The sequence below is a fragment of the Hermetia illucens genome, chromosome 6 (assembly GCF_905115235.1).
Source record: "Hermetia illucens chromosome 6, iHerIll2.2.curated.20191125, whole genome shotgun sequence".
NCBI lineage: Eukaryota > Metazoa > Arthropoda > Insecta > Diptera > Stratiomyidae > Hermetia > Hermetia illucens.
In genome coordinates, this window is record NC_051854.1 from 36,333,679 (window position 1) to 36,457,899 (window position 124,221).

At 44.6% G+C, this 124,221-nt stretch overlaps 1 protein-coding gene across 4 annotated transcripts; it reads left to right on the forward strand.

Moving 5' to 3' along the window:
* The first annotated feature begins 63,274 nt into the window (after positions 1-63,274).
* LOC119660427 (lachesin) lies at positions 63,275-118,182 on the forward strand. Of its 4 annotated transcripts, XM_038068976.1 has the most exons (11): positions 63,623-64,262; positions 69,268-69,311; positions 91,369-91,680; positions 93,356-93,477; positions 105,212-105,419; positions 105,844-106,017; positions 106,082-106,210; positions 112,744-112,945; positions 113,008-113,156; positions 117,599-117,658; positions 117,712-118,182. In XM_038068976.1, exons 3-11 carry the CDS (start codon positions 91,599-91,601, stop codon positions 117,852-117,854), a joined length of 1,269 nt encoding a protein of 422 aa, XP_037924904.1. In that variant the 5' UTR covers positions 63,623-64,262; positions 69,268-69,311; positions 91,369-91,598; the 3' UTR covers positions 117,855-118,182. The 4 variants fall into 4 exon arrangements, with proteins under 4 accessions (XP_037924905.1, XP_037924906.1, XP_037924904.1 ...); XM_038068977.1 differs by lacking the exons at positions 63,623-64,262; positions 69,268-69,311 and adding an exon at positions 63,275-63,595; XM_038068978.1 differs by lacking the exon at positions 69,268-69,311 and having other exon boundaries at positions 63,622-64,262; positions 117,724-118,182.
* Positions 118,183-124,221: the final 6,039 nt, after the last annotated feature.

Here is a 124,221-nt window from a genome sequence, read left to right on the forward strand (position 1 = left end):
GAGTTCGCGGCTCAAACGCATCACTTGACGTCGGTAGAGTTTGCCCGTGGCCGTTTCGTTCGGTTTTAGCAGCTCATAGTATACCACACCCAGCTGGTCCCACCACATACACAGCATGATCTTCTCACCATGAATATTCGCTTTGGCCGTCGATGATGAGGCACGTCCGGGGTATCCCCACGTTGCCTGACGCTTGAGATTATCGTAATGGATCCATTTTTCATCGCCAGTAACTATTCGATGCAGAAAACCCTTCCTTTCTTGTCGTTGGAGCAGTTGTTCGCACGTGAAAAAACGGCGTTCGACGTCTCTTGGCTTCAGTTCATACGGAACCCAATTTCCGACCTTTCGGATCATTCCCATTGCTTTTAAACGGTGGGAAATGGCTTGCTGAGTGACTCCAAGTGTTTTTCCAAAAATGTAAAATTGGCCATTTTCGTTGATGAAAAAAGTATTGTTGTTTACACTTCAATTAAATAATTTATACTGACGTTTGTGCCTATTGACAGTAGATTTCCGATGAATGTTTGGAAATGTGGATCAATGGAATAAAAAACAAGCTACGCCATCTATTGTGAAAACCGACAGAACTTATTTGTAGGCCTTATATATGAGCAAGTTCAATTGTTATAAAAGAGGCGTCCGGGTTCTGTTTCTGGCTTGGTTACGTCCTACGTGTAAAAATTAAACTAACGCTATCAAATACATAAATTAGAGCCACACGAAACCTTCTTCGCTTGGAAGAGATTCGGACGGTGTAAAGGCCATAAAAATTTTCAGAGGAAGAAGAGGACGTCAGGAAGAGCGCGGGGGGGCTTCATTGAAGAGAAGTTCAGGGAGAGTGGGAAGGGTAGTGCCTGGCTGGAGATCTTTGCGAATTGGTTCGGTTAAAGAACATTGAACATAATCTTGTTAGCACTGGGAAGGGAACAAATGGTTCCCGAAATATCGGTTTTTGCAAGAATAAATATCTACACCAACGAAAAAGAAACAACAAGTTTTTTTTATTATTTCAGATAAGAGGTTGAAGTTCCACTGACAGCTTTCTGGAACTTCATTGTGTATTTAGCCAATATGACACAGATGTGTGGTGTTTATGCGGTTTCATCGCGGCTTTGATTTCCAACCGCAATTATTCATTTTTCCTAGAGAAAATGAAACTGAAAAAATGAGTGTTCCAATTAACAAGCATTTAATAAGCAGACAATTTTTGACTTGTTTGTTATGAAATGCGCACTTCTTTTATGTTTGGAAATCTTCAGTCGATTTTTCGATCTTGAGAATAACTAGAGGCGAAGATGTGGATCCAGCAAAAACTCTCACTAAGTTTAACAAGGAAAAGGTGAGTTTATTTGATTATGAAAGTAGTTGTTGAAAATTTCGATGGTGCTCGGACGCTTGTCGAGAACGTTGTAGTATCCGCGGCTTCGCGGCGGCAGCGGAAATTCATTCGCCTTTTTTCGGGATTAATTTGCTCAAATAATGCATTCTATAGTTAGCAATTACCTTAAATTTCGCCGCATATTGTACATTATTGAATGTATTCGGGCGAATTGGTCGTGACAGAGGGGAACGATCTGCCCCATCCGCATGCGCATGGTGCTAAACTCTGAACTCTGAACTCTCGAAGTTCAAGGCGATCGTAGTGATATCAGGACCTGTTCGTGGTGGACAGCTGATTAACGGCCGGTGAATTGCAAACTTCGCGAGCGAGGCGGTGGATGGCGGGGGTCTTCTGAGAACAAAGAAAAAATCATCTGATCCGAGGAAAGCGGATTAATAGAGACTGTGGATTAGACTTTTCAAAGATTATGAATTGGGATAGCCTGGGTACCGGTGACGGAGCCTGTGTACCGCCGTCGATGATGGGAAGGCGGGATTTTTGATTTAGCCAGTTTCGGTGGGAGTGAAAAATTCGACAAGTAAAGGGCGATCAACCAAAATAGTGAGGAATTTGTCCAAATTAAGGAGCCGCAATAGGGTTCCTAGGCATCGAAAACAGCAGTTAACGCATCTGCAGTGGTCGCGGTCGAAGCAACATCAACAACACAAGGCGAGGAAATTGTTACAAATCATCCAATTGCGTACAAACCGGAAAGAAAAAAATTGTTATAAAGTAATTCTCTTGCAATTTGACGACTTCCTTTTTTCTCCTCCTCCCAAACCCCGTAAAACTCAATTAAATGGGGACATCCTCCAAAAGTTGGTCTGAGGATGTCGAGGAAGGGAGGGAACCTCAGGGGCCGCGCCTTCATGATAATCTGAGGCCAGAGAATCAATGATCGACGATGTGATCCGTCGTGGATCCTTCCTATCGATCGCAGCACTCGGGTCCGGAGTTTTACGGCTCCACGCGTGCGGTTAAGCCGTTTTTTTCATGCATCGGAATAGACACACTATTTTGTAAAAATGACACGTGAGGGACCGAAGCACTCAAAAGACCCCCCTCCCCCACATTCCCGAGCCTGGCTAGCACAGAGGCGTGCAAGAACGTGTCAACTGAGTGTTTTGATGGAGCTTCATTATTTTCGGGCGGACCTCCATGGTTTCGCCAACTTTGTTGTTTTTTTTTTTTTAGGTTTTTGGGGTAGCTTTTCTCTCTAGGCCGTCTCCGTTTGATTACTTGAATTTTTTATGTTTCGTTACAATGATTTATCCTATTCCGATGCTTGGGCCGTATTTGAAAGATGAATTCGGATAGACGACATCACTGCTGTGTTGCTCTTTTCATGATCATGGGTAGTATGGTGAACGACAATCACGAAGTAGGTGCGATTGGTAGATCGTCGTTTTGGCCAAAGAACCCTGCTTGAGGATGGAAAATTTTCACTAATCCCCAATTGAGAGGGAGCTTCTTGCCTTTCAAAATGTCGACCAATTACTTGTCTTCCCACTATCTATAAGGTTCTTACTTCAGTTATCCGCGCAAACATATCAAAACATCTTGATGTTCGTAAATTGATAGCTGACGAGCAAAAAGGGTGCGCAAAAGGCTCCCGCTTATAATCGATACAGTAGCTGTAAAGCAGTCTATCCACTCCACCTACATCTGACTGTGGCGCGGCAGGATCGCAGCATTCGAAATTTATTTCAATACATGCAATAGAGCAGAGAATGGGATCCCACGTCGAATGCAACTTCAGTCTAACAGAAGATGGACATGTGGAGACATGTGGAAAGCAAAGCCCATTTGTGGAGGTCATATAAAAAATTTGTTGTTGCCAGGCATTGATATGGAAGCCTCCAACAAATGGTTCGATACCGGTATATTATTTTACTTCGATCTAGAACGCTTCGCTTCCAACAAAAAATTATAAATGGTATATTCTTCATGACTCTTCAATTGACGATAGCAATTTAACACCATCCAGCACCTAAGATCTGCGTGCATGAAGTTGAACAGTATCGAGTACACTAGCCGCCATTACTTCGATACTCCGTTAAAACCTTACATTGAAGTATAACTTGGTGGCAAACTACCGTCCTTATTATAAGTGTACTCAGCAGAGAATCTTGGAAAATGATCTGGATTCACACTATTGCTATAATCCAAAGAGTTCTGTCCGGAAAGAATATGGCCCAATGGGTTCTACTCCAGATTTGTACTGTTTTCTATTTAACACTTACACCTATGTCCCAAAGGATGAAAATCACAGCATCACGTCACATTTTAGCATTGCCGCACAAAGTTTACGTTGAAAGGTATCATCCTGCGAGCCTTTAGGTGTTGCCTTCACCCCATCCTTAGGTTGGTCTTCGTGGTAAAACAAAATCTTATTAAAATCGGTTTACTGTCCGTCTGCCCTTCTGTTTATCTCCTATTGGTACGAAATTTCGTAGAAAGATGGTACCTGTGCATTGCATGTAACGAGTAGCATAGTTCCACGTGGAGTTTAAGGGAGGAGGAGGGTACAATTTTTTTTTTACCGAGTATAGTCGTGTGGAGCATCAAACGAAAGGTCTCAATTAGTACTTTATGAAGTCGATATTAGTTTCGACATTGGTTGCAAATGGAAAAGTGTGGAGATCCGAAACGGGTTAGTTACTTTAATGGCCCTGTGGAACTCGACGTGGCAATTAACATCAATACTACCCAGGCCATAATATTTTAGTTAGTTTTTGTGCAAACGTAAAACACAGAAATCAATGACCGGCGATGTGTATCTTACGTAGGCCCAAAGAGAATGTTTTAAATAAAGAATTGTCCAGTCCAATCGATTATTTCAAGCCTTTTTATTTTTCCTTAGGGAGGCTGCTAGGGACAGTTGACTGAGCTAAGCTTGAGTTGTTGTTTAACCAAATTAAGCATATTACTTATTGGTGCTTCATCAAAGGGTACTTCTCCTAGAGTTTTCTTCGGAGCAGTTGACGATACAAGAATCGTCAGATGAAAGCAATACGATAAAAGAGTTCGTAACAGGCCCGATTTGGGAAACTACTTAACCCAACTATTTGAAAAAAATATAGTGTTCTATGCACATGGTATCTATACCTCAAAATGGGCTCCAAAGGGGTACTTGATTAAATTTTTTTTTTTTTTTTTTGTGCGTACACTGAGGTGGAAAATCTTAGAAAGACACGTCCGCCGCAGCTCCGTCGCCCGAACGGCGGAACAACAGCGGGCGCGTGTGGGATTCACACCCACTAAAAACCAACCCCGGTCTCTCCACCCCCAGCCCCGCGGGACCACCATTGAGGTATTATTTGGTGGAGTAGGTTTGCTCTTAGGCACTCATCCTTCTCCTATTTCCAGCTTTCCTCCTTCTTTGTTCCTTCAGCAACTCCTCCTGCATTTGGATGATTGCGGAGCCAACCGCAAGCCACTTCTCCTCGGACTCCAGCATCTCAGTAACCAAGCTCTGCGGGGTCCCGCTCCCGCCCAGCACCTGGTTTAAGCTCCTTCTCTCCATCGCAAATCGTGGGCAGTGAAACATCACATGCTCTGGATCCTCCGGTTTGCCATCGCATCTGGGACAGTTCGGAAAATCATCCAACCCAAAGCGGTGCAGATACTGCCTGTAGCAACCACCGTGTCCCGTGAGGAACTGGGTAATGTGGTAGTTGGTCTCCCCATGTTTTCGCTCAAGCCAGACCCTAATGTTGGGAATGAGCCTGTGCGTCCACCGACCTTTCGCAGACTCGTCCCATCTGCGTTGCCAGAGATCAAGCGACTCTGACCCTGCCGCATTTCTACGCTGTGCATGCCCCTCCATATGTCTTGCATTGTACAGGACACACATTTCTTTGGCCAGAATGTCAACCGGGATCATGCCTGCCACCACCAATACTGCCTCATCTGATGTGGTTCTAAAAGCACTGCAAACCCTCAAAGCCATCCGCCGGAGTTTGCAAGCGCCTCTGCCCACACAGGGGACGAGTAGAGCAGGATGGAGCGCACCACTCCGGCTAGCACCAACCTCCGGCAATGTTTCGGCCCACCAATATTTGGCAACATTTTTGCAAGTGCCGTGGTGGCACTGGCTGCCTTTTGGCATGCATACTCTAGGTGCTTCCTAAAACTCAATTTGGTGTCAATTATTACCCCCAGGTATTTGATAGCCGGCTTAGATACGACCGTATGTCCACCGACCTCCACTTTTACCGTGTTATTTTTCCTGCGTTTCGTTATCAAGACCGCTTCCGTTTTCGCGTCCGCCAAGGTCAGCCCGGCCTTTTCTAGCCAGGACTTTACCGCTCTCACTGTTTCTGTTGCGTAAACCTCCACATCTTCTGGGTGTTTTGCCGCAACAACCACAGCTAGGTCATCAGCAAAGCCGACAATCGTAATCCCCTCTGGGACGGGAAGAGCAAGCACCTGATTATACATGATATTTCACAACAGGGGACCAAACACCGATCCCTGTGGTACCCCGGCTGTGACAATGTACTCTTTGGGGCCCCCATCCGTCCCGTACCAGAGAGTCCTCTCTGAGAGGCAGTTTCCCACCAAATTCGCTAAGTATCCGGGAACACCTATGTCAGCCAACGCCCGTTTAATTCTATTCCAGTTGGCCGAGTTGAATGCGTTTTTGACATCCAACGCCACCACGGCACAGCAGCCGCCATAAATCAGTGCACCTTTTGCCAGGTTTACCACCACGCCAATTGCGTCCACCGTAGAGTGGGCACGTCGGAAACCAAACTGGCGTTCCGACAAACCATTGCTGTCTTCGACGATGGGCAGGAGTCTGTTGTAGATGACTCTCTCCATCATCTTTCCCATTGTATCCAACAGGCAGATAGGACGATACGACGCTGGGTTTCCAGGTTGCTTGCCAGGCTTCGGAAGCAACACCAACTTTTGCTTTTTCCACTGGGCAGGGAATATTCTTCTTTTAGGCACGCCTCGAAGGTGTTGTCGAAAAGTTCGGGCCTAGTCTTCACTGCCAGTTTCAAAGCTCAGTGGGGGATGCCATCCAAACCTGGGGCCTTGTTGTCACCGAACCTACCACATATTTCCCGCAGTTCCTCCACAGTTACAGGCGGTATTATGCCGTCATTTGGCTGGACAAAAATTTGCCTTCCCCTATTTTCGTGGTGAGGGAACAGAGTGGTAACAATCTGTTTCAGGAGGCACGGACAGGTCACCTGGGGTGATTTCCGCAGCCTTTTCATCACCACTCTGTAAGCCTCGCCCCAAGGGTTTATGTCGGCATGGTCGCACAGCTGTTTGAAGCAGTTCTTTTTGCTCCTCCGAATGGCTTCCTTTAGGCGGCCACGTAATTGCTTGTGTACCTCCTCTCGACCGTCGCCACCGGGTTTTCCCCTGAGCCTCTGGCAAAGCCTCCTTGCCCGAAAACATGCGGCTCGCATTTCGCATTTCGTTGTTCCACCAGTAGTTGGGTTGCCTACTGGGGAGCAATGGCCTTCTGGGCATAGTAGCATCGGATGCTTCCGTCACCCATCGAGTGATCTGGGTGGCTTTCTCTCCAGCCGTACCATTCAGGGATATGTCGGATTTAAGCACCGCGGAAAACGTGTCCCCCTCGAACGCTTTCACTGTCCAGCCAAGCATACCACCCTGCATTCTGCGAAAACTCTTTTTCGAGCTCGATCCGCCCTTGATCTCTATGCAGATTGCCTGATGGTCGCTGTGAGTATAGTCCTCACTGACATGCCAAACGATTCTACTGGCTAAAGTGGCACTCACGTATGTCAGGTCCACTATAGACCCCAGGCCGCTTCCCCGGAAAGTGTACGAAGACCCAACATTCGCCAGTACCACGTCCAGCTCCGCGAATGCTTCGAGGAGAACACGTCCCCTGACATTAGTTACCCGGCTGCCCCATTCAAGAGCCCACGCATTGAAATCGCCTCCTATTATGATTGGCCAACGTCCTCTTGCATCCAAAACAAGAGCAGCAAGCATCCGCTCATACTTGACGAGTGTAGCGCTGGGTGGAGCATAGCAGCTGTAGATGTGGATGCCCTTCACCTTCGCTCTGATGAAGCCCTCCTCCGGGTGCTCCATTATTTCCTGGAAGGCTTGTTCTCCACAAGTCCACAGCGCTGCTTGGCCCGTTTGGTCTTTGACCCAAACGCTACCACCGCGGTTTCAGTATGGTTCACTTAGGATGGCCACATCGATGTTTTTCTCGCGGATGGTTTGCGCGAGTAGATCCTGCGCCGCCTCGCAGTGGTTGAGATTGATTTGTATCAACCTCATCTGCGATTTGTGCTAAGGGCTCTCCTGTATTCCGAGCACCTGCTGCTGCCCGCAATGTGCCGATGGTCCACATCCTCCTTTCCTTTGCACAGTAGACAATTTGGGTCAGCTCCGCAGTCCTTGCAGATGTGGCCTTCCACTCCGCATCTCCTGCATTGCTTTGACCTGTCATTTGGGTTAGTGCATGACTTCGCAATGTGACCAAAGCCAAGGCATCTAAAGCACCGTTTTAACGCCACCTGTTCCCTAAGGCGACACATAACCCAGCCTATTCTCACTCTCCCTGCTGCTAACAGTTTGAGTGCGTTCTCCACTGGCAGGCTGATGATGTCGGTTTGTGTTCCCCCATAGGCTTTCCTTAGCGTTTTCACCACTGACTCTTGTAGTCCGGCAAGATCGAACTGTTTCTCCAACGCTTCGCGGACCTCCTCCTTCGTAGTGATTTCATCTATATCTTTGCAGATTATAGTGATCTCCGGCCTGCTAGCTCTTATGTCGGCTTCCTGCCCTAAAGTCTTCCCGATTTGGCTTAAGAATTTGTCCGCGGTTACATCCTTGGATTTTTTTAGTTTCAACATAAGATCTCCCTTCTGCGACCGTCTAATACGGCTGACGTTGTCTCCCAAATTGGTAAGTTCGGGGTCTGCCTTCACTTTCCTGAGAATGTCGGCGTATGACCCTTCGCCTCGTTTCAAAATGAAAATCACCTCCGGTCTAATCTTCCTCCGATAATTTCTTTTCCGCGGTTCTACCTTCCTCCAAGTTTCCGTATCCGCCTTTGAAGGTTCAATCCCTTTTCTCGAGGTAGCCACTGCAGTATTTTCCCTGGTAGCTTCAGACGTACTTTTCATGAACTCTGCCTTTTTGGGAGTTGAGTCCTTTTTTCTTTTCGGGGTTTGCTGGCCTGTTGAGTCATTCAGCTTCTCGCGCAGCCTCTTCCCCGGTTTCTCCCCTTTTGTGTTTTGAACCGGCGTTACTTGAGTTGCCTGGTTCACTTTTCCAATCGGCGACTTCCCTACTCGTTCATCCTGGGCCTTGCCGTACGTCAAACGGATGCCTCTTATCATGGCCCTTATATTTTGGTGAATGTTCCTGCGCTCCTTTATAAACTCACACAGCTCCATGATCTTTTTACCGAGGGCAGTAAAGGCAGCTCCAGACTGATCATTGCCCAAAACATCGCTCGGGTGAATCGGCGTCAGTGATTCTTCTTCATCGAAGACTCCCGCTATACGCTTTCCACTGGGGGTAGCGATCTTGGGGGCTTGTGCCCGTGTGGGAGGGGATCTGCGAAAAATCGAGCTCCTTCTGAACGGATCCATCACTGGAGCCAGTTCAAGTTCCTCCTGTACGCTTGTAACATTAGATGCCACAGTAGCCAAGGTTCCCACTACTGAGGCACTGCGGTCGATGGATATCGACGGCTGGGAGCCCGCTTGCTCACTCCCAAAAACCGCCGGCATTGGGTTTCCGAAGCCCTGGACCGTAACTTCATTCTTCTTCTGCTCCTCCATGTTTGGTTTTATTTCTGGGTATCCTTCCCATAGCCAATTTTTCAGGGGGTCAATAATAAATTATGTAATGATTTGTTAATAAATGTTTTGTTCCATAGAAAGAAAGTATTAAAATATTTTTAGCTGTAAAATCGTATTTTTTTATAAACGTTGTTAATTTTACCACCCACAAGGGGTGGTTTTCGAGATTTCCAAGGGTGGGAATGTTCCAAGATTAGTTGATTAAAGTTCCAGAGAAAAAAACAATCTTTATTTACCACATTTCAAATTAATAAATAATTTAATGTACGATTTTCCTTTTTTCTACGAGGGGGTGGTTTTCATCCTCTTAAAACAGAAAGCTCGTGTTGAGGATAAATTTTGTAATAAAGGATAATACGAATTAAATTATACATTTAATTGTAAATCCGTGTTGACCGGAAGACTTTGGAGGTCACACTTGATTTCTACCTTCAGGCTGGAGGTTCGAGGTCTGGATAATTTCATGTCGAGGGATCCTTTCTTGGAAAGCAGGAAGATCACAATCGGCTTGAAAATCCTGAGCCTGGTAATGAGGATGAGTGAGGCGTTGGTGCAGCGTCACCAGTGATTAATGGAGGTATCGCATATCAAGAGTTTGAGCAATGGTTAGACTGGATTTTCGGATTGCTGAATTGTGAGTAGTAGTGATGCTTCTTAATGCGAAAATGTTAGGTGATGCGGTAATTTTAAGTGACGCGGTCATGTTTGGTGATGTTGTAATATTTGGATCGGGCTCGTTGATTGTAATGTGATATCACATTTTAAGGTGATATCACCTTTGTTATATTACATACACACCTACCCATTTCTACTGTTGACTGAGGCTCCTAAGGTGATGGGTATGCTGGGGCCTGTATTAGAAACCTGGGAGTCATATGTTTTAGGGTGTGCCAGTTTCAGAGTATCTGTTGTGGTGGTCTGATGATGGTATGGTTAATGTCCATGGCGTATGATTGTTAAAAAAAAGTTTTTGTATGATTTGTGTCACACTAGTTGAGTGTCCACGAAAAATTGCTTCAAATTTAACATTTCAAGGATTCGATTAAAGGGCAGGACAAGAACCCACATAACTTGAAATACATAAAAACCGGTGAGGAGATGTGGTATTTTCAACATCACCCTCACATAAGTCAAGAGTGAAGTCAATCTTGACTTGTTTTTATGATCTGGAGGGAATTTCGTTTAAAAAATTTGTTTTAGGGATAAATGGCGAATGCTGCGTTTATCTTGGTGTTACAAACCGTTTGCTGGTCCGTATACGTTCTGTGCGGCCAAATTATCGTGGAAGTTGAATATAGCTCGATTTCTATTTTTTCAGTTGATCTCTGTCCTGAACAAGATATCTAAAAATGAAATAAGGATAAGGATATATCCAATATGCTCCGCGACCATGCGAGCGAAATTACTGAAATCAAGTTTGGCTTGTAAAATTAATGAACGGTGTATCTATGATTTAATACTACCCGTGCTTCACCATAAATGCCATAGGTGAACCCTGGTACAGGAGTTAATCAGGTTTATCAGCACATTTGAGCGGAAAATCCTTCAAAAAGTTTTCAGGCCAGTGAAACAGATATGCATGGTGATTAAATACAGTTACGAGTACGTAATAACCATTATTTGGTTAAGTATGGTTGATTGGATAACTAAGTTTCGTAAGTTGGAATCGTCAGGGCTTATCGAAAGAGTACCGGACTGCAGAATTCCGAAACGAGTGCTGCAGTGCTACGCATGCAGAAACCGAGCGCAGAAATAACCTCGTTGGCGATGAGGGGACATAATTGACATAGATAGCGAGTCCTTGCTATGCTTTTCGAAATGGGGAGATGTTAGTTTGATTATTTCTTGGTTTGTTGCGTTTCGAGATCAATTTATGGTTGCAACCCTGCGGCAGGGAAATCGTTGATTGACTACTATTTCGTTAGGAAATGTTGAGTTTGGAGTCCATCATATGAAAATTTGATAAATGCTCTGGGTGGACTGTTGGGACGAACTTGTTAGTTGTTATTCTAAATATATCACCACTAACAGCTATTTCCCTGCTTCCATTCATACATGATAGGGACGCGGATACCCACTCTTTTGGCAATTCATTTAAATGTCCTTTTTTTGTTTTCTGTGTTCCGTTCAAGGATCTGAAAATTTATAATAAAATATGAAATTCAAACGTTTGACAACTATAAGTGTCCTTTCATGACGCTTTAATTAGTCGGGTACGTTAATAAAGAATAACGGAGTCCTTAAATAGACCTTGTGCGTAGGAATGTGTGGGAACACATAAAATCAGCTGCTCCAGTAAATATGTGGACGAAAAGCCAAGATGTGTTCGAAAGCATTCGAGAGAGTTTTCACCAAATTGGCCATAATCACGGCTCCAACAAAAGGACACGAGCTCGGAGCACATTAATAACATCGGAATCAGAAAGAGTATGTTGAGCACAAAAGCGCTGCAAACAACCATTCTCCTTCTCGTCCTCTGCCCAAAAGTTGTAGGAGGCAATATGTATAAGCGGAGAATAATGCGGGAATTTATTTCCGCTTTATGTTTAAGCTCTGGTCAAAAGGATAAAGTGACTTCGTGTTTGGAGCGCAATCAAAAAGTAGCACATACGGACAAGAGGAACAGGACGAATGAGCAGGCGAACGACTGGACGATAACAATACAACGCCATTTTTTCCGACATCTGTTCTTACGTTGACACCTCATTACAAAAATTTATGCTGTTTATTTTATGGTTATGGGACGTGTGCGATAAAATTGTGAAAATAGCCAGTACTAATCCAATACATTACGATTTATCGAGAAAAAATGCCAGGATCAGGGGCGATATTTCCTAGTCCGAAACGAGGTAGTTTCCCAAACGTCCAGAATAAGTGATTGCAATCCGTTTCATATTTTCGTCAATATCGATAGCACTTGAATCAAGTTTGTTGTGAATTTGGCCAGGGCTATTAATCAGAACAGGTTAATTTATTTGCTCAGCCTTTCCGGGCAGATGGGATTGGAAGCTTATCCGGAAGGCTCGAGGCGGTTATATTGTTTTGGGAGCGCCTTATAAAATGGGGTGTGAGTTTCGGGATGTATTAAGGAATTCTGTCACACCCGTTCAGCCTTTAACTAATACCACCTACCTTAGAGTGGGCGAGCACTTTCAATCTTCTAATCTTGCGATGCCCATGCATGGGGTAGGTATTCACCCGCACTAAAGTCGGATTGAGCACCTCTTTTAAGGTATGATTCCGCAAGGAGTATTTGGTTGTGTGTGTGGTATATTTCTGTAGTTAATAAAATCACAGTAATAGGAAATTTGCATCATTGCTGCATAGTCCCACTAAATTGGCAACCATCTGATGAAAATAGAAAATTTTCTTTACCAAGACGAAGGAAGATAATACTTGTAACATCATTAGCGGGAATTCTATCTCAAATCAATGATGAGATTGCATCTCGACTGTGTGCTGATATGTCGCTGCTGCAACTACAATCACTTGTGTATTGTGGTGCAGTTGCGGCTATCAGATTGCACGGTCAGAAGATTCGCTTTCGCGTTATTGGTTTGAGTGACAAAAGAGATCCACCATGGAAAATTCGTCTGGAACGTCGGCGGGACTCACTAAGGCAGGACATTGCTAGACTGATTCAGATCAGCACTGGCAATGCCAGCCGACGGATGAGAAATAAAGTGCAGAGGGTAAGGAACTATGCCATCCCCTGTGAGACACCCGTAGTTGAAATTCTGGACACACTAAAACAGAAACTTTCTGTCATATGCAGTCGGTTGCGACGATATGGCGAAAGTTACTCCAGACGTGTCCAGAATGCAACATACGCGAGGAACCAGCGTAGCTTTTTCAGATCTCTCAACGAATTCCAACAGAGCGCCCAGACAATACAGTTCTCGGTGACGGAAGCGAAAGAGTATTGGGGTGGACTTTGGGGGTTACCTGCCCAGCATGCTGAGCATGCTGAGTGGATCACCGCCGAAGGCACCCGCCATGTCAATACACCTGGCATGAATTTCGCGGATGTTACCGAAGAGGAAGTTCGACGAGCCATAAACATCTCGAAGAACTGGAGGGGCCCAGGTCTGGATCGGGTGCAGAATTTCTGGTATAAGAAATTTACCAGCGTACACAGTCGGTTGGCACGCAGTATAAATGAGGTCATGAGTCGGCCGGAGGAATTTCCACCTTTCCTCACTGCGGGGATTACCTACCTTATTCCTAAGAAGGACACGGTGCAAGACCCCGCAGACACAAGACCGATCACTTGCTTACCAACCCTCTACAAATTCATCACGTCCATTATTAGTGGAAGGATCAATGCGGACCTCGAGACCAACAACATTCTGTCCGAGAAGCAGAAGGGCTGCCGAGTTGGGTCAACGGGTTGCAAAGAGCAACTCATTATCGACTCGGTAGTTGTAGGACAAGCAACTAGAGGTCAAAGAAACCTCTTCAGTTGCTATATCGATTATGTCAAGGCTTTTGATAGCGTTCCGCATACCTGGCTAATCGACATCCTACATCTGTATCGCATTGATCCGAAACTAATAAAGGTTTTGGCGACAGTCATGGAAGGGTGGCATACCACCTTATCGGTGCGTACATCTGAGGGTGCTAATACCTCAGAGCCCATCCGTATACGGAGGGGCATCTTCCAGGGGGATTCATTGAGTCCTCTTTGGTTTTGTATGGCACTGAACCCCCTTTCATGGCTACTGAATGATGCTAGAGGGCATGGTTTTGCAATAAAGTATGGCTTAAGTGCTAAGTGCGATGACATCAAGCTGTATGCTGGTACTGACAACCATCTCAGAAGTCTGTTACGAATAATAGACATGTTCAGCCGTGATATTCGGATGGAGTTTGGATTAGACAAATGTCGAATCCAAGCCATCCGCAAAGGTCATTACGAGCCGCATGCCAGACATAGCAATGGTGACCTCCACATCGAAGCTATGACCGAGACAGACTTCTACAAGTACCTAGGAATTCTGCAAGGAACCCATGCTCGAGTTGGTGATCTGAAGGATGCTCTGCTGTCCGAATTCCTGCGACGAGTAAAGCTGGTGCTAAAATCGCATCTCTCGGGGAAGAATAAAATAAGCACGTTGAATGTATTCCCTATCCCTTCACTGGCTTATGCATTCGGAATATTGCCGTGGACGAAGACCGACCTGGAAAACGTCCAGCGGCGGATACGGACAACTATGTCCAAATTCCGAATGCATCACCCAAAGTCTCCCGTGGAGCGGATGAACCTGCCTCGTGACATCGGAGGTAGGGGCGTGGTTGACGTGGCGGCACAACATCATCGCCAAGTCGACTCGCTGCGCGCTTATTTTTACATTAAAGAGCAGGCGAGTCCCTTGCATGCGGCTGTCTGTAAGGCAGACTGTGGACTGATTCCACTTAACTTGAAGGATCGATCTTTCAATCCTCTGAGTGGGGTGAAGTCGGACCAAGAGCGGATCGATGAATGGAAGTCGAAGGCAATGCACGGTAAACACGTGAATTGTCTTTGGCAGCCATTTGTCGATTTGCATCTGTCGAACAGATGGCTGTGTGCTGGGGAGCTTTTTGATGAGACGGAGGGGTTCATGTGTGCCATTCAGGATGGCGTGGTCGCCACCCGAGCTTATAAAAAGCTCATCATGAAAGAACGGGTGGAGAACGACCAGTGCAGAATGTGTGGTTCGGCGTTAGAGACGTTGGACCATCTCATTTCTGGCTGTATTGTTATGGCACCGGTGCAATGCATCACCAGGCATAATGCTGTATGTAAGGTTATCCATCAAAATCTTGCATACAAGCATGGGCTGATCACGGGGACATGTCCGGTTTACCAATATGAGCCGCAAGCAGTACTTGATAGTTCTGCTTACAGCATGTATTGGGATCGGCAAGTTCTGACTGATCGCCATACCGCACACAACAAGCCTGACGTACTGTTAGTTGATAAGACCGGTCGCTCCGCGTATATTATTGATGTTGCGGAAATTTGCATCATTGCTGCATAGGCCCACTAAATTGGGAACCATCTGATGAAAATAGAAAATTTTCTTTACCAAGACGAAGGAAGACAATCCTTCTAACATCATTTGCGGCATGCTGCCTTAAAAGTTGTCCTAAACTGTGAAATACCGCCCCTGACTTTAGCTACATAGACTGAGGAGAAATGGGTTTGCGCGAATTATCCTGAAACAAAAGATCAAAGGCCGCTAGAGCGTTGGGCTAGCCCTCCCGCTCTCCCGGCTTTGGGAGCCTTCAAGTCAGGCAATTCCTTTCACCAACGGGAGGGGAGGGGAGGAAGGGAGTTGTTAGTTCAGGGAACCCCTTACCGTCCGATCCCTCTGCCGGTCGAGTTCAATCTTCTTCGTAGTAAGAAGAGCCCGAACATAATGCGCAATACGATTCCAGCTGCCAGCGCTCTTCAGCATCTCTCGCACAATGTTATCTGGAGAGAGCTCCCCTGTGTCTGCATAAAGCTGCTGGCGGAGGCCGTCCCACCTCTCGCAAGAGAAAAAGGTGTGTTCAGCGTCATCCGCCACTCTATTACAGAACACACAATCAGGAGATCGCGCCTTCCCAACCCTGTGCAGGTAAGACTGAAAACCTCCATGCCCACTTAGAAGTTGGGTAAGGAAGTAATCAATCTCACCGTGCTTTCTGTTCAACCATGGGTCTAATTTGTCGATGAGCCGCGCAGTCCACTTGCCCCTTGGCTCATTTTGCCAAGAAAGTTGCCACTCGTTAAGGGTGCGTTGACGTTTTTCACGGGCAACCACTTCTCTTAAGTTTTCGCTCTTACGGCGGTAGATAGCTTTGCGCTCCTTGGCAAGGAGGGCAACGGGGATCACTCCCGCAATCACCATCACAGCCGGTTCGGAGACGGTGCGATAAGCAGACGCCACTCGCAAAGCTCCCCGCCTCTGCACTTGAGCGAGGCGTTTACGATGCACCTCCTTGTCAAGGGCATCAGCCCATACCTCCGCACCATAGAGAAGGACGGACTGCGTTGCTCCCATGAGGAGACGTCTGCTAGTTGATATAGGGCCGCCGACATTCGCCATTAGCCGACTCAAGGCCGCGACTCCTGCTGCAGCTCTGTCCGCGGCTGCTTTGATTTGCTCGAAGAAGCTCATCTTCTGGTTTTGACTCTATAGTCAACTCGCCGATCGATATGGGACGCAAGGTCGGGATTCTCCTTCTGGTCAGGATGACTACTTCGGTTTTTTCCAGCGCAAGGTTGAAACCGTGAGCAGTCATCCATCCGCTTACCCGTCGCATCAATATGCCAAGTCTGCTTTGCGCCTGTTCAACAGTGCGTCCGGCAACAAGTGCCGCAACGTCGTCTACATAACCGACCAGGCGCGACTTTTTGGGCATATCGAGTCTTAGCAGACTATCGTAGGAAGCGTTCCAGAGATCCAGCCCTAGGACGGATCCCTGCGCTACTCCCGATGTGATTTCCATCCTCCTCCGGCCCTCTAGCGTCTCATAGAACAGGGAGCGGTCTTTCAGATAATCCCTCAGTATCCGCAAGAGATAGCTTGGCACGTGAAAGGAGTTCTCTAGTGTGCCTAGTATATCTGTCCATCTTATGGAATTGAAAGCATTTCTGACATCAAGCGTTATGAGGAGCACTATCCGTCGAGATCGGCGGCTGTGTGCCCTGGCTCGATTAAATGCATCTACGATCTCCATAACAGCATCCACTGTAGATTTCCCTGTTCTAAACCCGAACTGCCTTGCGGATAAGTCCCCGGCAGCACGGATCGCTTTAGCGAGTCTACCCCTGATGAGCTTCTCGAGCACTTTTCCGGCCGTGTCAAGCATACACATCGGTCGGTATGCAGACGGGAGCTCCGGGTCTCCTTTACCCTCATTGATCAACGCGAGTCTGGCCACTTTCCAGCGACAAGGAAAAATGCCCTCCTTCAAGCACGCGTTGAACGCTTCGAGCAGCAATTCTGGCCGCTGGCGGAACACCAGTTTGTAAACTTCCGCCGGGATGCCATCAGGACCTGGCGCCTTCCTGTTTTTCATAGTGAGAACCGCTTCTTCGAGTTCTCCCATTGTGAAAAGGGGGCAATCCACGACGCTTTCCGCGCTATTTACATCAACCCGTACAGGGTGTCTGGGGAACAATGCTCGCACAATGCGGTCCATCTGGTCGGTGCTCAATATGCAGGGCTTCCGCAGAGCCCCGATTTTCCGAGTTACAAGCTTATAGCCAAGTCCCCACGGGTCGTCATTCACCTCATTAACAAGATTTTGCCAGCCGCGAGCTTTGCTTTTATTTATAGCACTGCGGAGTCTCCTTTTTGCTGATCTATATTGTGCCTTTATGGCATATGCCTCCTCGTTGGCGTACAAACGTTGCGCTAAACGGCGGAGCTTATGACACTCCTTCCGTAGGTCGGCAATTTTCGCTATCCACCAGTAAATAGAAGGCTTGTCGCGCCTGGGGCCTCTCCGGGGCATGGAAGCCTCACACGCCGTCGTTATCAGATTCATCACTGAATTCACGACGGTGTCAGCTGCGACACCACCACCCCCCGGAGTGCCCCCCAGCGAGGCCCTACCTGCTCCAAGAGCTTCGACGAACCTTCCGATGTTCACCCTCGCGACATTCCACACGCAGGGGGAACGTCGTGTTGGTGCTCGCCGGCAAGTAGCGTCAAACACTTCGAACGCAATGTACTGATGATCACTTGCCGAGAAGTCTTCTAGGACTCGCCACCCGTCCACCGATGATGCCAGAGATTCCGACGTAAAAGTGATGTCAGGAATGCTTCCTTCACAACCTGGGCACCGAAAAGTTGGCGTGGATCCGGTGTTTAAAATTACGAGCCCGGTTCTCGCCGCCATTTCCAGAATCCGTTTCCCTCTGGAGTCTGATTGAGGCATGCCCCATTCAAGAGCCCTGGCATTAAAATCACCGCCAACCAGGATTCGTCCCTCCGTGCTCGAAACGGCGTCCTCCAGAGCATCAAGCTGGCGCTGAAAGTCCGGAATCGACTCATTCGGCGTCAGGTAAACGCTAAAAAACGTTATCCCTACACACCGGATCCAGACAAATCCGTCCCCCCGGCCTTCGGCAAGAACACGAAGTCGAACTTCGTCCCGAACCCAGATGGCAGCGGTGCCCGATAAGTCGTGATACCATAAGACGGGTCCTTGTTTCGGTATTGCTCGCTAATCAGCACTAGATCAGCATTTACTTCCGCAGCGAACTGTGCTAGCAACTGGTGAGCGGTTGCACTCCGGTGCATGTTAATTTGCAAAATGCGGATCATGGCGTTCGCACCCTAGCCTTCTCCAATTCCGCCCTGAAGATCGGACACCGTCCCGAGCCCGCAGTGTGTGCCACGCTTTCGCCAGACGCGCCACGATCCCTGCAGAGAACACAACTCTCGCTATCCTTGTAAGTCTTCGCTTGATGACCCGCTTGGCCGCATCTCCGGCATGCTGTCCTCCTGTCCGGACCCTTGCAAGCTGCTGACGTGTGTCCATAGTCCAGACACCTGTAGCACTTGGGGACTATCCGCATTCGTACCTTGCATACTACCCATCCGATTTTGATTCTTCCGCTGTTAAGGAGTTTCCTCGCATATTGCTCGGGGACTTCCACCACGGCGAGCTTTTGGCCTCGAGCATTTACAGAGGTAATACCTACCCGGGCATTGGTCACCTCTGGACATTCACGCTTTAGCGCCTCCTCTACTTCGGCCTTTTCTGTGAGGCAGTCAAGATCCTGTATTTCTAGACAGCACATGGGTTCTAGGCTGGAAATAAGAGCCTTCTCCCCCAATAGCCGCTTGATCGCTTCGCAGAACGTGCTCTTGTTGGTCGTCTTTGGACCCAGTTCGACGAGAACTCCACCACTCCTCGTTTTCCGTATCGAAGACACTTCTGCTCCGTTCTCCTCGGGTTTCATCCTGTAGCGGATTTCACTAAGGACTTCCGCAAATGTCTTGCCTTCCGTCGGCTTAATGAGCAGAGCCGACGGTCTAGTCCTTCTTCGTTTCCTCGTTTTTTCTATGCCATGCTATCTACTAGAAGAGCCTGGCCCTGTTACCAAGTCAGACGATTCCATTCGCTTATCCGTAAGGGACCTTAAGTTCTTCTTTCTTCGCATTTGTTGGTGGTCCACTTTACATCTTACTGTCAATCGTATGTAAACCAAAATGCCAAGATTATGCATGGATTAACGGTTGTATCCAAAAACCGGCTGGCGAGCAGAAAAAAATATGAGGGAGGAGAGGATTATGAGATGAAGTGCGGAGACTTTGACGAGGTAAAGCTATTTGAAGGTGCGATTTATCTGTAAAGGTTTCAGAATTATATTTATTTAAAGAGACATAGGTTGACATTAACAATCTTTTAGGTTAAAACAATAGTGAGGAAATGGGATTTAAAAAATGTAAAAAAATTATATTGAAAACAGTGCCTGCCTTTCGTCAAGCTCATTTCTCATACAGGGTGCGGCAGCATAACTTCCTTTTTTCAAAACTCAATAAAAAGTATTGTATGCATCGGAAAATATTTATTTATTTTATATAATGTAGGTACATCTCTATGTTGGCAATTTCTTCTTGGATGTTGGTCTTCAAATCTTGTAGGGTTCTTGGACGGTTCACTTAAACACGGGATTTCAAAAAACCCCATAGAAAAAAATCACAAGGGGACAGATCGGGAGAGCGTGCCGGCCATTCCAAATCGCCTCTAATTGAGATAAGGCGCTCTGGAAAGTGTTCCCTCAAAACAGCCATCGATGGTCTTGAAGTGTGTGCTGTTGCACCGTCTTGTTGGAACCAAGTGTCCCCCAAATCCAAATTTTCTAGCCGTGGGAAAAAAAAATTCTGTAGTATGTTTACATACCGGTCCGAATTCACTGTCACTGTAATCTCATTTTTCTCAAAAAACCAGGGACCAATAATTCCAGCTGAGGAAATTGCACACCACACTGTGACTTTGGGTGAATGCAAAGGCTTTTGATGCAATTCTCGAGGGTTGGTGTCAGCCCAGTAGCGCATGTTTTATTTGTTAACCGACCCACACAAATGAAAATAGGCTTCATCGCTAAAAAAAACAATAACACCCTCGGGAACGACATCAAGAAGAAGCTCACACGCGTTCATCCGAGAATTGAAGTCACGTTCTGAAAGTTCCTGCACTATCGCCATCTTATAGGAATGAAAATGAAGATCATCACGAAGAATTCTTCTCGATCGGATAGTCCAAGAGCAGATGCGTGTTTGCGCGCAGAACGCCGTGGCGATCGCAACATTGACGCTCTCACTGCTTCAATGTTCTCAGGTGATCTAACGGGCCGAGGGACTCCAGTTCTTCCTTTTGTCGCACTTGCAGTTTGTCTGAATGTAGTGACCCATGTAACAATTGATTTGCGGTCTGGGACGGTAGCCAACGGGGCTAAATTAAAGCGATTCCGAAATGCACGCTGTGTTGCAATAACCGAACATCCGCTTGAAAAGTAAGCCTCAACGGCAAAGGCACGCTCCTCATTATTCCAACGCATGATGGCGACTGAACCGTGTCGGGACAAAACTTGACAGTATCCCCTCTTGAACGAGACCACTAGCGCTCCGCTATGACATCAACTAACTGAGTGGCGCGCATTTAAAAAAAGGAAGTTATGCTGCCGCTCCCTGTATAATTCGTGGACATTGGATCAGGTGACCAAATTCCGTTCTCACCGATGACTTATTGAAACACGTTTGCATGGGCATATGTGTACATATCGCATCAAATTGTACTTTGTTCTCTATCATTATTCCTATTTTCGACCTGAAAGTAATCAGCACTTGTCAATAAGTAGGTGTTATTAAATTCGTTCCTTGACATCCTTTCTAACAAATACAATTATGTACATAGATTTGCATCCTGCACGGCAATATTTGTTGGGAATTATTTTGTCAGCATCGATTGGTGTACACGTAAAAATATTCAGACGTACTCGTTCCCAGTAACGTATTTCCGATAATATGCACGTAGGTATATATACACATATGTATCCATATGCACATAAGTACGTATACAAGAGCGAAGTGCCATAATCATAACATCGGAGCTAAGTAAAAAAGCGTGTTTCCCCCAATATGGATGCCTCCTCTTGGTTTAAGCGGATTAAAGGATTTGAATTTGGTACCCGAAACACCGAAAAGTACGCTTAAACTATTTTCGTAAAGGCAACATTTTATTTTCACGTTTTCCAACGAATTTTACTGCAAAGTAGGTAGTTTATCCGCGACTTCATATTTCATCAGTTCAGAAATATCACAGATTCCTTAATCGATTGATTATTATCCTGGATAGTCGATGGCAGTCGGGGGATGCTATGTAATGTCGAAATCATAGCAGAATTGATTTATCGATGAAAAAATTCATGCCACTGGTGCTGTTGCTGGGATTCCAATGCTGTGAGTACTTCAGCCTTCGGGGAAGCTGTGAACGCATAAAAATATCGAGGAGACAGCTGTAGTTGTGTAGTTTATCATGTTTGATACCGGATCCAGAAAGGGGGCTGTTGAAAGTACATGTTACTATACAATATGTAAATATCTGTGTGCTTATGATTAATGGACGTGCTACATTTTCACGTCGTTAGAAATAGTGAAAATGTTTCCGCATTATACAGCAAAAAGTCACACCATTTTAAAGTGTGGACTTAGATAAGGGTTCTAGAGTAAATAATGCAAGGTTCACTGTGCTGCGTTAGTGTACGTGGCCTTTCGTCCCCACTTCCACTTTGTCGACTAAAAAAGGACATACATAGATGGTACACAATCTATATGTGCATACTATAGCTATTTATGGTACAACACCTCTTAAAGTAATAAATGACCAATTTGAAGAAATTGAATTGGTAATTCTGATGTGGTTAGTCCTGCGGACTTCATACGAGTAATATCTAAATAGGAAACACAAAATGTACAAACACTGATTGTATATACATCGACCTTAAGATAATAAAACCTTATTAAAATCGGTTTACTGTCTGTCTGTCTGTCTGTCTGTCTTTTTTTTTTTCATCGTTGGAAGGTGGAAAGGTTCAAAACCTACTGCTGGCTCCTGCCAAACAGTTATGTGAGACTTCTACTCACTAAAACCACCTCCTTCTTCTTCCACTCTCCCCACGGTACTGCTATAAGCATTGCATCGTGGGGCTGGATCAGTTCTTAACTGCGGCGCATTATTGTTCGCTCCCTTTCTTGCTTTCTTCGCAGTTCTTCATGCCTTAGCTGTTCATGAATCATTTTCAGCTCAATTACCACTTGATTTCAAGCCTCCGTTGATTCCAACATAAACTCCACTATATCTTCAGGTGTTAAGCGCTTGTCTGCGATCGCCTCCAGCCTAGTTCGGTGTGCTGTAAACCTTGGGCACTCAAACACAACATGCTCCGCATTCTCAGCCACGTTACCACATCTTGGGCACCATGGTGACTCGTCGTGTCCAAATCGATAAAGATAAGCCCGATAACCTCCATGTCCACTTAAAAACTGTGTTAGCTCGTAGCTTAGTTCTCCGTGATTCCTTTCGATCCATCTTCGAATGTGTGGAATGGTACGGTAGGTCCAACGGCCAGTTTGTGCCTCGTTCCATCTCTTTTGCCATTTTGCTATGGATTCTCGCCGTGCTAGTTGCCGTCGAAGTACAATAGACTCACCGATTGCATACATATTGTCGTAGAGATGCCGACCTTCATCCGCCATGATGTCTATGGGGATTGTCCCTGCCAGTACATATGCTGCTTCTCCTGATATCGTTCGATAAGCACTGCATACCCGGAGTGCACTTAGTCGATACGCCATTCCTAGTTTTCCGCAGTTTGATTTGTTTTCCAGAACGGTTGCCCAAACTGGAGCTGCGTAGAGTAGCACGGAACTAACTACCCTTGAAATAAGACGACGTCGACTTTGTCTTGGTCCACCAATGTTCGGTAGTATCCTCGAGATCGTTACAGCGATGGAAGATGCTTTAGTTGCAGCGCACTCAATGTGTTTTTTAAAGTTGAGTCTTTTGTCAATCATTACTCCCAAATATTTAAGCGACTCTTGGGAGTAAATTGTTTTTTCACCAACTTTAATTTTCACGGTCGAGTCTTTCCTTCTTTTGCTGATTAGTACTAGTTCCGTTTTATGTTCAGCAAGTGATAGACCGGACTTTTTCAACCAGGAATTGATCTCCCATATCGCTTCATTTGCATAGATTTCGATCTCGTCTAAGCGTTTTGCCACTATTGTTACCCCGATATCGTCCGCAAAGCCAATAGTTGTCACGCCGTTAGGAAGGCGTAGCGTCACCACTCCGTTGTACATAATTAACCACAGTAAGGGACCTAAGACAGACCCCTGTGGTACGCCGCACGTCATTGGGAATAATTTCTCTCCATCGTCCGAGTCGCAATATAATCTTCTTCCAAGAAGAAATGCAACAACGATGCGTACAATGTACTTTGGAACCTTTAGTTTGGTTAGAGCCTCTACGATTTTTGTTCACTTTGCAGTGTTGAAAGCATTTTTTACATCGAGTGTCACCACTGCGCAGCATTTGTCATCTTGTATTGCAGCGCGAGCCAGACCAGTCACCATGCTGATTGCATCGATGGTTGATCTCCCCTTGCGAAACCCGAATTGCTTGTCGGATAGGCCTCCTTCCTTTTGTTGTATAATACTCGTTCAAATAGTTTACCAATGGTATTGACCAAACATATCGGTCGATATGAGGAGGGGTCTCCCAATGGTTTACCTGGCTTCGGAATAAGTATCAACTTTTGCAGCTTCCATTGCTCGGGGAATTCTCCTTCCCTAAGGCATGCCGTGAAAACTTTGGCAAACATACCTGGTGCTGTTCTGGCGGCTACCTTCAGGGCAATGTTAGGGATTCCATCCGGTCCTGGAGTCTTTTTTTCAATCAATCTTTTTGCTGCGTCTAGAACCTCCTCATTTACCACTATCGGAACTTCGTCGGGATTTAAATGTACTGCAGGCAGACTTGTACCATTCAGATCCACTGGGAATAGAGTGTTCACTATATTCTGCAACAACTTTGGGCAAGTAATCGGTGGGGAGCGCTCGCCTTTTAGTGATGACATCACCGACCTATATGCGCCACCCCATGGGTCAGAATCAGCTTCAGTACACATCCGCTTGAAATGTTCGGATTTGCTCTTCGTGATAGCTACTTGCAATTTTTTCCTCGCGTTCTTGTATTGCATGTGCAGCTTAACGAATTCAGGTTGATTTCTTCTGCGCTGGGAGCATCTCCTAGCTCTGAGACAGTTTTTCCGACATTTTTCAATTTCTGAATTCCACCAGAAATTGGGATTTCGTCTTCGGAAAGCGCTACGCCGTGGCATAGAGGCATCGCATGCCCGCTGCAATTTTTCCGCCACCTGTAAAGCTTTTTCTTGTTCGCTTCCCGATATTAATGTGTCATCTAGAAGTACCCCCTTGAACATTTCTTCATCGAGTTTGTTAGTTACCCAGTTCATCGTTATTCTTTTTGGTGGCTTCATATAATTCCTACGGGAGGTTTGGAAGATAATAGCCTGATGATCGCTGTGTGTGTACTCTTCGCTAACATGCCACTGTCTGTCTGTCTGTCCGTCACACGCAGGTCTCTCGGAGACGGTTGTAGCGATTGGCACCAAATTTGGTAGAAAGGTGGGAACTGTGGGAAATAAAGTTAATAATAGTACATTACTATAATTTTTAGTAATTGACAGGAAAACCCCCCTTAAGTTCACCTTAGAATCACAAAATTTTGCAACAATATAGGCTACAGCATAGAGCATGATCCTGCCAAATTTGGTGAAAATCGCACTATTACTAACAAAGTAATACTAGGCCAAAGCTGTCGCTTCTCTGCAAATTCGAGACTATGAATGTCAATATCACATGAAAGTGGCTATTTTCACAAAATATGCATATTTTACGTGCTACATGCTAATGGGACAAATGCACACCCAAATCTCTTTATAAAAGAAATACACAAAACCTTTCATACCTGAAGCGTCTAGGTTCCGGTTTCCCGACTTGTTTTTTTTTTTGAGGAGGTGGAAATCTTCGAAAGACTCTGGCCTGGGCACGCAGAATGTGGGATTTTTACCCACTAAAACCACCCCCGACTCCCCCCCCTATCCCGTGGAACCACTTTTAGGTATTATCATCACGGGGCGGAGTTAACTTACTTTAGCTAGGTCCACTTTCATCTATCCGCGGGGTTCGTAACCGCGTCTTCCTCACTTCTTCTGATTTTCGCAGTTTATTCTGGATTACTGCGATCATGGAATTGATCGCATCCCAGGCTTCTTGACAGGCTACCATTCTGCGGACAAAATTTTGCGGTGATAGTACTTCACCTAGAGTTTCCTCTAGGTTTCTCCTTTCTTCCACGAACCTAGGACACTGGAAGAAAACGTGCGCTGGGTCCTCTGGGACCCCGCAGTTTGGATAATTAGGCGAGGTGTCCAATTTAAACCTATACAGGTATTGACGGTATCCTCCATGACCGGTGAGAAACTGGGTGAGATTATAATTGATCTCCCCATGCTTTCTGTCCAGCCACTCCCCGATGGAAGGGATCAATCTGTAAGTGCAACGACCCTTTTCTGACTGGTCCCATCGCTTTTGGTATCTGCTTATGGATCTCTCGCTTTCGGCTTTTTTTCACCTGAGATAAGGGAGGTTCTTTTGAATTTTATCTTTCGTTGTGCGGGTCTCCTGCCTTGTGGCTCCGTCCTTAGTTTAAAGGTGATTGTCTGGTGGTCGCTGTACGTGAAGTCCTCGCTAACTTGCCAGGACATGTCACGTGCTCACGCAGGACTGACAAAAGTCAGATCTGCAATTGAACCAGTTCCCCCTTTCCGATAGGTGTTTATATTGCCTTCGTTGGCCAGAACCACATCCAACTGGGCGAATGCTTCTAATAAGCACCGCCCCCTTGCGTTAGTCTCTTTGCTGCCCCACTCGATAGCCCACGCATTAAAGTCACCAGCTATCACCTTTGGACTTCGTCCCTTTGCGTCATGAACAAGATCGTCTAGCAGGTCTTCAAACTCAGGCAGTGTGAGGTTCGGTGGGGCGTGACAGCTATAAACGAATATACCGCTTATTTTTGCCCACACAAAGCCGCCTGATCCATGCTATATTGTATGGCTTGACGACCGCATGCCCATATCGCCGCACCACCAGTCGAATCTGTGACCCTCTGTCTGCCTGTCTGCCACAGGCACTTCCCTCTGAAACGGCTATATCGATTGACATGAAATTTGGTGAGAAGGTGGGACCTGTGGACCCCCAGACATGCAGTGAGTGATATCCTTCTACGTTGAGATTTAGGAGGGTCACCATACATGTAAAAGGTGGGTGTAAAATTTTTTTTCACCAAATATAGTCGGTTTTAGATTTGTGATTTGTTAGAAAGGCGGGGAGTGGGAGGGGTGAAAAGTGATGATTTTTTTAACGGACCCATTCTCAAAAAGTACCCAACCGAAAAATCTAAAAAAATGCATGAAGCTGCCTCTGTATGGTGTCCAGGCCTCAAAATACTCTTCATAACGATATCTGTTCAAATTAAGTTAATAATAGTATATTACCACCTTTCCATCGATGTCGGCATAGAAAACATCTCCTTGATTGGGAATGATTGTTATTTCTAGCCAGATCCCCCTTTGGTTCTTACGCACTAGACACCTAGGACACCTAGGAACTACTTCAGCTGCTCGGAAATGCTGTTAAATATTACTTTGAGAGGCCGGTTAGCAATTACTCTGTTACCTCTTTCTAGGCTTTTCATCCTGGTATCACTCCTTCGATTGTAGCATGTGATGTAACAGGAAACGGAAGTTCGAAATCTTGGTCCTCCACGTCTGCAAAACAATATTGCATGATCTGTATCTTCTTCTTGGCTTGGATAAATCGGGCATGCTGAAGACGTTGTGGCCAAATCCTGTACAAGTATTTCCAGTAGCCATCGTGGCCAGATAGCAACTGCGTTAGCTGATAGCGATTAATCGACCTATGGATGACTGGAGTCAGCTTATATGTCCATCGTCATTCCATCCATCGTTAATACCACAGGCCATACATGAATGCCGTTCCTAGCAACAAGATCGAATTAATGCCTTCAGAGGGCGATTCTTTGCTGACGTATCTAGGTCCATCAATATTTCGTAGCCTGTGTAAGAGAGCTGCCTCTGAAAGTGATGCCTTTCTCTCTGCATCTTACACTTCCATCTTAAATCTTAGTCGTAGGGACGCCTGCTGACACACGGTAGTAGTTTATTCCCGCATTGGTGTTCTATTTTTGTTTCCCGTCAATGAAATAGTTAGTCATTATGTTTCCTAGACAGCCCCGAATATTCATCCTGATGGACGATTGGCGAGTTGGGGGCATTTTTCACTACCGCACATTACTCTTGTCACCGTTCATCGCTATATTCACAGCCTTTTTTTAATGCAAACCGTATGTCAGATTACAGATTATGCTTCAGGGTAAAGTTGCATAATTCGGCAAGTTCTCACACATCCTCCTCATGGTTGCTGTTGGAAACCATCTTCGGGCGGGCCAAGAGTGTGTAGGGCCAGGCTGGGAGTATGCTCAACCAACTGACGAGAATCTGGTTGCGTGCTGGTCATGTGTTAGGGCAAGTGGATCTGGTGGGGGGATAAGCCGAAGTAGTCACAGTTCCTGCATTGGAGAAGGTGCTAATACGACCCCAAACCAAGATGGAACAGCATACGATGAGGGCGTAGATAATGGTAGCTTGGCCTCAAGTATGCGAACTGTGAACTGTGAATACGTTGGGCACCTTCAGTTTCAAATAAGTCACTTACCCTGGTGGCTGGATTAGCCACAGTGGATATTGTTCCCGGACTACTCGTGGGTCCAACTAACAAAAAAACAAAATAAACCGACGAGAGAAGAATAAGTGGTGATGGCAGGCGCATCATTGGATTACGAGCTGGCTGCCATGCAGCTAGAAGACAGTACCCGTCGTGAACAGTACAATCGGTACCATCTCTGTGCTGAAATCAACCGCCTGGAGCTTCCGGAGCGAGGCGCAGGCGGACTAGTGGTTTTTAGCCTGGAATCCACTGCCGTTAAGCTGGGTGAAGCGAGTACCATATATAGTACTCCTAACCCGAAACCGTTGACGTCGAGGGATCCCTCAAAGGTAACGACCGACAAGAACGGCGGCGCATCAGAAACCGGCTAAGAAGCGAAGGTTCACTGGAGTCCTGTTCCAAAGCCAGTAGCAGAAAGCCATATATATTTTCAACAAGATTGCTAAGAATAAGGAGACCGAACTGTTGACGAGCGGGATGAAAGGGACCTCGGTAATATCAGGCGATTGTTGAGAAACAATAGATGAGCACAAGGCGAAGCCTACCGCTCTTAAAAGCCTACCGCTCTTAAACGCAATTGACCTCAAGGCGACGTCCAACAAAAACACAAGCGGACCAGAGTGGGCAAGAGTTCGAACGCTAAGCAACTTCCGAAAAAAAGGAAGCAGCAACAGTCAGCAGACAAGTCACGAACTGCGAAACCCTTTAGCAACGTGGCCAGGAGCCACTTACGTATGGCGTTGGTGGATGACAATTCCGCTAGCGGTAAATTAGTGCCGGAGGTGTGGACCAGTGTTGAGGCCAAGCTGTCGGATATGTTCATTGAGCATCTCCTGGATGCCAAAAGGCGAACCCACGGCACCCATCCCCGGCTTTGATTCCTGTCAGGTAGTCCGTGGGTTCGACGTTGGCGACGTTTGAAAGTTGGCGAGGACCAATCCTCCAGGGACTTTCTCGGTTCGTGCGTCGCTAAGATCAGCGATGCCTAGGAGGGCGTTAAAATTAAAGTTATCCCCTACAAGATTGTCAGGAGACCAGTCGCTCGTATCTGGTCGCAGTTGCTCGTCCAATCACTGCTTCTTTAAAACCCCAGGATTGCCATGGACGACTGGGTAGTTGTCAAGAAGATGGAACTCCAGATAAACAGGCAACCTTTCCTGCTCCATATAAACGGATAGGGCCTAGAGGCACTGGAGAAGGTGGATTAGAAATTGCAGTTCGGAGTCAGGAACGCAAAGGTGAAAGTGTTCCGGTTTGTAAAAAGGGACGACGACCTGGCTCCAATCGATGCCACTAACGAGCTGTTGGGAGAGATGAGGATCGATCGTTTGACGGAGACTGACGAACCTTCCAAGCAAGCAGACCATGCCAAGGGTAACGCAGTTAAATCTGCAGCACTCGAAGTGCGCCTGGGCTAATTTGTTTGTCTTCCCCTTAGAGGAAGACATCGACATAGCAATAATACAGGTGCGTCGGAGGCGATCGAACCATCAAAGGGATCCAAAGCAAATTTTATAATTTATTCTACAGCACAGGAAACGCTAATCAGAATAGACCTAGAGCATGTATCCGCGCGAAGAAGAATCTACACGCTTTTCTAAGTCCAGACCTGAGTTTCAGCGACCCAGTCGTAGTCAAACTAGAGCAGGCAGGGGCAGAGAATGTGTATATTTCCTCAGCTGACATGGCTCACGAACGATCAGCTCCGCTAAAAGAACTACAACATTGACGACCACCATAACAATAAAGAAGGTCAACCTGTTAATAGGTTGCAACGCTTATGCACGGCGCACGTTTTGGATCAGCTCGGAAATCAACGAGAGATGTGAGTCATTCTTTGATTATTAATACAAATTTATCGGTGTGTAACAGGGGCAGTACACCAACCTTCCATTTCTCCTGCTCGGTGAACAGTGACGGTTGGGAGGAGGTCCTTGATATCACCCTACTAACCGACAATGGGGTCCTTAGGGTGGATAACTTGAGAGTGTCTGACCAGAGATCCTTCTCAGATCATAGTTGGATATTTTCAGTCTAGATCAGGTTCCTTCAGAGACCCCAGGAGGATTGACTGGAGCAAGTTTGGTCAAGTTATCAAGAAAAAACTCTCCAGTGCGCAAATTGGCAAGATTGGCACGACAGACGAACTGGAGTTAAAGGTCCGGACTTTGAAAAGGGCATTAGATTCTGCCTTTGAAGTCTCGTGCCCTGCTAAATACAACAAGAAGATATTGCCACCGCGGTAGAATGAAAATTTGTCCAGCCTCAGGAAGCTGTTTAGGGAAATCTTCAACATCTGCTGCAGGCATAAATATTGGCAGCTATGCAAGGACTGCCTGAAGAAGTACAAGTTAGCCGTCAAGATCGCCAAGAGGGGGTCTTGGTTGGACATTTGCCAGAACATCGAATGCTCCAGTGAATCCGCATGGCTCACTAAAATTCTGTCCAAGAAACATAGGAGCCCATCCTTTCTTCTGGTGAAACTTTGGAGTTCCTGGTTCAGACGCACTTTTCCGTCAGCGAGGAGGACTTTGAGCCAAAGTCTTCCTTGGAGGGTTTGCAGCTACCTCAACCATGCAACAAATCGGTAATTACCGACGATTATGGAGAGAACGCCTTTCTTTAAGTCCCAGCATGCCTACCTTAAAGGCAAATCGACAGAAATCGCTCTACACGGGGTAATAGGCAGGGCTGAGCGGTCACTGCAGTAAAAACGGTACACCCTAGCGACCTTCTTGAATATAGAGGGAGCATTAAACAACGTTATTACCAACGCTATCAAGGAAGCCTTGACCAGTATTGGATTGGATCTTACGCATTGAATTATATCTATGGTAAGAAACAGGATAATCCAGTCGGATCTGGAAGGCAACCACTTGACTAGAGCAGTGAACAGAGGCACGCCTAGGGGGGCGCCATCTTTTTTGGTGATCTGATTAATAGTGATGGACAAAATTTTTCCGAATATTGGACAGCAGCGGGTTGAAGGTTATGGCGTATGTCATTAATGAGTGAAATTCATGGAAGGAGCGTTGCGAAAGGTGTGCCTGTGGGCTGCAAGATGCGGGCTCGGCATAAACCCAACCAAAACGAAACTGATGTTATTCACCATCAATACAAGGGTACCTGAATTCCACCTACCGCGGCTGAATGAATAAATATTGGTTCTTTCCTCCAATGTGAAGCAACTGGGAGTGATCCTGGATTTAAATTGGAAATTGAACATAGAAGATTAAGGTTAACAAGAACTGTGTAGCCTTTTTTGCCTGCAAGAGAACCTTTGCAAAGAAATAGGAAATAGGGTCTCTGGCCGAGGATGGTTTTCTGGATTTACACAGCTGCGATGCGTTAATTCTTGACGTTTGGCTCTATTGTATTGTGACAGGCTTTCAGCAAAAACTACAATAGAACGAAGGTTCATAGGATTCAGAGAATCGCGTATGTAAGTGCTACTGAGGCTCTGCAGTCCTGTCTGGCGGATGCTCTCAATGTACCCCTGCATCTCCTTCCCTTGGACCTCCACATTAAATAAGTTGTAGTGCGCAGTGCCGTTAGACTACGTGAGTCTGGACGCCGCACAGCGAAGCCATAATAACATCCTAGTCAAAGTATCTCGGGAAATCTGGGCATTGCCCACGGACTATGCTACATGCAAGCTGAACTTCAGGGGAAAAATTTTCAACCAGGGTAGAGTGCAAGACCGCGGCATGTTGTAAGGCTATGACACAATATTCTTTATCGAAGGATCAAAGATGGTTTGTGGAGTCGGTGGGGGGGTTCTCTCGCATACACACAATGTGTGGGAGTCTTGTGTCTCATTGGCGACGGTCGAGGGCGATGGACGATAGCTTCAGTGCCAAATGCGTGAAAATGCATACAAAATTACGGCAGTGTACATGGGGCACTGGCACACAGGAGACCATTCCACCAGGGTCAGCATACCCTACAATTCGCATTGCCGAAGCTGCAAAGAAGAGTGGAAAACACTCAGTGACTTTCCTTGCGATTGCCCAGCCCTAGCTAGAGTCAGGCTACGGGCACTAGGTAAACCATTCTTTGGAGACCTCAGAGAGATTTCCAGCTGCAGGGTGGGAGAGCCACTTTCCTTTGTAAGTGCTACGAGGTGGCTATGAAGATTTGAGCCGGCTGGAGTCTGCCTCCCTACTTGGGTTCACTTATACCTACTTATACCTACTTACATCAGATACAGCATTTTCGCTTACGGCTGCCTACAACAGTCTTTATTTATGTAATCTAGAATGTTTCCCATCGTACCCAGGAGGCATTTTGGACGATATAAAGAGAGATACCCATGTCTGGTGCAGACGACATTTTTCCCTGTTTTCTCTCACTTTACTCGGACTATTATCAGGTCCCGGTGGTTTCTTGTCGAAACCGAAGTCGAAGTCGAATCTTACGAAGTGAACTCGAACTAATTGTGCTTGATCTGAATACTGTGGGTTTCCAGTCATATTGGTATATAAGGCAATGAAGCAGCAGGCGAGCTAGGAAAGGAAGGAGCAGAAATGCCGCTCTGGGGACTAGCACCTTTCTATGGAATCAGGAAGGCTTCACGGCCATGATACTCAAGAAGGAGGAGGAATAATTGACGGAATTATAATGGACAGGTTTCCAGGAATGGCGCAGTCTAGGGTATTTATGGGAATATATGAATCAAGCCTTTAGGTTCACAGTCAGCACACTGACAGACCAGTGTAGACTAAACTATAAAGTAGGGAACTTGGACAGTGTTTCTTCCATGATTGGAGTGGCAATAGTCATCTAAATACTCAACCTATCGTTCCAACATGCCGGTGCGGTTGGAAACCGGATTTCCCCCCATCGAGGCTTCCTCCTGCTGACTGGTTGGTAAAACATTCATATTGCATGCAGCTGCTCCCCGTACTTTTTGCTTTTCGCTTCTAGCTTTCCCTTTTCTGTTATAGGTTCTCTATTCCATGAAGTTTGTGATAGGTCTTTCTTCTTCTTTTCTCTCTTCCGCTTAGTTGCTAAGATACATTTTATTTTGGAAGTAGTCGTTGTAACTATCTTTGCGACTGGAGCCTAGTGTGTTTGTCGTCGTACAGATGATAACGTTCTTTAGATGGTTGTGAAGATCATTCGTCGATTCCTCATCTCCAGGTGCTAACAAGCGTTATTGCGGCATCCATTTCTCCCTTGTTGGTTATGGAGGGCTTTGTTACGAATGGCATCAGCGTTCAATCCCACCTGATTGTCAGAGGAGATTCTATGCAGTGTTGTAATTCGAACTCGGTGTACCATACTAACGAGATCCCTTACCTGTACTTCGAAATATGCCACTTATGTTTCCAATGCCGACAACAGCAGGTTTCATTTTTTGGTTGATTTGTGAACCTGCGCTGAGCACACCATACACACGCCGTACCGGTTACCAAGAGAAATCAGGTGGAGTTTAGCATGGTGGAATAAGTCCTTCCCTGATCTTAGGACTTTATTTTTGTTTTACTGTGGATAGTACACAGTAGCTTGCCTCAAACCCTCCTCTCTGGGATCGGGACCAGCACACTATGTAAACAACGTGGTGGAGTTGATTATAGGACTGATTGATATACTGTTATTGTGATTAACATTAACATTTTTTTTTCATCTCTCCTCGGGTCAACGCTATCAGCCAATGGAGAACTGCGTTATGAAATTGCTTCACGCATTAACGCAACCTTGATGAAGTGGCGTTCCACAACTGGTGTTCTTTGTGATCGACGTATCAATATCTTCATCATCATCAACGGCGCAACAACCGGTATCCGGTCTAGGTTTGCCTTAATAAGGAACTCCAGACATCCCGGTTTTGCGCCGAGGTCCACCAATTCGATATCCCTAAAAGCTGTCTGGTGTCCTGGCCCACGCCATCGCTCCATCTTAGGCAGGGTCTGCCTCGTCTTCTTTTCCTACCATAGATATTACCCTTATAGACTTTCCGGGTGGGATCATCCTCATCCATACGGATTAAGTGACCCGCCCACCGTAACCTATTGAGCCGGATTTTATCCACAACCTGACGGTCATGGTATCGCTCATAGATTTCGTCATTGTGTAGGCTACGGAATCGTCCATCCTCATGTAAGGGGCTAAAAATTCTTCGGAGAATTCTTCTCTCGAACGCGGCCAAGAGTTCGCAATTTTTCTTGCTAAGAACCCAAGTTTCCGAGGAATACATGAGAACTAGCAAGATCATAGTCTTGTACAGTAAGAGCTTTGACCCTATGGTGAGACGTTTCGAGCGGAACAGTCTTTGTAAGCTGAAATAGGCTCTGTTGGCTGACAACAACCGTGCGCGGATTTCATCATCGTAGTTGTTATCGGTTGTGATTTTCGACCCTAGATAGGAGAAATTGTCAACGGTCTCAAAGTTGTATTCTCCTATCCTTATTCTTCTTCGTGTTTGTGTTTGACCAGTGCGGTTTGATGTTGTTGGTTGATTCGTCTTCGGTGCTGACTTTGCCACCATATATTTTGTCTTGCCTTCATTGATGTGCAGCGCAAGATTTCGCGCCGCCTGCTCGATCTGGATGAAGGCAGTTTGTACATCTCGGGTGGTTCTTCCCATGATGTCGATATCGTCAGCATAGGCCAGTAGTTGGGTGGACTTGAAGAGGATCGTACCTCTTGCATTCACCTCAGCATCACGGATCACTTTCTCGAGGGCCCGGTTAAAGAGGACGCATGATAGCGCATCCCCTTGTCGAAGACCGTTGTTGATGTCGAATGGTCTTGAGAGTGATCCTTCTGCTTTTATGTGGCCTCGCACATTGGTCAGGGTCAGCCTAGTCAGTCTTATTAATTTCGTCGGGATACCGAATTCTTCCATGGCCGTGTACAGTTTTACCCTGGCTATGCTATCATAGGCGGCTTTAAAGTCGATGAACAGATGGTGCAACTGTTGTCCATATTCCAACAGTTTTTCCATCGCCTGCCGCAGAGAGAAAATCTGATCTGTTGCTGATTTACCTAGAGTGACGCCTCTTTGGTATGGGCCAATGATGTTCTGGGCGTATGGGGCTATCCGGCCTAGCAAGATAGTGGAGAATATCTTATAGATGGTACTCAGCAACGTGATACCTCTATAATTGCTGTACTGTGTGATATTTCCCTTTTTATGTATGAGACAGATAAAGCCTCGTTGCCAATCGTCAGGCATTGATTCGCTGTCCCATACCTTGAGCACAAGTTGATGAACCACTTGGTGTAACTGGTCGCCTCCATATTTAACCAATTCGGCTGTAATTCCATCGGCTCCTGGCGACTTATGATTTTTTAGCCGATGAATTGCACGGACTGTTTCTCCTAAACTTGGTGGTGGCAGTATTTGTACGTCGTCTTCAGTTGGCGGGATCTCCAACTCGCCGATGTTCTGGTTGTTCAGTAGCTCATCAAAGTACTCAACCCATCGCTCTAATATGCCCATTCTGTCAGAAATCAGATTTCCCTCTTTGTCTCGGCAGGATGAGCATCGAGGTGTATAAGGCTTCATCCTGCTGACTTGTTGGTAAAACTTGCGCGCCTGTTGCGGTTGCTCCCTGTACTTTTCTATAATAGTTCACAGACTTGTTGGTTCTCCCAGGCTTCCTTTTTCCGTCTGTGAAGTCGCTTCTACGCTCGACGGAGTTCGTGATAAGTCTCTGCGCGTGCCCGCGTTCTTTGAGAATGCAACATTATTCGGTATGCGGCATTCTTCCGTTCCGTTGCTAGCTTACATTCATCGTCAAACCAGCCGTTCCGACTCCTTTTGCGGCTGGGGCCAAGTATATTTGTGGCTGTATCCATGATAACGTTCTTCAGGTGGTTGTGAAGATCATTAGTTGATGCTTCATCTCCAGGTCCTCTGTTGACTGCAGTTATTGCGGCATCCATTTCCCTCTTGTAGGTGTCGCGGAGGGTTGTGTTGTGGATGGCTTCAGTGTTCACTCTCACCTGATTGTCAGAGGGGATTCTAGGTTGTATTGTTATTCGAGCTCGGAGCACCAGAGTCTATATTGGCCCCCCTATATGTTCTGACATTCATCAAGGCTGAGAGGTGGCGGCGTTCGATCAACACTTGGTCAATTTGGTTGAAAGTGGTCCCGTCTGGAGAGGCCCACGTATGTTTGTGGACCGCTTTCCGCGCAAACCAGGTACTTCCAACAACCATTTCGTGTGACCCTGCCAATTGAATAGTCCGCAGTCCGTTATCATTTGTTTTTTCGTGTAAGCTATGGGAGCCAACGTATCGCCTGAATACGGGCTCCTTCCCTACTTGGCTGTTATCATAAAATCCCCAAGTATGATTTTGATATCATATCTGGGACAGGCTTCGAGGGTCCTTTCTACTGCCTCGTAGAAGGTATCCTTCTCCGACTCTGCAGTCTCCTCTGTAGGGGCGTGAACGTTTATGAGGCTTATATTTCTAAACTTGCCTCGCAAGCGCAGAGTGCATAGCCGTTCACTTATGTTTTGAAAGCCGATAACAGCAGGTTTCATTTTTTGGCTGACTAAGAAACCTACTCCGAGCACATGGTTTACTGGATGACCGCTATAATATATGGTGTAGTGGCTCTTCTCCAGGAAACCGGTCCCTGTCCATCGCATCTCTTGCAAAGCTGTTACATCAGTCCTATTTTGGGGACAGGGTATCGGCTAGCTGCTTATCAGTTTCATCTCTGTACAGGGAGCGCACGTTCCATGAGAAAATGCGCAAATCGTTAATCCTTTGTCGTTGCCGAGTCCGTCGTTTTAAAATCCGTCCTATCCGAGGCTCCTGTTGTGACTTCGTAACAAGTTGTTTTCCGTGTAGGGTTGTCAGCCCTACCCAACCCCCAACCTGGAGGACCAGTTGGTACAATTTGTCCCGTTTTTAGGCGTTTTTAGGTATCAACGAACGTCTCAAATCTAAAATTTACCGCAATGTCGTCCGTCCAGTCGCTCTCTATGGTTCTGAGTGTTGGCCGACCATAAAAGACAATGAACGGCGTCTTGCGGTAATGGAGACGAAGATGCTACGTTGGACTAGTGGCGTCACACATTTAGATCACATCCGAAATGAGGATATCCGCGATCGTTATGGGGTTGCACCGATCGTGGAAAAGTTGCGAGAGAGGCGTCTTCGATGGTATGGTCACGCCATTCGTGCAAACGAGAATTCACTTGCCAAGATTGGTCTGAACATCGAAGTCGATGGTAAACGACCAAAAGGCAGACCTAAGCAACGGTGGCTTGATACGCTTGATGGGGATTTGAAAGCCTCGAGATTGCACCCAGATCAGGCATTCGATAGAGCCAAATGGCGAAGCCGATCACGATGAGCCGACCCCGCTTGTGAACGGGACAAAGGCTGAAGAAAAAGAAGAAGATTTTTTTTTCATCTCTGCTTTAGATCGGTACTGAATGTAGAATTAGAGCAATTACGAAATCCCCTCTTTCTTCCATAAATTCATCTTCGTTTCTGGATGTGGACACAGTACCATTGCCATTGGGTAGATTTGCTCGCCACCTTTCTCAACGTCTGCCAGTCTTGAAATACATTTTGAGGACATAGTGGTTCTAACCAAATTTGGTTCCAGGGTATATTGCGTGGTCCACTGGAATTTGCTGGCAATCCAGACAGGGCAGGGTATCTCAAGTGTCACTTTGGAAAGGTTACTCTCTTGGTTGTTTAAGGGGTGTACGAAATGAATGTGTTTGCTGTCTTTCCCACTTCAGAACATCCGTTCGAGTTCAGCATATCCCCAAAATGCTCCTCCATAGTCAGGATACAAAGTGTCTGCCAGGAAATCTTAATCTTTTTAGTGTTATCATTTTAATCCTTATCAATTTTAAAATTTCAGATAAACATTTATTGTGTATTCGAAGGTTAGGATGCTTAAATTCATTTGCCCTGCATTCTTACCCTCATTATTCTTCTGTTAATTATCGTTGAAATATAAAGAACGCTTGGAAGGATTTACGAACGTAAATTCGATAGTGACCGCTGAGCGCACGTAGATTCAATAAACACAAGAGCTTTTATTGGTACGCACAATTGCTATTGCTACGCTGCTATCGATTATTCCACAAAATTTTTAAGTGCGCTCCATCCCCACTCGAATGGTAAATGATGGATGGACGAGCTGTCTATAGCAATTCCATGCACTTCGCAAGTGCTTGTTTTCATTATCGAGAGGATCCAAAGGGATTCCGCGGCGCTTCGGCTCGCAGATTTGAGTTTCCCCGGCTTTAATTTGATGGCATGGCCTTTTGCTCACTCGCAGCCTAGGGTACGTCAACCATTGCAATCGCATGTCCACCCTCTCTACGCCCAATGGACGGGAAGACCAATTTTCCGGTATCAAAAGTCCCCCTCCATCTATTCGAGACGTAGGTATGAACCGTGGATTTTTGTTCTTTTGCCGTTTGGCGTGTTTTCCATTTAATGTTCGTATCTTTTGCATTCTTCTCCCGGCGCTTTACATCATTCACTCATTCACTCACTCTATTACGCACGGCTGCTTTTCAAATTTCCATTAGCGAAAACACAGTTAAAAACTGTGCGAGCTTAAAAATCGGCGAAGCTTAAAATTTTCGTTTCCAAAGTTTATGGCTGACGCGTGCGTCCTTTGCACGGAGCCAGACCTCCTTATAAGCCTGATGTGCAGTGCAGGAGAAAGGGATATTCCTAGAACTGTATTGACGGAGGAGGCAAGCATTCCGATAGAGTAACGTGTGTATCTCAGAAATATACGAGCTTGAAAGGAAGGTGTCGTATAACAGAGACGTACTTCTGCTGGGGGAATATATTCTTACACACAATTTTTATGGATTGAATGCAGGCATTTAATACCCTAAAAGGTGCAAGGATATGATGCATCATTGAATTGGGCCACCGGTTCGACTGTGGAGCAATAGTAGTTAATATTCCTCAATTTCAAGCAAAGTTTTTTCAAAATCTCACGCTAATAATCAGCGTTTATTATTGTCACGATGGACATATGCCCGCACAGAAGCCGAATTGAAGTAGGATGCTGGGACCTTGGAGAGAATTCCTCTCCCCCTTACGGCAATGTGCTTCTGTATCCTGGAAAGCTTAGTGGTAACAGTCGCGAATCCAGTATCAGGTTGCTTCTGACGGCTACCGAAAGGTTCTCTCTCTCTCTGTTGACCTGGGAGCCAGTTTCTTTTCTGACAGCAAGATTCAGTTCCAGTTCCTAGAGGTGACAATGTGATCGTGATAGGTGTCTCAATGATGGGCAATGATAACAACTTGCTCGAGCGGAAACATGGTGTTGACCCCCACATAAAGGTGCGAGGTTTCTGGATTTCTGCAGCTTCTACCGCCTTGTCATTGCGACAACTGACCAACACTGAACGAACGGGTGGTCAAAGGGTAGTATAGGTCCCGGGGCGAAACGTGGATTGGTACCCACGATGGAGCATAAAACCTGGGAAATGCCTGCTGAACCAACACCAACAGCTCTACTACCAAACCCTATCTCCACCTCCACGTGGTGACCGCTGGGAGCTCTTTCTTGACGAAAAGCTGCAGACGGAGAAGGATGAAGGCGAGTCTCCCGCGCCTAAAAACGGGACAAATTGTACCAACTGGTCCTCCAGGTTGGGGGTTGGGTAGGGCTGACAACCCTACACGGAAAACAACTCGTTACGAAGCCACAACAGGAGCCTCGAACAGGACGGATTTTAAAACGACGGACCCGGCAACGACAAAGGAACAACGATTTGCGTATTTTCTCATGGAAGGTGCGCTCCCTGTACAGAGATGAAGCCGATGAGCAGCTAGCCGATACCCTGACCCAATATAGGGCTGATATAACAGCGTTACAAGAGATGCGATGGACAGGGACCGGTTTGCTGGAGAAGAGCCACTACACCATATATTATAGCGGTCATCCAGTAAACCATGTGCTCGGAGTAGGTTTCTTAGTCAGCCAAAAAATGAAACCTGCTGTTATCGGCTTTGAAAACATAATCGAACGGCTATGCACTCTGCGCTTGCGAGGCAAGTTTAGAAATATAAGCCTCATAAACGTTCACGCCCCTACAGAGGAGACTGCAGAGTCGGAGAAGGATACCTTCTACGAGGCAGTAGAACGAACCCTCGAAGCCTGTCCCAGATATGATATCAAAATCATACTTGGGGATTTTAACAGCCAAGTAGGGAAGGAACCCGTATTCAGGCGATACGTTGGCTCCCATAGCTTACACGAAAACACAAATGATAACGGACTGCGGACTATTCAATTAGCAGGGTCACACGAAATGGTTGTTGGAAGTACCTGGTTTGCGCGGAAAGCGGTCCACAAACATACATGGGCCTCTCCAGACGGGACCACTTTCAACCAAATTGACCACGTGTTGATCGAACGCCGCCACCTCTCAGCCTTGATGAATGTCAGAACATATAGGGGGGCCAATATAGACTCGGACCACTTTCTCGTTGGCATGGTGCTCCGAGCTCGAATAACAATACCACCTAGAATCCCCTCTGACAATCAGGTGAGAGTGAACACTGAAGCCATCCACAACACAACCCTCCGCGACACCTATAAGAGGGAAATGGATGCCGCAATAACCGCAGTCAACAGAGGACCTGGAGATGAAGCATCAACAAATGATCTTCACAACCACCTGAAGAACGTTATCATGGATACGGCCACAAATATACTTGGCCCCAGCCGTAAAAGGAGTCGGAACGGCTGGTTTGACGATGAATGTAAGCTAGCAACGGAACGGAAGAATGCCGCATACCGAGTAATGTTACATTCTCAAAGAACGCGGGCACGCGCAGAGACTTATCACGAACTCCATCGAGCGGAGAAGCGACTTCACAGACGGAAAAAGGAAGCCTGGGAGAACCAACAAGTCTGTGAACTAGAAAAGTACAGGGAGCAACCGCACCAGGCGCGGAAGTTTTACCAACAAGTCAAGAGGATGAAGCCTTATACACCTCGATGCTCATCCTGCCGAGACAAAGAGGGAAATCTGATTTCCGACAGAATGGGCATATTAGAGCGATGGGTTGAGTACTTTGATGAGCTACTGAACAACCAGAGCATCGGCGAGTTGGAGGTCCCGCCAACTGAAGACGACGGACAAATACTGCCACCACCAAGTTTAGGAGAAACAGTCCGTGCAATTCATCGGCTAAAAAATCATAAGTCGCCAGGAGCCGATGGAATTACAGTCGAATTGGTTAAATATGGAGGCGACCAGTTACACCAAGTGGTTCATCAACTTGTGCTCAAGGTATGGGACAGCGAATCAATGCCTGACGATTGGCAACGAGGCATTATCTGTCTCATACATAAAAAGGGAGATATCACACAGTGCAGCAATTATAGAGGTATCACGTTGCTGAGTACCATCTATAAGATATTCTCCACTATCTTACTAGGCCGGATAGCCCCATACGCCCAGAACATCATTGGCCCATACCAAAGAGGCTTCACTCCAGGCAAATCAGCGACAGACCAGATTTTCTCTCTGCGGCAGGCGATGGAAAAACTGTTGGAATATGGACAACAGTTGCACCATCTGTTCATCGACTTTAAAGCCGCCTATGATAGCATAGCCAGGGTAAAACTGTACACGGCCATGAGAGAATTCGGTATCCCGACGAAATTAATAAGACTAACTAGGCTGACCCTGACCAATGTGCGAGGCCAGATAAAAGCAGCAGGATCACTCTCAAGACCATTCGACATCAACAACGGTCTACGACAAGGGGATGCGCTATCATGCGTCCTCTTTAACCTGGCCCTCGAGAAAGTGATCCGTGATGCTGAGGTGAATGCAAGAGGTACGATCCTCTTCAAGTCCACCCAACTACTGGCCTATGCTGACGATATCGACATCATGGGAAGAACCACCCGAGACGTACAAATTGCCTTCATCCAGATCGAGCAGGCGGCGCGAGATCTTGCGCTGCACATTAGTGAAGGCAAGACAAAATATATGGTGGCAATGTCAGCACCGAAGACGAATCAACCAACAACATCAAACCGCACTGGTCAAACACAAACACGAAGAAGAATAAGGATAGGAAAATACAACTTTGAGACCGTTGACAATTTCTCCTATCTAGGGTCGAAAATCACAACCGATAACAACTACGATGATGAAATCCGCGCACGGTTGTTGTCAGCCAACAGAGCCTATTTCAGCTTACAAAGACTGTTCCGCTCGAAACGTCTCACCATAGGGTCAAAGTTCTTACTGTACAAGACTATGATCTTGCCAGTCCTCATGTATTCCTCGGAAACTTGGGTTCTTAGCAAGAAAAATTGCGAACTCTTGGCTGCGTTCGAGAGAAGAATCCTCCGAAGAATTTTTGGCCCCCTACATGAGGATGGACGATTCCGTAGCCTACACAATGACGAAATCTATGAGCGATACCATGACCGTCCGGTTGTGGATCAAATCCGGCTCAATAGGTTACGGTGGGCGGGTCACTTAATCCGTATGGATGAGGATGATCCCACCCGGAAAGTCTATAAGGGCAGTATCTATGGTAGAAAAAGAAGACGAGGCAGACCCTGCCTAAGATGGAGCGATGGTGTGGGCCAGGACGCCAGACAGCTTTTAGGGATATCGAATTGGTGGACCTCGGCGCAAAACCGGGATGTCTGGAGTTCCTTATTAAGGCAGGCCTAGACCGGATACCGGTTGTTGCGCCGTTGATGATGATGATGATGAAGATTCAGTTCCAGTTCCTAGAGGTGACAATGTGATCGTGATAGGTGTCTCAATGATGGGCAATGATAACAACTTGCTCGAGCGGAAACATGGTGTTGACCCTCACATAAAGGTGGGAGGTTTTTGGATTTCTGCAGCTTCTACCGCCTTGTCATTGCGACAACTGACCAACACTGAACGAACAATCAGATTGATTACTTTACTATTAGCAGTAGATTTAAGATGATACAGTTGGTTTTAGAACATTGTGCTTCGCCGGCTCTCTATCAATTTCGAGCAAGTTTTCAAAAATGTCAACAAGAAGTGTATTTGGCTTGTTCTATGCAAGAGGCGTTTGCCGGAGAAACTAATAGCGACTATAAGAGTGGCATATGATGGTACAAAATATCACATGGTGTGTCAAGATAAAATCGCAAGGGAATTTGACGTCCAAAGCGGACTCCGCCAGACTTGCTTCTTGTCACCGATCTTATTTCTTCTTGTTATCGGGGACGTTCTTCATACTGCCTTGTGCGGAAGAGGTAGAGGATTTCAATGTTTGATGACATTTTTCTTAAAACACTTCGATTACTCTGATGACATCTGTTTGTTCTCTGGCCGAGTCATGGAACAGATGAAGCCGATTTTGACTGAAGGTAAATAACAACAAAACCAAGGTTCTCAGAATGACTGGCCATCGCTCCCTCCTTATCTGTATTAATGTACAGAGCATCGAAGGTGTTGATCAATTTATATATCTAGAAAGCGTGGTTTCTGTCGACGGTGGCACTGAACTGGGTGTTACCTGACTCATTAACAGCCCTAGATTCGCTTTCGCGGCCTTGTTTAAAATCTGGAAATGTAGTTATCTCAACACCAAGATCAAAATGAAAGATTACCCTTAGAAGATATTTTTCCTTGGCTAAAAGTATTTGGTAATATATACAAATACGTATTTCGGGGACCAACTGTCCCCTTTTTCAGTGATCAAAAAAGATAAAACACAACAGAACATATATATTACAAAATACTTTTAGTCAATAAAAAGGAAAAATATCTTCTAAGGTAATCTTTCATTTTAAGACTTCGGCTAACAAACTACCTCCTAATTCAAACCACCAAGATCAAGTTGAGAATATTCTGTGCTGCTATATCGGAGTGGCACAAGAAAGTGATTCTACCGCCAATGAAGGCTCCAAGCTCTCGACAACATCATTTTGCGTTGTATCATCAAAGGACCCTGTTCTACATTCCATACTTTTCTGGAGTGTCTTCTCAGTATAGCCCGATTATAAAACACGAGACTAAGCCTAAAGACAATCCATATACCACATCAAAGTTGTAGAAGTGAGTGAGAAGTGTTCATCCTGATCGAATCTGCAAGTACTTCTTCTTCTTTTTCTTTAGCCTTTGTCCCGTACACAAGCGAGGTCGGCTCGTCGTGATCGGCTTCACCATTTGGCTCTATCGAATGCCTGATCTGGGTGCAATCTCGAGGCTTTCAAATCCCCATCCAGCGTATCAAGCCACCGTTGCTTAGGTCTGCTTTTTGATCGTTTACCATCGACTTCAATGTTCAGACCAATCTTGGCAAGTGAATTCTCGTTTGCACGAATTGCGTGACCATACCACCGAAGACGCCTCTCTCGCAACTTTTCCACGATCGGTGCAACCCCATAACGATCGCGGATATCCTCATTTCGGATGTGATCTAAACGTGTGACGCTACTAGTCCAACGTAGCATCTTTGTCTCCATTACCGCAAGACGCCGTTCATTGTCTTTTATGGTCGGCTAACACTCAGAACCATAGAGAGCGACTGGACGGATGACATTGCGGTAAATTTTAGATTTGAGACGTTCGTTGATACGTCGATCACAAAGGACACCAGTGACAAGTACTCCCAGCGGCAAAAAGCTCCCGATTGAGAGAAGAGAGATGCGAAGCGAGTACATATAGAGACTAACATGCCTGACTATGCCTCGTCATACGACGGCCTGAAGACCTGACTGGACTCCACAAATTTCGATGACCCAATCTTTAATTGTGCCGACTTCTCAGACGCAAGCCACGTTATGGAGATGGATTCACGGGCTAGGTCTAGCTTTACAGCTTCCATCTAAGTAATCTCGAATTTTTTACAGAGCCTGCAAACTAAATCTAGAATGGGATCTAGTTTGGGATATATTATATTTAAGACACTAGATAGGGAGCTATCGTGATGAGCTACGCTTGGTATTGTAATTATTCCAAAGTTTCTGTTTAGCTTTGGTTGTAGAATTATCGTTTCGATAGCACTCATGCAAAAAGTAGAAAAGGCCCTACTGGTCGCACATTGCAGTATTCTTACCAGCAATTTTTGTGGCACTGGAGTTCAAACCCGTAATGCTTGCTTCATAGCGATCATAGAATCATGAACACTTAGGTTCGTCAGTCCTTTGACCGGTGGTGTAACAACCAGAATTGAAACATAGGATATTAGCAATACATTCAAAGTGATGGTTGTAAAATTTAAAGCCATTCGTCTATTTTTTGCTGGTTTCTTTCAATATATTGGCTGTGAACCCCACTTGAAGCCAATTTTATACGATGAAAAGAGAGCAAGAGCATCTATACCTACATTGCTTACCGATTGACGAGTCGCGATGAATAGATGACGAGAATATTTGGAGCAGATTTTCCGCCCCCTGACTCCAGATCAGAAGGTTGCGTGTTCAGATCACGTCAGGGTGACCACTTTAACGGTTGTTTTAATATGTCCAACGAATCGATAGAATTCCGACCGTGTTATTTATGCCGCGAACATGGGCATATTACAAAAGCCGCTTGTTTTTGAATCGACAAAGTCACAAATTATTGTAATTATTGTAGCTTTTAAGAAATCAAACGTTTGAAGGTGTGTTCACCGCCGCGGTTGGATACTGAAGAGACCGGCTTATTTCCATGCGGTCCTTACTGTCCCAACCGACGGCATTTTTCCACCGCTAATTCTCCACTCCCTTGGTGCGTTCTAAAATGAGTGAGTGGAGAGTTCCGTGCCATCTACCCGTCCGCATCCGCAACATTCAAAATAAATTTCGACTGCTGCAGATCCTGTCGCGCCGCATTTCCATCCTCCACTTCCACAAGCATTGCCGATATTTGGAGCAATTCCCCCGATCATTCCCACTGAAGTTAAGGAAGTAATACATCGAATGAAATCGGGGGAAGACACAGGACCTGACGGCATCTCATTTGAGCTCTGAAAAGAAAAGAATTGGGAGCCAACACTGTGGTTAAGTGAATTCTTCAATCGGGTTATTGAGGAAGGTAGAACACCTTTTGACTGGCAAGAAACTACTACTACTACTACTCCAATATGAAAAAGGAAAAGTAGTCCAGCAGAATGTTCAAATTATCGTCCGTTGCTATTCCATATCATGAAAATTTTTAAACGCATTCTTGACAATCGCGACATCGTTGAAATAACCGTGAACCCATTGCATTTCTGGATCTAGAGAAAGCGTTTGACAGTGAATCACACGAGCTCATTAAGTATGTTCTGCGGCAACACCTAGTACCAGAATAGTTCGTGCGCTGGGTTAAATTGATCTACTACTATCCGAAAAGTAAAGCTCGAAGTGTGACGGGCATATCAACATGGCTTCGTGTCTCTGTTATCGTTCACCAAGTAAGCACCCTCTCACCACTCCTCATTGTAAAGCCGATCTAGAGCAACAGAATGGATCTATATAAAACTGAATTTTTGCCGACCGACCCTAATGAAACAGGCACTATTGCTGGCAGTGCAATCGATGGCTTGATACGTTGGATGGTGATTTTAAAGCCTCGCAACTACTTCCAAATGAGGTTTTTGATAGAACAAAATGGCCAACCGATCAAGACGAGCCGACCTCGCTTTTGAATGTTGCAAAGGCTGAAGAAGAAGAAGATATGGGTAGGGACAAAATAGATGAATATTGTGAAGACCAGGCATTTCACTCTGAGGTACGCCATGCTAACGCGTCCTTAGATGTCGTTTGCTTTCCAAGTTTTTAGTAAAACTGGTAACTTTGAAGTCGTTGCGCGTCCAAGTGAGAAGCAATAGATCTGCAAACGATGAATGCTGGAAGTGACGTTGACATTTTGACTAGAAATGGGAATGCTTTAAGAATGGACTAGTTAATAGGGAGGAAGTCAGATAGGCAGAGATATTAAGGATAACAATGCTTTAAAATTGGTCAGTACACTTTACTGGACCTTTAAAATGATTCTGAATATTTAGCCCCAGTGGCTTTATTAGCATTTTGAAAATATCCATGGTGGAATAAACGTCTATCAGTTGGTGTTAGTGCCGAAAATTTAAAACAGAACCATTGACCCCTTGTCACATCGGCACCATAAGGGTGATGTTGGACAAGCTATTTACCTCTCAGAGTGGCAATATAGGTTAGGCCGAGACTTGGGTCGGGTAGATGTATGTGCTGGAAAGTGTAGCGCTTTGGTGACTCTAGGGGTCAAAAGTGCTTCTAGTTTCATCAATTGGATTTTATTCTAAGGGCAGTCTTGCTTGACTATCATCCTTTGGGAAAGACTTCTATGAAATGAGGCAGCCATTAAATTCGGAGGAAAGACAGGGTATAGTTCTTACAGCCAATTATAGGAAAACTAACATCGTTAACATCCGAATTGGTTGGTATGAGGCCGTTTCGAAATCAGTGAATACCTTGTGGTGATGATTGTAACTAAGATGAGTTTGAATCGTACGCGGCAGAAGATACCAGGGTTAGTTCATTTCTAGCCAGGATAATATATAGCATCTGATTGTAGATCTTATAAAAGTCACTAAGAGGGAATAGTAGAGAAAAAGGTGACAGTGTTGTATTTTTTTGAGAAGGATCGCTAGATTAATGATCCCAAATATTGAGAAATATTAGGTTGTTGCAAATGAAATGTCGGATATTTGAGTAAAATTTCAAAAAACTATAAGTTTTATGAAAATTAATTTTATTAGTCAAAATAAGAACCAGCAGCTTCAATGCACTTCTCCCAACGAGATACAAGGGCATTTATTCCAGTTTCGTAAAAGTCTGGGTTTCTAGAGCTAAGAAATTCTTCAAAGGCACTTTTGACAGCTACTTCATTGCTGAATTGTTTCCCCGCCAAAAAGTGATCCAAATGCTTAAAAAAGTGGTAGTCGGTTGGCGAGAGGTCGGGTGAATATGGTTGATGAGGAAGAGTCTCATATCGTAATTCATTTAATTTTTGGACCGTCATTCTGGAAACATGAGGTCGGGCGTTATCATGGAGCAGTATCACTCCATCTCTGTTGACCAATCTAGGCCGCTGAACACGTAATTTCTCGTGCATTTCATCAAGTTGGGCATAATATTTCTCTGCATTAATTGTTTCACCACGCTCCAAAAACGAATAATGAATAATTCCAGATGCAGACCACCAAACAGTTACCATTACCTTCTTCGGGTGAAGGCTCGGTTTTGGCATGTGTTGTGGAGGCTGATCGGCATCTAGCCATTGCGCTGATCTGCGACGGTTGTCGTACAATATCCACTTTTCATCGCATGTCACTATTCTGCGCAAAAAGGGATTGTTCCTGTTGCGGTTGAGTAGAGAACTGGATATTTCCATTCGCAGCGCCATGTTTTGCTCGTTGAGTTCATGCGGAACCCACTTATCAAGCTTCTTCACCTTTCCAAGCTGTTGTAAGTGCCGAGATACTGTCGAATAGTGTACGCCTATTTTCTCTGCAATGTCACGAATCGATGATCGGGGATCAGATTCCACTATCAAACGCAACTCGTCGTTGTCGATCGATGGTCCTGGGTGTCCACGAGGTTCACTTTGGAGGGTCATGTCGCCTGATCGGAATTTTTCGAACCCCCGCTGTGTCGTTCGTTCGTTTGCTGCGTCAGCTCCAAATGCTCTGCAAATGTTTCTGGTTGCCTCCGCTGCGTTGTGACCAAGTTTAAATTCATATAGAAAAAGTAGACGTTTTTGACTCCCTTCCATGTTTTCTTTGAGTTTTACTTGGAACTTCAATGACGATTGAAACTGAAATGACTCCTTGATCGAACGAACGACTATTTATACTCAATTATCACCCCCACCACCAAAGTCACCTTGCGGCAGTTTTAAACATTAAAATCATAACTACTCGTAACTTCACTTCATTGAAAAATCCGACATTTCATTTGCAACAACCTAATATATTGGGCGGAAGCAGGGATAGATCGATGATTATCGGAAATATTTCTATCATCTGATCATGGCTGTCATGGCATGATAGTGTTTACGCCTTGCTGGGCGAACTATTTCCGTGATTCGAGCTTTCGATGTCTTATGATGACCGCTCTATTGTAGGGAAAGAAATTTCTCCTCAGCAGTGTTGCGAGATTGAGGAAGTTACTTGGCTGGGATGGGATAACTAGTGAGATGGGCAAAGCCATCTGAGGGCGATCTCAGCTATGCTATGTTTATGTTTAAAGTCACCAAAGGATGATAGCAGCAGCCATCGATCATACAAGGCATATCTCCTTCCGGTTATTGGCGAGATCCTGGAGAAGGTTTAGTGACTGATTGTAAAATCATCCCACCCGTTGTCAGCTAACAGATCCACCAACATGCCTTAATGCGTGTCTAAAACTTTGTTCTCTGTTGTGTTAGCAAATATGTCCTCGAAATCTCTATAGACATCAAAGGCACATTTGATTATCTAAATTGATCAATTGGTCAATCAAATTGGTGTGACTGCCAGGAGTTAACTCTGAGGAGCAACTACTTCCATGGCAGGAAAGCATTTGTCAAAGGTGAGCGTGTGAGGATTAGTGTGGAACGTGGCTGCCCACAGGGATCTATAAAATTTATATGAAACCAAATGATGAATGCCTGTTGGGTGAGCTTAATTATTCGGATTCTTGTTGACGGGACCTGACTTGAGCTGGAGCAATGGGTTACTGAGTACAAGCGCATCGTTAATGAGTAGTCTCGTAAAGTCGGTATCGCGGAAAAAATTAGAGCGATGTTGCCGAAAGGCAACTCACGTTGTTCGTCAGTTTTCACATCTGGTTAAGCACAGGACGTGTTAAATAACTTGGTAATTACGTTGGGACGTGTAATGAGGAGCGAATGGGGTATAACAAGAGAGCTGCTGGATCCATATATGTGGGAACTCTTTGTTACATATTCTGCGTATGGGTCCCTTTGTTGAATGAGTTTGAGTTGTCGCTGCAGGTCATGAACCTGCTCTATGCTTACCAGCGAGTGGCATTTTTAGGATGCCTTCCTATATCTCGCACGGTTTCGACCGATGCCATGCAGGTATGGACGTGCTATGGTCTACAGGATCAAAAGGGGCATACCTTTGCTGAAAGCCGATGTAATCAGTAGCGACCAGGTGGAGGTTTTAGGTGCGGTCGATTATTAAATTAGAGTGGTACATCGAAGGATCAGATTAGATGGAACGAATTTAGTACGGATTTGGGAACTTGATTTTACCAAAGGATCTCGTGTTAGTATTCAATATTTGTTGTTTTCTTACTTTCTTGACTACAGCCGAACTTAGATGCATCATATCCAGGAGATCCAGGAGAGATCCTGCAGACTTGAGGATTTTCACCACAACGGGTTGAGGGGATGTACATGTCCATAATAAGCGAGACTGTACTTTGTTATAGGCTTGATTCCATAAGCAAGTAGAAAGATGAATTATCCTACTGCCATATGTCCGTTCTGAAATTACTAGGCGTTCTGAAATTACTACTCCCTCGACGATTACCTACCTTGACGTGGTGAGGGAGCTCAGTAAGGAAGATCCTCCAGGAAACGAGAGGTGACACCTGAAGCCAAGCGGTAATCAAAACCCCAAGCCAAGGTGTGACTACCGTGCCGAGGGCTGAATGGTCACAGGGGTTAAGATGTGGCCGTAAACGGTGAACTCTGGGTACCAGGCGACCCCCAGTTTCAACTAGCCTTGTCTCGGCAAAAAGGGGCTCTGCCGAGATCGACTTACTTTCCCCGGAAAAATTGAGGCCATGGCAGCCAACTATGAAAAAACAAAAAAACAAAAACAAAAACCTACTAAGCAAACACAATTAAACTTCGATCGTGACGATCCAACCCCGAGTGAAGGGGCAACCCTGAGCTCATCGATGGAGAACCTGAGTCTAGACTTGCCTCCGGGCAAACCGCCTCCGGGCAAACCGCCTTCGGGCAAACCGCCTCCGGGCAACGCACAACGAAAGAACTGTGCCAAGGTTGAGGGGAAAGGAGCGTTCGGGGCACCTGCGGCTAAGGGGAAACCAAAGCGGCAGCGGTCCTCGGACGATCCTAACTCTTCGACACAAAAGGCGGCAAAGAGGGCTCGGCCGGCAACGGCTAGGCCTTCATTTGCAGCCAAGGCTATCGAAGCCGATGGATGGGTCCTGTATGACGACTCTAATCCATCCGGCTACGATACTGAGCAGTGCGAACAGCTTAGAAGGAAACTCCTCCTAGCTGTAAGGACTGCGTCTGCGCAAGGTATTAAGCTTTGCTTTGAGTCGGTAGGTGTATACCGTAAAATGTTACGGCTGAACTTTGCCGACGGAGACACGAACGAGTGGCTCAGGCAGTACTGCTCCTCCCTTAACGATGTGTGGGAGGATGCGCGACTAACCTTGAAAAGGGTCTCTGAGCTGCCATCGATCAAGAAGTGCTTTCTCTGGCTTCCAGAAGAAGAGCGAAATGGTGTCGGGGTTCTGGAACAACTTGGTGTACAGAACAACCTTAACACTTCCACCTGGTTGCTGCTAGGCAGCAAAACAGGAGAGAGAACCGATAGGCCGGGAACTTTTCTCACTATCGGCGTTCCCGAACCTGATGTTAAGAAAGTTCGGGAAAAATCGGGTTGCCGGCTCTACTATGGGCTGGGGACCGTCACGTTACAAGTGTCGGCTCCTAAAACCATTGAACGGGACATGCAGCCCCCGGCATCTACATCTGAAACATAAATGAGGTGCCACATCTCCCAAGTAAATTTGCAGCATTGTAAAGCGGCGACTGCACTTATCAGTCGTCGGATCAATAGCTGCAAGACATTTATATACCTCATACAAGAACCGTGGGTTGTTGGTGGGGCAGTCAGGGGCCTAAACTTCCAACATGCTGACCTATTGTATGCCAATGGAAGCGATCGACCCCGCACCTGCATGGTAGTCTCCAAAGACTTCCAAGCTAACCTGGTTAACGATCTATGTGATGGCGACACCACATCGGCTAAGCTAACCATAAAAAGTCAACAGGGAGATAAAGAGATACTATGGTGCTCTGCATACTTCCCCTACGACGCAGAAGACGTTCCCAGTGGAACATTCATCAGAGCTATCCAATATGTCAAAAGTAGAGGCATGGGGGTAATAGCAGGATGTGATGTCAACGCTCACCACATATGCTGGGGAAGTTCGAACATCAATGCAAGAGGATCGAGACTACTGGAGTATCTAGTAGGAACCGATTTGCAGATCCTAAATGTGGGTAATGAACCCACTTTCTTCAACGTGGTCAGGTGTGATGGGTCACCTTATGTGGTTGTTGCCAGTCCACTTGGCAATCCCTGTGATGTGCCACCTTATGTGATTGTTGCCAGTCCACTCGGCAATACCTTATTCTTCTTTCTTTCTAGATTAGATTATGGTTAGTCGGAGCAGCTAAATGCCAAAACTCCAGACTAACCAGTTATGGGAGCAGCAATTGCCTGAACTCCACAATGACCTAATCAAGCAGTGTAAATTATGGGAGCAGCGAATTGCTTGGACTCCACAGAATGAAACACGTTAAGCTTGAGTTTGATAGTTCCAACGAACTACGTATTTTTAATTTATATTTCCTTTTTTATACAATTTTTACCTATACTTAGTAGGCCGGTACATATCAATTTACAGTATTTTAGGAAAAATATTACATAGTAGGCAATGATAAGTTTACAGTATTTTTAGAGAAAATAATACATAGTAGGCGATGATAAAGTGAATAAGTTTACAGTATTTTACACCTTACCCCTTTTGAAAAAAATGAATTGTCTTTAGGAACGGTAGACAATTCGTTTTTTCTTTATTGTTTATATTATGTATAGTTAGAAGTTTTTTTTTTTTTTTCTTTTTTTAACAATAATGAGTAATATTTTTAAAGTCTACTTATTGTAATAGTATTGTATTGGTATTGATTAATTAGGTGGTATATTTATATTTATAACAGTATAGGCAATTTCAAAGCAATTTTGTTTATTTATTTATTCGTCTTAACCTATTTTTGTGAATTTTAGATATTTTATTGTCCTGGTCTTTTATCAGGCAATTTACATTGTCAATTGATATTATGCTATAAGGACCTTCATACAATGGGTCTAGTTTTCGTCTGTTTTCGACGGATAACAAAACTTGATCTCCTATTTTCAATGATAATGGGTTACATTTTGGGTCATTTTGGTTCTTTGTCTTTTTCTTTGCTTTTTCTAGAAGTTGTTTGGCTTTGCTAATGGAATTTTGTAATCTGTATTTTAGTTCATTATTGTACAAATCGTAATTATATATTGGTTCTGGTTTTGTTTTAGAGAGTTCTGAGGGTATATTTACTTTTTTTCCAAACACTAACTCGAATGGTGTGTAACCATGTATGGAATTGGGTGACGTGTTGTAACAGAAAGAGTAGTATTGTACCCAATCATCCCAATCGTCTTTGTTTTCGTTAACGAAACTTCGTAGGTATTCGTTTAGACACTTATGGTTACGTTCTAGAGCTCCTATGGTTTCAGGATGAGCTGGTGTTGCAAATATTTGTTCAATTTTTAGCAATTTACATATCTCTGAGAATACTTGATTTTTGTATTCAGTACCGAGATCTGTTTTTATTTTGTTCATGGGTCCGTAGTTTAATATGAATCCATGGACAATTGCTCTTGCAACAGTGTTCGCTTCCTTGTTTGGAATAGGTATTATTATCACATATTTGCTCAGATCACACTGCATAGTTACAGCGTATTTATTACCTTGGTTGGTTTTGGTAAACGGTCCAACTGTGTCTATGGACATGGTATCGAATACTTTGGTTGGTGTTGTTGTTATCTCTAGTAATTCCCTATTTTGTTTTTGATGTTTATTTTTTGTACATGAACTACAGTTTTTAATATAATTAGCGATTGTTTTTTTCATGTTTTTCCATTTGTATATTTCACGAAGTTTTTTATACATTCTACTCTGTCCAATGTGTCCTGCTGTTGGAGTAGAGTGATTATTATGCAATATTTCTATTATTTTCGATTTGTCCGTTATCGTAATTAGTGGTTTGTATATTTGGATATCCATATTTTTCAAAGTATGATTCGCTAGCGTTTTAAATGCGGTTGTATTTAATATAGTGAATAATTCACTTTCGGCCGATAGTTTCAGAGTCTTGATCTGAAACCTATTATTTAGATATTTTTCCAACTCTGTGAGTTCCTGCACTAATGCGGGTTCAATTGATTGGTTATTATTTAGATTTATATACCGCTTTATTTGGACTTTATTTTTATGTATTATGTTTATCTCTATATCAGTATTTTTATTTTTATATTGCGCAATATTAAATTTCAATTCCGGTAAATGCATTACTTCATTAGGTGATAGAACCTCGAAAACGTGCAGTTGATCAGGCTGCATGTTTTTGTTAGTAATGTGGTTTTCTGAAGTATTGTGAATGAGTTTTGATTGATTTGTGTTTTTGGTCATTGCTCTTGTTTGTATTTGCAAGATATTTTTCAGGTTTGTCAGGTCTGTTATATCTAGTTCTATTCTAGATAATGTATCTGGGCCAATGTTCTCTTTACCTTTAATGTACTGTATGTCAAATTGATATTCTTCTAGATCAAGCCTCATCCGTGTTAGTTTCGATGATGGGTTTTTCATCCCAAATAAGTAAATAAGTGGCCTATGATCTGTTCTTACTATAAAATGTCTTCCATAAACATATGGTTTGAAATACATTATTGCCCAATGAATTGCTGTTAGTTCTTTTTCTATGGTAGATTTATTTTTTTCACCTTTAGTGAATGTTTTGCTAGCGAAAGCTATTGGCAATTCAGTTCCATCTATTGTCTGTGATAGTATTGCTCCACATGCATTTTCGGATGCATCTGTGGATATTGTAAACTCTTGTTTAAAATCAGGGTACTGAAGTATGGGCGGGGACATTAATATTGTTTTAAGGATGTCGAATGCAGTGCTACACAGTGGTGTCCATTCGAATTTAACATTTTTACGCAACAATTGATTTAAAGGTAGGGCAATTTCAGCGAAATTTGGGACAAAACGTCTATAATAATTACAGAATGCGACGAATCGTCTTACTTCGTCTGGGTTTTTTGGTACTGGAAATTGTTTAATGACTTCGAATTTTGAAGGATCAGGTTGTATTCCTTCGGCAGAGATCTGATGTCCAAGATATGTTACTTCTGATTGAAAGAATTTACACTTATCAGGGTTTAACTTTAAATTTTTGGCTCGTAAGCACTGAAATACTGACGTTAGATTTTTTAAGTGATGGTTTTTCGAACATCCAGTGACTATTATGTCGTCAATGTATAAGAAAGCTGTGTCGGGTGATAAACCTGATAATGCTATGGTCATCATTCTCTGAAAGCTATTGGGACTAATATTTAGTCCGAAGGGTAGGCGGGTAAATTGGTAATGTCCCTGGTTTGTAGAAAAAGCTGTGTATTTTCGCGATGATTGTTTTAGAGGTATTTGATGAAATCCAGATAGTAAATCTAAAGTGGAAAAATATTTGGCTCGACCCATTTGGTCAAGAATTTCATCTATTCTGGGAAGTGGGAATTTATCTGCTACCACTTTTTTGTTAAGATTACGAAAATCAACTACCAAACGCCATTTCTTATCTCCTGTTGATGACTTTTTAGGGACTAGTAGTATAGGTGAGTTGAAATGCGATGTTGAGTGCTCAATGATATCGTCGTCCAACATTTGTTTGACTTGACGATTTATTTCTGTTTTGTGGGCTTCAGGTATACGGTAATTTTTTGTGTATACCGCTGAGTTATCACTCAACTGGATATGTTGGCTATAAAAGTTGTTGGTGGTTAATGGCTCATTTTCCATATTAAAAATATCCGCGAATTCTCGGCATAGTGTTTTAAGGTCTTTTATTGCATATTCTGGTACGTGTTCTACGTTCAATGTATTTAACAATTTTTGCATTCTTTGTGTGTTATGCAATTTATCGGTATTGTTGTATACAGAATAATCCGAAAGGTGTTCCCATTGAGGGTTGAGGTTTTTGATTTTTACTGTACTTGAAGTGGTGTTTAGGATTTTAACTAGTGGGTTTTGAGGAGAAATAATTGATCCTGCTAAGAATATTCCGGGTTGTATTTCTTGTCCGGGTATAACTATGTCGTTTAAGAATTGATTGTTTAGTTTGCGTATTACTTCGCATCTGGGCGGGATTAAGATTGTGTTCCGTGTAGGACCATCTAGAATTGGAATTTCATGAAGAATATTATTGATATTAATTGTCAATATCCAGGTGTCATAGTCGATTATTGCCCTATGTTTAGTAAGGAAGTCTAAACCTAGAATTGCATCTGCGTCTAGTGGAAAGTCATTAGCAACTATTTGGAATGTGTGCTCAATTGAAAGAGTACTATCGAATTTTATATGGGTTTTTGTTGCACCAATTGATTCTTTTTGTACCCCAGTAATGCCCTGTATTGTGCATGTGTTATTTGGATAGTATATTTGATTATTGTCAATTTTTCCCCGTTTAAATATAGAAATGTCAGCTCCTGTGTCTATTATAAAGGTACATGTTGTGTTGCACATGTCAACGAAAGCTCGTACAAAGCTTGTGAGCGATGGATTTATAGTATGGAATGTGACCTTTCTTATTGATTTCCCCCCAACCGATTTTGGTTGGTTTCTAGCACCGACTGAGGGGGTTGGGATTCCCCCGAACTCAAATGGTTTATATTTTGTCGGTTGTTACTGTTGTTCCAGAAGGGTCTTCGGTAATTGTTGTTATTATTTCTGAACCTGTTATTTTGGTTGCGGTTATAATTTTGGTTTCTATTTGGAGTATTGTTTCTGTTAAAATTTTCATATGAATTTCTATTTGCGGTATTATTAAAACTTTGATTATTACGTCGGTTTTGGTTATTGAAGTTATTATTGTGATTGTTACCTCTTCTGTTTGTTTTGTAATGATAGACATTTTTGGGAATTGGTTTATCGACTGCAATTGCCTTTGCAATTGTGTCGGATAGATTTGTAAGATTACCGGCACGCAAAATTAATGAGGTTTCGCTGTTCGAAACATTTTCCGCTATTGTTTGCATTGCAAATTTTTCGGCTAATTTCTCTGCAGTTTCGCCCTCTGCGACTTTTTCTGATATAAAGGCTCTTGTCAATTGCCTTGACAAGTCCTCTATTTTATTTGTAAAATCAGTTAATTTGGTATTTCCCTGTTTACAACTTTTAAGTTGTGCCAGAACGGCATCAGACGATATTTTTATAGAGAATTTTACTCTCAGTTTATCGGTTAGTTTAGTTATTGTGTTTAATTCCTCGGATACCGTGTATTTGGCTTTGCCGGTTATCCGGGTTTTCACAAATTTAAGTAGAATACCTTTGTGTTCTACTGGTGTGAGTTCGTTCAATAGTGAAACTGACTCAATGAAGGATTCTGTTTCCTCTGGGTTTCCGTCAAAGTATTTGACTAAAGCTGTGGCTGTTTTAATGTCGAAAGCCATGTTCCCTAATTGTTGTTTGTCTAATATTGAAAGTATTTCAGCAGATAGTTGCTGTATTTCCTTGCAAACTCCCTTAATTAGAGTTGCTGTTTTAACGTCTGTTCGTATATTTTGTTCAGTCGACTTTGCGTCTATTAGTGTTTGTTCAATTAATTCGCGTTTTTCACGTATAGTTTTTTCACTGTAAGGACGATTTACACTTTTCCGTAGATTTATTAGTGTAATTTGAAGTTTCTCTTTTAGAGATTCTAATTTGTCCATTTAGAAAAAGCAAAGAATAACATTTTCAGACATCTACTTTTATATTGTTATATTGTCGTGCTTTCAATCATGTGATATAAATACTAACATTATTTAGAACAAACAAAAAAATCATTTATTATTTATTACTATTACATTTATTAAACTATCATAATTCTAATTTGGAACAAACATTTTTTTTTTTTATATTATTTTACTGATTAACTTTATTATTTTTTTTTTGCATTTTTTTTAAATAATTTATTTCTTTTTTAACTTTGGTTATTAAATATTTATACTTGTTGGTCTCTTCTGGTGTAGCTGCGATTTCCTCTAACCGTTTATATTTTATGAACTGCCGCTGGAGTTCTCTTCTTCGTCCTCCTTTAGCGCTGACAGATTCGTTATTGGATAGTCGTTTCGTACGTTTCTTATATTCTTCTATCGTAAGGCGTCGAGGTCCCGCAAGTTTATCATCAACCGTAGTTGTCGATGTTGATTCTGACGGCTTCCAGCGTGGTGGTTGCTCTCCAATTTTATATAGTGTTATGCCTCCATTGTTTTGCTCTGGTTTTTTGAGCAATTGCCAGATTTTCTGGTAAAGCTGGTCGAACTTTTCCCCAATGTCGTTCATTTACACGACCTTGATTTCCAAATTTTCACGATAATAAGTAGAAACGCTAGTAAGCAGAAGTCTTTAGACTGTTACTTATGTATGAAGTCTTTAGACTGTCACGGTCGCCATGTGATGGGTCACCTTATGTGGTTGTTGCCAGTCCACTTGGCAATCCCTGTGATGTGCCATCTTATGTGATTGTTGCCAGTCCACTCGGCAATACCTTATTCTTCTTTCTTTCTAGATTAGATTATGGTTAGTCGGAGCAGCTAAATGCCAAAACTCCAGACTAACCAGTTATGGGAGCAGCAATTGCCTGAACTCCACAATGACCTAATCAAGCAGTGTAAATTATGGGAGCAGCGAATTGCTTGGACTCCACAGAATGAAACACGTTAAGCTTGAGTTTGATAGTTCCAACGAACTACGTATTTTTAATTTATATTTCCTTTTTTATACAATTTTTACCTATACTTAGTAGGCCGGTACATATCAATTTACAGTATTTTAGGAAAAATATTACATAGTAGGCAATGATAAGTTTACAGTATTTTTAGAGAAAATAATACATAGTAGGCGATGATAAAGTGAATAAGTTTACAGTATTTTACACAGGCGAGAGGTCATCGACATCACGGTGGCATCTCCTGACATCGCGGCTCTGATCGGAGAGTGGAGAGTATCAAACGATATCACACTCTCGGATCACAGACGCATTGATTTCGTTAAGGGCATGGATCTACCTCCACCCACTCCATTTCGGAATCCGAGGAAGACAGATTGGGTAATGTATCAAACAGAATTGAACGCCCGAGTCACGATCCCTGGGAGGCGCATCAAATCCATTGCTGGAATTGAGAAGACAACCCAGATGATCACAAATAGCATGAGAGAAGCTTTCGAAGAAAGCTGTCCACTCAAGATGCCAAAGAAGGGTAAAACACCATGGTGGAACTCGGATTTGGCAAAACAGAGGAGAACGACAAGGATGCTCCTCAATCGTGCTCTGAAGGGTGAATCAAGCACTAGCTGGAATCGCTATAAAGAGGCACAGAAGGCTCTAAAGAAGAGCATAAGATCGGCTAAACGATCATCTTGGAGACGCTTTTGCGAAGAGACTAACTCTCTTGAGGCAACGTCAAAGCTGAAGCGGATTCTGGTCAAAGAACGTAGCCAGAAACTGGGTTACTTACGTTTACAGAATGGGAAGTACACAGAAAGCGATGAAGAAACGGCAAATCATTTGCTTGAAGTACACTTCACAGGCAGCATCCAAAATCTAATCTCGGGGCCAACAGGTGCATACAGTCCTCAACCGAGAGATTGGAATCTGGCATGCAAAGTAGTATCACTGGAGCGAATGAAATGGGCATTTAACTCGTTCCACAGATATAAGTCTGCAGGTCCGGATGGCATCATTCCTGCGCTAGTAGTAGAAGGAATGGATGCCCTGGGTCGACACATTCGGAATATATATCGGGCATGCCTAGCACACGCTTATATTCCAGTTAAATGGCGGGATGTGAAGGTGTTGTTCATTCCCAAACCAGGAAAACCCACCTACTCAGACGCAAAAAGCTTTCGACCGATCAGCCTAACGTCCTTTCTGCTAAAAGGACTAGAAAGATTAGTAGATCGGTTCATAAGGGATACACACATTCCTAAATGGCCACTTCACCATTGGCAACACGCCTACCAGAAAGGCAAATCCACGGAGACAGCACTCCATGAACTTACGGCAAAAATTGAAAAGGCGATGTCCGATAAAGAATACGCTTTAGGCGCATTCATGGACATCGAAGGTGCCTTCAATTATGCCTCATTTGCGGCAATTTGTGATGCGGCAAGACAGCATGGAATCGAACCGCTGCTAATCAGTTGGATCCTTCACATGCTAGAGTGGAGAAAAATCCACATATCGGTCGGCCAGAAGTCTATTGAAGCAGGATGTCTCAGGGGCTGCCCACAGGGAGGGGTTCTCTCTCCACTGCTATGGCTCTTGGTGATGGATACCCTGCTGTGGCTCCTGGAGGACAAAAATGTCTTCGCGCAAGCATTTGCGGACGACCTAGCCGTAATAATTACCGGCAAGTTTGCGGACACAGTATGTGACCGCTTGAATGCAACTCTGCATGTAATCCACAGCTGGTGCCTCCGCAATGGACTCACGGTGAACGCTAGAAAGACTGGACTAGTTATGTTCACTAAGAACGTCAGGTGGGGCAGCTATACACTACCCACCTTAGCAGGGGCGGAAATCCAGCTGGCACAAACAGTCAAGTACTTAGGAGTACATTTCGACTCCAAGTTAACGTGGAAGCATCATATCCAGGAACAATACCAGAAATCTTGCAGATTGCTCTGGTGCTGTAGGAATGCGATAGGTAAGACCTGGGAACTTTCACCTAAACGGATATATTGGATGTATACATCCATAATAAAACCCATTTTGATGTATGCATGCATCGTCTGGTGGCCAAGACTGAACTTTGCTAACAGCAGGAAGCAGCTAACGGAGAGAGACTTGGTTGCCTAAGTATTACTGGAGCAATGAGTACTACGCCGACTGCGGCACTTGAAGCTATCCTAAATTTACCCCCAATTCACTTGGAGGTGAAACGGAAAGCGGCCAACGACGCATATAGGCTCGATACCATTGGGGCGTGGAAAGGCGGCCAATCCAACGGGCATGCGTCTATCTGGAAATTCCTTGAAAAACATCCGGTAGCCCTGATGCCGACCGATCACATGGTTTCCAGATTCGTCTTTGAAAAGACATATACTGTTGTAATCACCGAAAGAGAAGAATGGTCGATAAGTGGCCATGAGTCTTTTCAGATTACAGACCTAATAATCTTCACCGACGGGTCAGTCATGGAGGATGGATCAGGTGCAGGGGTGTTCTCGGAGAATCCGATTATAGAACTGGCCCGACTTCTCGGTAAAATGACGACCATATTCCAGGCGGAGATATATGCCATTTCATTGGCAGCAGAAGAATGTCTGCGACAGAAATGGAGAGGTCGCACCATTCGAATCTGTTCCGACAGTCGGGCGGCATTATCAGCGCTAAATGGCAATAACATATCAAGCAAGTTGGTGTGGAGTTGTCATCAGGTGCTGCTGAAACTTGGTCGACTGAACGAAACATTCCTGATGTGGGTGCCGGGGCACTCTAACATCGCCGGCAATGAGGAGGCTGACAGACTAGCTCGTCGAGGGTCTGGATCCACAATGGTGGGGCCAAAACCAGCTCTTGGAATCCGACCATCTACTGTCAAGTCTACTCTGAAGAGTGAAATTGTAAGGATTCACGCAACCGAGTGGAGAAATTTGGACTCTTGCCGGCAAGCGAAAATCCTTGTGAAGGAGCCTAGGGCCACTAGAGCGGCATTTTTGTTGTCCCTTAAGAAGTGGGACATGAAAACCCTAGTAGGGCTTTTGACGGGACACTGCCCCTTAAACTACCATATGGAAAAGATTGGGGTAGTGGTTTCGGCTGTGTGCAGCCAATGTGAGGAGGAGGAGGCTCTGCACTTTTTATGCAGCTGCCCGGCATCCTCAGATCTCAGACGAAGACACCTTGGCAAGGTTTTCTTCAATGAAGAATCTGCACACTGTCTGCCTCTTGAGAATGTTCTCAGATTCGCTGAAGCCTGCGAACACCGTAGGCGGGAAGCCATTGAATAGGCAACTTACGGGGATAGTACAATGGGCCTAATAATGGCCTGAGTGCTCGGAGCTGCGGCTTCCCCCATTTAACTAAACTAAACTAAAACTAGGTAGATATCTGAGGTATACTGATAATATGGTTTCCAGATTTGTCTCTGAGAAGCCATACCCTGTCATAGTCACAAAAAGAGAAGAAGGGTCCATAAATGGCCACAAATCTGTAGGAATAATATAAATTCTCAACCGTTACGGATGTTCGTGTTCGATTTGCTGTTGTGCGGTTATCACTTGCACGGCACTAAGCAGTAACAAGTAGACAAACATTTAAACAGATTTTCCTAGTCGTTCATATTATTGGATTCATTTTCCTTCTTTCTTAATTCATCCCATCCAGTCTGAAGGTAGTAAATTTGCTTTCGGTAATAGAAGTTCTTATCGTCCAAACTGAATCACTAACTAATCACTGAGGTTGTTCTGAATGCGGCGGTACAATCGGTGACAAGGATTACGTAATATTTCAATGCCTGAAGACTTCATAACCGATGGTTTGACTAGGTCGCATCTGGTTTTGGGGGCTAATACATCTCTAGTTGTTGGAATGGGGTTCTCTCTATGCCCTTATCCCGTGTGATCATTTCTTCAACGAATTTCTTAACTGCACAGCCGGCCAGATCCCTTATTTTAGTATCATATAGAGGCCCTTAGAACATTAAATTTTGTAATCAATAATAGGATTGCACCAAACTTTCCAAAATCGTGGGCTATATTCTGAGTTTTATTGATTGACAATTTTTAAAATTGTGTTGTTTTCTGCATACCTGGGATTTGATAATTGTGACAATTACCTTAAATTTTGCCCTAATGGGTAGAGACGTTTGCACGAAGCACGACGTTGTACGAAGCAAAATAACATTTTCCGTAGCTATCCTAAACATATTCTTACAGCACGCACAGCTTTCTTGCGGTGACAATTTTTGGAGTCATTCAATCAACTCCCCTCGAAAGTAATATTGCATCTACGTCCTTTGCTTCTTTCTTTCATTGAAGCTCACTTTCGTTACAGGAAAATAATGTGCGCCAACCCATCCTCCCCCGGTTTTCTCTCCTTCGATGGTTTTTACGCTTTTACTCTCCCACTTTCCTGGCTTTGCTTCCTCCTATCCGGATACGCTCTATGATATCTATTCCGTTCGCGCTTAGTATGTGTGTGCCGAGTTACATTACAAGGATTACTGGAACAAGCTGAAAATCTCATCGAATCCGGGGAAAACTCTTGGGGGCCTGGGTGAATAATTGCAAAAATTGCAATGACTTTGGTCCTTTATCAGCCTGGATGCAGTAGCGGAGCGTAAGTTAGGACATTTGAGGGAGACCGGGTGCTATAAGTGTAGATAAGGAGATTGTCGGGAGGAAGGATCCAGGCGACAGCGGTGATGGTTTCGGTCGGGGCTTTTGCGCACGGTTCCTAGAAGTGTTCGGTGGTTGGATCGGTAGCAGCTTCGAAAATACGCATCAGAAAAATAGGTACCTACAAATCTCGGTAGTATACTAGACGGCGAGAATATGAAACAAACAAGGATGCTATGGAAAAGCTCCAAGGGCTAGAGTCAACCATTGCTTTCCTGTCCCGTTCTTTTCGGCTCCACCGTCAGATGATTAGTTTTCGAGCAGTATTCGATGCGATAGGTATCACTGTTACGTGGTCGTATCATTAATGTCGTCCTGAAAGTCCTATCCCCTAACTGACTAAGCTGCATCAATCTTGGCTTAGTGGTGCTGTGTGTTTTGTGTTCGTTTCTGATAGAATGCGAAATATGCCTCCGAAATCCCTCGGTGAATTGTAGATGTGACATTCCTGGAGGTCCTGAGATAAGATTTACAAGGATTGCAATTACGGAGCGAAAGCGCAGTGTCGCGTTTATCAATTTGACGGGATTTGTTAGTGTGGAGAAGGACGTGAATTGATTTGAGATTGGTTGTTGGTTTACCTTAAAAAGTTACATTGAGTGGCAATTTTTCTGCAGTAAAGTTACAAGGAGTCCAGTTGTAGATACAGTGAAGAATTTTCGTTGAAGGTGTGATAGTTTTTATGAGATTTGCAAGGAGGACGTGGATGAAGTTTGTGGATTATGCTGGTGTACTATGAGAAGTAGGCGGCTGATGCTGAATACATAGCAACCCCTAAACTAAGGTATGTTGAACGTACGTCTGTTTGACACATCTGGCTTACAAAACACCGAGACAAAAGCCATCCATTTTATCAAAATTCCCCGTGTATCTCCTCATGAAGTTAGCTTCCTATCAAGTTAAATTTTTGGTAGTTTTCCACTTGAAATGTACAATACAGGGCACCAAAGCATCAACAATATGTACTACATTTTCTCGCCATTCATTCTAGAAGAGGATGCTCTTGATATCTGAAGAGTACTACGGAGAATATGAGAACAACAATACATTGGACGAGGCAGCAAACAAAACTTTTGTCGGTTTTGATTGTGCAAATTTCCATACAGTAGTGTGTAGTGCCTCTCGAAAGTCCTGACAGCTTTCTGGCTATAGGAGTCTGTCAGCTTTTGGCAAACACCCCCACTATGCCGCTGGGTTGTGTTCGAGCGCGCTTGACTGCATTACAAAGTTGATTTGATTTTGACTGTTAGTGAATAAATTTTCGGGGAATGTCTTGCATATTCTTGAGTTATTGCGGAAAAGGGTTCTCGTGGAAGTCTGATGATTTCAGCAATGTCTTGGAGTGGTGCAAATTGAATTGCTAGGCTCCCCTAAAGTCTATCAAAGCAAACAACGCGCAGGGTGATTTCATTCTGTATTCAACACTTGCAATTCCAATTTCTGTATTGCTTGTCCTTTTCCTTCTCTCTTTCTATTTCCACCTCCTGCGCCCCTTCATCAGCGATAATACAGAAGCTCAGACAGACACGTTTTCCTTCGCTCCTGATTTCCTATAATTGCCTTATTTTATAAGACATTTCACAAAATTCCTGCTCATATCACAGTCTCGGTATCTCTCCTTCGAGCTCCTTCCAACCATATGATTTAAATTTAATTTAAAAATAAGACCGTCAATGGATGTAGGCTCAGGTATACCTTTGTGTACAGTTATAGGCGCACATGTAGGCAGTGCATCGGGCTGTGGGTTTTGCCATTTGAGTCACTTGTGTGTTCAAGAAAATGTGATTCCCTTTTTACGTAATGGGATGTAATGTAATGTTGTTATAGGTTCAGTTCGCGTAATTATCCTTAACACACAAGCAGGTCTGTACATATGAGCCGAAAGCGCGTTTTGAACAGAAAGGAGTTGATATATATGTTAGATTTGTGTACAGATTGTGGGCTAGCACTTCACGAGGGTTGCGTCCACGTATGGGTAGGGAGGTAGGTGTCAGTGGCCGCTCTGAGGAGCCCAATTAGCGCTTTGGTGCGTCGTTTTGATGCCACAAACTCCTAAGACCGTGACTGTTGTTATAGGAACAGGGAAGCAGAGTCCAGCCGGCTCGGATCTTCAGAGCTAGCCGGTAGCATTCACGAAGGAAAACAGCTCTCCGACCCTGTAGCTAGAAATCTCACTGAGGTCCCCAAAGAATGGTTTACCCAGTGTCCGCAGCCTGACTCGAGTCAGAGCTGGGCAATCGCAGAGAAAGTGCATGAGGGTTTCCCTTCCTTCTCCGCAGCTTCGGCAATGCGAGTTGTAGGGTAAGCCGAGCCTAGCGGCATGGTCCCCTATGGGCCAGTGCCCCGTGCAGACCGCCGTAATCTTGAATGCATTTGCACGCGTCTGGCACAGGAGCTCTCGTGATCGGGCTATGTTATAAGCGGGCCAAATTCTCCTTGATTTGGCACAGCTTGTAAGCCTTCGCCATCTCAGACCCGCGGCTGTTAGGTAGTGCGAATAGACTCGGCCCCCGACAGCCGGCAGCGGAACACCGACGGTATTCGCCGCCGAGGGACTGCCAAGAGCAGAGCCTTGCCTGGCAAATCCGTCAGCCCGCTCATTCCCCTCTATGTTCCTATGCCCGGGAACCCAGAGGAGAAAGACCTTGAGCGTGCCGCCCAAATGGTTGAGCGCGTCTCTGCACTGCCCCGCCAGCCGGGAAGATGTCGTCGTTGAGTACAAGGCCTTGATAGCCGCTTGGCTGTCGGTCAGAATGGCTATGTTACGCTTGGGGCTCGAATCACGCTCCAGCCATCGACAGACTTCCAATATCGCCAGTACTTCCGCCTGGAATACACTGGTGAAACCTGGGAGACCATACGACTTGGATACACCATGTGTATTCGAGAAAACCCCCGCGCCGATTCCATAGGCCATCTTTGCTCCCTTCGTAAAGAATACCGTGTCATAGTCTTGCAATACGCCGCCGGTCTTTCACTTTGCCCTGGTTGGAAGGTCCAAAGCAAAGTTTCTCGTGAAGTTCAGCTTGCGTGTGACATAGTCCGTGGGGGATGCCAAGATTTCTCTAGGATGTTGCTGTGGCCGTAGGACTTCGCTGCCCAGCATCCGGACCCACATCTGACGACACTGCACGCTGCAACATATTTGATGTGGAGGTCTAGGGCGAGGAGATGCAGGAGTACATTGAGAGCATCTGCAGGGCAGGACTGCAGAGCCCCCGTAGCACCTGCACACGCGGTTCTTTGAATCCTATTAAGCTTCGTTCTATTGTATTTCTTCTTCAAAGTCTGCCACCATACAATAGAGCCGTACGTCTGGATCGGACGCAGTACAGCGGTATACATCCAGAGAACCATCCTCGGCCGGAGACCCCATTTCTTTGCAAAGGTTCTCTTACAGGCATAGAAGGCTATACAGGCCTTCTTAACCCTCAGTTCTATGTTCAACCTCCAATTTAGCTTAGGATCCAGGATTACACCCAGATACTTTACATTAGAGGAAAGAACCGATCTTTGTTCATTCAGCCGTGGTAGATGGAATTCAGGTATCCTTCTCTTGGTGGTGAATAGCATCAGTTGCGTTTTGGTTGGGTTTATGCTGAGTCCGAATCTTGCGGCCCACAGGCACACCTTTCGCAACTCTCCTTCCATGATGTCGCTCATAATGGACAGAAACATCCCTGATACTAATATCACCAAGTCGTCGGCCACCAACTTCACCCCGCTGCTGTCCAATGTACGTAAAATTTTGTCAATTACTATTAACCAGAGCACCGGTGAGATGGCACCACCCTGGGGCGTGCCTCTGTTCACAGCTCTGGTCAAGTGGTTGCCTCCCAGATCGGACTGGATTATCCTGGTACTCAGCATGGATATAATCCAATGTGTGAGATACCCCTCCAATCCAATACCGGTCCAGGCTTCCTTGATGGCGTTGGTACTGACGTTGTTGAAAGCTCCTTCTATAACCAAGAAGGCAGCATGGGTATACTGCTTGCACTGCAGCGACCGCTCAACCGTGCCAATTACCTCGTGGATGGCGGTGTCTGTGGATTTTCCTTTGAGGTAGGCATGCTGGGGCTTAGAGAAAAGCGTTCTCTCCATAATCGTCCTTAAGTGAATGTCCAGGACACGTTCTAGGGTGTTCAGCACGATAGAGGTCAGGCTGATTGGCCGAAAGTCCTTCGCGGACTCATGACCGCGCCTGCCCGTTTTCGGTATGAAAACCACCCGTGCGCGCCTCCAGGACTGCGGTACGTATCCTAAACTGATGCAGCTCCGGTAAATCTCAACAAGCCACGGCACAACCCTTTCCTGCTGCTTCTGTAGCATGAGTGGCATTATGCCATCTGGGCTTGGAGATTTGTATGCGGAGAAGCTGTTTATAGCCCAGCCGATCCTATCCCTGGTAATTACCGATTTGATAGTCTCGCACAGCTGGGGTTGCCGCAAACCCTCCAAGCGGGGTTCTGACTCACAGTTCTCCTCGCTGGAGGGAAAGTGCGTTTGCACCAGCAGCTCCAAGGTTTCGCTAGAAGATTCCGTCCAGGAGCCTTCCGACTTTTTAAGGAAGGATGGACTCTTATGTTCCTTGGACAGAATCGTACTGAGCCTCGCGGATTCACTAGTGCTTTCAATGTTCTGACAATAGTCTAGCCAAGACCGCCTCTTGGCGGTCCTGATGGCCGACTTGTACTTCTTTAGGCAGTCCTTGTATGGCTGCCAGTATTTTTGCCTGTAGCAGATGTTGAAGATTTCTCTGGTCAGCTTCCTGAGACTAGAGAGATCTTCGTTCCACCACGGTGGCAGGGTCTTTTTGCTGTATTTAGCAGGGCACGCGACTTTGAAGGCGGTATCAAAAGCCTTCTCCAGAGCCCCGACCTTTGACCAATTTGTGCACCGGAGAGTTTGTTCTTAATTACCTGACCAAACTTTCTCCAGTCGATCCTCCTGGGGTCTCTAAAGGGCTTGGAGACCTCTGCGGCGAGATCTAGACTGAAGAGTATCCAACTGTGGTCAGAGAAGGATCTCTAGTCAGACACTCTCCAGTCTTCCACTCTAAGAATCCCGTTGTCGGTTATTAGGGTGATATCAAGGACCTCCTCCCAACCGTCACAGTTCTCCGAGCAGAGGAAATGAAAGGTTGGTGTACTGGCCCTGTTACACACCGATAGATTCGAAGTAATAATAAAATCAAAGAATGACTCACCTCTTTCGTTGATTTCGGAGCTGCCCTAAAGCGTATGCCTTGCATTTGGGTCGCAGCCTATCAGCAGGTTGGCTTTCTTTGCTGTTATGGTGTTCGTCAGATGTTGTAGTTCTTCTGGAGGAGCTGATCGGTCGTGAGCCATGTACGCCGAGGAAATATACACGTTCTCTGCCCCCACCTGCTCCAGCTTGACCACAACTAGGTCACTGGAACTCAGGTCCGGGCACAGGAAAGTGTGCCGACTCTTCCTCGCAAGAATACATGCTCTAGGTTTAGCCTGGCCGAATTATGCAACTTTAACCTGAAGCATAATTTCGGGTCATTTCCAAATTAGGTAGAAATAATTGGTTGATAAAATCTACTTTTGGCATTCTATTAATATATATAGTTATGTTAACTTTGGATGAGGATGAACTTTCAAAGACTGGCTGAATGGCAGTTCAAAAACAACACAAATATGATAAAGATCGACGAAAACGATTCGAACGTTTTTTGATAAAATAAAATCAAATTTTTCCTTTCTCAAAAGATTTATTCATGATAACTATCTTTGATCTTTTTACCTTTTCGCATCTTTCAGGCTAAAGGCGGATTCCGTGTGGAAAAAAATCTAAGCCAGTTGAGGTAATCCATTAAGAGACCTATTTTTCGTGATCTTCATAAGAATGAAATTGCTGGGCAGCCAAGATGCTGCTAATTTATCTAAATAGCAATCTAGAGGAGCAATGCCTGGTACCTATGGTGGATGGAATACAATCTCCCATTTCACCCTATTTCCAACGATTTGGATGTCCACTAATTATGTCATATATATGGTTGCCATGCCTAAAAGCCATCGCTCCAAGGTTTGCCGAGATGCCTGCACTCCTCTTTTACTGTTCTGCGCGAAGTGCTCTTGGGGCGGGTCGCTCGTCGGTCACCTTTAGAGAGTGAGTTCCAATGCAGGGCGTAGCTAGCAATGCAATTGTCTGCCCTCCTTAATGTGTGACCTATCCACTGCCACTTCCGCCTTCCGAGAATTATGTACGTGTGCCAGCCCTGGGCGTTAACCAAGTTCTTCGTTTTTAATAGTATGAGGCCTGCGTTATAGTCTCCTATCTTTATTGTACTCGTTTAAAAAGTGCGATTTGATGTTATTAACTCTTTGGGTTTGTTGCCATCATATATGGCAGTTATCTTGCCTTCATCGATGTGCAACCCAAGATCTCGCGCCGCTTGCTCGATCTGGATGAAGTTAGACTGTACATCTTGGGTTGTTTTCCCTATAACGTCAATATCGTCAGCGTAGGCCAGTAGTTGGGTGTACTTGAAGAGGATGGTGCCTGCTTCACGTCAACTGTTCCAGGGCCAGGTTAAAAAGGGTGCATGATATGGCATCTCCTTGCTTCTGACCGTTGTTGATATCGAATGGTCTTGAAAGTGGTCCTGCCACTTTTATCTGGCCTCGCACATTAGTCAACGATCAGTCTAGTCAATGTTATCAATTTCGTTGGGATACCGAATTCTCTCATGGCCATGTGCAGTTTTACCCTAGCTATCCTACCACATCTTATCATAACTGATGGCCATATTCCAACAGTTTTTCCATCGTTTGCCGCAGAGAGAAGATATGACCTGTTGCTGATTTGCCTGAAGAAGAAGACTCTTTGGAATGGTCCAATGATGTTCTGGGCGTATGAGGCTATCCTAGCAAGATATCGAAGAATATCTTAAATAGATGCTACTCAGCAAGCTGATGCCTCTATAATTGCTGTACTGCCTGACATCCCCCTTTTTATGTATGGGACAGATAATACCTCGTTGCCAATCGTTAGGCATTTATTCGTTGTCCCACAACTTGAGCATAAATTGATGAATGATGTAATTGGTCGCTCGTCCATCGGCTCCTGGCGACTTATGATTTTTAAGTCGATGAATTGCACGGACTGTTTCTTTCATACTTGGTGGTGGCAGTATTTGCTCTTCGTCTTCAGTAGGCAGGACTTTCAACTCACCGATATTTTGGTTGTTGAACAGTTCGTCAAAGAACTCAACCCATCGCTTCAATATGCCAATTCTGTCGGAAATCAGATTTCCATCTTTGCCTCGGCAGGGTGAGCATCGAGGTGTATAAGGCTTCATCTTGCTGGATTTGCTGGTAAAACTTTGGCGCCTGGCGTGGTTGCTTCCTGTAAGTTTCGAGTTCACAGAAAGCCTGGGAGAACCAACCATCCCAGGCTTTCTTTTTCTGTCTGTGAAGTCGCTTCTCCATTCGGAAGAGTTCGTGATAGTCCTTTCTACGTGCCTTTGAGAGTGCAGCATTGCTCCGTATGCGAAATCCTTTCGTTCTATTTTAAGCTTACATCTATCGTCACATCGGCCGTTTAGAATTTTTTTCTGACTGGGGCCAAGTATGTTTGTGATCGCATCAATCATAACGCTCTTTAGGTAGTTGTGAAGACCATTTATTGATGATTCATCTCCAGGACATCTGTTAGTGGCAGTTATTGCTGTTAGGTGTTGTGGAGGGCTTTGTTGTGGATGCTTCTGTATTCGCTAAACTATGGAAGTCGACGTATCACCTGAATATGGGCTCCCATCTTGACTCTCTGTCAGTCTTATATTGGGACAGGGTATCAGCAGCTGTACAGGGAGTATGAAAAAATGGGCTAATCGATATTCATCTTTCATTGCTGGGTTCGTCGATGTGTTGTCAATCCAGCCGGAGGTTCCTTTCGTGGCTTTTTAACTTCGATTTTCCATGTAGAATTGCCAGCCCTACCCAACCCCCAACCTGGAGGACCAGTTGGTACAATTTGTCCTCTTTTTATGTGTGGGAGATTCGCCTTTACCCTTCTCCGTCCGCAGTCTTCCCTAAGAAAGAACTCCCAGGGATCACCATGTGGAGCTTGAGATAGGATTTGGTAGTAGAGCTGTTGGTGTTGGTTTCATTGTGGGTACCAATCCACGTTTCGTCCTGGGACCTATACTACCTTTTGACCACCCAATTCTCATATAACAACACAGAAATATCATTAGCACAGAAGAATTTCAATTTGATCTTCTTCTTTTTCTTCAGCCTTTGTCCCGATGGTGTTGAGATAACTGCATTTGTAGATTTTATACAAGGTAGCGAGAGCAGATCTAGCGCTGCTAACGCAGCGAGAGACATACAATTCTGTGCCTGCGTCGTCAGAGAATACACATCCTACATCTACACAGACCAACGCCTGCGATGTTCTATCTATTAAGGCCGATAAGGAGACTATGATAACCCGTTAGATGGAAAGTTTGGTTTTGTTGGTATTTATTTTCAATTCAACTCTACTCGTCTCTCTTCCCAAATTCAGAACGATTTGGTCAAGGTCCATGACCCGGTAAGAGAGCAGGCCGGTGTGATCAGCGTGGTCGAAGTATTTGAAGAATAATGCCATCGTTCATTGAACACCTCCACGTGCTCCGGAGACAAGGTATCATGAAGAACGTCATCGATAACAAGAAGATATAATATCGGTGAAAAAATGCAACCTTGGACGTCTTATTCTTCCCAGATTTCACCTCGATGCAGTATGTGACGATTTGCCCCACCATAATGTCGCACTGATAATCGCTATTAGTTTCTTCGAAATACCCTTCTGCATAGAGCATGCCAGATACACTTCATATTGACGTTGTTGAAAGACTTCTCGAAATCGATGAAGAGCAGGTGAAGCAAAGGTCTAAACTTCGTACAATGTTCCAAAATTATCCATAGGGTGGTGATGTAGTCAATGCAAGAGTATCCAAAGCGGACGGAAACCAGCCTGCTCTCTGTCGATCAAGCTTTCGAGATGTTCTTTGTTATGTTTCAAGATTATTTTACCTATTGTCTTTGCGACGGCAGGGAGCACGCAGATACCCCTCCATTTGTCACATTCAAAGCGGGTGTCTTTCTTTGGAATCTAAGTGATCATACTCTTCCTTCACTTTCTAGGAGAGGTCCCGGATTCCCAAAATTTCCGGGCTAGGGGAAACGTTTGAGCCCAAGGGCTTTTCCCCGTTTGAAAGCATTGATGGCGAAGGTGATTTCTTATCTATTTGGAAGAAGAGTCCGTGTTCATATGTTACGATGACTAATCATTTTATCTACAAGAGTAGGAACTTTACCGGACGTGATACGGTCCGTTAAGAAACGTGGTTAAGTGTTCCTTCAGTTGCTAGATCAGGTGTTGACCGTTTACATCCTTCACATTTGCGACCACATGCAAGTTCTTCCGTGATGCGATAGATATTTCTGAGATCGTTACTTTCAACTTCTTGGGATTTCGCGTGGTATCGAAGTTTGAGCACTGCCATCACTTCTAGCGGTTAATAGAGCCTTCAACCCTTTCCGTTCCGTTCACAAATCCGCTTCCAGGATCCCGTAGTCAGCAAGAGATTACAACACCCCTTCGGAACGTAGCCAATGACCTGCATACCACCCGAGAAAAGAACATTTTTGATAGCGTGGTCATTAATATTCTCAAGCGGGTTACTTTGTGTATCTTGAAACCAAACTGACGTTATGGCAGGCTCTGTACTCAAAAAAATGTACCACCAGTAACGAGGCGGTAGAAGCCAGCCATTATCGTTACGGCTGTCAAGATCATGCTTCCCTCACCCACCCATCACGATAACATTGTCACCTCTAGGAAGCCTCTATGTGCGTAATTGCTCGTAGAAAGCATCCCTCTTCACTATATCGGAAGCATTCGTTGGCTCAAAGCATTGTAGAATTTTGATACTCATTAAAGTCGATCGGAATCTTGGAGTCAAGAGTCTGTCAAAAATCGGCCCCCAGGTCAAGAAAGCAAACCTTTCGGTAGCCGTCATAAGCGACCCGAGACTGGATTGCACTTGCACACATCCCAGAAACCAATTATAGTCCGTTTTGGATAGCGACAGGTCTAGGCGAGGTTAAGTCTTATTCGAGGCATAAACATTTCGGTAGCAGTAAAGTTTCAAAGTCTAAAGGCTGCTAGCGCTCTTTTTTGTCACCTCTTAAGACAAGCAGGGAATACTTTGAATGCATTCCTAAGACCTAACTCACAAGGCGGTACTTCACGAAACAGGTGTTAGACTTGACATCGGTTGCAAAGAGGGGTCAAAAAGTTCAAATTTTAAGTGAGGTAGGAGGAGTTGAAAAAAGATGAAGATGCCGCTGTGTATTTAGAATCTAGTTCGCAAAATATATTTTATACTGATATCTGTTCAAATATAGTTAATAATGGTACTTTACTATATTTTCGAATTTTAGGGAAAGACCCTGCTCATTTTTTTTTTATAAAGTATTGGAGAGGGATAAGTGATAGGTGTGGAAGGAATCGTACTATTATTAACAAAGTTGCAATAGGTCAAAGTTACTGATTTTATGCGAAGTTGTCTTATCTACGTTAAGATTAGTCTGACATATTAAATTTTATTATTAATTCGTTCCATTTTCATAAGCAATTAATCACCCAAAATTGTTAAAGTTTTCGGTTGTTAGGCTTTCCTTTTATAATTCAAATAATAGATTTCTACGGTTCACTTTCTACAGGACTGCAAACCCCTTTATTTAAAATTACTACTGAAGTGGATCTACGTAGATATATTTGTATACATTGGAAATAGACCTAAATTGGTATACACAGGATATGCTATGTCTGCACGTAACAATCAACAACGAATATACACTTAGGCTATCGGAAACTATGGAATATCTTGTCATGAAGGAAGAAGGACGTATTCATTTCCATGAAAGGCTTAGGTAGTGAAACTAGCAATGTTTTCCCATTTAAGTGAAATACTTCCAAAGAAATGATTAGTGATTTGAAGTGCTCTGAGCTTCTACAATTTGAATATATTGCGTTAAAGCCTAATATATATGAGTAAACTGGGGCTTTTATCTCCGAGTTATGGAAACTTTTTACTTTTCAAATGAAACAATCTTTTGGTATTTCCCATTAAGGAGCATTCATGCACCTAGTACATTAAGGACCATGTTATTTCAACAATACAAAAGGCTGTTTGTGGTCCATTAAGTGGGATTCGGTATGAGTAAGGCAGGACCATGAAAAGTAGGACGATATTCTGATTTAAAGGACTACAAAAGTGTAACGCCTAAGTAAGTCTTCCTGAAATTAGTACAATGGCAACGTTAATGATGAATGACCCCCTGTATATCACAGCATAACTGGTAGGAGTAGTCCTCCTGACTGCTTTCCTCCATGTGGAGCTAATTTATGTCATGTCGAAGATAACTTCTAAACCAGTTGCTGATCGCGATATAGTCAATCTAATTAGATGTTCGTTGCCGATCAGTCGAAATCCAACTACTAACGAGCATGTAACTGGGTTTGTCTTCACTACACCGAAGTTCCTTAACGTTACCGGCTAATACGCTAAGAGAATGCATTTCGCAGTATTCGAAAGCAACAGTTCGACACCACATTCACGTTGGAAACTATTATACTTGGCTTTCCAGACCCAAAAGTACAGTGCTGTGAGGGGGGAATATTGCTCTCCAGACTCCTCCATCGTACTTTGTTAGACTCAGAATGTGCGGCTAATATAGCTGGAGGCCAAGTCGAGCTAGAAAATGTGAGCTCTGGGAGCTTCGGCGACGCTATCGTCAATTTTAAAGGTTTTGTGTAAAATAAAGCCTTATTAAAATCGGTTTACTGTCTGTCCGGTTTTTTTTGTTTAAGGAGGTGGAAATCTTCCAACGACTGTGGTCTGGACACGCTAGAGTGTGCGGTTTTTCCCCACTGATACCATCCTCGACTCCTCGGAGAGGAGGGGGGGGGCAGTACGGATCCCTGTTGGACACCTGCGGAGACAACTTATTTTTTGGGCCCATCATCGATGTCATGCCTCGTAAGTAGCTATCGACAATAGCTGCGAGATAGGTGGGGGGATCACCAATCGTGGCCAGAGATTTTCGTATAAGGTTCCAATTGGTTGAATTAAGTGCATTCCCTTTGGGCTTCACCCGCTTTCATAATGCAGGAAAGATCCCCCCGGTCATGCATGCTTTGAAGAGCTCCGCGGACATAGTTTTCTTTGGTATGGCGGCCAGACCTGGGGCTTTGCTGTCGCTGAGGAAATAACCCCTGGATGATCTATTTAACAAGATGGTAGAACACGTGACTTGCGGAGATGGACGGCCTCTGATTCGTCCGATCACAATTTTATAATGGTAACCCCATGGGTTTATGTCTGCCTCCGAACAGAGTTCCTTAAAATATTCCCTCTTGCTCTGCTGGAAGGCGAGCTTGAGGTTTTTGTGGGCTTTCTTATATGCATGCTCCATTTGCCCTTAATCGATTCTACATACCTGTTGCCCCCTAAGTCGTTCGTTTGGCTTGGTTGCAAAGCGATCGAAGGCCAGCCAGTTCACTATTCCACCAGTAATTCGGTCTACTGTTGGGAAACGACCACCTCCTAGGCATTGATGCATCACATGCTTTAGCAATGGATTGTGTGGCATGGAGAGCTCTATCTATGGAGGTGTCCGCATTACTAGATTGATCTAGCCGCACATCTATGAATGTTTGTTCTTCCATTGCTTTTGCCAACCATCCTGGCGATTCTTGTCGATTTTGGCTTCCGACATGCGGGTCTCCCGCCCTGTCGCTTAGCCCCTAATTCAAAGGTGATTGCGTACGTGAAGTCCTCGCTAACTTGCGAGGACATATTACGTGCTATCGATAGGTATTTACAGCACCTTCGTTGGGCAGAACCATGTCTAATTGGGCAAATACTTCTAATAAGCACCACCCCTTCAGTCAGTCAGGCTATCACCTTTGGACTTCGTTCTCTTGGGTCGAGAGCAAGATTGTTTCGCAGGTCTTCAAATTCAGACATACGAATATACCGCCATAGTGTATTGTACGGTTTGGCAGCCGCATGCCCATACTGCCCCTCCACCAGTCAAATCTGTGATCCATTCTATACGGTTTACTTGTGATGGCAATCCCCCTCGCGGATTCGTAAGTGGATTGTGTAAGCAAATCCTGTGCGCCCCTGCAGTGATTAAGGTTTATTTGCATTAACCTCATTTTTTCATTGAAGTTAAAGACTTCCTAAATTTCGGGTATTTGTCCCTACGGACAATATGCTGATTATTCTGTCCTTCCTTTCCTCTGCATGCATTTGGGGTCTTTATTGCACTCTTTGGCAATATTTATTTATTTATTTAATGAAGACAATACACAGAAAGCAAATTTCTTATTACATATTGTCCTCAGAGGAAGGAGCAAGTAAATGGCATATTTTGCGCTTAAAGCTAGAGAGGGACGTAGAGTCAAAGGAACCAAGCTGTAGGGCATTGTAGGACCGGATCGGAGAGTGAAAGTAAATCTCGAGCTTGGCGAAGGGTACATCAAAAATGTCCGCATTACGTGTGTTATGAGACGAGGCGATACGGAGAGTAATATCCGAGTTGGCGGAGCAGTCCATCAGACCATTGCAGAGTTTGAAAAGAGTACACATATCAAGGAAGATACGGCATTGCTGTAGGGAGGGGAGATTGAGGGTGCGGAGTCGTGACGGATAATCAACCCGTGGAAGGTTCTTTTTGTAAAAGAGGGTCCGGGTGAATTTGCGTTGTACAGCTTCAAGAGCGCGGCCGTCACGGATGCGGTAGGGGGACCAGACTACACAGCAATATTCAAGGATGTTTTTGACAAGGGAATTGAAGAGTGTTAAGGAGGGCTGGATTAAGGTAAAGTCGGACGAGGAACGTAGGATAAAACCTGACATTTTGGAAGCTCTATTGATGATGTCAACGAAGTGGGAATTGAAACGAAGTTTATCGTCGAATATTACACCCAGGTCTTTGAAGGAGGTCAGTAGTGAAAGGGGTTGACCACTGAGAGAATAGGAAAAGGATGATGGGGAGAGTTTCAGGGAATAGCGCATCCAGTGACATTTGTTGACATTCAGTGTTCGCTTGTTGACCGAACACCAACGGGCTAAATTATCAAGGTTGGATTGTAAGAGAGCGCAGTCCAATGGAGACGAAACAGAGGCAAACAATTTAAGGTCGTCTGCGTAAAGCAAATACGGACAGGTGAGGATGGAGGCGAGGTCATTGATAAGAAACAGGAAGAGTAGGGGGCCAAGTGTAGAGGAAGGAGAGAAGGAACGAGATGAGTGACCATGAAAAGAAACTTTGCAGGAACGGTATGAGAGATAGGAGGAAAGCCAGGAGATGACTGAGGGAGGGAAATCTAGCGAAGAAAGTTTAGAGAGGAGAATGTTATGGTCAACGGTGTCAAAGGCTTTGGAGAAATCATTATAAACAGCATGTACCTCCTGTCGTGAATTCAAGCGTTTAGCAACAAAATTGGTAAAGACCAGAAGATTTGAAGCCGTTGATCTATGTTTCACGAAACCATGCTGCTCTTTGACAATGAGGTGACCGAAGTGCGCGGTCAACCAGTCGTTGACGTATCTTTCTAGGATTTTGGAGCAAGAGGAGAGAAGGGAAATGGGGCGGTAGTTCACAGTAAGGGAAGGGTCACCGCTCTTGAGGATAGGAATGATAAGGGCCTTTTTCCAGAGACGGGGAAAGTAGCATTCGTCTAGACTTTTGTTGTAGATTATACACAGGGGGGAGGGAAATGTGTTTTCTACAGTTAAGGAGGAAGAGATTAGGAAGCCCATCGGGGCCAGGTCCGACATTGGGATCAAGGTTACCAATGAGGAACTCAACCAAGAAAGGCGTAAGGAGAGGAATGGCTAGTGATTCGGAGGAGTCTGTGGTTATGAAAGGTGTAGAGGGTGAAGGGCTCGAGGGAGAAAACACTGAAGAGAAGTAGGTGCAGAGAAGGTCGCAGGATTGTTGTGGGGAGTTGGCAGTGGAGTCAGCGAAGCTGATAGAAGAAGGGACAGATTGAGTTGGATTACGAGAGTTGCGAGCGTGAGACAAAAGGGTTTTAAGTTACCGCGAGCAAGGGCGGCTTCGACGCTAAATAGGTACCTTTTACGCGCTTTTCTGACCATTGACTTCACAGTAGATCGTATAGCTTTAAAGTGAGCAAGGTCGGCGTCTTTTCTTCCCAGACCTTCGATATAGACAGACCGATCGATGCTGTCAGTACATGCCCTTGCGAACTGTTCCGACAGGTGAATTCTCTTAGACGGCCACAAATTTCAGCGGTGCTATCAGTTACAATGTGGCCGTTTGTGTGCCGCCATAAGCTTTCCTTACGCCTACGATGGATTCTTGTTAGAATTGTTGTTTCAAGGTAGTGCAGATCTGTTCTCTGGATGTAACCTCATCGAGATCCTTGCACTGTATATAAATCTCATGTTTTTGAGAACATACCGCGACGTTCTCTCTAAACGAGTTTATAACGTCGTTACGAAAGTCGTCAATTTTTCCCATGCTTGATTTTTCCAGCTGAAACCTAAGTTTCCCTTTCTGGCTCCTCCGAATTTTCCAGACATATCCGGGTAGATCGCTTATGTAGGGATCAGCTTTCACTTTTCTGATCGCATACGATCAATTACTTCCTCTGGAGATTACAATTGACTCTTTGGTTTCTTGTTCCTTTTTTTATTTATGACCTTAGTCCATCCATCGTTTTTATTTTCTTGGGTTTCGTTTCGCAGACATTCCCACTTTGGGTACATGTTTTTCCTCTTCTGAACATTTAGTTCTGATTGTTGGGCTGGTCAACGTAGCCTTTTTTCTTTTTGACGCCCATTGATTCCCTAAAGTTTCCCCCTGCAACCCCTCACTCTCTGTGCACTCTTTTGCATGACCGGTGGTGGATGACTTTGCCCTTTGGTGGCGCATGGGTCGCCCGTGACACTGTTGGGACAACAATTTTCGGTTTCTCCTTAGGTCTGCTTTCTTCTTCCTGCAACCTATTATAAAACACCTTGATAGCTCTCACAATGTTCTTAATGGCTCGGTGCACGTTGTGCTTGTCCTTGATGAAACCTGACCCGGAAGAACTGCCTTTTATACACTTTAGAGTTAAAATGGTTGAGCTGTCTGCAACCATTTTAGCTCTAAAGTGTATGAAAGGCAGTTCTTCCGGGTCAGGGTTCTGGTCAGGGAGAGCCTTGGCCGGGTTACTCGTTTTACAGACTCCATCGTCTTTATCTTTTGCTGAGCTTTCATGAGATAAAAGAACAAAAGAAAGTTTCTCTCTGCCGGTTGTCTTGCAGCAAAACGAATCACCCATTCTTTAAAACAACACAATTCACACATAAACAAGTCGGGAAATTGGAAGCTGAACGCTTCAGGTATGAAAGGTTTTGTGTATTTCTTTTATAAAAACATGTGAGTGGACATTTTGGCTTCGAAAAAGTATTAACTGAGACCTTTCATTTGATACCCCATATGACCATATTTGGTGAAAAATGTATTTCCCCTTTTACATGTATGGAGACGCCTCCTTAAATTCCACATAGAATCATGTAACTCACTATATGCGTGGGCGTTCACAGTTCTTACCTTTCCACCAAATTTGGTGTCAATCCCTATAACCGTTTCCAAGAAAAATGTGTGTGACAGAGAGGCAGACAGTAAACAGGTTTTGTTTTACTTAAAACCTCAAAAAACGGATGCCACAAATTAAAAAAAAACTTAGTTTCGGTCATCGTTTCCTAAGAACTCCCAATCAATTATCTTGATTTTTCAGCAGTGATCAGGAATGACCTTTTTGATCGATTCTTAGAGCTGACTGGGTTACTGTTTGGAATGGTAAAAAGTTCAGAAATTGTATAAGTTATCTAGCCTTCGTTTATATATCGCTATGATGGCTTCAAAACCAAGAAGACTGCTAAAGGCGTGGACTATTTAACATTGATAGAGCTTATAATTTTCCTGCTTGTCGAAGGTATTCCGAACTGTTAAGTTGTTGCACATGAAATGGCCGATTTGGCGATCAAGCGAAATTAGTTGCGATTTTGCTGTATCAAACCAGCACCAGTTGGCGCTGTTGGTGTCGGATAATGAAGTATAAATACTCCTAGATTTAATCAAGGAGTCATTTCAGTTTTGACCATCGTTGTGATAACAGTGGATAGAAAGGGAAAAAATTGGGAAAAGAACCAAGAATGTATACTTTTTCTGTATGAGTTTAAACTCGGTCATGAAGCAGGGGAGGCGACCAAGAACATTAACAGCTCATTTGTAGCTGATACGGTAAGCGAACGAACTACACGGCGGTAGTTGGAAAAATTCCGGTCAGGTGACGTATACCTTCAAATTAAGCCACGTGGATATCCAGGACCATCGATTGACAATGACTGGCTGCGTTTGCTAGTCGAATCCGACGCACGTCAGTCTGTGAGAGACATTGCAGAGAAACTTGCAACAACTTGGAAAGGTGGAAAAGCTCAACAAATGGGTTCCGCATGCCCTTACGGAGCAGAACATGGCGCTTCGAATGGAAATTTGCAGTTCTTTACTCTCCCGCAACAGAAGCGATCCCTTTTTGCACAGAATAGTGACATATCATGAAAAGTGGATATTACACGATAATCGTCGCCAATCAGCAGAATGGCTAGATGCTGATGAGCCACCGAAGCATATGCCAAAACCGAGCCTCCATCCGAAGAAGGTAATGGTGACTGTTTGATGGTCTGCAGCTGGAGTTATCCACGATTCTTTTTTGACACCCTGGGGAAACGATAAATGCACAGAAATACTGTGCCCAGCTCGAGGAAAACTTGAGTATTCAACGGTCGAGATTGGTCAACAGAGATGCTGTGATACTGCTTGAAGACAATGCACGACCTAATGTATTCAGAACAACGAGACTCTGCCTCAACCAAAATATTCACCTGACCTTTCGCCAACCCACTACCACTTTTTTAAGCATTTGGATGAATTTTTTGGTGGAAAAACAATTTAGGAACGAAGAGGCTGTCAAAATTGCCATCGACGAATTTATCAACACCTAACAGTTGGACTGGCATACATGCTCTTCAATCTCGCTGGGAGAAGTGTTTTGAATCGACTGGCACCTATTTTGATTAAATAAATTAATTTTCGTAAGCTTTCCAGTTGTTTCAAATTTTAGTACCAAAACGGCCATTTCATTTGCAATAACCTAATACATATAAACACTTTTACTACGTCTCGTATTATTATTATTCTGTTAAGGGAAGTTTAGTTTAGTTTTGTTAAATGGGGGGAGCCGCAGCTCCGAGCACTCAGGCCATTATTAGGCCCATTGTACTATCCCCGTAAGTTGCCTATTCAATGGCTTCCCGCCTACGGTGTTCGCAGGCTTTAGCGAATCTGAGAACATTCTCAAGAGGCAGAGAGTGTGAAGATTCTTCATTGAAGAAAACCTTGCCAAGGTGTCTTCGTCTGAGATCTGAGGATGCCGGGCAGCTGCATAAAAAGTGCAGGGCTGTCTCCTCCTCCTCCGCACATTGGCTGCACACAGCCGAAACCACTACCCCAATCTTTTCCATATGGTAGTTTAAGGGGCAGTGTTCCGTCAAAAGTTCTACTAGGGTTTTCATGTCCCACTTCTTAAGGGACAACAAAAATGCCGCTCTAGTGGCCCTAGGCTCCTTCACAAGGATTTTCGCTTGCCGGCAAGAGTCCAAATTTCTCCACTCGGTTGCGTTAATCCTTGCAGTTAAGGGAAAGTCGCACCGTGTCCTTGAAGAACTATTGTGCCCCTTTTACTGGTTACAGAGTACCTGTTGATCATAGTATCTCAAGCAGGCCTGTAACCGTTAGGAACTTTAGTATGTTCCCCACTTCCAGATGTTTCAGCTTTGCATCTGGTATTAAGTGTTCTCCCAGATGTATCGACCTACTTTGCACAAGTGCCGGACACTGTCCCAGGACGTGCATAGAGGTTTCGTCCTCCTCCTCACAGAACCTGCAGGCAATGTCCGTAGACATCCCTAGCTTCCCTAGGTAGTAGTTCAGCTAACAATGACCAGTGAGAATTCCCACTATGATTCGGAGGTTCTTTTTGGTGAGGTTTAAGGAATCCTTTGTACGCATGGGTTCGTATCCCCCAATAAGCACTCTGGATTGCTCCATCCCTGGTTACGTCTCGTAAGTCCATGCGGAAGTTTCCGTCAATAATGACTTCATATCAGCAATTTATAGCGCATATTCAATTAAATTTTCACACATTACATAATCTGAGATTCCGATCATGGAGATTCTCTACGCATTTCACATGCTTCCCAAAGGATGACATTTTCTTAATACACTTTCAATGTACATACAAACATATTCACCGTATATGTATGTACATCCCTCAACAATAATGGCAAGTTAATGCTTGCGGTCGCGGCGGTGATATGTCATTACAATGATATTGCATTAAATTTGATGTGGGATGGTATTTGGGGGCTGATAGCTTGAATGGCACAAGGAATATAAAGTAAAATCAAGAAGGACACATCGATAGAAAATGCGTTGATAACGCCAAATAGCTGTTGTAATGGGGGTAGTTTATTCAATTCTAGATAAAGATATTAGCATATCTGAACAGCAATATGAGCCATTCCGGATGGGGCTGACATCAATTTTAAAATATGTTCAGGAATTGAAGAGGGGAACCAGGAATTTATTTTTGCTTGAAAAAGTCCTCACGCTATTATACAGGATGCGGCAGCATAACTTCCTTTTTTCAAATCTCAATAAAAACTATTGTATGCATCGGAAAATATTTATTTATTTTTTATAATGTAGGTACATGTCTAAAGTTTTTATTTACATTGTTTTGAAGATCAAATCTGTTAGGTGACGTCCCCTATTCTCCATACATTGCGTAAACCGATTTCTGGCGTTTGTCATGACCCTTGTTAGCATAGCAGGTGTTATGTTGGCAATTTCTTCTTGGATGTTGGTCTTCAAATCTTGTAGGGTTCTTGGAGGGGGGATGAGCTTCATCGCTAAAAAAAACAATAGCACCCTCGGGAACGACATCAAGAAGAAGCTCATACGCGTTCATCCGAGAATTGAAGTCGCGTTCTGAAAGTTCCTGCACTATCGCATGGAAAAGGGATGAAAATGAAGATCATCACGAAGAATTCTTCTCACAGAACGATCGGATAGTCCAAGGGCAGATGCGTGTTTGCGCGTATAACGCCGTGACGATCGCAACATTGACGCTCTCACTGCTTCAATGTTCTCAGGTGATCTAACGGGCCGAGGGACTCCGGTTCTTCTTTTTGTCGCACTTGTAGTTTGTCTGAATGTAGTGATCCATGTAACAATTGATTTGCGGTCTGGGACGGGAGCCAACGAGGTTAAATTAAAGCGATTCCGAAATGCACGCTGTGTTGCAATAACCGAACATCCGCTTGAAAAGTAAACCTCAACGGCAACGGCACGCTCCTCACTATTCCAAAGCATGATGGCGACTGTGACCGTGTCGGGACAAAACTTGACAGTATCCCCTCTTGAACGAGACCACTAGCGCTCCGCTATGACATCAACTAACTGAGTGGCGCGCATTTTAAAAAGGACGTTATGGTGCCGCACCATGTATTTGAGTTGGGCGAGAACTCCAAAAATCAGATTTTCTAGTTCAATGAGCGATTGAATTAGGTCTTCGTCTCGCTTTCAATCTCTCTTGTTTTGTTGTTATTTTAGATAAAGCACAAAATCAATTTTTATTTATTTATCATGTGATATCGTTTCGTGAGTAACAACCATGATTTCCTCGTAACTTGTTTGCTGATTCTCATTTGGGACCATACAAGGTTTGAGATTTATTCAGATTACGTAGGAACTTCTATCTCATTAATATGTATTTTGCCGACTTGTATGCTACAGCGCAATCGTTTCCGGAGTAAGATTGCCAATAACTTGACAACACGAACGTTATTAGATTTAATACTACTGACCTTGGTGGACGCGAAAACGGGAGTGGTCTTAATAACGAAACGCAGGAAAAATAACACTGTAAAAGTGGAGGTCGGTGGACATACGGTCGTATCAAAGCCGGCTATCAAATACCTGGGGATAATAATTGACACCAAATTGAGTTTTAGGGAACACCTAGAGTATGCATGCCAAAAGGCAGCCAGTGCCACCACGGCACTTGCAAAAATGTTGCCAAATATTGGTGGGCCGAAACATTGCCGGAGGTTGGTGCTAGCCGGAGTGGTGCGCTCCATCCTGCTCTACTCGTCGCCTGTGTGGGCAGAGGCGCTTGCAAACTCTCAGAGACGGAAGCAGGTGAACTCGGTTTACCGGCGGATGGCTTTGAGGGTTTGCAGTGCTTTTAGAACCACATCAGATGAGGCAGTATTGGTGGTGGCAGGCATGATCCCGGTTGACATTCTGGCCAAAGAAATGAGTGTCCTGTACAATGCAAGACATATGGAGGGGCATGCACAGCGTATAAATGCGGCAACTTCAGAGTCGCTTGATCTCTGGCAACGCAGATGGGACGAGTCTGCGAAAGGTCGGTGGATGCACAGGCTCATTCCCAACATTAGGGTGCGGTTTGAGCGAAAACATGGGGAGACCAACTACCACATTACCCAGTTCCTCACGGGGCACGGTGGTTGCTACAGGCAGTATCTGCACCGCTTTGGGTTGGATGATTCTCCGAACTGTCCCAGATGCGATGGCAAACCGGAGGATCCAGAGCATGTGATGTTTCACTGCCCACGATTTGCGATGGAGAGAAGGAGCTTAAACCAGGTGCTGGGCAGGAGCGGGACCCGGAAAGATTGGTTACTGAGATGCTGGAGTCCGAGGAGAAGTGGCTTGCGGTTGGCTCTGCAATCATCCAAATGCAGAAGGAGTTGCTGAAGGAACAAAGAAGGAGGAAAGCTGGAAATAGGAGAAGGATGAGTGCCTAAGAGCAAACCTACCCCGCGAAGTAATACCTCAATGGTGATCCCGCGGGGCTGAGGCTGGAGAGACCGGGGTTGGTTTTAAGTGGGTGTGAATCCCACATGCGCCCGCTGTAGTTTCGCCATTCGGGCGGCGGAGCTGCGGCGGACGTGTCTTTCTAAGATTTTCCACCTCCGTGTACGCACAAAAAAAAAAAGATTTAATACTAGGAAGGAAACTCAAATGATTATCGTATTTAGTTTACTCCTTGCTACATAGTTTACTCCTTGCTACATACCTTATTATTTGCTATGAGCACTAGAAAATTGTAATGTACCTGCTAAGGATTTCTTGTTGCAAATATGCCGTATAAACGGGCTGTCCTTTTCAAGGTTCATTTGTACAACTCGTGATGGAATTCCGATTGTGTGGATTTAATCATTTTCATCAGAATCGGCTAGTTCGATTGAGCAGATTCACGTAAATAGTTTGCGACGTGGTGTTATGTGGTTTTGAGAGTGTGACTGAAGTTTCATACTCAACCATCCAAGTGGTACTGAATGGTTGATTGCGACATTCCTGTCAACGGGCCAGAAATTTCCAATAAAATTATAAATTCCGATAAATATTATGCAGGGCTGTTCTCGGGGAATCCGATTAAACTGGCCCGACCCCTCGGGAAAACGATGAGCATATGCCAAGATATATGCCATTTCATTGGCAACAGGAGAATGTCAGTGACAAAAATGGCGGAGTCATACCATTCGTATCTGTTCCGAGATTCGGGGAGCTTTATCAGCACTAAACAGCAACGACAAATCAGCAAGTTGGTGTGGAGTTGTCATCAGGTGCTGCTGAAATTTGCCGACTGAACGAAACATTGTTGAGGTACTCAAACATGGCTGCTAATGAGGAGGCTGATAGACTGGCTCGTCGAGGGTCTGGATCCACAATGGTGGGCCAGAACCAGCTTTTGGTATCCGGTCATCCAGTGCAAGGATTCACGCAGCCGAGTGGAGCAGGCGAAAATCTTTGTGAAGGAACCTGGGGTCACCAGAGCCGCTTTTTTGTTGTCCCTTAAGAAGTGGAACATGATCACCTTAGTAGGGCTTTTAACGGCACACTGCTCCTTAAACTATCATATGAAGAAGATTGGGGCGGTGGTTTCGGATATGTGCAGCCAATGTGAGGAGGAGGAGGAGACGGCCCTGCACTTTATATGCAGCTGCCGGGCCTACTCAGATTTCAGGCGAAGACGCCTTGGTAAGGTTTTCTTCAATGAAGAATCTGCACACTCTTTGCCTCTGGAGAATGTTCTCAGATTCGCTAAAGTCTGCGAATGCCGTAGGCGGGAAACCATTGAATAGGCGATTTACGGGGATAGTACAACGGTAATAACGATGGCCTGAGCGCTCGGAGCGGTGGCTCTCCCCAATAAACTAAACTAAATGTTAAATATCATATCTTCAGAACTGTTGATCGGAATTGTTATCTTTTTGAAGGTTTTGTTGAAAATAAACAACGCATTAATCTATATTGGATCAGGGACTTGAAGTAAACAATAATATAGAGCATAATATTCGAGTTGGTTGTCCCGCCAGCTGAAGAAGACGAGCAAATACTGCCACCAGTAACTATGGAAAAAATCATCCATGCAATCCATCGGCTTGAGATTCATAACTCGCCAGGAGCCAATGAAATTAAAGCGGAACTGGTTAAATACTGAGGCGACCAACTACACCAAGGTGTGGGATACCGAATCAAAGCCTGATAACTGACAAAGAGGCGTTATCTGTACCATATATTAAAAGGGGGACATCACGCAGTACAGCAATGATAGAGGTATTACGTTGCTGAGTACTTGACTATAAGATATTCTCCGCTATCTTGCCTGGCCCGAATATCTCCATAGGCCCAAAACATCATCCGCCCATACCAAAGAGGTTTCACTTCAGACAAATCAGCAACAGATCAGATTTTCTTTTTGCAGCAAACGATGGAAACATTGTGGCAATCAGTTCTACCATCTTGCACCATCTTTTCATCGACTTCAAGGCCGCTTATTTTAAATAGCCAGAGTAAAACTGAAACAGTCATTACAGAATTCGGTATCCCGACCGAATTGATATGACTGACTAGGCACATTGCCCAGGGTTCGCCTCGGTGAATTGTCTCCAACATCAACAACGGTCGAATACAAGGGATGCTCTCTCATGGATTCCTCTTAACCTGGCCCTGGAAAAAGTGATCCGTGATGCTTAGGTAAATGCGACGGGTACCATCTTTTTCCAGTCCACCCAACTACTGGTCTATGCTGATGATATTGACATCAAAAGAATACTAACCAGAGTTATACAAACTCCGACCCTCCACCAGTCGAGCTCTATCTTCTTTGCAACGAGAAGGACCCGAATGTAATGGCAACATGACTTTATCTGTCAGCGCTCCTCAGCATCTGCTCGACAATGTTGTCTGGAGAGAGATCCCCTGTGCTTAAAAAGAACTGCCGACGAATTCCATTCCACCATCCACAAGAAACAAGGAAACTGGACGCTTCAATTACGACAGGTTTTGAGTATTACTTTCATAAAACATTTGAGTGGACATTTTTTCCATTAGCACCTAGACCCTAATATATGCATATATTATGTGAGAATATCCACTTTCGCGTGATACTGACATTCGAAGTATTGAATTTGCACAGAAGAGACAACTTTGATCTACTAAAACTTTGTTAGTAATAGTGCGATTTCCCCCAAACTTGACAGGATCATTTTCTCTAGGATGAACTTAAGGAGGTTTTACAATCAATTACTAAAAAATAATAGTAATATATTTAACTTTCTTTGAAAAGATGCTGGTATAGAGGATATTTTGGGTATCATATAGTGGAACCTCTTGATTTTTTTCAGATCTTTCGGTTGGGTAGTGTTTGAAAATGGCTCCGTGAAAGAAATGATCATTTTTGACTCCTCGCACTCCCTACCTTTACAACAAATGCCAAAACTAAAACCGTCTTAGAAAAGTACTAACTGAGACATGGCTATATTTAGTGAAAAAACAATTTACATCCCTCTTTCGCATGTATGAGAAACCCGCCCCCTCCCCCCCTTAAATTCGGCGTAAAATGATGTAACTCACTGTATACGTGAGCGGTTACAGTTCCTACCTTTCCACCGAATTTGGTGTAAATTGTTATAACTGCTTCCGAGAAAAACACGTGTGACAGAGAGACAGACAGACCGACAGTAAAGCATTTTAATAAGGTTTTGGTTTAATAGTTAGTCTCACCATGCTTCCGATTCAGCCACGCTTCTAAGTCGTTAATGAGTCGCACAGTCCATCTGCTTCTAGTTTTATTTTTTCAAGAGAGTTGCCACTCATCTAATGTACGCTGCCGTTCTTCACGAGCAATCACCTCTTTTGACTCTCCTTCTTTGCGCTTGTACATGGCTCTACGCTCCTTAACCAGAAAGGCAACGAGAATCACTGCCGCGATCACCATCACTGCCTGTTTAGAGACTGTGCGGTACGCAGATGCCACTCGCAAAGTTCCTTGCCTCTGTGCTTGTGCAAGATGGTTACGATGTATTTCCTTGCCAAGAACGATACCTCTGCGTCGTAGAGCAGAGTAGACAGCGTTGAACTCATCTGGAAGCGTTGCCTGCTAGACGTAGGATTCCCAATATTTGCCATTAGCCGACTTATATCCGAAACTACAGCTGTAGCCTTGTCCGCTGCTGCCTTAATAATAATAATAATCGTTGGCGGAACAATCCATGTTGGATCAGGGCCTTGAAGTGTGTTAGAGCACTTCATCCAAGACCGTAACGGTACACTAGGCGGCAATGTGGTCAGCATTGCGCTCACCCGAGATTATTACCCTGATTTGACTCAGGTACTCATTCACAGCTGAGTCGACTGGTATCCGACGTCAAATCACGATACAAATTCCACTGCCACCAGCGAGATTTGAACCACGACCTTCCGTACGATAGCCTTGCGCTCTAACCACTGCCTTGATTTGCTTTAAAAAGCTCATCTTTGAATCAAGAGTCAGTCCAAGGTACTTTACCGTTGGGTTTGACTACATTATCGACTCGCCGATCGATATGGGACGCAGGGTCGGAATGACTACTTCCGTTTTTCCCAGCACAGTCATCCATCTGCTTACCCGTCGCATCAATATGTCAAATCTGCTTTTCGCCTGTTTGACAGTGCGTCCAGCAATAAGCGCCGCGACATCATCTGCACAACGGACCACGACGCGACTTTTCTGGCATGTCGAGTCTTAGCAGATTATCATGGGAAACGCTCCAGAGGTCCTGCCCGAAGATTGATCACTGCACTACCTGCGATGTGACCTTCATACATTTCTGACCCTCTAACGTCTCATAGAGCAGGGAGCGATTCTTCAGACAATCTTTTCATATTATCGAATTAAAGGCATTTCTGGCGTCAAGCCTTACGAGGAGTACTACTGATCGAGATCGGTGGTAGTGTGCCTCCGCTCGACGAATGGCATCCACGACTTGCATGACAACATCAACCGTGGATCTCCGCACTCTAAAGCCAAACTGCCGTTTGGATAAGTTTCCGCATCGCACGTATCGCTTCAGCTAGTCTACTTCTGATGGGCTTTTCGAGCACTTTCACAGCAGTGTCAAGCATACAAAGTGGTCGGTATGAAGGCTTAGCTTAGGGTCGCCTTTCCCTTTGCTGATCAACGCACGTCTCGCTTCCTTCCAATGAGAAGGGAAAATGCCCTGTTTCAGGCAAGCATTGAATACTCCGAGCACTAGGTCTTGCCGATGTTGCAGCACCAGTTTGTATACCTCTGCTAGGATGCCATCGGACCCTGGCGCCTTCTTATTTTTCGTAGAGAGGACTGCGTCTTCTAACTCTTTTATAGAGATCAGTGGGCTGTCCTCATTACCCCGTACAGGGTGTGTATGGAGTAGTGCCTATATAATGCGGTCGATCTGTTCGGCCTTAAGTGAACAGGGTTTTCGCAAGGCGCATTTGTAACCGAGTTCCCACGGGTTCCTAATCACCTCGTCGACTAAGTCCTGCTAGCAGCGAACCTTCCTCCTGTTTATTTTGGGAAGTCTACTTTTGGCCGATCTGTACTTTGTGATTGACGTACATGCCTCCTCCCGGTCATTTAGACGTTGGTCAAGCGGCGGAGTTTGTGACACTCCTTCCGGAGCTCCGCGATTTCCGGCGTCCACCAATACATAGACGGCTTTCCACTTCTCGATGCCCTCCTGGGCGTAGGAGTTTCGTAGGCGTCGTTATCAGGTTTACTACTGAATTTACGACAGTGTCAACTGCAGTGCCATCATCCCCAGGAGCGGATTCCAGGGCGACCTTCCAAGAGTTCCGACACCAGTGATTCTGACGCGAAGGTTACATTGGGAACGCTTCCTCGGATCCTGGGCGCCGGAACGTTGGGATGAATCCGGTTTTTAAAAAGTCCCATTTTCGCCGCCATTTCGAGAATTCTTTTCCCTCTGGAGTCTCGGTGAGGCAAGCCCCATTCAAGTGCTTAGGCATTGAAGTCGCCCCCAATAAGGTTCCGCCTCTCTGCGCGACTGCTATCTACGCCACAAACTGCAGATTGTGGATTTTCTCAAAGGTTTTTAGGCTAATGGGATATTTTAAAACAATTTCTACCAACTAGCCCCCTCCCCCTTATTCATTAGGGGTCAATATTTCGACTAGTGGCTTATAAAAGGCTATGATAATTTTGAATTGTGATAGTATAGAAGTGGAGGAAAAGGAGCTCTGTAGTATGCTATTTGCGAATGCGAAATTCAAGCCAATTTCCATATATATTTTAGCATAATAAATTCTTTTAGTTATGATTGAACCATTAATTAATTAAATTTTCTGATACCATCGTTTCAGGATTTCATATCATCTTCCTATGCTAACCGCTTCAAGTTGGAAACATATGAACTTGAGGGATGCGCTCAATTTTCATATATCAACAAATATAGATGTCAGTAGCGAGAATATATCTAAGTAGAATGTGGTTACTTCTGGATTTGGTTCAATTTTGAATCGCATAAATATTATTAAGGGATAGTCTCCGAAAATAAATTAGTTACACGTTAGGATTTAGGATTCATCATATCATGGACGTTTTAGCTGCATCGTTATTCATGTCACTACTCCTCTCCGTGAAATGTGTATATACATCCTCCCAAGCTAACCAAGGTAAGACTTTTTTGGAAGCATGTACTTAATGTAGATAGACGGTATCAAATTTATTATTATATACATTCATCATACAGGGTGCGGCAGCATAACTTCCTTTTTTCAAAACTCAATAAAAACTATTGTATGCATCGGAAAATATTTATTTATTTTTTATAATGTAGGTACATATCTAAAGTTTTTATTTACATTGTTTTGAAGATCAAATCTATTAGGTGACGTCCCCCATTCTCCATACATTGCGTAAACCGATTTCTGGCGTTTGTCATGACTCTTGTTAGCATAGCAGGTGTTATGTTGGCAATTTCTTCTTGGATGTTGGTCTTCAAATCTTGGAGGGTTCTTGGACGGTTCACATAAACACGGTATTTCAAAAAACCCCATAGAAAAAAATCACAAGGGGACAGATCGGGAGAGCGTGTCGGCCATTCCAAATCGCCTCTAATTGAGATAAGGCGCTCTGGAAAGTGTTCCCTCAAAACAGCTATCGATGCTCTTGAAGTGTGTGCTGTTGCACCGTCTTGTTGGAACCAAGTGTCCCCCAAATCCAAATTTTCTAGCCGTGGGAAAAAAAATTCTGTAGCATGTTTACATACCGGTCCGAATTCACTGTCACTGTAACCTCATTTTCCTAAAAAAAACAGGGACCAATAATTCCAGCTGAGGAAATTGCACAACACACTGTGACTTTGGGTGAATGCAAAGGCTTTTGATGCAATTCTCGAGGGTTGGTGTCAGCCCAGTAGCGCATGTTTTGTTTGTTAACCGACCCACACAAATGAAAATGGGTTTTATCGCTAAAAAACAATAGCACCCTCGGGAACGACATCAAGAAGAAGCTCACACGCGTTCATCCCAGAATTGAAGTCACGTTCTGAAAGTTCCTGCACTATTGCCATCTTATAGGGATGAAAATGAAGATCATCACGAAGAATTCTTCTCACAGAACGATCGGATAGTCCAAGGGCAGATGCGTGTTTGCGCGCAGAACGCCGTGGCAATCGCAACATTGACGCTCTCACTGCTTCAATGTTCTCAGGTGATCTAACGGGCCGAGGGACTCCAGTTTTTCCTTTTGTTGCACTTGCAGTTTGTCTGAATGTAGTGACCCATGTAACAATTGATTTGCGGTCTGGGACAGGAGCCAACGGGGCTAAATTAAAGCGATTCCGAAATGCACGCTGTGTTGCAATAACCGAACATCCGCTTGAAAATTAACCTCAACGGCAAAGGCACGCTCCTCACTATTCCAACGCATGATGGCGACTGAACCGTGTCGGGACAAAACTTGACAGTATCCCCCCTTGAACGAGACCACTAGCGCTCCGCTATGACATCAACTAACTGAGTGGCGCGCATTTTAAAAAAGGAAGTTGTGCTGCCGCACCCTGTATATATTTTATTATAATTTAGTTGAAGAACATTTTCAGTTTGCTAGTCTATTATAAAAACTGCGATAGTTCAACTACTGAAAAGATAACAGGTGAAGATAATGGTTGCCTAATATCTCAAACTTACTTCGATAAGGCTTTTCATGCTTCATCCCTTGTTAGCTAATATATATAAATATAGCAAAATATAATACAACCAATTGACAATGCTCGAATCTATGCAGATAATACATCACACAATGCAGTTGGACAGATTCAAAATTAAATGAATTTCCTGTCCACAGATACAAATCTGCAAACTACGGAGCCGGAACCAGAGTTTATAGGGACGATAAACAATGTAACATATCCATCTGGCCGGGAAGCAATCCTGGCTTGCTCGGTGCGGAATTTAGGAAAATATAAGGTAAATGCCATGAATTCAGTGTCATATACATAGATAAGCTATTTGTACGGATCATAACGGATGGATTTTATTATATAATATACATTATGTATAATATATGCAGTACAGTATATAAAATACTCGCATGAATAGTTCGATAAATCATCAAACCATGGACGCCTTTTCATTTTGAAATGCAGATGTATGAATTAAAGAAATTTATCCGGCAGTCGAGTGATTAAAATGATATGTCTTGTCTTATACATACACATCTAGATACCACAAATCTACCAAAAAATCGTAAAGATCCATCCATACATATATATACATGCCATGTTACCGCATCAGACTCGAAAGGACGTAAGTTGTAAAATTGGAATCTTCGATGTTGTCCTTGACAAAATAATCGGATTGTGGTAGTGGTTGAACCGAGGGTGAACTTGAGAACATTTACTGTAGTGTAGGGGTGGGTCTGATCACCTTTTACGCTCTTCAAGCGTTTTTGTAGCCGTGAGTTTGCGTTGGGACTACTCGTTTAAAAAGTCCTTAGTTTTAGCAAATACACACAAATATTTACCTTTCAAACTGATAAGTTATCGTTTGTTCTGTGGGGACAGAAACCAGAAATCTCCTCTTGTTTACTACCATAGCAACTTTTGATGTTCGAAAAGGTACATTAGTAAATTTTCCTATTTTTCGTAGTAAATCTAACAGAGTAATTTCTATTTGTGTTTTGTTGACCACATTCCTATATTAATTTGGGAGTTTTCATGAATATGAGGTATTTGGGTGAGACAAACGAAATCCTGGCTTGAATTTCCGCAACTACGAGGATAAACTTTCAGCTCACATTGAAAGTTGGTGAATAGCAATTTTGAAATCAGCTTCGAATGCATTGTTTGTCTTTTGAGCGCTTTGATCCGTCACGTGTCATTATTACAAAATTAACGTGTCTATACTGATGCGTGTGGAAAAAAATCATCGATGCACTCGACAAGATATAGGCCCCGAAGTACATTGTACGCATTGTGGTCGCGTTTCTCCTTGGGAGATGACTTTACTGCGACTCGGACGATGGGCTTAAAATATTCCCGACAACTTGGGGAGTGCCACAGGGTTTTGTCCTGGGTCCCTTGCTGCGGTTAGTTATGTACGATAGAGTGTTGACGCTACGCCTACCGGACAACGTGACAACTATTGGCTTCGCCGATAATATCGGAATAACAGTGGTTGCAAAGCACCAAGACGAGATCGAGATCTATGCAAATGAAGCGATGTGGGAGATCAATTCCTGGTTGAGAAATTCTGGCCTTTCACTTGCCGAACATAAAACAGAAGTAGTTCTCATTAGCAAGAGAAGAAAGAACACAACTGTGAAAATCAAAGTTGGCGAAAAAACAATTTACTCCCAACGATCGCTCAAATACTTGGGAGTAATTATTGACAGAAGACTCAACTCCAAAAGACACATTGAGTACGCAGCAACTAAAGCGTCTTCCATCGCTACAACGATCTCGAGGATACTACCGAACATTGGTGGGCCAAAGCAAAGTCGACGTCTTCTGCTCTCCAGGGTAGTCAGCTCCGTGCTACTCTACGCAGCTCCAGTTTGGGCAACTGCTCTGAATAACAAAGTGAACTGCCGAAAATGGGGAATGGCGTATCGGCTAAGTGCACTCCGGGTATGCAGTGCATATCGGACAACATCGGGAGAAGCAGCATATGTACTAGCAGGGATGCTCCCCATAGACATCTTGGCGAAGGAAAGTCGGCGACTCTACGACAAAACGTATGCAGCCGGAGAGTCTGCAGCTGGCACGGTGGGAATCTATCGAACGGTGGCAAAAGCGATGGGACGAGTCCCAAACTGGTCGTTGGACATACCGCATCATTCCGGATATTCGGAGATGGTTTGAACAAAACCATGGGAAATTAAGCTACAAGTTAACACAATTCTTAAGTGGACATGGAGGTTATCGTGCTTATTTACATCGATTTGGTCACGACGAATCACCATGCTGCCCAAGATGTGGTAACGTGGCTGAAAATGCGGAGCATGTCATATTTGATTGCCCCAGGTTCACCGCGCACCGAACAAGAATGGAAGCGGTCGCAGACAGGCGTTTAACACCCGAAAACATTGTGGAGTTTATGCTGGAGTCAACGGATGCCTGGAACCAGGTTGTAAGGGAACTGCAAGCTATTCATCAACAGCTTAGGCAGGAAGAACTACGACGAAAACAAAAAAGAGAGAGAACCATAATGAGCCGTAATTAAAAGCTGATCCAGCCCCGCGACGCAATACTTGATAGTAGTTTCGTGGGAAGAGTGGAATGAGAAGGAGGTGGTTTTAGTCATTATAAGTCTCACATAACTGCGTGGCAGGAGCCAGCAGTACGTTTTGAACCTCTCCACCTTCCAACGCCGGAAAAAAAAAACAGATCGACAGACAGACATTGAACCTCAATCATTGTAGGGTCGCTCAAAATTGACTAAGATCATCTACGAATCCGAGGTGGAAATTGCCATCATTAGCGCACCCAATAGAAACCGTCACGGTGACGTGTGGGTTATAGATTCGTCTGGTGGAGCGGCGATATGTCTTGTTATCGACGCAAGGGGTCGCAGTCCAAGGATGATTGCTGGTGACTTAAATGCTTGGGCCCGTGAGTGGGGTAGCACAGAGACAAATGCAAGGGGTCGCAGTCTATTAGACGCTTTCGCACAGTTGGATGTCCTTCTGGCCAACGAAGGATATGTAAACACCTTTCAGAAAGAAGGGTCTGCCTCAATCGTAGACCTAACTTTCGTCAGCCCTGCACTGGCACGTGGTATATCTTGGTGCGTCAGCAAGCACTACGCCCACAGCGATCACCAAGCAATCTTCTTTGGGCTATGGGTGAAATCACCGGGCATAAGACCATCATACCCGAAACCGAGAAAGATGTCAGGCTGGTCCGCTAAAGCTCTGGATGAGTAGACCTTCATGGAGGTGTGGTTAGACCAACCTAATAAAGCAGGTGCCTCTACGGAAAGAGCTGCCCATGTGGCCCAATGCATCGCCAAAGCATGTGACACGTCCATGCCGAGGAGGTGCTCATTTCCCAGTACAAGACCAAACTACTGGTGGAATGTTGAACTGGCCAGCCTTCGATGAGTCTGTCACCGAGCCAGAAGAGCGGCTCAAAGAGCGGTAGGCAGAATCGACCACGGACAGACAGAGCGCGCCTATAAGAAAGCCCGCAACACCCTTAAGCTCGCCATTCAACGGAGTAAGAGGGAATGCTTTAAGGAGCTCTGTTTAGAAGCCGACGTAAACCCGTGGGGGAGCGTCTATAGAATCGTGATGGGGCAATTCAGAGTCCGATCATCTTTGCAGATCACGTGCCCTTCACTCTTGTTAAAAATTATCCACGGGTTATTCCCTCAGCAAGAGGAGGGCATAGATAGCTTCCAGCGACCTCTGAACGACACGGCAATACTTGGCTACGCCGATGATATAGCGCTGGTTGTTGTCGCAAAGCATCTCGAAGATGCTGAGTTATACTCATGCGAAGCGATCAGTGCTGTTAAGGGTTGGCTAGAGAGTTCTGGTCTGACACTTGCGGAGGAAAAAACGGAAGCGGTCCTCATCACCAAGCGCCGTAAAAGAAATTTTGCCCGCATTGAAATTGGGAATCATATCATTACTTCTAAACTTGCGATCAAATACTTGAGAGTGATGATAAATGGCAAGCTTAGCTATAAGCCACACGTGCAGTATGTCTATGACAAAGCATCCACTGCGAGTATAGCCCTGGTAAGAATGATGCCGAACGTGGGAGGGCCACGGCATGCTTCCAGGTTGCTTATAGCTAGGGTAGTGAGTTCGATCCTGCTCTATTTAGCTCCAGTTTGGGGAAAGGCATTGCAAGTTACATTTAACGCTAACAAACAGGGTGTGCTCGGCATTCAGGACTGTCTCAGATGATGCACATTTGTCATTTCTGGAATGATGCCCATTGACATCTTGGCAGATGAGATGACGAATATATATAATGCGAAGTGTATCTCTCCTTTATCGAAGAAGGCCGAAAGGGAGAGATCGCTAAATAGATGACAAGAGCGTTGGGAACGCTTGGGAAAGGGTCGGTGGACACACAGGCTCATCCCTGCCATTAAGAATTGGTTGGAGAGACGGCACGGTGAGATTAATTATAATCTTACTCAGTTGCTCAAGGGGCATGGAGAATATCGTCAGTACCTGTTCAGGTTTAAACTAGATACCTCACCCGATGGTCTAAACTGCCTCTGAGTCCCAGAGGACCCAGAGCATGTATTCTTCCACTGTTCAAGGTTTGTGGAGAAAGGAAAAATCTAGAGCAGACTCTAGCAGAGGTGCTCGTACCAGAGAATCTGGTGCGAAAAATGCTAACATGTTGGGAAGACTGGGATGCGATCAAATCCATCGTCGTATCTATCCAGAGCAAACTGCGAAAGGCAGAGGAGACCAGAAAAGTGCGGTTATGTATGCCGCGTAGAGACGAAAGGGGACGAAGGGGAGCTGACTCCGCCCCGTGATGTAATACCGTACGGTGGTTCCACGGGGCTTGGGGCGAGTCGGGGGTGGTTTTAGTGGGTGAGAATTCCACACGCTGGCGTGTCCAGGCCAGTGTCTTTTGAAGATGTCCACCTCCTCAAAAAAAAAAAAAGATGGACAGACGGACAGACATTGAACCGATTTTAATAAGGTTTTGTTTTGCAAACAAAATCTTAAAAACGGTTCGACCGCGCGCGTGTAGCCATAAGTCTCCGGACCTGAGTGCCGCGATCGAGAGGAAGGATCCACGACGAATCACAATCCTGATCATAGTTTCTTCTGCCTCAAATATTTATTGAGGCGCGGCCCCTGAGGTTTCCTCTCATCCTTGACATCCTCAGGCCATTATTTAGAGGATGTCCCTAGTAAGGTTTTGCAGGCTGAAGGAGGAAGAGAGAGAGAGAGCTCGGAGTCGCGTATATTTATTGTTGTCCTGTTTCTGTTTGCGGATAAAAATATTTAGACCATTAAAATACGAATTGCATAATTACATAATCTACTACTTCATTTTATTCGAGATATCAAAACTCGTCGTGTCCGGATGGCTCAAGTGGTTAGAGCGCTGGGCTATCGTAGCGGAAGGTCGCGGTTCAAATCTCGCTGGGGGCAGAGGAATTTGTTATCATGATTGGATGTCGGACACCAGTCGACTCAGCTGTGAATGAGTACCTGAGTCAAATCAGGGTAATAATCTCGGGCGAGCGCAATGCTGACCACATTGCCTCCCACAGTGTACTGTGGTGTACCGTTACGGTCTTGAATGAAGTGCTCTAACACACTTCAAGGCTTTGATCCAATATGGATTGTTGCGCCAACGATTATTATTATTATTATTATCAAAACTCGACCGAATTTTCCTTTCAAAATTACTTTGATAGTTCGTGGTTCCTTCTGAGGCTGGATTTCGATGCGTCACATTGCGTACGGTTAGCAATGAACCACGCCTCTTGCACTACCAAACTCTTAACCCTCCAAAATGAAAGCAAATCCGTTTTCAAAATCACTCGCTGTTCCGCGGAATGGGCACAGATCAAAATCGCTTTACGCCTCTTCTCGCTCCGGCCTTAGCCTTCATACCATCTGTGCCAGCTTCTTGGATGCGTACAGTAATTTTCTCAAAATCGAGCTAAGAAAACGACACTTTTGGTTTACATTGTGATATCAGAAGAGCTGGGACTCAACACTGTGGCTCTTTATTTAATCGGGTTATTCAGGAAGGAATAACACCATCTGACTGGCAAGAAAGTACCACTGTTCCAATATGGAAAAAGAAAGGTAGCCCAGCAGAATGTTCAAATTACCGTCCGATCCGGTTACTTTCCCATACCATGAAGATTTTCGAACGCATTCTTGACAACCGTATTCGCGAAATCGTTGAAACAATCGTAAATCAAGCCGGATTTGTCAAAAACTGCGGAACTACTGACGCAATACACGCTGCGCGGTTGGTCGGTGAGAAGCATCACCTTCTTTACATTTCATTTTTGGATCTAAAGAAAGCGTTTGACAGTGTCCCTGGCGAACTCATCTGGTATGCTCTACGACAACACTTAGTGCCAAGAGAACTCGTGCGCTGGGTTGCTCTACCACGATCCGAAAAGTAAAGTTCGAAGTATGGCGGGTGTATCAAAACCGTTTCGTGTCTCTGTTGGTGTTTATCAAGGAAGCGCCCTTTCACCACTTCTCTTTGCTCTTGTTATGAGCCCTGTCACACGGGACATCCAACGTCTAGCGCCCTATACACTATTTTATGCAGACGATGTTTTCCTAGCATCTGTTAGCAAAAATGATCTCGAGCAACTTGTCCAAAAATGGAATTTTCGCCTCATGCAACACGGTCTCAGATTAGATCTGAAAAAACTGAATTTTGATGACTGTTTTCCCCGAAGTAGACACAATCACTGTCAATGGCAGTGACCTGCCCAGAACTGAGCGATTTAAATTTCTCGGGTCAATGCTATTAGCTAAAGGAGAACCTGGATGATGTGGCGTTCCACAACTAGTATTGTTTGTGATCGACGTATCAACGAACATTTGAAATCTAAAATTTGCAGCGGTGTCATCCGCCCTGTCGCTCTCTGTGGTTCTTAGCGTTGGTCGACTATAAAAGAGAATGACCGGCGTCTTGCGGTAATGGAGACGAAGATGTTGAGTTGGACTAGCGGCTTGACACGTTTTGATCAGAGGGGCATCTTCGACGATATGGTCACGCAATTCGCGCTGACTAGAATTCACTTGCCAAGATTGGTCTGAACATCGAAGTCGATGGTAAACGACCAAAAGGCAGACCGAAACAAAGGTGGCTTGATGCGCTGGATGGGAGTTCAGTCCAGTGACCACTGGCACATGTTAAATCAGGGTTTTGTAGGTAAGTCAATACAGAGCTTAAGACTTATGATAAATAAGATTTCAGCAAACTGCTCCAGGAAGTTACGAAGGAAATTACCCCCAACGTGGTTCAATATCTTTCCAATTCGATACATCGTGTTACAGTTGTAATTGAGTAAAAAACATTAAAATAGAAGATATATTTTTTTTAAAATCATTTATTTTAAAACCAGTGACTTACATTAAATACATAGGGTTTGTTTCTTATTACTAGCCTAAATGTAGCTTATGCGTCATAATTAAATATTAAAAAAAACAGGTGGCTATTACAATGTTTGGCCTGCCCGACCTTCTCTGACATTACTTTTTACGATGTATTTACTTTACACATAGATTTTGACAATTCATGATTAAAAAACTGGACATATATTTGAAAGAGAGACAATGGCGGGTTTTAATGCAGAGCTCACAATTTGGTAAGGCCTTAAGAATGTGGCCAATGGGGTGGAGTTACCCTCCAGATAAAGTTGCCTCATGAGTGGATTGGGGTGATTCTCCGTTCTTTCGAAGAATCTTTCTAACAGGTTGAGAGCGAACTCTCGAAGAGGTTTAACTTTTGCTCGCCTGTACACTTCGGCGTTGCGGCCGCACTTCTTGGTTTTCCAATTGTACGACAAGCCGACGCAGTGTCTCAAAATTTTGCGCTCGAAGGACTCGCACTTCTTCATAGCTTTGGTCGAGCAAGAGATCCATGTAGGGGCTCCGTAGCAAAGAATCGGTGTTATGAGGGCTTTGTATAGGGTCAGTTTAGATTTAGTGCAAAGTCCTACTCTTTTACGAGAGAGAGTAGATTTTACTTAGTGCACCGCGTGCTCTGCTGAGAGCAAGATTAAGGTGGGGGTCTAATCGTAGGTTTTCATGAAATAGCATTCCCACGTATTTCATTTGTTGTGAACTGTTTACTGCGGTATTCCCGATGCGTAGCTTTAAGCGTTTAGCTTTTCTGTGGATAGATCTAGATCCCAAGTATCTGTATTTTCTCCGAAGAGTAATAACCTGTGTTTTGGGCTCGTTGATTTTTATCCCCCAGGTCTGGTAGTACTTGCAGAGATCTGTTAAATATTTTTCTATAGCATTAGCTGCCTTACCGGGTCGGAGGCTCGACGAGAAGATAAGCGTGTCGTCAGCGAACTGTAATAGTTCTGTGCTGCTCTCCGGGATTGGAACGTCGGCCGTGAAGATGTTGTAGAGTGTAGGTCCTGAAATGGATCCCTGCGGTACTCCCGAAGTGACCGGTAGGAGATCGGAATAATCATTTCTCACGCTGACGTAAAAATGCCTATCTTCGAAGAAACTTATTATAAGTCTGATCACCGATATAGGGAAATCAAGGCTGATTATTTTGAAGATAAGTCCGTTGACCCACACGGAATCAAATGCCTTTTCGAGGTCTAATGCACACACTACTGTGGGCTTGTTATTGACGTTAAGTCTGCTACTCACTGAGTCGTGAAGGTAGCTTAGAGCGTGTTGGGTCCCGTGCTTTGTCCGGAACCCGAATTGATGGTTCGGAATAATATTTTTCCGATCGCAATGTTGGACTAATCCCACTGTCCATACTTTTTCGAAGAGCTTGCCCAAGTTGGAGAGGAGAGAGACTGGTCTGAAGTTTTGTGGTTCGTGGGAGCCGCCTTTTTTTTTAATGGCGATTATCTTTGCTACTTTCCAAGTAGTGGGAAAGTAACCCTTATTGATGCAGTTGTTGAAGACTGCAAGAAGGAAATTCATTGATGCCCTAGGGAGGGTTTTGATGACAATATTTGCTATGTCATCTGGTCCAGTTGATTTTTTGCCGTTAAGGCTTTTAGTGATGGCTGCGGGCTGTGATAAGCTCAAAAAGGTTTTTGGATCATTCCCACCAAAAATTAGGTATTTAGATTTAGACTGGAGATCGCTCAAGATTTGTAAGTCTTGGCCCAGTTGTTCAGAGGGAGAGTTACATTTTATGCAGACTGCAGCTATTAAGATGCGTCTATTGTCGTTAGTTTTAACTAAGGCCGCTGCCGCGGAACAGGTCTGCAGGTTTTTGATGGAGACTTGCTCAAATGCATAGTCTTTTCTGACTAAAAGGGTGGAACCGCTGTTGGTGTCGTCCCGGATAATGTTATATCCGGTAAAATTAACGTTGTGCCTGCTTTTTAAATGTGTCTCTGAAACACAGAAGAAGTCTGCTATCAGGGAATCGACCAACTTTTGGCGGTGGTACGTTGGGCACGTGAGACCAAGGACGCGGAGTTAAATGTGACGACTTTTAACTCCATAAACTCATCAAAAGTTGGATAGCGGCTAATTGTCGCTGTTCATTTGTTTGGGCCGAAGCGAGAGTTTCGACCAAGTTTTAGAAGGCCAACTTGTTGCCTTCAGGGACTTGAGGGGCTGTAGTTCTAGGAATAGTGTTCCTAGTTGTTTGGATAAGAGGAGTTTCGGGTGCTGCAGCTCTAGGGAGAGTATTCCTAGCTGCTTGAGCGTAAGAAACGCCCGGTTTGGCCAAGCTTCGTGACATCTGAGTCACCGCCTGTTTGGCTTTCATGGTCTCGGCATTTTTTTTTGTCCTGCCAGCTTCCTTTCTGGCAACCATGTCCTTGTATACCGGGCTTCCGCGGTAGTTGACGGGGTGTCCGGACTGGCCGCAATTGCAGCAAGTTGAGATTTGAGCATTCCCCTCGCACATGGGTTTTCGTGCACCTCACGCATCGGTGTACGATGGAGCAATTGATGGCGATATGCCCGAAGTTTTGGCAGTTGTAGCACTGCACTTCTTGAATCGGCTTGACTTTCTTAAGCGAAATTTTCTGGTGAAGGATATATTTCACCTTAAATGCTTCGTTTAGATCTTGTTCTGGCTCGAAAGTAGCCATGAACAGCCCCGATTGCGACTTCAACGGAAGCGCCGGGTTCAGGCTGTGGGCCAGTTTGTCGGCTCGCGTGACTAGATTTGAAACGCTTTTCAACTTTAGGTGCGGGTACTCTTCGTTGAGTTCGCGCATTATGTCAGCCGGGTCAGTCTCTCTATGAAGACCACGGATGACCGAAGACTGAGTCCTTAAAGCCGGAGGGGTACTGGTCGTGGCATGCAGTCCCTTTTCCTTAATAAGGTTGAAGATCGCTGCATGATCCTCAAGACTTTGAGTAAAAATGAGGGTCCTTTCGGCCCTTGTCTTTTTTAGGGTTCCTTTTAACCCTTTCTCTTTTAATATCCTCAAAAATTGAGGAACATTAATTTTATACCCCGTGATGGGCGGAATTTTTGCCTTTTTTGGGCGGGTAGCCTGGGGGGAGGGTGCCTGAGGGTTTGCCGGAGGGGCATTAACTCTATTTACACTCACCTTTTCTTTGTTTCTTTTTTTCCTCCGCTGGACGAAGTTGAACTCACATCGCACATCTCTCCATTTTGATGATGTTGTTGATCCTTCTGCTCCTTCAATTGTTGCTCGTGTTGTTGTTGTTCATGTTGATGTTGATGTTGCCGTTATTCACGATGATGTTGTCGTTGCTACTGTTCCGACGTTGCGATTGGCATCCTCCCTTCGAGGGATGCCAAGCGATCCTCTAGCCGCTTTATAATTTTTTGCTGGCAGTCCAACTGCTGGACCATCGCAGCCTTTTCTTGTTCTATCCCCTCGATTTTTTCGAGGAGGGTCACTTTCATTGCTTGCAGCTGGGGAGCTGCCTTCTTCTTCCGATGACATCTCCTCGGGGTGTATCATCTTACACCTCTTGGCGGACATCCTGTCCCCAAGCCCGTATTTGCTGTTGTGCGCAGCAGCTCTGGAATGCAACAATATTTTTTTTTAATTTAATGTTCTTATAAAAGTTACCCTTTTTCGGACGTGAATGGCACAACTGTCCAGAACGTATACTTTCTTCTGGATTCTTGTTCAGCTCTGCTCTTAATAACCGTTCGCTTCGAGAGCTCGGAGCGAACTGACTCAAAATAGAAGATAGAATTTGATTGGGTTCCTACCTTTTTTTTACTGAAATAATGTACCAACACTATTGGTAGTCACATTGCACAATATACATACCAAATACAACAACAGGATTTGTGGGAACCTTTTCTTTTTACTTAAACATAAGCGTGGGTTATGCAATGCAGTGGAACTTACTATACTAAGATGGTCGATGAGTAGGTGGCGCTAGAAATGCACGGCGCAAATCAGTGGGAGAAAAATGCAAGCCTCTCGGAAAGTCTTGGGGGATCAGCAGCACATTGCCAGGGATAGATAAGGATGGGGCTTAGGTGTGGGTAACGCTGTCCCGTTTATGGGTTTATGGCAACCATTCATCATTTTCACTTAACAATTTTTGCCTCAAATCATTCATTCAAACGGAAAACTAAATCAGATATTTAATGTAAATAAGCTGGGTTCATGGAGGAGGTCTATTGTTAAGATTCTGCAAAAAGCTTTTAGTGTAAAATGACTCTTTCTAGAAATATGAGTGGGTACGGAGCGTACGACGTCTTTTGCTATTTCAAATAGTTTTTCATCTGCTTATAATGTTGCTTCTTTCCGCTTTAGTTGCTCGTATATGCGGATTAAGTGTAATTATTTATTGAAAGGAAGCTTAGTCGCTAACTTACAAAAGATTACATGTTATAATTACAAATTTACGTACGTCACAGAACTGCATTACCATTTATGTAGAGAGAATTCGTACTTATTAGAAGGATTTGTTCTAAGTGAATGCCAACTTCGGGCTTTGATGTTGCCTTAATATGTTTTCATCGTAATGATCCTTACAATATTTTTCATATGGCATTTTATTCATAGATACTAAATTCCACAGGTGGGGTGGTTGCGAGCATCCGATCAAACTGTGTTAGCGCTGCAAGGACGCGTGGTAACTCATAATGCTCGCATAAGTGTCGTTCTCGAGGACATGCACACATGGAAATTAAGGATACGACAATTAAGGGAGTCGGACAGGGGCTGTTACATGTGCCAAATAAATACAAGCCCTATGAAGAAGCAAGTTGGATGCATTGACGTTCAAGGTAGGTGAAAAGTCGGGATCTCAAAAAGCCATAAACTGACCCTCATATGAATCATCATCGTACGAGTATCATTTATTGCTAAACTCGCCTTGACATGGATCGCTTCTGCCAGGGTCTAATCCGGTCTTTAGATGCAAACATTTGTTTACGTTAAGAGAAATCCTTGCATGGGTTTATGTTCATTAAAGGGCAGCTTAGTCCCTTTGGATGGCGTAAGGTAAAGAATGTATTCACGGCCAACTCCTCTTTGGTGTTGAACGCTTTATTTTGATGAAGAACTGACAAACCTCTCTCAATAGCAAATCCTTACCGGTTCAAATCTAAGCCTACGTTTCGTTCCTGGATTTGCGACTTTGATTTATTCCGGATAATTTTAGATGGATTTTCATGGTCTTCATGATATATAATTGCGTTTTTTTTGTAGTTCCTCCGGACATTATAAACGAAGAATCATCTGCAGATCTAGCTGTGCAAGAAAGTGAAGATGCAACACTTACCTGTCGTGCTACTGGTAATCCTACGCCAAGGGTCACATGGCGACGGGAAGATGGAGATATGATTTACATCCGTAAACCAGGAAATCGGGAATTGACTAAAGGTGGGTTGGACACTTTGTGCCTTTTGTATATCATTCTACTAATAATTTGTTTTTTTTTTCACAGTCGAGTCCTATAATGGGACATCTTTACACCTCACACGATTGGAGAGAAAGCAGATGGGAGCCTATTTGTGTATAGCTTCGAATGACGTCCCACCGGCTGTTAGTAAACGGGTCTCACTCAGTGTGCACTGTAAGATTAGCGAAACTATACATAATTATTGAATGATATTAGTTTATTTTGCATAAGTTTTCAAGATGACCTGCAGCATATTTATTGATGTAGAATGCAAAAAGAAGGTAGTGTGCATCCCGACTATACCATCTATCTATCATATTACTTTATTCCGGTGCTTGAATACAAACTGCTCAATGTTCTAATATAGAGAATTCTTCTTCTTTTTCTTCAGCCCTTGTCCTGTCCATAAGCGGGGTCGGCTCGTCGTGATCGGTTTTGTTATTTTGTTTTATTAAGACCCTGATCTGAGCCTCATCTAACGTATCAAGCCACGTTGTGTCAGGCGCCCTTTTGGTCGTTTACCGTCGACTTTGATGTTCAGACCAATCATGGCAAGTGAATTCTCATTAGCATGAATTACATGACCATACCATCGAAAACGCCTCTCGCAACAAGACGCCGTTCATTGTCTTTTTAGTCGGTCAATACCCAGAACCTGAGGACGACAGATCGGATTATACTGCGGTGAATTTTAGATTTGAGACTTCGTTGTTACGTCGATTACAAAGAACACCAGTTGTGGAACGCCACTTCAGGTTGCGCTAATCCGTGAAGCAATTCCATAACACAGTTTTCAATTGGCTGATAGCATTGATCTGAGACATTTAAATCGCTCAGTTCTGGGCAGGTCATTGCCATTACCAGTGACTGTGCCTGTTTCATAGGCATCGGTCGTCAGAAATTCAGTTTTATTCAGATTCAATCTGGGATCGTGTTGCATGAAGTCACCATTTTCCATTCTGCGCTCTTCTAAGTATTCCGTCAAAACAGCCATCGATGCTCTTGAAGTGTGTGCCGTTGCATCGTTTTGTCGGAACCAAATATCCTCTAAGTCAAAGTCCTCTAGTCGTGGAGAAAAATCCTGTAACATGTTTACATATCGGTCCGAATTCACTGTTATTATTATTCTGTTAAGGGAAAGTCGCGCCGCGTCCTTGAAGAACTATTGTGCCCCTTTTACTGGTTATAGTGTACCTGTTGATCATAATATCTCAAGCAGGCCTGTAACCGTTAGGAACTTTAGTATGTTCCCCACTTCCAGAAGTTTCAGCTTTGCATCTGGTATTAAGTGTTCTCCCTGATGTATCGACCTACTTTGCACAAGTGCCGGACACTGCCTCAGGACGTGCATAGCGGTTTCGTCCTCCTCCTCACAGAACCTGCAGGCAGTGTCCGTAGATATCCCTAGCTTCCCTAGGTGATAGTTCAGCCGACAATGACCAGTGAGAATTCCTTTGTACGCATAAGTTCGTATCCCCCAATAAGCACCCTGGACTGATCCATCCCTGGTAGGCCCGCCCATTATAGTTCCCTCAACCGTTTCTCTTCGTTTCTTAAATTCATAGCCATGAAACCGTTTCCGATTCCACAGAAGGGTTCTGGCCCTGTAAAGGCATCCCTGTTCCCTTCTTGGCTAGTTCATCCGCTGCCTCATTGCCTTCCAATCCAGCATGGCAACCCAAAGTATCCAGACCTTGTTGGACGAGCCGAGTGTATTCAGTCTCTCAAGGCATTCCCATACCAGTTTAGAGTTCACTTGGTTGGACCTAAGTGCCTTGATCGCTGCTTGGCTATCGGGGGGAATAGCTATGTTCTGCCCCCTGTAGTTCCTTTGCAGATTAAAGGAGGCACATTTGTCTATGGCGTAAATTTCTGTCTGGAATATGCTAGTGTACCTGCCCATTGGCTCAAGGTACATTTTCCTTGGACCAATGACACCGGCACCCGCTCCATCTGCTGTGAGGGATCCGTCAGTGTACCAAGTAATTAGTTGCTGGTTTAAGCCGTATGTCGCAGCCACGCTCTCCCAGTTTGCCTTGTTACTCCAACGTGTTTCAAACTTCTTATCGAAGTGAAACCTCGTTGTCATGTTGTCCCTCGGTATCAGTAATTCGGGATACCGCCTAGAAAGGATATCAATCTTCCTTCGATTTCGGCAGCTCCCCGCCTCACTCATACTACCGGCCATCCTGAATATTGATCTCCTTGCCTGCATCTGTATGTGCAGATGGAGAGGGGTTAATCCCAGAAGGACCTCCAGGGATGCCATTGTGCATGTCCTCATTGCCCCACTGATACAGACGCAAGCCAGCCTTTGGAGCTTATGTAATTCCCTGGCTTGTGTGCTGAGTTGGGTTCTTTCTGCCCAGATTACCGCTCCATAGGCAATCATTGGCCTTACGATTGCAGTATATATCCAAAGTAGAATCTTCGGACTGCAACCCAATTTTTCCTGCTATGGATCTGCAAGTCATCAGAGCCTTCGTGGCTTTTCGACAAGTGTTTCCGACATGTGTCTTCCAGAGTAATTTTTGGTCTAGCGTGATTCCCAAATATTTGACCTATGTTTCTCGTTTCACCTCCATATCGTGTAATGTTATGGCTTTCAGGTGATCCAGCTTACGCCTCCTAGTGAATGGTACTATGGTGGTTTCGGTTGGGTTGATCCGCAGTCCCACCTTCCTGCACCAGGCACTAGTAACCCTTAATCCAGTTTGGATTCTATCACATAGGGTATCTTCATATTTGCCCCTACAGATTAGAACAATGTCGTCCGCGTAGCCCTGGACTTGTACTCCAGTACTAGTTAACACGTCCAGGAGTTCATCCATTACCATACTCCACATCAGCGGCGATAGTACTCCACCCTCTATTTGTCTGCTTCCTAGCATTTTGCCCATCCAGAGTGCCAGGGTGTTTCCCACTCCTTTGCGGCTCAGAGCATCCTGTATTTCTGTTTGCGATGTGTTGTCGAATGCTCCTTCGATATCCAAAAACGCGCACAGTGCAATTTCTTTTGTTTCTATGGCGTCCCGTAGTACCTCTGTCAGCTGATACAGAGCAGTTTCAGTTGACCTTCCTGCCCGGTAAGCGTGTTGATAGTGATGTAGGGGATTACGCTTTAGAACGTTAGTTCTAATATAGTTGTCTATTACCTTCTCCACCGTTTTGAGTACGAACGATGTTAGGCAGGTTGGTCTGAAAGATTTAGGGTGAAAAGGATCCTTTTTACCCGCTTTCGGAATAAAGACCACTTTTGCCCGTCTCCATGCCCTTGGTATGTAACCCAGTGCTATGCTCCCCCTTACCACCCTCAGAAGAGACTCTAAGATAATTCCTAGGCCTCTCTGGATAAGTGCTGGGAAAATGCCATCTACTCCGGGAGATTTCATTGGTTGAAAAGTTCCTACTGCCCATCTTAGCCTAGCTTCTGAGCATACCTCTTTTGCTAGTTTCCAGCTCTCTTTCCTTCCCCTTTTATTCGTTGTTGGGGTGTCAGGCAGATTATTGTCGCCTGCCGCCGGGGGGTAGGACCCCAGGAAATGAGTTTTGAGAAGCAGGTGTACCCTGTCCTCCTCATTCTCGGTGAATGTCCCATCTTCCTTTTTCAAGCAGACAGAGGATATTCCCCCGTCTTTGGCTACAGCCTTGTACAGCTTCTGTGATCTGTTCAATCCCTTCACAGAATTCCCTAAAGCTGTTCCGTTTCGCTTCCCTGATCGCGTTGCTATACGCAGTCAGTGCATTTTTATACCTCCGCCAGTCCCCGGTTTGTTTTGCCCGGTTAAAGAGTTTTCGTACCTCCGTTGTCATTCTTGCTAAGTTCCTGTTCCACCATGGTACATCGCTTGATGACTTGACTGTCTTGGCCGGACAGCTGGCCTCATATGCGTCAATGTGTTGATTGTGTTGAGGTTTTCCACCACCGTTTCTAATTCCAATTCGCTCCTGATGACACCGCCCCCTTGAAGGTGGGCAATGTTGTTGCTCAGGTGCGTTGTGTAGGATTCCCAATTCGTTCTCTTGGGATTCCTTATTATTTTTTTTATTTCGGAGTTACCCTCAATGTCGAATCTGATTATCCTGTGATCAGACATTGAGGGTTCATCCGACACCCTCCAATTCCTGACCATCCCGTTCATTAGGGTATTTCCTAGAGTTATATCTGTACCTCTGGTCTGGTGCTGGTCACAAATGTTGGAGTGTTCCCTACGTTGTATATTTCTAACTTATTACTAAGAATAAATTCGGGAAGGTACTCATCTCTACGATTAGTGTCACTGCTTCCCCACACTTCGTGGTGGGCGTTGGCATCGCAGCCGAGAAGAAGTGGTAACGCCCTCTCCTCGCAATACTCCGTCAGCTTTGCGACTTGTTCCGGTGGAGTCCGGCTCTCGTCTCCTGGGAAGTATCCCGATGCTACAACTGCCTCTCGAGTGCTCCTCCCGGCTTCCAATGAGACCTGGATAGCCACAAGTTCCCCGGTTAAGAACTCTGAAAGGCATATGTATTTTAAATTACGTTTGAGAATTATGCAAGCTCTTGGTTTTTCACAAGAGGAGTCCCAAATTACCTGCGTGTCTCCTCCTTGCAGACCGTGAATCTGCCCCCAGTACATCCAGGGCTCCTGAGCCAGCACTATTCCAATGTTCTCCTTGGAATTTGCCCTTGTAATCACTGCAGATGCAGCTCTCGCATGGTGGAGGTTTATCTGGGCTATCCTAGTGCTGGCCATTGGCTCCGTTATTGTTTGGAGCTCTTCTCCACTGTCGGAGTGTCACCCTCCTCCTCCGACATGGCGCTTTCCTGCGCGTCGCTGTCCACCCCGAGCCCTAGGAGTCCTAGGTCTAGGTCGTCCAGCTTCTGTTCGTCACTGGGCAGCAGGTCTATTTCCCTGGTTGATCCAGCTCTTTCCACCTCTATGGCTTCCGCGACTTCTTCAGGGACCTCGGTAAGCTTTCCACCCGATGCCTCCTCCGAGGTCTCTTTCCTTGGCTTTTCCTTGTGCACATGCACGGGTATGTTGCCAAATCGGTAGTTGATATGACAACTCCGACGTTTAATTGCCTCTAGGGATCGGTCATCTACCCCGATCGTGAGGAGTTTACCTTTTCCCTCCACCTTGCTTCTGAAGACTCTCCATAGTCGAGTATGGAGATCTTCATTCTGAGCAATTAGGAGTCTCATAAGGTCTTCTGTTTCTATTGCCGTGGCCTTTGGCAGAAAAACTGTCACCATGTGGGCTCCTGGTATATCATCTCAAGCACATGTTGACAGTTCTACCCCTTCCCAGCCTGGCAATCTAGGGATTATGGTTTTAACCCATTCTGCGGTGCCTTCCGTCGCGTAGTCCACCAGTATAAGGCCTGGTCGAAAGCGTATCCCGGTGAACACCAGTTTCGACGTCCAACCCTTTATCATCTGCTTGACGACAAGTTCCTCGATAATTTCCTGTTCCTCCCGAGTGAGTATTTGCTCGGGAAACCTTTTTGGCAGTATGGCCAGTCGAATGCCCTTGACCACTGTTACTGCGACTTCATTTTCCTCAAAGGACCAGAGACCAATAATTCCAAAAGTCGCGTCAACCCAGTAGTGCATGTTTTGTTTGTTGACGGATCCACACAAATGAAAATGGGCTTCATCACTAAAACAATAATAGTGGCCTCAGGAACAACTTGGAGAATTGTAGTCACGTTCAGAAAGTCCCTGCACAATCACCATCTTGTAAAGATGGAAGTGGAGATCATTATGAAGAATTCATTTCACAGAACGATCGGAAAGTCTAACGGCAGACGCATGCTTCCCGCAGAACGCCGTGGTAAACGCAATATTGAAGCTCTCACCATTCCAACATTCTCAGGTGATCTAATGAGCCGGGTTAGTCCAATTCTTCGTCTTGTAATACTTGCAGTTTTGTCTTAACGCAGTGACCCACGTAACAATTGATTCCTTGTTCGGGGCTGGGGCGGTTCCGAAAGACGCGTTGGGTTGCGATCATAGAACATCTGCTCGACATGTAGGGCTCAATGGCAAAAACACGCGCCTTACTGTTCTATTATAATTGGCGACTGAATTGGGTTTGGACCACAGTACATTTAATAAGCAGGGTCCACACTAAATGGACCGGATTGATTCTTGTTTGTGTTTGTTTATCATATCCCAACAAAAAATGGATGCATCCGAAAGATTGATATTGAGCACATGTAATTTTTTCCTCCTCACTTCCTAGGACCGCAAACATGGATTTATGGCCGAGAATGTCACGCGTGTTTGTTTCCACCAAGCTTTTCATAAAGGCATTTTGAAGTATCATTCGCTCACTGATTCTTTCCATTACCATTATTCTGAAATGAATCCTTAAGGAAGCTCTGCCTTTGGTTATCGTTGAGATGTGCGAAACCATAAGCAGCTGCACAATATCTATTGTAATGACAGATGCTGCCATGAACTGCATCACTTACATGGAACTAACACCAGCTCTTATGCGCGGAATTTGATTTCCGCAACTCCCGTCGCGGCCGAACGTGTGCAATACTTTTCCGTCTCCATAAAATTTCAAAGAATGTGCCGGAACTTGAATCTTTTGTATATAGGCTTCTTGGTCGGGATAGATCTTTATAGGCGTAGTCTGTAGGTTAGTCATTATTTTAAATCTTCGTATTACCATTGCTTCGCTTTTAAAATAGATTTTAACGCCTTCATTTCAGTTGCACCAATGGTTCGAGCACCCAGTCAATTATTGGGTGCCCCCCTTGGATCAGATGTGCAATTAGAATGCCAGGTGGAAGCCTCACCAGCACCTGTGTCCTACTGGCTGAAAGGTGGTAGAATTCCCCCAAATGGATTTGCCAGCGTAAGTAGCGGTTCATCAGAATCAGGTCAACCCCGACCCGAGATGTTATTAGATGGGTAAGTCAACTTCACCTCCTTTACTGTTAATTTGAATTCACTTACAAGAATCTAATTTATAGTCCTAAATATGGCATTATCGAGGAACGGAATGGTTATCGAGGTGTAATGCGACTGGTGGTGCGATCGTTTTCTTCATCAGATGTTGGAACATATCATTGTGTTAGTACGAATTCTTTGGGAAGAGCTGAGGGTACTCTTCGTTTATATGGTTGGTATTTTTTCTTGAACATGCTTTTTGCAATATGTCTTTTACGATTTTGAAGAAGTCCTTGTTATTTTTTATAAAAATTTATGCTTTATTTGAAAAGAGTCCGAAAATAATAGGTCACCAAAATTAGTAACCATCACTAACCAGTACTTCTTCCCATCTTTTGGACAACGTTACTATTCCACGTTAGATAAACGACCGTTTTGAGGTGATCAAACGATTTTTTTGGATATGAAGAAATATTTGCCCAGCCAGGTCTTAGCGATAATTTGGAGGAGGTCGGAGCGCACTTTCCAATTTAGCGTTCCCGAATACCTCCAAACACAGAACATAAGCTTGGAATCATGAACATTCAGTTTTGGAGAGGATATTGATGTGCCAATCTTTCACGCTAAGGATTATTTTAATGTGCTTACTTTCAACTCATACGACTTCCAATGTCCTTCCTTTTAACTCATATTTAAGCTTTCCGAAATTATTGGATGAAATTCATAAGCAAAGCTAGTGTGGCAAGGATCTTTTCAAAGAAAGAGCTTTAATTGACGCTTCCAAGTTTTTCCATGTGACAATGCGTTCTCTATCTTCAATATTAAATTTTTTTTTCCGTTGAAGCGTTTACATTATTAACATAGATCTCTGTAGCATAATAAAAATAAAATCCACAGAGTGGCCTACGTAGATGTTTCTCTCTGGGGAGCAAAGAAGGTCCTCGCTGTCGCTTGATTGGCCCTTTACAAAGATCTTTATGATAAATTGGACATGTGGAACGTAAGAGACATGTATACAGACTTTTCAGGACACCATCGTATATATGAATGTCATCATCATCATCATGGCACTACAGCCTTGCGTCGGGCCCTGGCTGGCTGGATCGTTGTCCTCCAATGCTCCACGTGACCGCGTCCTACAATTTTGGAAGCCCAGTAGTTGCTAAGCGTCCGTATATATTGTGTTCTCCCACAGTAGTTTTGGTCTTCCTCGTTGTCTCGCTCCATTGACACGTCGTCCGTCCATAACCTTTTTAGGCATGAGGTCGTCGCTCATTCGTTAGACATGCTTTCCCCATTGACAGCGTTGTTGTTTAGCTAATTTCGAACACTTCTCATAGTTGTACCGGATGCGCCATCCATCACGGTTGCGAACTGCTCCGAAAATTCTCTGAAGGACTTTCCTTTCGAATGTGTTTAGCAAATTTTCGGAGGCTTAGGTTAGAGTCTAGGTTTCGCACCCATAGTATAGCACTGGTCATATGATGGTTTTAGATACGCGGAACTTTGTGTTTCTGTGCACATGCTTTGGTTTCATTATTTGAGGGATCGAGAAGGAAGCCTTCTTCGCTAGCTGTATCGTCGGTTGACCTTATCAGTCTCATTGGCGTCCTTTGTCAGGCTGCTATCCGGATATATAAGCTATCTACGAATTCGATTCTGAGATTCCTTACGAACGAATGAGCTGGCGTCCTACTTCTTGATTATTTTTATTTTGTCCTCATTGATACGTAGTTCAACTTTTTTCGTAACAAGAGTATACAGAAGTTCCTCTGCGTCAGTCAATTTTCGACACATGATGTTGATGTCACCTGCATATGCTAACAATTATCTCGACTTAAATGAGTAGCGTCCCACTTGTCTTGGTAACCATTGTTCGGATAGAGTATTCGACTGCTAGGTTGAAGAGTGTCCTTTAAACCAGTACATGTTTCAAAACGATCAGTCAACCTGTTTTCGATCCTGACCTGTGAGATGGAGTTAGTCATAGTCATCTTCGTCAGTCCTACTACTTTAGTTGGTATACCAAATTACAGCATTATGTTGTACAGTACTTCACGATCTATGCTGTTGTATGCGTTTTTGGATTCGACAAAAATTTACTACTCGGCCTGAAGTCACCTTGGTGCTCACCAAGGAGTCGTTCGGCGTATGATCTTATTCTATTCTTCAAAATTTTCGTAGGACGAACAGATTAGTGTATTCTTTCTGTAGTTTTCTGAACGCAAATTATCTCCCTTTTTGTGGATGGAACAGATGGTGCTCCTGTGCCAGTCGTCTGGGATCTCCTCGTTCTCCCAGATTCGCAGCGGTAGTTCGTGTATTGCATTTACTAGATCCGTTCCACCGGATTTTAACAGTTCGGCTCGGAGGATGTGTAGTGGGGCCAGGGCCACCAATACCGGCTACTTTTAAGGGGGCACCAGGTATCGAATTCTGAAGCTCTTCAAAATAGGACGCTCAACGTTTATTGATGCTGTCGACATCGCTGATGCTGTTTCCATCTTTGTCCTTGCAGAGGTTAATTCTGGGTTGAGAACCTTTCTTAATTTTATTCATTAGCCTATATGCTTAGGCTGGTGTTTCTATTAGCTTCAGCAACGGCTCGTCAAAATATTTCCGTTTCTTACGTCTAATAATTTCATTCGAAATTCGCTGTAGCTTGTCATACATTTTTTTTGGCTCTGGTTTCACGCTGGATATATTGTCTATAGGTTTCGGTCTTTGCGTCTAGGGATATTCTGCATTCATAGTCAAACCAGACAATTCTCGTTTGCCGAGATTTGTATTCCTCGACCTTCTTTGCGACTTCCTTGATGGTGCCTTTAAGTTCTCCCCAGAACTCGTGTACATCTGTGTTGCGAATATAAGTGACAGTTTTTTCTTCAGAGGGGCTGTCAATGACTGTACCGTACCAATGCGCAGGAGCTTATCAGCCGCGAAGATTTTCGTAGGGCTGATTCCCTATTGGTGCACTGAGGATATTCTGCACCGTTGTGTTGCCTTCACCAAGTGATGATTTGAATCGCAGTTTGCTCGTCGATAGAATCGCACATCCAATACACTGGACGCCCATGGTTTGCCAATGGGGACGTGATTAATTTGTTTCATGGTATATGCGTCTGGTGATTTCCAGGTCTGTTTGTGAATGCGCCGGTGCGGAGAAAATGTAGAGCTTACGACAAGATTTCTGCTGCTGGTGAATTCAATTAATCGTTGACAGTTATGATTGCATCCCTCATAGGGGCTGTATCCTCCAGCGGTTCCCCGATGCCAGGTTTCATTTCTGACTTTCGCATTAAAATCCCCCACCAGTATTTTGACATCGTTTGTTGCGAGTAAGCCAAACAGTGTCTCCAGGCGTGCATAAAACTCGTCTTTTACATCACTTTCCTTGACTGATCAGAGGTTGAAAAATCGAGTCATGCTGCGAAATGCACAAAACCTTTCGTTGATAGGTTTGAAGTAGATGACATGCGGCTTGAGCTGTTTGCTCACTGTAAATGCAACTCCAAACCCCTTGTGACCCGATGGTTTGCCATTTTTGAAAATTCTGTGCGAATTCATATCGCTTATTTCACTACCAATCCAATGGCCTACAAAAAATTTTGATCTATTGAAGGAGGTCCTGGGCGGCCCCTGGTTTGTTCAGAGTGCGTACATTCCAGGATCCGAAAGAATAGTTCGTTAGACGTTTGCTTGGTCGTCCGTCCAATCCGAGGCAAATGGTCCAGGTTTCTTGACATGGAGTAGTTTTCACATGGATGGATTGACGGTATATATCTATGGTAGAAAAAGAAGACGAGACAGACTCTCCCTGAGAGGGAGCGATGGCATAGGTCAGGAAGCCAGGCAACTTGTAGGGAATTGGTGGACCTCGGCGCAAAACCGGGGTGTCTGGAGTTCCTTCTTAAGGCAGACCTAGATCGGATACCGGTTGTTGCGCCGTTGATGATGATTATGGGTTGTTGGTCCATCGCAAAGCCCTATGAAGGAGTCGCTTCGGTGATAGCTGCTTCAGATGGTTCGATACGTGCCAGAGTTCACATAACTATGTTGCAGGTCTGGCTACGTAGTCGTGTCGGTTAGGTGTAACGTATATGCATGTACTGAAGAAAAGTACCTCTCGATCTGATTCAGGCGCTTTTCACTCTCAACATCCGTCAGGACCTATTTGTCCCTTCTATTAGTTCCTTGCATGGCCAGTACCTTTCGCGATATACCACACCCTCCGCCCTGTTCGAAGTAAACTTTGGAAGAACAATGTTATTATTATTGCCTTCACTAACTTATCGTGAAGTGGCAACTTTAAACAGTTTAAATAAAGCGCATGGTCAGAGACCGTTGTATGGTTGACGTACTGTGTTCCAAGTTTCGAATGGGAGGGTATTGAAGGACCAATAAAGATAGTCGCGTTTGGAGACGGCGTGTCGTATGAATCCATCTTTGCTGGGATTTAGATTGGAAGAATACAGCTAGAGAGAGAGAGGGGGGAAACGAAAGAGTTGGGGAAGTAGGTGAGCTCCTACTTAAGGCCTCAAATAATAGTGTGCCATAATGACTCATTTGAGATGAAACAAAATTTTCTACAACAATCTTTCTGGCAAATCCCCCTTGCACTTGAAACCTGCATTTTCAAACCTTACTAACCAAAACGTTATCTTTCACTTTCAGAAATAAAACTGCATCCTGGCTCCTCGACATCACATGACGATCAGATGAACCTAATTGGAGGTAACAGTAGTCAACATGAAAAACGAAATTTTTCTACATTCAATTTACTTCAGTTTTTCGAACAGGTCTAGCCGAAGCTGCTCATGGGAGGGGCAATCCAAATTCGTCTACCACCCAGAAGTATTCGAATCGATTTCACTCAGTTGCGCTACTGCTGATTGTCGCGGCAACCAGTTGTCAATTATATTTTAGATGATAACTTCTCGGGTGATAAGTTAAGTTCCTTTTTGGTTTCCGTGCGAATCCGAATTCTGTTTATTCTTTGGTTGTGAAGTTTATGTTCGTTGGTTATCTAATTTATTCAATTGTTAATTGTTCCTTTACCAGTTATCGCTTGTCTGATTTTAAGGAAAATCTAGTTGTTCCTTTATAATGCTACGAAAGAAACATTTTCATATCGGAAAAGACGCCATCTCGGTCAGAATCATGGTAATATAATGAACTACGAATAAATGTATTACTCATCATCGTTTTAAGATGCATATTTGATTAATAATGAAATAAATAAATGTATTCATTGAAAATTGATTTGCATCCATGAATTTTCAGGAATAAGTGGGAAGATGATCCATGTATTATTATTATTCTGTTAAGGGAAAGTCGCACCGTATCCTTGAAGAACTATTGTGCCCATTTTACTGGTTATAGTGTACCTGTTGATCATAGTATCTCAAGCAAGCCTGTAACCGTTAGGAACTTTAGTATGTTCCCCACTTGCAGAAGTTTCAGCTTTGCATCTGGTATTAAGTGTTCTCCCAGATGTATCGACCTACTTTGCACAAGTGCCGGACACTGTCCCAGGACGTGCGTAGAGGTTTCGTCCTCCTCCTCACATAACCTGCAGGCAGTGTCCGTAGATATCCCTAGCTTCCCTAGGTGATAGTTCAGCCGACAATGACCAGTGAGAATTCCCATTATGATTCGGAGGTTCTTTTTGGTGAGGTTTAAGCAATCCTTTGTACGCATGGGTTCGTATCCCCCAATAAGCACTCTGGACTGCTCCATCCCTGGTAAGCCCGTCCAATATAGTTCCCTCGACCGTCTCTCTTCATTTCTTAGATTCATAGCCATGAAACCGTTTCTGATTCCACAGAAGGGTTCTGGCCCGCGTAAAGGCATCCCTGCTCCCTTCTTCATCCGCTGCCTCATTGCCTTCCAACCCAGCATGGCATGGAACCCAAAGTATCCACACCTTGTTGGACGAGCCGAGTGTATTCAGTCTCTCAAGGCATTCCCATACCAGTTTAGAGTTCACCTGGTTGGACCTAAGTGCTTTGATCGCTGCTTGGCTATCGGTGAGAATAGCTATGTTCTACCCCCTGTAGTTCCTTTGTAGATTAAAGGAGGCACATTTGTCTATGGCGTAAATTTCCGCCTGAAATATGCTAGTGTACCTGCCCATTGGCTCAAAGTACATTTTCCTTGGACCAATGACACCGGCACCCGCTCCATCTGCTGTGAGGGATCCGTCAGTGTACCAAGTAATTAGTTGCTGGTTTAAGCCGTATGTCGCAGCCACGCTCTCCCAGTTTGCCTTGTTATTTCAACATGTTTCAAACTTCTTATCGAAGTGAAACCTCGTCGTCATGTTGTCCCTCGGTATCAGTAATTCGGGATACCGCCTAGAAAGGATATCAATCTTCCTTCGATTTAGGCAGCTCCCCGCCTCACTCATACTACCGGCCATCCTGAATATTGATCTCCTTGCCTGCATCTGTATGTGCAGATGGAGAGGCGTTAATCCCAGAAGGACCTCCAGGGATGCCGTTGGGCATGTCCTCATTGCCCCACTGATACACACGTAAGCCAGCCTTTGGAGCTTATGTAATTCCCTGGCTTGTGTGCTGAGTTGGGTTCTTTCTGCCCAGATTACCGCTCCATAGGTAATCATTGGCCTTACTATTGCAGTATATATCCAAAGTAGTATCTTCGGGCTGCAACCCCATTTTTTTCCTGCTATGGATCTGCAAGTCATCAGAGCCCTCGTGGCTTTTCGACAAGTGTTTCCGACATGTGTCTTCCAGAGTAATTTTTGGTCTAGCGTAATTCCCAAATATTTGACCTCTGTTTCTCGTTTCACCTCCATATCATGTAATGTTATGGCTCCCAGGCGATCCAGCTTACGCCTCCTAGTGAATGGTACTATGGTGGTTTTGGTTGGGTTGATCCGCAGTCCCACCTTCCTGCACCAGGCACTAGTAACCCTTAATCCAGTTTGGATTCTATCACATAGGATATCTTCATATTTGCCCCTACAGATTAGAACAATGTCGTCCGCGTAGCCCTGGACTTACTTGTATTCCAGTATTAGTTAACACGTCCAGGAGTTCATCCACTACCACCCTGTGGACAGCCTTGAGTGGTGTTCATGATAATAGAATTTGTACCTGTTTGTACCTCTATTTGTCTGCTTTCTAGCATTTTGCCCATCCAGAGTGCCAGGGTGTTTCCCACTCCTTTGCGATGATCCATGTAAGGAAAAGGATTAGTAAAGAGCTGAAGTGAAGTCACTCATCACTTGTACAATATATATATACATATGGTATACCAAATGGAACCAGTTTACAAGTACTGTTCCCCTGAAATGTCCCCCAAAACCCTTGTGTGTGTGTGTGTGTGGTGGGGAGAAGCTACAGCTTCTGAGCACTCAGGCCGTGTTGGCCCATTGTACTCGCGTCCCCCGTCTAACGGTATATTCCGGATTTGTTAACGTATCGTAGGATTTCCGTTAGTGGATGTGATGCTACCCGTCGTAATTGGAGAACATCGGCACCAAAGATTTGATGCCTGATGCGTCCATAGGCGGGGCATTCACATAGGAAATGCTCCGTGGATTCCGCTTCCTCATTACAGGAGGGACACGTATCATCTTCGGTAATTCCTATTCTGAACATATGCCCAGCTAGTGAATTATGGCCTGTCAGAATGCCCACAATACACCTGCAAGTCCTCCTGCTTTTCGACAGGATAAACTTTGCGGTACGTATGTTGGGTTCTGGCAGGAAAAGTTTGGTGTGTCGAGCAGCATTAAGGCTCTGCCACCTGTCATTATGGGAAACTTGTTCCCAGTTTTTGAAAGCAGATTTAGCCAATGCTACTGATACCCCAATTGCTGGCTCCGGTCCCGGCATAGGGGAGATTGACCCCTCTTTCGCTAAAGCGTCCGAGATTTCATTTCCCTCTATGCCACAGTGACCAGGTACCCAGAGTAGTTCCACCGTATTGAATCTAGACATAGAGTTCAAACGGTTTCTGCATTCCTGAACGATTTTCGAGGTGATCAAAGGACTGCTCAATGCCCTCAGTGCATGACTGTCACTGCAGATTGCGATGCGCCTGCCCTTCAACCGCTCGTCAATCACCCAGTTTGCAACCCTTAGGATCGCATAAACTTCGGCTTGAAAAACCGTTACATATTGTCCCAAAGGAAAAGCCCACTTCTCGTTTTTATTCGAGAGGTAGACTCCGGCTCCAGAACCCTCTTCTGTTTTCGAGCCATCCGTGTAGAAGTCTTCCGTATATCCCTCCACGCATTCCTCTGGGTCTTCCCAGTCCTCTCTACGCTTCAGGGTAACTACATATCTTCTACCAAACAGATGTATGGGGACACGAGAATCGGAAGGCATTGTAAGAACTGGATTCAGTCCTCCCAGTAACTCTTCCAATGCTCTGTGCCCCCCACATCCGTTGTTTCCCCATAGATTTAATCGAATTAGTCTATGAGCTGCTCTCATTGCAGTGCTTTGAATAAATATATCCAGGGGCTGCAAATTGAGAAGTGCATTCAGAGCTGCGCCGGATGTCGTGCTCATGGCACCAGTGATACCCAGACAAACAGTTCTTTGCAGTGCAGCTAGTTTACCGTGAAAACCTTTTTGTCTCACTTTAACCCACCACACTACGGATGCATATACGAACATCGGCCTAATGATGGCAACGTATATCCACATTACCACATGAGGCCTGGGTCCCCATGTCGAGGCAAATGTCCGTCTGCACAGCCCATAAGCTGTGAGAGCTCGTTTCATCTTTACCTCTGCATGTTTGTTCCAAAGAAGTTTTCTTATCTAGAGTGACTCCCAGATATTTCACTTCTTCGGAGAGTTGAAGGGTAGTACCCCTCATCTCAGGGAGGCAAAGTCCATCCAGTTTTCTCCTTTTTGTGAATAAAACCATTGTGGTTTTATTTGGATTAACTGACAAACCATGTCTAAGGCACCAGCTGTCTATCAAATCAACGGCACGCTGTATATTCCTACACACCGTTCCAAGATCCCGATCAACAGCAAGTACAGCCACGTCATCAGCATAAGCTTGAGCGTGTATTGGCAAATTTTGCAGTTCGCATAGCAGTGAGTCGATCAGCATACTCCACAGAAGCGGCGAAAGCACACCTCCCCCCAAAACCCTTACTGTACAAGATAATGCTCTTGCCAGCCCCCATGCATATCTCGGAGAGTTTGGTTCTTAGCAAGAAAACTCTCCCCTACAGGAAGACGATTCCATGACGTATGTAACGATGAAAGTCATGGGCGATATCACGATCGGCACCATCATCATTAATGGCGCAATAACCGATATCCGGTCTAGGCCTGCCTTAATAAGAAACTACGCCTACGCCAGCGCGCTATCTTAGACAGGATCTGCTTCCTTTTCTTTTCATACCATAGATATCGCCCTTATAGACTTTCCGGGCAGGATCATCTACTTGTCTTAGACCGTTGTTAATGTTGAATGGTCTCTGTGCCAGTATTGGTTCGTCACCTTCAGTTGACGAGATCTTTAACCCGTTGATAGTTGTTGATTCTTAAGCAGTTCATCGAGGGCACTCCAGGTCGTGTTGTAATTCGAGCCTGGACAGCCATGCTAACGAGATAGTGATCCAAATCTATATTGCCCCCCCCCCCCCCCCCCCCTATATGCGCTTACATTCAACAAGTCTGAAAGGTGGCGGTATTCAAACAACACATGGTCAATTTGGTTGAACGTATTCCCGTCTAGAGAGGCCCACGTTTGTTTGTGGACCGCTTTCCGCGCAAACCAGGTACTTCCAACAAACACTTCGAGTGACACTTCTAATTGAACAATTCGCAGTATGTTATCATTGGTATGCTTATATAAGGCATTGGAGCCAACTGCCGACTTGGCTGTCAAAATCTCTAAGTATGATTTTGATATTACACCGGAGACAGGATGCGGGAGTTCGTTCTACTGCCTCGTGGGGTATTCCGAGCACATGGTTTGTTGGGTGGCCATTGTAATATATGCCCTAGTGGCTTTCCTCCAGGAAACCGGTCCCTGTCCAACGCACCTCCTGTAACGCTGTTACATCAGCCTTATATTGGAACAGGGTATCGGCTAGCTGCTTGGCAGCTCCATCTCTGTTCAGGGAGCTCACGTTCAATGAGAAAATGCGCAAATGGTTTTTCTTTTGTCGTTGCCGAGTTCGTCGTTGTGTTGTCAGTCTAGTCCGAGGCTCATTTTGTAGCTTCGTAACGAATTGTTTTCCGTGTAATGTTCTCAGCCCTATCTATCCCCCACCTTGGAAGACTAGCTGATACTATTTGTCAAGTTTCTAGATGCCTTCAACCTTCTCCGTCTGCAGCTTTTCGTTAAGAAGGAGTTCCCACCGGCCACCACGTAGAGGAACCTCTTGTCGATGAATTATTGGAACGTTTACGCCGCATTCTGTAGGTCGAATGTCATAAACGGACGGTGTTTTGTTGGCAGTCTTTGGTATGACTTCTTAAGCTACCGGGATCTGGTTAAATGCTTTTATAGGTCTATTGTTGAAAATGCTGTTTGGGCGGAATCTTGGATGTTCTGAACTGGGTACTTGGTGGCGAAGACTGGTTGCAATAATCTCTACACTCGTTATTCTTTTTAGGTACCATATGCAAGTTTGGAGCCCACAGACTGTTTGATGGACATGCCAATCCTACCGGGATCATGGTGTTGAATTCGTAGGTTTTAAAGCAACTGATGGTTTTGGCGTTGTGATTATATGATGCTTAGTTCGGTAACATGCCATTTCTCCAGTTCCATCCGGATGAGTTATTTCTGGAAACTCATGTATGATATCGTGATAAGGGGTTCCTTCAGTACTTGTTGTGAGGGTCGGGATTGTACATTCTGTTATCTCTCCTTGTCAGGTAAGGTGAGTTGCTTAGTCGTGAAGACATTCGTGCGCGACATCTGGAACGAGTCCATAATGTGCTAAATCTGCTCCAAGCATGGGTTTAGAAACATCCATCTCCATGGGAAATCCCACCGAAAACCGAGGTTGAGTGTGGAGTTAGTGATTCCGTAGATGATAATTGGTGGCCGAAATTTCGAACCGTGCTTCCTGCTCCTTGGAATTCTGAGCGCGGATACACGTATACATTGGCACCTGCGCCTATGAGGAACCGTGTTTTCGTATTTTTGTCGAACATAAACACACGGCATGAAGTCAATGAAACAGGGCCGTTTGCCATATTTAACGACTCTAGATGGTGTTTTCCGAAGTCTAGTTACACGGTTTCATGCATTTTCCAGTGATACCAGCATATACCTTGGGGACG

Coding starts and splice junctions, on each gene's coding strand:
- LOC119660427 (XM_038068977.1), top strand. CDS start 91,599: ATGGACGTTTTAGCTGCATCGTTATTCATGTCACTACTCCTCTCCGTG. Junction 93,478..105,211: donor GGAATTTAGGAAAATATAAG/GTAAATGCCATG, acceptor TAAATTCCACAG/GTGGGGTGGTTGCGAGCATC. Junction 112,946..113,007: donor CCCGAGATGTTATTAGATGG/GTAAGTCAACTT, acceptor TCTAATTTATAG/TCCTAAATATGGCATTATCG.